We start from the raw sequence: 144,179 nt of genomic DNA on the forward strand, positions 1-144,179 counted from the left end.
AGATCTACAGTTACATAAATCTACCCTACCAAGTGTGTATGGTAGAGTCTCTGGCCTTGCTTCCTAGAAGCTCTGCAGAGAGAAAAGATATTTAGCTCACCACACTGGGACTCCCTGGGCTATGCCCATTTACTTGAGTATCCCTCTCCCAGGTGCCAGAGGTTATAATGTGTGGATTCTGGATCACTTTTGAGTCTTTCATTAACAATCAAAGCCTGGGAAGATTAATAATTGCTCTTAAAAGATGCAAGATTAGCGCCTGATTCACCACTGTGTTACTCCTTTTTTATGCTAGTCAAACTCCACTGAAAGGTATATGTGGAGTTACCTATGCAACTGGATTGCTCCAGTTCTATGCTAATCAGGCCCTTAATGTCTACAAAACACTAGAAAATAAACACCCATGAATACTAATGACAACAAATCTTTTGCACTTCTTATTAAATTGGGCTTAGTCAGGAAGTGACATGGTAAATGTGTACTGGCTTACAATATTACACACCCTAATTCAACTTCATAGGCCTGTAAATATTTTTCCAAGATGATGACTTTGTATTTGAGCATTTCAAGATGACTCTCCTTTGAGAAAATTAGTGTTCTTGCTTCTGCAAGTGGTAAAACAACTGCAACTGGTTTCTCTGAGCCCACGGAGGAATTGGTTATATCACACTAGCACCACTCAGATCTTCCCTCCCAAAAATTGATGGTAGATGGTAGATGGACACCTACACTTTTAGCGGAGCAAAGTTAGCCCTGGCATAATACCGTTGAAGTTGGTTGGCCCAATACATACAAAATATACGCAGATAAGGGGTGTCCTCACAGAAAAGCCAGGTATTGTCAAGGCATCATAATTGTGTGCTTAACTACTTAATTGCAATGAATGTATTTTCTGTTCCTACAATTAAATACCCTTCCATATAGATATTAAGGTCAGAAGGGACTATTATGACCATCCAGTCTGACCCCCTGCACAACGCGGGCCACAGAATCTCACCCACCCATTCCTGCGATAAACCTCTCACGTATGCCTGAGCTATTGAAGTCCTCAAATCATGGTTTAAAGACTTCAAGGAGCAGAGAATCCTCCAGCAATCCTCCTGTGCCCCATGCTACAGAGGAAGGCGAAAAACCTCCAGGGCCTCTTCCAATCTGCCCTGGAGGAAAATTCCTTCCCGACCCCAAATATGGTGATCAGCTGAACCCTGAGCATATGGGCAAGATTCACCAGCCAGATACCCAGGAAAGAATTCTCTGTAGTAACTCAGATCCCACCCCATCTAACATCCCATCACAGGCCATTATGAATATTTAAAGATCAATTAATTGCCAAAATCATCTTATCCCATCATACCATCTCCTCCATAAACTTAAACTTAGTTATCAGGATGGACTCCTAAAACCCATCTTGCTACTTGTTGGTACTGTTGAATGCCACTGTGCATTATTCTTTTTCTTGCTTCATAATTTAGCTCCCCACGTTATGGTGTGTGTCCACAGTTCCTTCTCAGTGTCTATATGGTCCATCAAGACTTCCTCAGTATTATACAGTACCAGGCTCTTAGTCAGGATTCAATGACATTAACGCCCCAGGTAGTAAGACAGACTCATGCCAATGCTCTGTTTGTGCACATCATGCCACATTGCAGTGAAAATGCTCTATAGCTTAGTCAGGGGCTGAAGAGTGGAGACCAGTCAGGATTCTTTTCTGTTCCAAAAATGGAAGAGCGTTCAGGTAATTAACTGCCAAATTCCACTCTTTATTTCAGTTTGTGTGTATCTCATCTATCTATTGTAATGCTTACAAATAAGGTCCATTGCAAGTGGACTTCTAAATGTTGGGCCTACTTGTGTAACTAAGGCTTGTAAGATGTGGAGCAAAGAGCCAAAATTCAAAACAGTTGTCCGGATGTGGCTGTCTACTTAAATAACTAAACAGCTGGTTTGAATTAACTCAGTATTTGGAATATGGTTGGAACTTACAAAAGTAGTTAGAGAGGAGCAATCACCATCAAAATTGCTGTCTAAGATGTCTGTTTTGTAAAATACACCTTCAAAACAGAAAACAATTAGAGAAGATGTTATAACCCTGAATTTTTTCTAAGACTACAGTAAAATAACACATGGCTCTGGCCCCAAATCTAAAACTGCCATTTCCAATCACCTTTTTGTCTATGGACTATCCATTTTGCAACCAACACAGTCATCTTGGCACCAATTTCATGTCTGGATTTTGTTAATCAAAGAATGATGCAGAGTGTTCATGAGGCTGGAGGTCCTTCATTTTAAGCTTCTTTTGTCATCCCGCAGCTGTAGCAAAGAATTACAAACTGATTGGGGGGGAGATTGTCAAGTTCAGCTTTGAAGAGAAATTCAGCACAGTGTGTGTGACCTTTTCCATACAATTATACAAGGCAGATGTGATAAGCAGTAGATATCATTATTAAAAAGCCCACAGCTTTCTGTTATTTTGTCCATAGCCACTGGCTAAAGCTGGAAAAGCATTTAAAAAAAATACACAGATACTTGTAAATTCCCAGAACATCATGCTTCAAAGTTTGAAGCAGGTCAAGTATAACCATAATTGAACACAGCATTTGCTCAATGTGCAAGGGGTTATCTGAGACCTTGTTTGTGCATTGTTGCTTGCTAAAACTAGCCACCCCAGTTAAAGCCCTATTGATCAGTTTCATAAACTCATGAATCATAGATATTTTTGTTCGGTATGTTTTTATGATAGCCTCTTTTACCTAGCAGTGTAAAATATCCTTTGCATAGAGAAGTCGCCAGTCTACAAAGTTTCAGGTGCACAGATGCAAGTATCCTTTACCTGAGAGACTCTCTCCCACCCTGTGACACACTGCCACAGTTGAGATTAGCTGAGGGACTCAAGCTGGAATTCCCTCAGTATAAGTGAGACAGAGTCACTGGAAGATTGTTCTCTGCAAGGGGTCCTCTGCTTTGCAACTCAGTCCTTACCTTGGCCCACCAGAGCCCAGATCTGTTAGCCTTCTGGACATGATTCAAATCCCATTTGTTCCTCTCTTCTCTAAGGAGGGTGTAACCTGTGGTGGATATATTTATGGGCAGACGTTGGCCTGCTTTTGTGATTTTTAAATCTATGGAATAGGTGCTGAGTGCACTGGATTGGGCACATACCGTTTTATTTTAGACACTGAAAGGGAAAAATAATAACTAAAACTCATGCATACAATATGTGTTATGTTTGGCTTGCGTGGTATCATGCATCTTCAATTCCACCTGGGCTGCAGTTCTCTCAGCTCTTTGTGGAGCGTAAGGGCAGGGTCTACACTTGAAACACTGCACTGGCACAGCTGCACCAATGCAACTGTGCCACTGTACCACTTTAATGAAGATGCTCTATGCGGACGGGAGAGAGCTCTCCTATCGGCGTAGTTAAGCCACCTTCCTGAGAGGCAGTAGCTATGTCGGCAGGAGACACACAGGGCGGTAGGTCCGTATAACTATGTCACTCAGGGGTGTGGATTTTTCACACCCCTGAGCAATGGAGTTATACTGATATAGGTCAGACCTGAGGTCACTTTACTTTTGAATGAGAGCATCCATGCAGGGGTTTAACATGCTTTGATTTAGCCACATTGACTTAACACCTGTAATTAATTAGGGTTAGCATTTCTGAGGCCTGTTCTTCATTTATGTCTACATAGTTACGTCAGTCAGGGGTGCGATTAAACCAGATCCCCAAGTTCCACAGCTATGCTGACAAAAGCCCCAGTTTAGACTCAGCTGTGCCAACAACAGAGGGCTTCTGCTGATATCGCTAACATCAGTTGGGGAGTTGTTGGTGTGTCTATAATGGCAGAACTGCTTCTGTCAGCGTACACTGCATTTACACTCGGGTGCTCTGCCAGCATAGCTATGCTGGCATAGACTTTGTAGCGTAGGCATAGCCTGAATTTCCCCACATAGACAAGCCCTTAGTTAATTTGGCTTAACTTCCCATGTAGACAAGCACTGAGATCTGATATTGCTGGTGTAGAAATACAAGCAAATTTTTAAAACTTGAGACATTCATCAAACTGTACAACGAACAGGCAATACCAACTAATTTTGCTTCAAGATAGAGTGTATCTACAATAATATCAGTGTTGCTTTAAATAGCAGTTTTCATTATGCAGCTCAAAAGCTTTTAATATATATAGATATTAAGTCTCTTGGGGGGGAGAGGGAGGAGCCCACTGGGGTTTATGAAGGAATGTATGGTAACTTTAAGGTTCCTTGGTTTTTGTGGTTAATCATTTCCTCCTCCTCTTCATTCTCCAGAAAGGCAGAGTTTTTTAGGACTGAACATAACTCCACCATAAAGAAACATTGCCAAGTGAAAGCAGAATAACAATCTCTCAAGGGGCTATGGGCCAGCAGCCAACAGATGACAGGTTTGGCAGGAAGTGAATGTGAATTCACTTTAATTTCCAGTGTGGCTCAACTGCTAGAACTCTTGATCACATTTTGTTTGTTTTAAACCGTTATATAATTTTAAAATTCTAGCAAGTGGAGTTGCATTCTATCTTGTGTTACTAACTATATCTATATCTATCTATTTATACAGATATGAATAAAAGTAATTTGTATTTATATGTAACATTCCAAACAAATATCACAACACCTTGCAGATATTATTACATAATTATATGATGACTCAATGGGGGAATGTTAGGAATTGGAGAGAAGATAATGTGCTAATTATACTGTAAACTAAAGTAATAATGCTTGTCCTTGATCTAATAGGAACAGGGAAGATGATGGATAAGGAGGCAATGGATTAAAAGCATTAAATGATTCATTAAAACCATTAATTTTCTATACCAAAACACAGTCTGAGTGTCTCTCAGCAGCTTGATTAATTCTTACATAAAATATAAATTAAAAATGTAATTGAAGAGTGACAAATATATGGCAAGATCAGAGTACAGTGAGATTGAATCTATCCATCACTGAGTGATTCATTATAGCCTGACAATATGACAATAGTTCTTGTATGCTGAGTCAATGTTTCCTTTTAATCCCATTGTGTAGAGTTTATACAGTGAACTTTTAAACATTTTGCTGGAACAGAGCTTGCCAATTCTGATGCATGTTTATTTGTTATTTTACTCCGAATGCCCTGCCCTCCGACACTCCTGAAAAGAGGAAAAAAATTATGATATACAGAAACTTAAGATTCATTACTGCAAAACAAAGAGGCAAACAAAATCCTAAGGGGTCTATTCTCCTCCTCAGGCAGGTGTAAGTTGTTAACATTAATGTTAAGTTATAAAGATGTATAAAGCAGAGAAAAGAACTAGGATCAGTCTTCAGATGTTTTTTAACCAAACTGTAGACATTAAGGGAGATATTCTCACCCCTACTCCATCCCATTGCTGCCTCTCTGTAAACATAAAAGGAGCAGGAAAACTTACTTAAAAAGCCAGCTGGGGGCTTTTGGAAGGTAGGGCTGGCTGAAGAGTTTTTAAATTGACACTTCGTAAAATTTCAACAAAATAAAATTTCATGAAAACGTTTTGATTTCTATAGTGTACGGAAATGCTCAAGTGATGTAAACCTGGTGGAGCTGGCTCTGTGCCACTCACTCTCAAGAGGCTACAGGCCAGCAGCCTACAGATGACAGGATTGTCAGTTAGTGAATATAGTGCCCCACAGCACCGGAATGTGATGGAGCATGGCAGAAATTTGTGGTACTCTAGTGATCCTCAGCTAACAGAACAGTCCCTAGGAAGGCCATTGTAGCAGACCAACCTGAAGGCTGTTCTAACTTATGCCAAGGTCTGAACCAGCATCTGGCTTCCCTCAGGATCAGGGGGCACCTACCTTTACAGCACATGCGTTCCCTCTCCAGGTCCTGCACTGGTTACAACATGACTGGCCTCAAGGACCTGGCCCTAATAGATTCCAAGGGACCATTGTGATCATCTAGTCTGACCTCCTGTATAACACGGGCCATAGAACTTCCCCAAAATAATTCCTAGAGCATATCTTTTAAGTATATCTAAGTATTTTAGTAAATTAAAACACAGTAGCGTTGCAGAAAGTTCTCCCATTGTGGAGTCATGGGGGTAGGCCCCTATTAAACCCTTTTTACAATTAGTGAAACAGGGATAGAAGGAAGAGAGTCAGTGACATGCCCAAGAGAATGCCACATGTCATTGTCAGAGCCAGGAATATAACCATGGAGTCCTGATTCTGAAGTCCCCTGCTCTAATCACTAACTGTCACTACTTCATCAATACTGTGGGAACACCTTTTTTGAATATTTAACCAAAACAGAAAAAATATTTTGCATACTGTGTACTCTATTTACCATCCACTATAGAATTAATTAATTATTTTAATGAAATCAATGTCTCTTTGTGTCACTTGTTTAACCTTATTTAGAATACTGCCTAGACTCAAAGCATGTCACATTGGCTAAATACAGCCTTCCCAATGCTCCTGCTAAAGCCCATCTAACCCATTGGCCACAGTCATTCCCATTGTCTGTTTCTATAATGTTCTCTCATCTGGACTTATAGTAACAGGATGCATCTGAAGGGAACAAGGGGAGATGACAAATGCACATTTGTGTCCCAAATAGCAGAAATTGTCATAATTCTTCGTAATGAACAAAAGGAGAGTGGAAATTGAACCAAAAAAAAACAAACCAAAACCAAAACTTGGTACTTTCAAAAAGATTGCCTTATGATTTATAAATCTATAGGAGTATGAAATAGAATTGTGGGCAGAATATACACAAATAGAGGGGAAAATTCTATGAATAGGCTACTCACAACCAACCTTAACTCTGACAGGTTGACAAAAGTATTCAACAGAGTGTGTTCCATTTTTTGTAAAGTTTAAATACATAGTTCAAAGATATCTGATTCTGCTATTGCCCAGAATAAAAGCTTGAAATTGAGGCAAGATAGCCCATCTTGATCTTCAAAATTTAGCATGGTTCCATACTTGATAGGAGGGTGCTTGTCCTGCCAGTTTTAAATGATTTTATTCACATTGTTTCTCTTTTTAATTAAGTAACTGAATAGGTAAAAAGGAAAAAAAGATAATGTGGATTAAAATGATAATTTTTACTGAACTGATCTTTCCCAATCAGCTATCTTCAGATGTTTAGACCATTTGTGAAGCTCATTAGATGTCCTTTCCACAGGCGGAATATAATTATCTATGTATAAGTTCTTAACTTTTGAGGTTATAATATAACACCTAAACATTTGAAACTCTTACCAACAGTCTAAAAAGGGTAGTGTCTCTCTGAGATATTTGTTTCTGTTAACTTCCCTCAATTACAATAATTCATTTCCTTCTCTCAGTTATAATAGTTGGTTTCCTATGTTGACCTTAAATTCAGGGCCCAAGACTTTAAGCATTGAAGGAAGAGAGTACTTTGAATCAGACAAAAACATATGACACTTCATGAACCAAAATTAAGTGGGTCAAATCTCTTACTTACACTCCTTTTCTAAGAGTATGTAGTCTCAATATATGCACTAAATTCCTAAAACCTCAAGGAATAGTCAGGATGGTAGGAGAGCAGTCCTGGCTAGTACCTAACTGAAGGTCAAAATAAGGTGAGTTTTTTTTTTAATTTCATTTATTCTGAGTGAAGCTTTAGGATATCTATGTAGAGTATGAATTTATTACAAAAATTACCTTTAAAATCCAGTGCTTCAACAAAAATAATCCCAATTTAATTCAAACTTTTTAAAGCCTTTAATAACAGTACATAATTTTAACTTCTTTTGACTCTTGGCAAACACAGAACTATGCCCCTTAAATCCAAGTTGACCTATATAGATCACTGAGATTATTTTTAAATCTGTTGGCCAATTTAAACTATTTTACAGTGAATTTGGCCAGTAACTAGCACATTAGTCATTAGGTCAACCTTCTGTAGAAGTTAAAACTACATCATTTTCATCAAATGACCTTAAAAGAGTGTTGCATGTTTCACTTCATAAAATGATTCTGAAAGATTGTTGAACAGTCTTTTCAAAACAGAATTTAACTTCCCTGCCAATGGTTTATAAAATTCTGTGGGATAGCACTTGGGTCCTACTTCTTTTCCAAACACATGGCATTGACTACCAGTCTAATTTTTGTTCAGTTATTTCCATTCAGTAGGTCACATTGGAAAAAATTATATGAACAAATTATATGAACAAAGGGTCCAAAGATTAGAACACCCTAGATTAATATAGAGATCCATGAGCCTGATCCAAAGCCCCTTGAAGTCATCTGAAAGACTCTCAGGCCCAGACGCTAAAAGGTATTTAGGTGTCCAATGCCCATTGATTTCCATGAGAGTTAGGTGCCTAAATACCTTTGAGGATCTGGGCCTCACTGACTTCAGCAGGCTTTGGATCAAGCCCTAAATAACTCTAATATAGTTTTTATTCATATTAATGCCTTGCTATTTGTCATAATTCTGTCTCTTTTAAATTTTGTAAATTATCTACATTTCTCCAGTACTGAATCTTTTTCTGCTTTATTAATTTTGGCAAAGGAAAACTTTAATACACCATTTTAAAGGTTTCCAAAGAGTTGATTTCAGATCCAGTTTTCTGTAATTCTTTTTATAAACAGACTTCTGACCCTTTTACAATTTTTTTTCTAATTCACTGAATCACATTTTTACATCCTGTAGACAGTCAGTTTAATCTCTGATCTTGCAGAGGCCTAAGTACACGCTTAATCTTTTTGGACTACTTACGTGTATAAAGTTAAACAAGCCGGTGCTCCAGGCAGCGTAGTAAGGGGGCAGGGAATGAGGGGGGGGCGGTGTTGGCTAGAGGGCAGGGAAGCTTGAGGGGGTGGTCAGGGGCCGGGGGTGTGGATAGGGGTTGGGGCGATCAGAGGGCGGGGAACTGGGGGATTGAATGGGGGCAGGGGTCTTGTGGGGGGCAGTCAGGAAGGAGAGTAGGGGTTGGATGGGGTAGCGGGGGACAGTCGGGGGCAGGGGTTCTGGGGATAGTCAGGGGACAGGGAGAAGGGGTGGTTGGATGGGGCAGGTGTCCTGGGGGGGGCTATCAGGAAAGAAAGGAGGGGTTGGATGGGGTGGTGGAGGGCAGTGAGGGGCGGGGGGTCTGGGGGTGGTCAGGGGACAGGTATCAGGGGATGGTAGATGGGGCAGGAGTCCCTGGGGGGTAGTCAGGGGACAGGGAACAGGGGGGCTAGATGGGGTAGGAGTCCTGGGGGGGCCATCAGGGGGTGAGAAGCAGGGGGGGTCGGATAGGGGTCGGGGGCCGGGCCACGGCTGGCTGTTTGTGGAGGCACAGCCTCCTCTAACCAGCCCTCCATACAATTTTGGAAACCTGATATGGCCCTCAGGCCAAAAAGTTTGCCCGCCCCTGCCTTAGTGCAATGCACAAAAATCACACCTTAGTCCAAAAGATCAATAGTGGCTTTTAAGAGTGTAAAAATAAAAAGCAGATACACAGGCAAATTAGTGCAAATTCATCAAGTGTAATAGGGTCTTCTGTGGCTGGGCAGCCTAGTGGCTAGATTGCTGTTCTATCAGTCTGTAAGGGAGAGGTAGGGGACCCGGACGCTCCCTCTCTACCGAGTCCCAGCCCAGGATCCTATGTAGATAAACTCCCTAAACAGGGGAGAGGGGTCTCCCTCCTGGCAGGGAGTCAAGACCCGCTTCCCTGGGATACTTCCTAACCCTAATGCTAATGTTGCTACTGAGCCAGACCAACACAATGGAAAAAAGAAGAGAGGAAGAAGGAAAAAAAAAGGAGTGGGGAGAAAGGAAAGGAAGAAGAGGACAGAAAACTGATAAGGGAAAGGAAAGGGACAGAGAGTAGTAGAGAAAAAGAAACAATAAGACAAGGCAGTACTAAGAATTATGGGTGAAAATCTGGCCCCATTGTTATCAAAATATCTTGTAGCTGATGTAATTTCAAAGCAATAAATCATCCCCCCACACCCTTGTTAACTAATTTTAACAGTACTGTGGGATACACAACAACAACATACAAAAAAGGGCAGGAAAATGGGTGTGGGGATGAGGCAAGCCCTTCAACTCTGCTAGATTTTCCCTTGTATCATTGCTTCTTGGATGACACTTGCTTTTTATTCCTAGGGGAAATTGTTCAAATTGTTGTCCCCAGGCAGCTAGAAACAGAGCCTAAATAATGATAGTCGGTGTTTCATTACACAAATTCGGTGAGAACTTTAATGGTATTGTTTGCCTTAGTCACCTTTTCTACCCCACTCTTATGAACTTGAAAACAGGAAATGTATGTGCTCCTGCTCCTGATATATAACTTATGTTTCACATACATAGCTTTCTGTCTTATCATAGCAGTTACTTTTCTGTCTACCAGAAGTTAGGGGTGGTCTAGTATAGATAGTAACTTCTTAATAAATTGGAACTAAGTTTCTGGTTTTTTGTTTTTGTTTTTTTGTGTTGTTTTTTGCGCGGAGGAAGAGAGAAGAATGAAAACACCAGAAAAATATAACATTAAAAGAGTAAAGCATTGTGACTCTTTTGCTGAGCATCATGCTGCAGATTTGTCTCATTCAACCCCAGTATTAGCAGCAAGTCCACACACATAACAGGTAAAAGGTATGCAAGGAAAAAATTACAACTCTAGCTGCGATTATTACAAATGAATGCATTTTCCAAATCAAACTGGGAGGGCACAGGCTGTAACACAAGGAAGCCATCATTAGCTGTGAATTGGAGGAAAACTATTTTCCTTTCCTGGTATTAATAGGTTGAAAAATGTGACAGGATGCTTAGTTCCCCTTCCTTTCTTTAGTTGACTTTTCATCTGTAGGCAGCACCCTTCTTGCAAAATAAAACTGGGGCACAAAGTTTCCCATTAGTCTATGTTCATGTATGTCATTGCTCAGTATAAATTTATTATGGGGTAATCTAAAAATTGTATTTGGTTGACTTCTTCTACACTGAATTATGTTATCAAGATCAACAGCCACTCAACTCTTACTGTTAATCCATTCTCTCAAATATATCTCAACGATTCTAGATTAAAAATTACACTACCTCACCTGCTAGCTTCTTCTTGTGTTTACCAACATTAGAGCAGACATAGCCAGTTAGGAGAGGTTTCAGAGTAGCAGCCATGTTAGTCTGTATTCGCAAAAAGGAGGACTTGTGGCACCTTAGAGACTAACAAATTTATTTGAGCATAAGCTTTCATGAGCTGAAGTGAGCTGAAGCTCATGAAAGCTTATGCTCAAATAAATTTGTTAGTCTCTAAGGTGCCACAAGTACTCCTTTTCTTTTTGCCAGTTAGGAGAGTCTCTTATGTGTAGGGCCCTACCACATTCACGGTCCATTTTGGTCAATTTCATGGTTATAGGATTTAAAAAATCATAAATTTCACAGTTTCAGATATTTCGATCTGAAATTTCACGTATTGTAACTGTGGGGGACCTGACCCAAAATAGGGTTGGGGGTGAGGGGTGTCGCAAGGGTCTTGTAGGAGGATCATGGTATTTCCACCCTTACTTCTGTGCTTCTGACTTCAGAGCTGGGCATCCAGAGGGCAGCGGCTGGCCAGGTGCCCAGCTCTAAAGGCAGTGCCACTGCCAGCAGCAGGGCAGAAGTAAGAGTGGCAATACCATGCCACCCTCACTTCTGCGCTGCTTCTGGAAGCAACACTGCCTTCAGAGCTGGGCTCCCAGCTAGCAGCCGCAAAGCTTCCTGCAGCTGGGGGAGGTTCCTGGAGATGGGTCTGACCCAGCCTCAGGAGCAGCCCGTGCAGAGGAAAAGGAAGTCCTGTCCCTCCCTAGCCCCTCCAGGACTAGCAGCTGGAGACCGACAGTTAATGGCATTCATGCAGCAGCTCAGAGATGGGGCTCTATTGCCTCCGTATCCACACAAACACACCTTTCCATGCACACTGGGCACACACAAACTTTGAGTAACATTTTATTATTTATATTATTATTGTTTAGTACAGTACCGTCTAGAGACCGACCAAGACTGGGGACCCATTGTGCTAGGCATTGTACAGAGTAGTAGATGGTTCCTGCCTCCAACAAATTTAAATAGAAAAGAAGCAATCTGTCACTACCTCAAAGTACGTCATCCATTAAATATATTCTAATACTGACACAGTAGTATGACTGACTCCTATAAGAGCACTTTAGTCATTTGTTGCAGATTGTTTCTAGTACAATTTTTATTATAGGTGTAGCATATAGCAGATTGGGCTCTTTGAAATACCTGATGGCAAACTATACCAGGGGAAATGCTGCTTTGGGGTCTGAACCACGATCACAGAATAGTGGGAGAGAGTGGTTCCTGAGACCTGGGATGAGCAGCAGTGTGCAAAACTTCTCAATGTGGATGGAGACCTTTATCTCTCTCTGTGGTGACTTCATCCCAACAGTGCAGCGCCACACCTGCAAGGATGAGAGTTGCACTCCCTGTGAAAAAGAGAGAGGTGAATGCCTGGCGAGTCTGGCTTCCTCACATAAGTACCAGGCTGCAGGGTCTTGGAAGTCCACATGGGTTCTATTCTATCCACATGGGAGGTGTAGATGACAATACATCCACTGCTGCAGTGGCATTTGTTTAGTGGCAAATCGAGGGATTTGGGCAGCTGAGCTTCCTGAACGCTACTGAACCTATAGATAGTACCTGCAATCAAACCAAGGAATATTTTAACAGCAAATACTATCACTCCATGTAAGCAGTGGTGAATCACTGAGGCCAATGTCTAGACATTTACATACTATAGAATTGCGAAGTGCCTGATGCCCGATTTGCTTTTTAACCAACTCTGAAATATTCAGGAGTGAACAGAGGGACACAATCTTTGTACCTCACAACATAGACCCAGAATGGGGTCTCCATAACCTACTGTGATAATTGGAGACCCTGCATATGCACTGCTCTTCTTGGTTATAAAGCCTGTACCCAAACTATACAAACCCTGATGCCACCATCTTCTACCTGCTGGGACTGAAGTGTTCATTTGGTGGACTTAAAGTGAGGTGGAGATTGTAACCCTAAGAGCCCCTCAATAACAACTGGCAGAGGGCTTACTATATTGTAACTTATATCAGGCCTGAAACACTCACTGCCCAACACACTGTTGTCACAATATGTATGTAAAGAGCATCATGTAAGGTATCATATGTAAACTGGTGACATGCTGGTCCCAAAAATCATTGTGTGGTGTACATATATGTTGTGTACAAAGTTTTATATGTGTACTGAAAATATGTTCCTAAAATGTGTTTGGGAGGCAATGCATTCACCATCCTGACAAAACCTAGACACAGGAATGTAGATTTACCTGTCTGCCTGGCTTGATTATAGGCAGAGGACAATGAAAGTATACTTACACATAAGGTAAACAGTCATCAAGCTAGCGAGTGGTGGAGGAGACAAGCACATCAGGGAACACAGTCCACACCCCATGAAGCCTTCCTGGTTCTTGGGGCAGAGACAATGGACTTTGGGAAATATACAGGGAACAAAAAGACATTTTAGTTATCTATCACTTAAGGGACAGAAGAGGGCAGAGCCCTAGGAATCTGTGAAAGATAGATCCTTCAACCTTATGGGTGGAAATTTCTGGAAACTAACTATAGGTGAGAAATTGCATGGGACGAATATTGTAATCTCTTAAGATTTAGACACTAGAAACCATGTTTTGTTTTATTTTGCTTGTACCTGTCTTTTTTTTCCTCTTCCATAGTATCACTTAAATTTCTGTTCTTTCATAGAATCATAGAAGATTAGGGTTGGAAGAGACTTCAGGAGGTCATCTAGTCCAACCCCCTGCTCAAAGCAGGACCAACCCCCAACTAAATCATCCCAGCCAGGGCTTTGTCAAACCAGGCCTTAAAAACCTCTAAGGATGGAGATTCCACCACCTCCCTAAGTAATCCATGCCAGTGCTTCACTACCCTCCTTGTGAAATAGTGTTTCCTAAAATCCAATCTAGACCTCTCCCACTGCAACTTGAGACCACTGCTTCTTGTTCTGTCATCTGCTACCACTAAGAACAGCCTATCTCCATCCTCTTTGGAATCCCCCTTCAGTTAACTGAAGGCTGCTATCAAATCCCCCCTCACGCTTCTCTTCTGCAGACTAAATAAGCCCAGTTCCCTTAGCCTCTCCCCATAAGTCATGTGCCCCAGCCCCTTAATCATTTTCGTGGTCCTCTGCTGGACTCTCTCCAATTTGTCCACATCCCTTCTGTAGTGGGAGGGAACAAAACTGGACGCAATACTCCAGATGTGGCCTCACCAGCGCTGAATAGAGGGGAATAATCATTTCCCTTGATCTGCTGGCAATGCTCCTACTAATGCAGCCCAATATGCTGTTAGCCTTCTTGGCAAAAAGGGCACCCTGTTGACTCATATCCAGCTTCTTGTCCACTGTAATCCCCAGATCCTTTTCTGCAGAACTGCCACATAGCCAGTCAGTCCCCAGCCAGTAGCAGTGCATGGGATTCTTCCGTCCTAAGTGTAGGACTCTACACTTGTTCTTGTTGAACCTCATCAGATTTCTTTTGGACCAATCCTCCAATTTGTCTAGGTCACGCTGGACCTTATCCCTACCCTCCAGCATATCTACCTCTCCCCATAGCTTAGTGTCATCTGCGAACTTGCTGAGGGTGCAATCCATCCCATCATCCAGATCATTAATGAAGATGTTGAACAAAACTGGCACCAGGACTGACCCCTAGGGCACTGTGCTTGATACTGGCTGCCAACTAGATATCGAGCCATTGATCACTACTCGTTGAGCCTGACGATCTAGTCAGTTTTCTATCCACCTTATAGTCCATTCATCTCATCCATACTTCTTTAACTTGCTGGCAAGAATACTGTGGGAGACTATATCAAAAGCTTCGCTAAAGTCAAGATATATCACGTCCACCGCTTTGCCCATATCCACAGAGTCAGTTATCTCATCATAGAAGGCAATCAGGTTGGTTGCCCTTGACTTGCCCTTGGTGAACACATGTTGACTGTTCCTGATCACCTTCCTCTCCTCCAAGTGCTTCAAAATGGACTCCTTGAGGATCTGCTCCATGATTTTTCCGGGGACAGAGGTGAGGCTAGCTGGTCTGTAGTTCCCTGGATCCTCCTTCTTCCCTTTTTTAAAGATGGGCACTATATTTGCCTTTTACCAATCGTCCGGGACCTCCCCCAATTGCCAAAAATTTTCAAATATAATGGCTCTGCAATCACATCAGCCAACTCCCTCGGCCCCCTTGGATGCATTACTTCTGGCTCCATGGACTTGTGCATGTCCAGCTTCTCTAAATAGTCCTTAACCTGTTCTTTCACCACTGAGGGCTGCTCACCTGCTCCCTGTACCATGCTACCCAGTGCAGCGGTCTGGGAGTTGACCTTGTCTGTGAAGACCGAGGCAAAAAAAAAAACATTGAGTACTTCAGCTTTTTCCACATCATAGAATCATAGAATATCAGGGTTGGAAGGGACCTCAGGAGGTCATCTAGTCCAACCCCCTGCTCAAAGCAGGACCAATCCCCAACTAAATCATTCCAGCCAGGGCTTTGTCAAGCCTGACCTTAAAAATATCTAAGGAAGGAGATTCCACCACCTCCCTAGGTAACGCATTCCAGTGTTCACCACCCTCCTAGTAAAAAAGTTTTTCCTAATATCCAACCTAAACCTCCCCCACTCTAACTTGAGACCATTACTCCTTGTTCTGTCATCAGCTATCACTGAGAACAGTCTAGATCCATCCTTTTTGGAACCCCCTTTCAGGTAGTTGAAAGCAGCTATCAGATCCCCCCTCATTCTTCTCTTCCGCAGACTAAACAATCCCAGTTCCCTCAGCCTCTCCTCGTAAGTCATGTGTTCCAGTCCCCTAATCATTTTTGTTGCCCTCCGCTGGACTCTTTCCAGTTTTTCCATATCCTTCTTGTAGTGTGGGGCCCAAAACTAGACGTAGTACTCCAGATGAGGCCTCACCAATGTCGAACAGGGGGGAACGATCATGTCCCTCAATCTGCTGGCAATGCCCCTACATGTACATCCCAAAATGCCATTGTCCTTCTTGGCAACAAGGGCACATTGTTGACTCATATCCAGCTTCTCGTCCACTGTAACCTCTAGGTCCTTTTTTGCAGAAATGCTGCCGAGCCATTCGGTCCCTAGTCTGTAGCGGTGCATGGGATTCTTCCCTCCTAAGTGCAGGTCTCTGCACTTGTCGTTGTTGAACCTCATCAGATTTCTTTTGGCTCAATCCTCTAATTTGTCTAGGTCCCGCTGTATCCTATCCCTACCCTCCAGCGTATCTACCTCTCCTCCCAGTTTAGTGTCATCTGCAAACTTGCCGAGGGTGCAATCCACACCAACCTCCAGATCATTTATGAAGATATTGAACAAAACCGGCCCGAGGACCGACCCTTGGGGCACTCCACTTGATACCGGCTGCCAACTAGACATGGAGCCATTGATCACTACCCATTGAGCCCGACAATCTAGCCAACTTTCTATCCACCTTACAGTCCATTTATCCAGCCCATACTTCAGCTTGCTGGCAAGAATACTGTGGGAGGCAAGAATACTGTCACTAGGTTGCCTCCCCTATTCAGTAAGGGTCCCACACTTTCCCTGACCTTCTTGTTGCTAACATACCTGTAGAAACCCTTCTTGTTACCCTGCACACGCCTTGCTAGCTGCAACTCTAATTGTGCTTTGGCCTTCCTGATTATATCCCTGCATGCATGAGCAATATTTGTATACTCCTCCCTAGCCATCTGTCCAAGTTTCCACTTCTTGTCAGCTTCCTTTTTATGTTTAAGCTCACCAAAGATTTCTCTGTTAAGCCAAGCTGGTCGCCTGCCATATTTGCTATTCTTTCTGCACATCAGGATGGTTTGTTCCTGTGCCCACAATAAGGCGTCTTTAAAAAACAGCCAGCTCTCCTGGACTCCTTTCCCCCTCATATTAGCCTTCCAGGGGATCCTGCCCATCAGTTCCCTGAGGGAGTCAAAGTCTACTTTTCTGAAGTCCAGGGTCCGTATTCTGCTGCTTAACTTTCTTCCTTTTGTCAGGATCCTGAACTTGACCATCTCATGGTCACTTTGTTAATAAATGTATTTTTAGCTTTTCTGTGAACCATCTGTGCTTTTATGTTGAATTAAAATGTGAATCCTCAGCTAAAATACAGGCTGGGGTGTGCTCTGTCTCTTTGGAGGCAGCAAACTTAATTTCTGTGAGTATCCTGTGAAGGGGAACTGGACACTGCAGAGACATGTGTTTGCAGAATTCAGGTTCATTGACTGTTACCAGCAAGGCAAGACTGGCAGAGTCCCGAGGAGTTTGCTGGTGAAGCAGACAGACTGAGGTGGCAGGGAGCTGACACACAATCTAATCTCCAGCAAAGCTCACTCTTGCTGAGGCAGTGGGGTAACACAGTGGTTTACAATTCTGGGAGTCCTGAACAGAATGTCACAGAGATGCCGTCTGATGTGCAATGACAGTGCACTTCTCAATGCCGGTATCACAACAGCTGCTTGTTGTATTCTGCAGAACACTAGTGGAAGCAAAGGTGGAATGTTTAACAGAGTACAGAATACAGAGTAAGGATGCTGCAAGTGGCCAAATGCTGCCAGCACCAGTAGTTCTCACCTATTTACAGTTACTTTGCAAAAGCAGGGGAGTGTAAATGTGGGAGATCCCTGAATGCAGAAGACTGTAATTTTTTTCCATTGGTTGTTGATGCTTATGATTTATGTTACTTGCAGATGACAGGTTTGATATTAAGTAGTATCTATGTATGTCTCTTATGAAGTAATAATCTGATTTTACATGACTTTGGGGAGAAAGTTTATGAGATAGTGAAGTATTCAATGACACAGAAGAATTTAATATGACAAAGTTTGGAAGGTTAACAGTATTCTGCCTAATGACATCTTGACAGAGATGAATGGTGCAAACCAACTTTATTTAATACACAATGTGCAGGCCAGCTGCCATATATAATCATGTCTGGAGTGACTGAAGCAAGGCACTACAAAAAAATCACACAGAGACCAAAACATGGCTCATTACCAGGCTATGCAGTGAACTGTGATTGGGTTACTGTTCTCTTCCTCGTTAGGGCATGGGGGGAATGCAGTGGGCTTGACCAGGAAAGAAGAGGCACTAGTGCAGCAGTCCAGTACACATTGTTAGTATCCTGTGCCAGAGCACCCTAGGGAGGAGTTGCCATATGGGGGATTTGAGGGGAAAGGGGCCACTGTTTTTTGTTACAGCTGTGCAGACAAAGAGGAGCAGGGGATTTTGCCCTCATGTGATGCTGCAAATGCCCATCTAACAATAACAGTGCCATTCATGGAAACCTGGCACTTTGTTCCCCCACCTCTAAGTACACAGAGAAAATCAGTAAAAATAATAGTAACATGACCTAAGTAAAAAGCTCCATATCTCCCCAATCCTTCTCCTCCTCAACTCATTCCTCACCATATCTGTGAGAAGAGATCTGGGGACATTTGTCATTATCTCAGCTGCATCCTAGTTCTGTATCCGGCACTCAGTGGTAATGCCCTCTGCCTCCCGCTCTCTCTGCTATATGGTACAGATTGCCACCATCAAGACCGGATGCCCGTGCACTGAAAACTGGCTCTCATTAGACATTATAAAAAGATCAGGCCTTCCTCCCCGCACTGGAGTGACTGTTTGTGGCCTAGGCCTTAGGTACAGCACCTTGACACCTCGTATCTTCTCTCAGCACCACTTTCTAGTACTTAGGATGCCTAACTGGGTCAACCGTTCAGATCCCTGGTCATAAACCAAGATGTTCTGCATGCAGTTCAAATTATATTGTATCTCCTCGTCACCACACATCTGGAGAAGCATGCTGAAGTGGGCCTCAGGCTAGCTTATTGCATGATCTACTGGAGAGTTCCTCTGTGGTGTGATTCAAAAGAGACTTTGGAAGCTAGTAATGAAATGCAGAGATGGCACAGGAAGAGTGGATACCAGTGGGAGATTTAAGACTTCTGTAGCCCAATTTTTACAGATAAGGAATTTCCAGATAACTTTACCCTAGGACATTAAGATTAAAAAACAAGCAATCAATCAAAAACTCCACAAAGAAACAACTGACGAGGAAAATTTTCAATAACACCTAAGTGCCAGTGAAAGTCAAGGGCCTTCGGCACTTCTGAAAAATCTTACCCCATAAGCAGCATGTGTGTCAGGTGAATCACAAAATCAATCAATGTCAACCAGTAAAGAGAGGTGCAGAGAGAGAGAGAGAGAGTGACAGACTAACTCACTCCCTGAAAAGTTAAGAATGAGCAAGGGCTTCACCATTCTCAGAAACACATGCAGAACTCTTCTCTCTGACTCAGTTTTCCCTCAGTAAGTTCTCCACACACAGAAATTATAAAAATCAAGTTATTTCTCTTAGAGGCTGGCACAGAAGTTAGAGATTGTTATTGTTGCTCGTATTTTTAAGGAGTCAGGAGTTGCTCTGATATTATGGTGATGAGAGCCAAATAAGTACCTAAACAGATAGAATATGTACTTAGATGGTTCTCTTTCACACAGTGCATTCTCTGCTTCTCTCTCTGGTGATGGTTATTTTTCTTCTTCCTTCCTTTCTACTTAAACACTTGCAACTTTCATATAGACTTTGAGTGTTGGCACCTTACCACAAATAGGTGCCAATACTCAAATTCTGTGTAAAGCAACATGTTAGTGTTTGGTTTCAGAGTAACAGTATCAAGGTGGGCCATTTCCAGCACAAATCCAGGTTTTCTCACCCCCCCCCAACCCCCATACACACACAAACTCACTCTCCTGCTGGTAATAGCTCATCCAAAGTAACCACTCTCCCTATAATGTGCATGATAATCAAGGTGGGCCATTTCCAGCACAAATCCAGGTTTTCTCACCCCCCCGCCCCCGTGTTTAAGTAGGAAGGAAAGAAGAAGAAAAATATAATTTAACAGCAGAGTTGGAGAGAAGAGATACGTGCACAGTAAATTAAATTAGCAACTTGTTGTATGTTAAAATTCTATTACATAGCTATACTATATATTTCTAATTCTGGTGCTCATTACAGATTTGCAAAAGGGGGAACATACCTTGTTACTGAAGAAAGAGCACCCTGCCAGAGACAAAAGCAACTCCAAATTCTTTCTTGGTCTTATATTAGTCACTCTCAGATATTTAATTACATTCAAATAGAAATGATTTATTACATTAAAAATAATACTTTGTGGCAGAGTAGGATGTATGGGCTGCAGCTTTCAAAATCCCTACAGTGAATTAATGGAAACTGAATTACAGTAACTCACAAAAACAGAGAATGCTAAAATAAGACTGGTGATGTACCTTATAGAGGTATGCTAGATCTTTCTGCCTCTGTTATTTATTTACTTGTCTTCGGTATTAAAGGAGCCAACAGCAACTGGCAGTTTAATTGGAATGGTAAAGAAATAATTTAATTGAGTGCCTGACTTTAGTAATCCCCAGAAGTTTATCATACTCTGAAAGTAGGAATAGCAAGTGAATCACTATTTAAATATGTACTGTGTTTTGACAAACAATTCTTGAGGTCATGTTACGTACTAAAACAGAGGGCAAAAGAGAGCAGCATATTATCGCGCCATCATGGCGTTCTTATCTTAGCCAAAGAGGGACCGATTTTAAGCTGGTGTAAAGAGCCATAGCCCCTTTGCTGTCAATGGAGCTACAGCGATTTGCATCCACTGAGGATCTAGCCCAGTGTATTTTGTTTTCAGGGAGACATAGCTCAGAGCAGCTTAAATTACTTATAGCATGGAAACTACAGTTCAATAAAATAGGAAGCCAACTATATAGCAGTTTATATAAGAACAATGCCTTCTTCCTTCCGATAAAGTGATATTGTGGTATGGAGATATATTTCTTGTAAAAAAAAAAGTGTTGGCAACCTATTTCATGTAATTAACACTGTAATTCATAGTGCAGTATCGAACTAAGTACTTAATAAAATTCCTATTGTATATAGTGCACCTAGATGTGTTCTAGGTGTTTTTAAATGATAGGTTGCTTACCTCAATATAATGGGATCGTAAAAGGACAACATACAGAAGAAAAGATTACACTTTTTTTAAAGGGAACTCAGGGATCATTTATGAAGCTGTGTAAAAAACTTGGTCTCAAGAAGGAATTTGAAGACATTTTTGTGGTGTTCAGAATCAGAGAGTACATTCCTGGTGCAAGGGACAACATGGTAAAAAAAGCTTTAGGTGAAGAAGATAACAAAGGAGACAAACATTAAGGTTATGTCTATAGTAGGATGAAAGATGTATTATAAAGACATGTTAGCTTACGTGTTAAAATCCTAGTGGAGAAAACATATTAACTAACAGCACTTTAAAATATACCTTTTTTCCCTAGCATAGACATAGCCTTAGGAACAGATACTGCAACAGTAGGAAAACTAATGAAAACAAGGTTTCTGTGGCCACAGATGTTTTTTCTATTGCATTATCTACACTGATGCCTTCTGTACAATAGTGTTCCTGCTGTTGTTACCCCTGGGGGAGTGGAACAATTGGGAGAAACAGTGGGAAACTTTCTGTAGGCTTGATATTCTGCATTCACATAGGTAGGTTACTCTTTTTCTATAACTCTTGTGCATACATTCTTCCTAATAGAACTTTGACTATGTAGTTACAAAGACTTGGCTTTTGTAGAGAGATCAGATCTGCTTACTTTGCAAACTACACTTAAGCGCTAGTGTCTTAATATGTCTGAGGTCATGAGGCAGAGACCACTAGGAGAAATCACACAACAGAAGACATTAGCAAAGTTGGAACAATCGGTCCAAAATTTGGCCTCGGGATCCATTCTGTATGCACCCCTAGAACCGACAATGGTTTTTCCACAGTACACTTGTCTGACAAGATAATACAATTGTCACAATCTTTCTGTTGCCAAAGCAAGGCAGGGGGATTGTTTACAATTAAGTTATGTTGCAATGTATGTTTTATGTTCTGCCCTCAAGGAGAGGCTACTGATCTGACCTTAAAAATCCTGGGTGTATATACTGATTGAAGTGTCGCAGCTACTCCATGGCTCTAATATTTGGATCCACTGCTGGAGAGTCCTGCTGAAATCAACAGGATTCTGCACACGCACAGGGGTCTCTGCTAGCAGATCTAAATGCAGAATCTGGGTCTATCCCCTTTCTCTCCACTCCTAAATAAATAAATTTAAAAAATAAAGAGAAAATTAGTGTGGTCCAACTTTGTCTTTATTTTAATATTTACTTGCAGTAACCTACAAACATGGGAGTCCCTACAGCCTGGTTGCACAGAGGAATAAATACCATTAGAGGCCTGAATCTGTGCCAGAAGTAGTTTCAACAGAGGCCAGGGACTGAGCAGAAACACAGAGTTCCAGTTTCATCTGACATTCATGTTTTCATAGTGGTAGGACTACTAGTGTCTCCAGTACTTTGTTTCATTTTCAAATGCATTTTAGTAGTTGAATAAAGTACAAAAGCTACTCTGAAACCTACAAAAGTGATGCGGATATTGGGCAGATGTGAGAGGTACTTTGCCTCCAACCTATTTCTTTCAGTATGCACCTTGAGGTGGTGCCTCTATTTCATAATATCTACACATTGTTGTATTCCTTAGGTATGGGTGGGGTTGGCATAAACAAAAGTTTGTGCCTTCAAGTAATATTCATCAAGAGATGCATATCACTAGACTCTGCTGGAGGAAATGTGCCATTAATGGCACATTCAAATAACTTAAGGAACAACAGTTTCTGGATCATATTTTCCAGACCTCATTATGTCAAGGTCCAGGCAATCATCTCCATTTTGAATTAATCAAAGGGCTCTGATCTCCTCTCCATATAAGTATGCAGCTCCCATTAACATTCACAGGAACTGAGTGCATAGACTGAAGGAAGAATAATTTTTATGGTCTATCCTTTTCACTGAGTTGAATAACAATTTTTTTTCAATGTCTGGCTCTAGGTCCTATATCACTTGCTGGAGGCAGGGGCTGCTGGCGCTCCCCTGATCCCCTAGGGACAGCATTAGGGAACAGACAGATAAAGTCCCAACTGCTCTACTAAGATGTTGCTTGCAGAGAAAAAAATAAATATTTGTCTTTCCACTGTCTGTGTAAGGAGCCAGCTTTGAGGAGCATCGATAGAGCCTTACTGCTTCTGGGAAGACTTAAATACACAAGGTATGTGGAAATGAGAGGGCACAAGGTTAAGCTGAGTGGAGACAGGAAACGAGTGTAGCTGATCTCGTGTACTTCAGAAGAGCTATAATAGGAGGAAACTGGGGAGAATGAGCCTTCATCTCAGCAGCTCCTGGCTACCTGTAAAAGTTGCCTTCTTCCCTCTCTGGAATAGGTCTCTTCAAGCCCTGCTCACCTTCCATCTTGTTCCATGGGAACAACACACAAGTTAAAGTATTAACCGTTCCTTCTAAGCCTGTCTGAATTACATGGAAAGTCAATGTTTCACCTGTATTCTTTCCATTCAGAAGATTCCAGACATGGTACACCTGGTAATTCTAAATTATGTGGCCTCATCTAGAATAGCATGTGCAGTATTGATCACCGAGTCACCCTATGTCAAAAAGGATTTTGCAGAAGGGTTCAGAGACGGGTGACAACAATGAAAAACTTACATATGAAAAAAGATTGAAAAAATTGGGGTTGTTTATCTCCAGAAAGGAGACAAATAAGAGAATGTGATGAAAGTATATAAAATAATGAATGGTCTGGAGAAGGTAGATCAGACATGTCTATTCTACCTGTCTCTAAGACAAGAACAATGGGACATTAAGTGAAACTAAAAAGTGGAAAATTCAAACCTGATAAAATACATTTTCACACAATGCATAATTAGACAGTGGAACACATTGGCACTGGATGTCACTGAGGCCAATTTAGTAAGATTCAGAAAGGGATTGGACATTTATATGCATAACAAGAACATCCAGTTAAAATTAATGCTAACATAAATTCTGTAACAGATATTAAACCTCATGCTTCAAAATTTAAACTCATCGCTATCCAGGATTATGAGAAGACCTAGTGTGAAGGCTGGTTATTCCACATCTGCCTAATGCGAGGTTACTTTCACCTTCTCTGAAGATTGCACTTCCTTGATACTGTCCTCTCTTAGAAATAGAATACTGGATCTGATGTAGTATGGCAACTCCTACATTTTTCCAATAGTAAACTAGATTCATTTTCTCCTATCAATTAGACAACCAAGAAATCAGTCCTAAATCAAATAATCAAATGCTTAAAATGCTATCTTATCATAAAACATCATTCATTGGGGATGTCATAAATACTTTTTTTACAGTGTAGTGCACTGAAATTGCTGTTAAACAATTATTTTGTCAGTTGAGAAGTTTCTTTGAATGACCAGTGGTTAATAATGGCTATGAAAAAACATCCCATTAAGCAAAATATTTGCTTTGATATGCAACATGAATAATTTGGTATGTATGCGCTGTAAGTATTTTTGCTAAGCACTCTGTAGCTCTGTTTTGGATCATAGTGTGAATATGCTTATTTGTAATTGATTCATCTCATCTTCTAGGCCTTGGTGTCTAGAGCAAAGAAAGCTTTTAAACATTCTTTAAATTAACTTGATAAGACTGTTAATAGTTGAAAGAGCCATCTTCTGCTGTTTAGGCATCTTTCCCTTGATGAAAACAGGTAATTTACAATATTTCTTCTTCAAAATTCAGCTTTCTGGGCTTTTTGTTGTTGTTAAGGAAGGATTAATCCTTTTGATCATTTGATGTAAAACCATATATGGGCATTATTTTCATGTATTATGTGTATTTGATGTACTTCAAGAGCCATTTAATAGACTGTAGCCAAACTCTGTTAGCAGATAAGCTCCTCTCTCTGCTTTCATCAGTTAAACAAGGTTGGGTCTGATAAGTATTTGGCTAATGGACACGAAACGGGGTTACGGATGGGGAATCGGACAGCTTATGGAGTGGGTGATGATTTTGATTCCTTAGAAGGTACTCTTCCCACTGAATCAGTATTAACTTATGTACTAGCATATTGGTGATGGGTACTGTGCTGCGGGAGATGCCATTATTCTGCTGAGACTTAAAACTAAGCTCCTGAGAACTTGAATTAATATTATAAGAGTCTGTTGCCTGGCCAAATTCTAATTTGATAAACTACAAGGAAAATATAAGGGGCAGAATATAATTTCATTTGGAGAAAGTATTCACTCCCTCTCTCAAACTATTGTATAGTGTTGCTGTGTATCATTAAGCTGGTGCAAGTTCCACCCCAAAAGTGGCATCATTTTAGTGATGGTGAAGATACTTCCCAATTCAAGGTACTATTTAGGTGACAAATCTGAGGAACTGTCCCAGTCTGAGGAGCACTCAAGGACGATAAGGCCATCGTGGAGAAAGTAAACAAATTCTTTGCATTGCTCTTCACGGTTGAGGATGTGAGGGAGATTCCCAAACCTGAGCCATTCTTTTTAGGTAACAAATCTGAGGAACTGTCTCAGATTGAAGTGTCATTAGAGGAGGTTTTGGAACATATTGATAAACTAAACAGTAGCAAGTCACTAGGACTAGATGGTATTCACCCAAGAGTTCTGAAGGAACTCATATGTAAAAATGCAGAACTACTAACTGTAGTCTGTAACCTATCATTTAAATCAGCTTCTGTACCAAATGACTGGAAGATAGCTGACACCATTTTTTAAAAAGGGCTCCAGAGGGGATCCCGGCAATTACAGTCCAGAAAGCCTGAATTCAGTACCAGGCAAACTGGTTGAAACTATAGTAAAGAACAAAATTGTCAGACACATAGATGAACATAATTTGTTGGGGAAGAGTCAACATGGTTTTTGTAAAGGAAAATCATGCCTCACCAATTAACTGGAATTCTTTGAGGTGGTCAATAAGCATGTGGACAAGGGGGATTCAGTGGATATATTATTTACTTAGATTTTCAGAAAGCCTTTGACAAGGTCCCTCACCAAAGGCTCTTAAGCAAAGTAAGTTATCATGGGATAAGAGAGAAGGTTCTCTCATGGACTGGTAACTGGTTAAAAGATAGGGAAAAAAGGGTAGAAATAAATGGTCTGTTTTCAGAATGGAGAGAGGTAAATTGTGGTGTCCCCCAGAGGTCTGTACTGGGACCCGTCCTATTCAACATATTAATAAATAATCCGGAAAAAAGGGTTAAACAGTGAGGTGACAAAATTTGCAGATGATACAAAACTACTCAAAATAGTTAAGTCCCAAGCAGACTGCAAAGAGCTACAAAATGAACGCACAACACTGAGTGACTGGGCAACAAAATGGCAGAAGAAATTTAATGTTGATAAATGCAAAATAAAGCACATTGGAAAACATAATCCTGACTATACATATGAAATGATGGGGGTCTAAATTAGCTGTTACCACTCAAGAAAGAGCTCTTGGAGCCATTGTGAATAGTTCTCTGAAAACATCCACTTAACGTGCAGCAGCAGTCAAAAAAGCAAACAGAACGTTGGGAATCATTAAAAAAGGAATAGATAACAAGACTGAAAATATCCTATTGCCTCTATATAAAGCCATGGTATGCCCACATCTTGAATACTGCGGGTAGATGTGGTTGCCCCATCTCAAAAAAGATATATTGGAATTGGAAAAGGTTCAGAAAAGGGCAACAAAAATTATTAGGAGTATGGAACAGCTGCCATATGAGGAGAGATTAATGAGACTGGGACTTTTCAACTTGGAAAAAAGATGACTAAGGGGGATATGATAGAGGTCTATAAAATCATGACTGGTGTGAAGAAAGTAAATAAGGAAGTGTTATTTACTATTTGTCATACCACAAGAACTAGAGGGTACCAAATGAAATTAATAAGCAGCAGGTTTAAAACAAACAAAAGGAAGTATTTTTTCACACAACGCACAGTCAACCTGTGGAACTCTTTGCCAGAGGATGTTGTGAAGGCCAAGACTATAACAGGGTTCAAAAAAGAACTAAATAAGTTCATGGAGGTTAGGTCCATCAATGACAATTAGCCAGGATGGGCAGGGATGGTGTCCCTAGCTGCTGTTTGCCAGAAGCTGGGCCTGGGTAACAGGGGATGGATCACTTGATGATTACCTGTTCTGTTCATTCCCTCTGGGGCACCTGGCATTGACCACTGTCAGAAAACAGGATACTAAGCTAGATGGACCTTTGGTCTGACCCAGTATGGCTGTTCCTTTGTTCTTATTTGAATGTAATCTTTATATATTGATATGTATCATATTTATTTATCTTGATATAATTATTTTTGTATGTATTTTGGCAAAAAGACCTTCACATTGTTCTTTAGCTCTACCTAGTCCCCAGGGAGAGAGGTATGGTTCAGTACTCAGTCCTGCAAGTGATGAGTGGGATTACTGGTGTATGGCAGTGCAGATTACAGGACAGGCTTTTAATATTGTATAATATCTGGGGAAGCAGGCAGAGATAAAAGACGATATCCTTTGTGGCAAAGATGTAATACCTCTAAATTGTAACTTCCATGAAGAAATATGGGTTATTTAGCTGTGTTTAAATAAAAAAGTCTTATTATTTGTAAACAGTCCTCCCATATCTGAATAATTCACATAAAAACTAAACATGGCACTTAAATACTGTGACATGTTGCACAAGAGAATTTTAATTTAGTCAGAAGAAGTCCAATCTTGCATTGCTTGTCCATCTCAAATTCTCTGCAAACATCAAGGAGAGTTTCTGATGTCCAAGCAAAGGAGCAGCTAGCCCTCTGCAGGCAAGATTGGCAGGCTTCTTAACATATGTTTAATTTTAGATAACCTTTTTCAGTAAGTGCAGAAAGAAAACGTGGCTGGATGAAGGTGCGATCTAGCCTAGCAGATCCTGCATTTCAACTATCAAAGCCTGAGAGAGGATTTAATTCATCTAGTTCAGCTCCTTTTGGGACTTATTTTAAATATCTCCCATGTTTGCAGTTAGGCCTGTGAGAGCTAGATGCTAGTGAGAGGTTTTAGAGCTGCAAAACACAAGTCCAGATGTCCAACATCCTCCCTCATAAAAGTCTGAGTGCTTTTCATAGTTGGATTCCACCCATCCTCAGGAACAGGCCCCAAGCATGAAATCTGAATCTGGCTTTTGACCCCTCTCCCCTTCCACTTCCTACAACACCTGGGATTCAAGAGATCCTCTCTCTTTTCAACAGGTATGGAGACAAAAGGAAAGGAGTTTTCCATACCATGCTAACCCTGAAAGAGGCCAACCCCTGCCAATTCACTTTCTGGAGGCAAGAAACTTATACCTAGCAGAGTCATCTGAAACTGGGAAAGATTAGAGAGATAATATATTTTATTGGACGAATAAAAGATATTGCCTCACCCATGTTGTCTTTTAGTATCCTGGGACCTACCTGGCTACAACTACACTGCATACAATCCAAGGAGGAAGTCAGTTTCTTTGCAGGTCCAGAAAAGAGGTCCCTGCTGCCGCTTTTGCTAGACAGCAAGGGGAAAAACAGCTTTTGGCTCCTATTGCGTTGAGTCATTGCTCGCTCTCTCTCCCTCTCTGCACCAGTTTCTGGCACAGATCTGCACTCTGACTACCTTCCTGCCCTTCCACTGCAAACCCTCCCCGTGCCCGTTAGCAGCCTAACGTGCCGGCTGCACTCCCCAGCTATTTTCCGCAGCTCGGAGACAGCCTCTCCCCAGCTGCAGGGCGAGCCCTGCTGCACCGCACCCCACCCACTCGCCTCCCGTGACCTAAGGCGTGGCATGCCCTGGCAGGCTCGCACTGTCTCTTCTCCCTGCCAGCTGGGGGGGGAGCGGGTTGGCTGCCCCTTCGTCTCATTGGCTGCCTGGGGCCAGCTCTTCCTTCGGATTGGCTGCCTGCCCCTGGGAGGTAGGAGTCTTGGAGAGAGCGGGCAACCCCATGCTTTTTGTGGCTGCGGGGCTCGCGCTGGAATTGCTGTTTGCGCAGCAGGCTCCTGTGCGCGGGGAGGGCTGTGGCTGCTGCTGCCTGCGGCGCACCCGTGACCCGCTCCTGCCGGGAGTGGAGTTAGTGGCTTCTTGGAAAGAAAGTTGAGAGAGAGGGTGGGTGCGTGGGAAGCCTGCGGGGAAAGTTTGCACCTTAGTCCCCGGAGCGGCAGCAGCGGATCATGCAGCGGGGGAGACTCACCCTCCTAGTGTCTCTGGCTTTTCTCCTGCTCCACGTGAGAGGTAAGAAGGTGGAGCAGACGCTGGGGCGAGAGGGTGGGTGGCTGCCTGCCGTGCAACTGGCCCTTCTTTCCCTTTGCCCCGCCGGGGATCCGTGGCGGGGGTTTTCCTGTGGGGCTCTGCTCCCCCAGCCAGCCCTCCCTTTTGGCCCCTAGGGTTGGGTGCTGGGAGCTGTGGCCGGCTGCCAGCATAGACGGAACAAAGGAGGGGCTGTATTGGGAGCGGGCAGGAGGCTGGTGGGGCGCCCAGGCGGGAGATCTGCGTGGCTCTGAGGGCGGGGTTGTATCGCAGGCGGGGCAGTGCCCGGAGCTCCCCTGAGCCCATACAGCGGGGCGCGCCCCGGGACCCCTCGCGCTGGCCCCGGCTGGGCGAGAGCGGACGAAGAGCGGGAGGCGGGCGCGCCAAGCGGCGGGAGGTGTCGCTGGGGTCGGGAGCTCCAGGCACGGGTGTGCGCCCTGGCTCCACAAATGGCTGGTCCCCCCACCTCCCACCGCAGCCTCCCTAGGTGGGATGAGCCTGGTGGCCTGCCTCTGCTCCCCCAGCGACAGCCAGCCGAGAAGTCCTCGGATAGAGGCAGCCGGATGGGGGGGAAAAGCCTTCCTTTTCTGCGAGCAGGAGGGGCGTGCCACGCTTTAGTTGGCGACTCCTTTTTTTGCGGTTGAATTTAATCCCTGGGGAAACTGGATCTGCAGTGATTGTGGGGAAATCGCCTTAACTGTGGACACTGAACATGGCGCTACTGGAAATGAGGCAGAGGGCGAGGGGTTTACCACAGGGCTGAGGCAGGGAAATAAACCAGGTATATTATGTGGGACCGGTTGTCCTGCTTACTGTCTGGTTTGGGAGAACTGAAAGGATCTGGGAGTTGTCTCTTTATGTATTGCTAGCCTGGGGAGGAGAAATGCTACATACGTGCTGGGAATCCTTAGCTGCCTTCCTGCCCCACCCTAACAGCGTGGTGTGTCTAGCTGCCATCTTTCAGAGGAGGTGGGATGCCTGAAGGGCACATCATTCCTCCACTAGATCTGCACAGAGTGGTCCTCCTCACATTTGCCAGTTGAGCCATAGATACATAAAGGGTAATGTGGTCACTTACAGAGGAGCTGATGATGTCCTTTAAAATAAACACCACAATTGCTAAGCTTCATGATCTTACTTGTACCGTATGAAATTGTTTATTTTTTTCACCTCTCACTTTATATATTGTATGTACCAAATCAGTTGCTCTATTTTGCTGTGTTTTTATTAGTTTGTGTGTAGGGGGAGGTGGGAAATGGCCCACCTTGATTATCATACACATTGTAAGGAGAGCGATCACTTTAGATAAGCTATTACCAGCAGGAGAGTGGGGTGGGGGGAGAGAAAACCTTTTGTAGTGATAAACACCCATTTTTTTCATGGTCTGTGTGTATAAAAACATCTTATGTATTTTCTACAGTATGCATCCAATGAAGTGAGCTGTAGCTCGCGAAAGCTTATGCTCAAATAAATTGGTTAGTCTCTAAGGTGCCACAAGTACTCCTTTTCTTTTTGCGAATACAGACTAACACGGCTGTTACTCTGAAAACTGAGAATTTTGGCACCGTCAGAGCTCTAAAACAGCTTCCATTTTAGGAAAGAAAGAGGAGGTACTTTAAGTCAGAGCAACAGTTAACTCAACGCTAACTTTCTAGTGGGTATCAGCACAATTATTATACTATGGGAAATGCCAAGGTAAACAAACAAACTTTGCTGACAATTTCCCTTTGGTTTTAGTATTCTTATTAGCAGACTTCAAGCCTTGAAACTTTTGCCCAATTTTTTTGCACAGAATATTTAAAAACAATAGGTTGAATGCTAGGATTCTGATGCATTATTTGGAGAAATGCGGCGACAGAGGCTAAAACTACTTTATCCAATAAGAAGTTATGTAAACTCTATTGGCTAAGATCTGATGTGATATAAGGATATATGATACAAATAGTAACTTACTTTGCACAATTTGTTATTTAATTACTTCTTGCAAGGATGGTATTATTTTTGCCACACTCCAAAAAAGGCTAGGTTTCAGAGTAGCAGCTGGGTTAGCCTGTATTCGCAAAAAGAAAAGGAGTACTTGTGGCACCTTAGAGACTAACCAATTTATTTGAGCATAAGCTTTCGTGAGCTACAGCTCACTTCATCGGATGCATACAGTGGAAAATATAGTGGGGAGATTGTTTCATGTTCTCTGTGTATATAAAATCTGTGTTACCATACAGACTATAACAAGAGTGACCAGGAAAGGTGAGCTATTACCAGCAAGGGGGGGGACCTTTTGTAGTGATAATCAAGGTGGGCCATTTCCAGTACTTTACAAGAACAGTAGGAGGGGAAATAAACAAGGAGAAATAGTTTTACTTTGTGTAATGACACATCCATTCCAGTCTTTATTCAAGCCTAAGTTAATTGTATCCAGTTTGCAAATTAATTCCAATTCTGCAGTCTCTCGTTGGAGTCTGTTTTTGAAGGTTTTTTTGTTGAAGAATTGCCACTTTTAGGCTAGTTGATGCTATGTAGTCATATTTTTTTGTGTCAGATATTTAGCAAAACTGTTAGTGTAAAATCACTTGTTGCTGCAGAGCTCCAGAGGACATGCCATAGGGAAAGGAGGATGTTAAGTGTTTGACAAATCTTTGCAAGGAGGTAAATTGTCCTGACATGATCAGTAACCTTAACTTAGCTTGTTGTGCCTGGGGTTACAGTTCATAATGTGAATGCATTATCCCAACCAAATGCGTAAAAGACAAATAGGATCCTTTTTTTTTTTTTAAACAATACTTGTATGCATTCATGCATGGTATGAAGAAAGCTTCAGTTTTAACCTGCGTGAAGCTACTTTAAATAAAGCAATTTACATCAATTATCTAAATCACTTGATTTTAAAATATCATCAGTCTAAACCAGGTGGAGGCTTTGCAAAACTAATTTGAAAACTTGTGCTCTTACAACATTAAGCTAAAAATATCCTAAATTTTTAAATGGGTTTTTAAAATCCCAATGTCTGTAGGGTATTTTATTTGAATTTTCACTACTTTGTCAGTCGCAGTTCTGTAAATGTAAGACTCTGATCCTGCAAACACTTAAGCAGTTGCATAACTATACTCACATGAATAGCCCTATTAACTTCAGTGGGGACTACTCCTGTTCCTAAAGTTAAGCATGAGGGTTTGCAGCATCAGGGGCTAGCACTGTATTTTTTTAATTAAACGTCTCTCTAAATGGCATAAAATCTTTCTCATTCCAAAACAAAATTGCTTCAGTGTTAATTAATGATGTTATAAACACAAGCTAAATTTGTTTTAAAATAAGAGCCTAACGTTAAGCTTGCATTTAGACACATGCAGGTGAGATTTTCATGGTGTGGAACTTCACAGCAGAAAAAAATCTCTATGTAGCTGCTGAAATTTTACTAACAATTAGAAAATTTAAAAAATAAATATAAAACAACCACCGTATCATGTTAAGACTATAAAATAGAAAGAATGTGAAGAACTAGAAATTTATAAACAAAAATTGTGATTTTTAACTGCCCTGGCCTCATTTCTACACTTCTTTAGTTGGTTTAAATTCAGACTTTGAAAAAAATGGTCAAAATACAGTTAAATTATGCATTTTAATGTTGATAGCAGGTGGATCAAATTCCCCCAGGCATCATTCTGAAAATGTCAGGTTTCAGAGTAACAGCCGTGTTAGTCTGTATTCGCAAAAAGAAAGAGTACTTGTGGCACCTTAGAGACTAACCAATTTATTTGAGCATGAGCTTTTGTGAGCTACAGCTCACTTCATCGGATGCATACTGTGGAAATACTGAAAATGTAAATTCCATTGTATCCTATTGCTATTCCCCAATTTCTGGTGGGGGTATCATTTTATTGAGCCACACATACTATACTATGAAGCTGAAAATGTGCAGCAGGCTATTCTTTACCTCTGTCACTGAAAAGAGTTCAGATCTGTGATTCAGACTCTGAAGGCTTTTACTTTTTACACTGATAATTTATATAAAAGGACAACTGTGCATGCTAAATCAAAATGACTTCAGTGCAGCAGTTCTTTGAAGTCATGACAGTGTAGCTTGGCAACTGTTGAACACTCCTCAGCTCTACACTGCACAGCCAGAAACAATTTCTATATATTAATGTTTGCTGTTACTACTTTGGCATGTCACGTGGGGTGGCAGCTATACTTAAAATGTTTGTCCTTGTCTGACACTCATTAGTGTGATCCTCATACTGGGGAAGGCCCTATTTGAGTGGAGGATACAGTTTAGTAAGAAGCTACTGTAATTGACATGTCCTTTATTCCTTTAGTATTGCAAGAAGATGAAAGAGCACCCAGAAATCTACTAGCCAGAGACCAATAGGACAAGAGTGTGTAAAGGGTATGAGGGGAGGGAGGAGGAAGGCAAGTCACCAGGGAGTTCCAAGGGTCAGGGTTCATCTTCAGCTGGTAGAAAGGGGGAGGGTACATGGGTTTGTACCTGCTTGCATTTCCTTTTTCCTTAGAATGTGGGAGGGGGGAACAACACTTCATCCTCCCTATGAATCTTTGACTAGTGTTTGATAAATTTGAAATCCCAGGGCTACTTGTTGGGAGAGGAGTAAGTGGTAGCAGCAGCATTGAAGTCTTCTGTCAGCAGACTCAGACAGCACCACAAGTTAACATTTGGAAGGTTCTTTGCAATCATAAGGAGACTGCTAATGAAAGGAGAAATTATGTAGAAGCTGGTGACTTAGTGTGTGTGATACCTATACGCACACGTTTGCTAGAGAGAGTTTCTTACTTGCCATGGAAGTAAATTTTTCAAGGTTGGGTATTGCATTAGTGCAGTGTACAGGAACGAGTTAAACAGCTTCTATTAAACAAGTTGCTATTTCTCTACACACACCACTGAAAACACAGCCCATAAAAAAGGATTTCTAAGGTTTCATACAAAGCTTGTCACCAAGTCATGAAGCAGATTCCCTGTAATAGTCTCTTACTTGGTAGTTTAATTGCTTTTGGCTTAAGTAGTTTATTCAGTAGTTTGACAAATGAACAGTATGTCATGCCAATAAAATTTGTTTGCATTTGAGATGTGAACTAAATAAAGAACTCCACCAAATATTTTGGGACAAGACAGCTTAAAGTGCATCAAATGAAATAAAAATCCAACTTTTTATTATGAGAGAAAGGAAACACAAATGCAACTTTAAGCCACAGTCTCAACAGAAAACATGAAGGATTTAGAAGTGTGACAAATCATATGTACATTGAAAAGGAGTACTTGTGGCACCTTAGAGACTAACCAGTTTATTTGAACATGAGCTTTCGTGAGCTACAGCTCACTTCTTACCAGCAGGAGAGCGAGTTTGTGTGGGGGGGGGGGGGGCGGAGGGTGAGAGAACCTGGATTTGTGCTGGAAATGGCCCAACTTGATGATCACTTTAGATAAGCTATTACCAGCAGGAGAGTGGGGTGGGAGGAGGTATTGTTTCATGGTCTCTGTGTATATAATGTCTTCTGCAGTTTCCACAGTATGCATCCGATGAAGTGAGCTGTAGCTCACGAAAGCTCATGCTCAAATAAATTGGCTAGTCTCTAAGGTGCCACAAGTACTCCTTTTCTTTTTGCGAATACAGACTAACACGGCTGTTACTCTGAAACCTGTCATATGTACATTAGCACTCCTCAAATATCCAGTCTTAATTCCCTTCCCCTAAGTAGGTTTCTATCATCAATGTACAAAATGTCAAATGGACACTTTTATAAAGAAATGTCTTTAACTGTACTTGTTAAGACGACAAAAGTCATTAGTAACTAAACTGGTAATTCACTCCACATGTTACTGGTCTCTATTCTTCTCACATTTTGAGTGACTTAATAGTCTTTCTTCTTGGATCTCTGCCAGCAGTTTTATAGATATTCCCCACCCGACCTCAAATGTATACTTGTTGTGTACAGTAGAACCTCAGTTACGAAGACCAGAGTTATGAACTGATCAGTCAACTACACACCTCATTTTGAACTGGAAGTACGCAATCAGGCAGCAGCAGAGACTAAATTAAAAAAAAGAAAAAGGCAAATTCAATACAGTACTGTTAAATGTAAACTACTATAAAAAAAAATAAAGGGAAACCATTATTTTTCTTCTGCATAGTAAAGTTTCAAAGCTGAATTAAGTCAATGTTCAGTTGTAAACTTTTGAAAGAATCACCATAACATTTTGTTCAGAGCTACAAACATTTCAGAGTTACAAACATCTCGGGAATGGAGGCTGTTTGTAACTCTGAGGTTCTACTGTATAACTTTCAGCTTTGTGCAGGATGGAGGGTGAGAATACTTCATCCACAAGATCTGTTCACAAGAAATCTTTTAATCCCAGGTCTTTTCTTTTGAGTAATAGAATTTTGGTCTAGGTAAAAATAAGTTTGGGGTGGTTGTTGTTTTTTTTGCTTTTGTCCCTTCACACAGGATATCCATTGCCTTTTTTGTTGTCTGCCAAATCTTAGTTGTTTGAGTCTGAATAAAAGGTTCCAAGTTGGTATTTTTATTAAACAAAAGCTGCTTGTAAACTCCAGAGCTTATGTTTTCTGGATCTGATCTGTTGACATTTTAGTTATGTTCTCTTCTCACTCACACTGGTCCTTTTTTATTTTAATTTTAAACTAGACCACAGACATTCATTTCACATTTTTCTTTATTTAATTTTTGCTCAAAACTAGTGAATTGTTTCACAAATAGAAATTAAACTGTGGGGATACAAAAGTTATTTAATACAAAATTCTCTACCTAATGCTGGGTCTGCAGTTTTAAAACAGAGTATATCTAATAGGCTTGGTGTTAATGATACAGTTGTTAGTAGAGTTTAATCTTAAAGATGCTCACTCCAAAGAATTACTCTTTCAATCTCAATGTCAAGAATTATAACATTCATAAACCAGTCGGAGAACACTTCAATCTCTCTGGTCACTCGATTTCAGACCTAAAGGTCGCAATATTAGAACAAAAAGACTTCAAAAGCAGACTCCAAGGAGAGACTGCTGAATTGGAATTAATTTGCAAACTGGATACAATTAACTTAGACTTGAATAGAGACTGGGAGTGGATGTGTCATTACACAAAGTAAAATTATCCCCCGCTCCTCGCTGTTAACTGCTGGAAATGGCCCACCTTGATTATCACTACAAAAGGTTTTCCTATCTGAAACAGGTTTTGACAGTCTCATTCTGTTGTATGGTGTCAGGAAGTTAAGTGCCTGCTTGGGCCAAACCTTCTTCTTTTAATGAACCTGAATTTCTAGTTGATTTTGGAACTGTTTATCTGTTAATTTCCTACTAACGTGTAATGCTGCTCTGTCCCACACTCCGAACACAGAGGCAGGCAGGCAGGGGCGGGGGGCGGGGGGGGGGGTGAGGTGTGAGTGAGAGACTGACTGCTGTGAAGAGCCATGGCGAGAGGTGGGGGCTGATGCCAGGGATGTCTCCCTCCCACTGCCTCAGGACTGACTGCTTCCGCTGCTGTCTGAATTTAGGAGACAGCATGCCCACACACTCACGCCCCAATACACACTCTGTCTCTCCTCCCTCACCCCACCCCCATACACACCAGACATGCCAAACCCATGAAAAAAACACAGAAATTGTGCTTGTTATTGGCTTGTGAGTTGCTTGTTGGCTAGTTTTTGGCTTGTAGCTTGTTGCTTCTTCTTTTTTTTTTTTTTTTTTTTTTTTTTTTTTTTATAGGGTCCCAGCAAGGGGGGGCAAGCAGGGGATGGGGGGGAGAGAGAACTCTCAAGTGTCATAAGCTCACCTCTGGGGGGAATAACTTTCCCAGAAACAAACATAGCAAACATTTAGCCCTATGCTATCTGACTGTGTGCTCCGAGACCATACCGAGGAAAATAGTCACCTCATTTCTGAACCTATGTCCTTACTGACCCTAACCTTGTGGAACTAAATTCTGGTATAGAATTAGTTCTGGCATGTGGGTAGTGATTTGAAGGTTGGACACTGGATCTTGGGCCTTAATCTACCCAGCCCAACTGAATGGCTTCAGAGGCGGCTCCCAGATTTGTTATTGCTATGCAGCTGGACTGGTTTTGGTTTCTGGATAACAGCTGTCATTAGCCTTACTAAACGCTGAGCTCCTTGTGCCAGATTCTGTACCCTGCTGTTTACCCTACTCTTGTGTACTCTAGTCAGATGTTCATCTGGTGATTCAAAGTACACTACCCCTAACTCTTTCTTCCTAAACTAAATGCTCCTGTCAAGCCATCCACATTATCAGCACCAGAGCTTGTTTTGTTTGTGATGCAAGCCCTCAGTGAATAGGTTTCTCTTGTTACAAAATGTGCCACAATTCCTAATTTCTCTATCCAGTCTTGAATGGATATTAACAAAGATCAACATAATTTGTGATACATCCTCTGTGTTCCAGCATGCTCCACAGACACATGTGGAAACATGAAATTCAAACTAAGGTATGTGTGGGAGAAAGGTGGCCTCTTGAATGGATGTTCACTTCTGTCAAAGGATCCTGTGTACATTTTCACTTCTGTTCAGTGGAAGGAATGGTCTGTTCTGAACTTCAGCTTCAGGAACTGAAAAGTGATAATGGACAACTGCTTATTTGCTCCTTGTTTTAAGTACCCCATCACTTTAAAAATGTCATTGCTACCTTGGAAGGGGTGTCTAGAAACCATTCTTTTTGCATAGAGGCCTGTTGGGAGACTTTTGTATGTGAACAAATAACCTTGGTAAGTCAAATACATCTTGAGCAATAGGAAAGAAATGTAGGTTTCTCTTTTTATTGGTCCTAGAGGAAGCTTAACTGTCATGGTTACCAATGTTTTCTGACTGTGAACATGCTAAATCCAGCAGGACTGAATATGCAGCAAATAGGTGCTTTTTTTGTATTTAGAAAATCTTCACTTCATAGTCTATCTGTATCCTTGTCTCCTACTTAGAATTTAAGCTCTTTGAAGTAGGGTCAGTCTTCTTTTTGTATATTACCTAGCACAGTAGGGTCCTGGTCCACGACTGGAGCTCCTAGCTACTACCACAGTGCAAATAATTAATAGAAAATAAACTTAAAGATTTTCATATATGAGCAAAGTTTTGATAGGTGAAGTCTTGTAAAAGGGTTGCAGACTGAAAACTATGGTACAGGATTTCAGTTCTGAAGATTTCATGGTATGCTGCTGCAGAGCTAATTATAAGCTGCTGCTTGGCAATGTCTGTAAACATCTTGTCACAGTTTTTTCCTGATCAGGACTGGTGCCCACAACTCTACCTAGAATGAGATGACTAATGCAGCTGCAAGTTCTATTTCTCCCGCAGTGAGTCATCATCACATTCAAGTTTCTCTGCTTAAAACTTTAAAAAAAGCAGTTTTTGCAGAGTTATAAGGGGAACATAGATTAAGAGGAATAAAAAAGTTTTCACTTTCTCCTGCACTGTTCTTAGTAAATTGTTTTTTCTTTTTTGGTTCTAGCTGTTTGTGACATTAACTATTTTGGGGGGAAAAAAGACTGTCAGAATGTGGGCTATGCAGTAGATGTTTTTAGTCTTGGATCACTGTATGTTGACAGGAGGCAAATAACGGAATTGGAAACAAATGCCAGTGAGCTCAGAAAAGCAGTTCCTAGGTTTAAACTTCAAATAAAAATAAAATTGTGCAAAATACTTTAAAGTGTTACTTTTACTAATTGCTTATGTGCAGACCTATCTACCATAGTCCCTCATGGCTGGGTAGCAGATATTCCCATCCTTCTTATAGGTCCACTGAAGGAGGGGGGAAAAATGGAATTATTGGTGGGGTATAGAACTTAGCTAGTTAGTTCATTTTATCATCCCTTTATCATTGTGGTGTTTGGCGTTATGGTCAATTCATATGCTATTTCATAGATAGTCAATGTATGCTAAATAGATTTAAATTGTAGGATAATAGAAGTGTAAGACTGACAATTATTTAGGAGTGATGAGTGTGTGTTAGGTATATAAGTAAAGCATGGCTGGAATACAAGGCCTATAGTGGGGTGGCCAACCTGAGCCTGAGGAGGAGCCAGAATTTACCAATGTACAATGCCGAAGAGCCACAGTAATACGTCAGCAGCACCTCCACCTCCCTCCCATGCCTCCTGCCTGGCTGATCAGCTGTTTTGCATGTGCAGGAGGCTCTGAGGAGTAGGGGGGAGGAAGGAGGGTACAGCACGTTTGGGGGAAGGGGCGGGGGCTTTGGGGGAAGGGGTGGAGTGGGGGCAGGGCCTGGGGCAGAGCAGGGGGTTGAGCAGTGAGCACTCCCCGGCACACTGGAAAGTTGGTGTCTGTAGCTCCAGCCTCACAGTCGGCACCTATGCAAGGAGCTGAATATTAACCTCTGAAGAGCCAAATGTGGCTCTAGAGCCATAGGTTGGCCACCCCTGTCATATAGGCTGAGACCTGTAAAATTTTAGCTTAGTAATACTAGGCCAGGCTTAAGAATGCTTGGCATGAGTGGGTGATCTAGGAATAACCTTATGCCAGGAAGGTCACAGGATCACTATAAAATTGTGCCCGATGTTACAAAAAACTAGATGGCAATAAACTGCAGGGTATTGTTCGAGATCATGGGACACCTGTTGTAAGATCATGGAATGTCCTGTCGTGACTGCAGCATACATGTTGTGCATAGATGCTAATAAGAATAAGCGAAAGTAAGAAACAGCCTATGAAAAATGGGGCACTCCAATATTCATGGGGTGTGGAAGTACAGATAAGGGAAACCCTCCTATATCTGCATAAGGTGTTAGGTGTGATCAGAACAACAATATAAAAGAGGTCCCTGGTTATGTAAAAGTGGGAAGACCGTCCCCCTTCCTCCCCCCCCAGGAAACCCCAGCAGGAACCATCCCTCTATCAATAATCATCTGCTGAGAGGTCCATCAGGACCCTAGGATATCTTTGAGGATGTGTGTATGACTGCAGCCTTAGTCATTGCATGGGTTTTTGTAGGATTTATATATGTATGGTGTCAAGGTTCCTCCCCCACTCTGAACTCTAGGGTACAGATGTGGGGACCTGCATGAAAACCTCCTAGCTTACTTTTACCAGCTTAGGTTAAAACTTCCCCAAGGTACAAATTAATTTTATCCTTTGTCCTTGGAATAACCACTGCCACCACCAAACTCTAACTGGGTTTACTGGGAAACGTAGTTTGGACACGTCTTTCCCCCCAGAATCCTCCCAACCCTTGCTCCCCACTTCCTGGGAAAGGTTTGGTAAAAATCCTCACCAATTTGCATAGGTGACCACAGACCCAAACCCTTGGATCTGAGAACAATGAAAAAGCATTCAGTTTTCTTACAAGAAGACTTTTTTAATAGAAATAGAAGTAAAGGAATCACCCCTGTAAAATCAGGATGGTAGATACCTTACAGGGTAATTAGATTCAAAACATAGAGAATCCCTCTAGGCAAAACCTTAACTTACAAAAAAGACACACAGACAGAAATAGTCATTCTATTCAGCACAATTCTTTTCTCAGCCATTCAAAGAAATCATAATCTAATGCCTACCTAGCTAGATTACTTACTAAAAGTTCTAAGACTCCATTCCAGTTCTATCCCCGGCAAAGCAGCATATAGACAGACACACAGACCCTTTGTTTCTCTCCCTCCTCCCAGCTTTTGAAAGTATCTTGTCTCCTCATTGGTCATTTTGGTCAGGTGCCAGTGAGGTTAGCTTTAGCTTCTTAACCCTTTACAGGTGAGAGGATTTTTCCTCTGGCCAGGAGAGATTTTAAAGGGGTTTACCCTTCCCTTTATATTTATGACATATGGGTAATTGTAACTTTATACAGATAAGACTTTGTACTTGTGATTGTGTTTGTGGTCACTATCCTTGGACTTTGTGGTCCTGGAGTCTCCAAATTTGAGAAAAACACCAGCGGTGATTTTCATGCAGTTGAGCTTGAAACTGTAGCAACAGCAGCAGAACCCATGGTAGCTTAATACAAAATTACTAAATTCAACTTAAATTAAAAAAAGGCTACAGGAGAATAGGAGTGGTATTAAATATGACTATAGGGAATTGTGCAACCTGCTTGGGACAAGCTGTTTTACCCTTTGTGGAGATGCATTATAATAAATTCTCAGCCTGTACTCTTGCTCATGACCAAGGCCGGAGCTCCTCTAAATCAGTTGTCTCATGCCAGCTTCTGCAGTGGAATGTAGTTACCACTACTGGCTCTAGCTGCCATTTCTTTCCCACCCTGTTCAGTGAAGGAGCTTCCATGAGTCACAGCAACAGAGTTCCATTTGAATGTCTGTTTGGTCCTATTCAGTGGCTTCAATTAATCAGCCCTTCAAAGCTTTGTTTGCTCAGAAATAGCTTTTGCCTAGTGCTTCAGATGTCATATTTTTATGTTCATTTTCCCAGCTACCGCCAGCAATTGGCATAGCCTATGTCAGTCAGGGCGTCAAGGGTGGCAGCTTCTGCTCTGTTAGAGGGGCTAGGGTCTTTTTTGTTTTTTCTTGTTTTTGTTCTTCCCAGCTCTCTGCTCAGATGCTTGAGAACACTTGCAACTCATGGATTTGTATATTGTGGGTATGGAGAGGAGGCAGCGCAGCAGTTTCAAAAACTGCTCTAATGGTGCACTATGCCTCTCTCCTAGACAGGCATGACTGATGCCGCCTTGATCCCTTGCAGTTTCCAATACTAGTTGCTTCAGAGGAAATTGCATGAAATGCTATCCATGGACAATTATAAAATAACACTTTATTCCTCCATTTGTCCTGGGAAAGAAGTTTGCCATCTTCTCCTTAGTATCTGGACCTCATCCCAGTCATTCATACCTCTCAGCTCAGAACTGGATTATTGCAGTGCATTCCACGGGCCAGAACTTCAAAAGAGTTCTGCATTCACCACTGGGGCCGGATTTTCATTTTGAAAAAAGTTTGACATCTGGGGATGCTGAACTCTTGAAAATCTGGCCTTAAACAGGACTGTACCAGAAGGCCTCTCAGTAACTTCAGTCAGTACAAGACGAGGCTTCCTGCTTTAAGTGGTTACCCAGAGCATATCATACATGCCCAGCAGTCAAAAAGAAGCTTCAGTCTTATTTGTGGGTGATGTTTACAAGTTAAAACAATAAAACCGTAGAATTACAGTACTTTTTTGGATCTTGGCTGTCTTAGACTGCTTCTCCCCCCTCTTGGGCAAACCACCGCAGAGGCAATCAGCTGAGATACTCACCCTTGTGCTAAATGTCAGTTGATCGTGGAGGCAGGGTGCTACCAGTGAATAGTCCTTTTCTCTGCAATTGGTATCTCCCCTCCAAATACACCCTTTGCTCCACCAAAGCCTAGATCTAATGCAACTGTTCCCCTGTGATGCTTTTAATGCCTCACATCAAGTGTTTCAAGTTTTTGCTTGTCTGGGTTAGGTCCCATTTTCTGGCTATTTTGACTTTCTGCATGCCCATTGGAAACAGGCCAGTTTATCTGCAGATCTTATACAGAAGAGATTCTCTTTGTGATCCACTTTTATGCTGAATTCCTAAGATGGTATGGATGCATCTTGCATTCCTTTCAAAGGTGGTGTCAGTTCCAGCTGAATCATTCTGGCAATATGTCTCATGTGCATGCCCACTCCTATAAAGTAGTTTTTCCATGAGCTGGGTGTTTAAAAGATCCCACAGCATTTTTCAGGAGTGGAGTAAAGAAAGGTGGCTTGTGGGAAGATCCTCTCCTCTCTCTGCCCTTCACCCCTGTGGAGACTTGGAGTACCTGCCTTGGCTGTGCGATGATTCTCTTCAGAGAGCAGCTACAATTAAGAGCTTTTTTTCTTGCATCCCTTCAGATTGCCTACTTTTTGTCTTTTTCAGATGCCTTCTGTTCTAAGGCTATGTCTGCACTAGGAGCTAGGGGTGTGATTTCCAGCTTGCATAGACATGCTCGTGCCAGCTCTCATCAAGCTAGCATGCTAAAAATAATAGCATAGCTGCGATAGCACAGGGAGTAGCGGCGCAGGCTAGCCTGTGCCAAGTATGTACTCCCAGGGTCTAGGGCAGCTAGCCTATGCCGCACCTTGCTGCTGTCTGTGGTACCATGGCTACATTACCACAGTAGAACCCCAGAGTTACAAACACCAGAGTTACAAACTCACCAGTCAACCACACATGTCATTTGGAACTGGAAGTACGCAATTAGGCAGCAGTGGAGACCAAAAAAAAAAAAAAAAAAAATGCAAATACTGTACCATATTGTGTTAAACATAAACTACTAAAAAGGCAGGAGGGAGATGCATTTTTCTTCTGCAAAGCTGTATTAAGTCAATGTTCAGTTGTAAACTTTTGAAAGAACCACCATCACATTTTGTTGAGTTATGAGCATTTCAGAGTTACGAACAACCACTATTCCCAATGCCCATCCCATTTCAGTAATCTGAGGCCCAGAATGATGGGGAGGAATCAGTGAGGCCAACCTGCATGATTGGTTAGTTTCAGCTAAGACTGTCCTGTCTCAATGAAGCAAGTTTGAGTGAAATTTTGGCCGCAGAATGTGAATTTCTTCGGAAGCAAAGAACTACCCCAACTTCTCCCCTCTGGATGGCAGAACTTGTTTGTTTGTCTTGGTTGCTTTCAGGTAACTTGGCTCCCTGCATCTCGCTATTGGGTTTTCCCATATTTGTGTATGTTGAGGACAATTCAGCTGAGAATCACTAGGAAGGGAAATCAGGCTCTTTCCTTTCAGTCCCTACCCCTTCCCAGGAAAAACCTAATATATTGTGAAAGATGAGCCAAACATAAAACCAGTTCTGTTTTCAGAATGACCTCAAGAACTAATGATTCCTCTTCTATTTGGTTGTGCTGGAGTAGCACAATAGTCATTGAGGACCAGTGAATTTCCATTCTTCTGTATCTCAGACTGGCATTTTCTAAGTTGCATAAACCACAGCACTAGTATCAAATACTAAGGTTATTAAAACCCCTGTTTTCTTAGTTAAATTTTTTTATTCAGTTTTGATACAGAAATAGTACAAATTCAGTCTCCTTTCCTGGCCTTGTTTAAAGGAAGTATGTAGTGAGTAAAGTGCAGAGTTTTCCTTTAAGGACCCCTTGGATGGTTAAACCTGAGAAGACTCAGGTCAGAAAGAAATGTTTTGTATGCATCTACATTAAGAGTATTAAACACTTCGCTGAACCAAGCTAGCTGTCTGGTTCTGGCAGCCTGATAATTAGTCAGTGTAAAAGCCCAGTGGACTCCTAGGGTCATGAGAAGTATTCCTTTTGCAGTTCCACTTCTTGAGTTGCTGCAGTAGGTTTTGGTTGCTCTTTCTTTTTCCTCTACCTTTTGTTTGGTGCAGTGAAGGTATAGATAACTGAGTATCTGGGCTTAGAGAGCTCTGGGTGCTTCCCACAGCTCTTGTGTTGTACTTGGGGAAGATTTCTGTCAGCGTTCAGTCTGTCTGATCAGTTTCACTAACCACTGAAATTTGCCACCACAGCATTCATGATGTCAAATCAGTTTGTACCACAAAAATGTGAGTCAACGTGACGCAAGTGGCCGGAAGCTGTTGAACAGCAGTAGTAGATATAGTGTTTATCATGATGTGGTGTAGAAATGTTCTGTTCCGTCTCCCTCAAAATGATATTTATTCCAGCTGGAGGAGGTGTCCATGGTGTTAATACTTGTATTTAAACTCCTGTTTGGCACTTTAATTCAATTTTTAAAGAGAGACCATGCATTGAAAACTTACCACCTTTGGACTGGATATCCTGTGTATGGGAGGAAGAAAGATAGCAGATTACAGTGGAACTGAACCAAAGAAGATAATTATTTCAGATTATGAAGAAATTTATATTGTAAATTCTTTACATGATCATGCATGTTTCAGCCCCCTTTCATGCCCTAAAACCCCTAGGTAGAGAATCTTTCTCTGCACAGCTGGACCAGTTGTGTTCATTCCTATTGAGCAGAGCAATGCTCCTGCTAAGCTTGTGGCTTTCTGGAGGTCTGCTGAAAAAGTGCTGAAGACCCCGGTTCAACATCAGTGAATCATTTGGGAATGAAACAGGGTTCACTCACCTCAGGGCCTCAGCCTTCAAACCCCAGTAGCCAGCCAGGAGCTGTCTCCCAGTCCCCCAGTGTCTATCTGCAGCACTGCTCTGTCCAGGATGCGGGCAGTTCTCTCAGCTCTCCAGAGACACACTCCTTCCTCCCTGGGCTCCCAGCAGAGAACTGCCCTCCTCTGCCCTGCAGCTCCCTTTTTAAATGGGCCTGCTTGGCCCTGATGGGCTGCTTCTCTTCAGCTCTTCTCCTCCGGCACAGCCTCTGTAGGCTGCCTTTAAACCTTTTTCTGCCAGTGATGGGATGTCTGCCCCTCACAGGGAAGAATGCATTTACTCCATGGAAGACTGACTGACTGAGATTGTCTGTCTGCAGATACAACCCTTATAATCCATATCCCTTCTCTTCTAAAGGAGTGTTTTGGGGGGAAGCTGCTCTTGCTTCCTGCCCACAATACTGAGAAAGTCCCTCTATTCTAGCTGCAGGTGGGACAACATTGACCAGGATCAGAATGGCATATTTCAGAGTGAGAAAGGTGTCTCCTCATTCTGCTGCTAATTTCTGGCTTTTTTGTGTGTGTGTGTGTGTGTTGATAGGTGAAGACGACTTTAACTTAGAAGATGCATTAGACGTTGGTAAGTAATATGTTCTTGCAAAAATCCCTTCTGTGAGATTTTTCTTCATATAGTGTTTAGCATTAATGTTAAAACATAACAAATGCTTAGGGCCATATTCTGACATCCATAGAGAACGTGTGTATTAACTTCTTTGGCACAATTTAAGGTATAAGGTGCTAGTTAGTCTGACTAAGAGTGTACCAGAACCTGGACCACATAGAAGTGGAGCAACCTGTTTAAGGGGAAGTCATACAACTGTAGAAGACTTCAAAAATTATTAGTCTAATACTTCCACTTACTTTAAAAGGAAGTCTGTTTAAACTTGTTCTCTAGGTATCATCACAAACATTTCAATTTGTATTAACTTCTATGTCCTTGACATAACAGGACCTACAAAGAAGCCTGATTCAGCTACCAAAAAGCCGGAGTTGGGTGAGTAGTGATTGGCACATAAAGCATCTTACAGTAAATGCTTTATTGTAATTTTAGATGTGTAGTTACTGACAAAGAGTCATGGTTACACATTGCTGTATATCTGAGATAAATTATCCCAATGTGTCTTTTTTTTTTTTTTTTTAAAGTACACATCTCAGGCCTCTTTGGGGACAAGTGGAGGATCAAATAATAGAACCAAGCTGTCTTTAATAATACAGTAACTCCTCACTTAACATCGTCCCGGTTAATGTTGTTTCGTTATGTCGCTGATCTAATAGAGAACATGCTAGTTTAAAGTTGCACAATGCTCCCTCATAATGTTGTTTGGCAGCTGCCTGCTTTGTCCACTGCTTGCACGAAGAGCAGCCCATTGGAGCTAGCTGGTGGGGGCTTGGAACCAGGGTGGACCGGCAGCCCCCCAGTCAGCTCCCTGCTCCCCTAAGTTCCCTGTGCAGCAGCCACCTAGCAGGCTATCAATTGCCGGGCAGTTCAGCTGTCCCTCCCCCCCTGCCACGTGCTGCTCCTGCCCTCTGTCTTGGAGCTGCTTCCCGGAGCCTCCTGCTTGCTGTGCAGGGGGTGGGGGGGAAGAGGGGTGCTGATGTCAGGGTGTACCCATCCTACCGCTCCTGCCCCCCTCTCCTGTACCCCATCTCCACAGAGTGGGGACAACAACCCACCACAGGGCTCAGGACAAAGGGAGCTTGCTGGCAGCAGCTGCTGTCTCGACTTGCTGATCTACTTTAAAATGCAGTGCTCTTAGAGTGGGGTCAGCATACTTAAAGGGGCAATGCACATCTCACTCGTGTCTCTCTCTCACACACACACACACACACACACACACACACACACACACACACACACACACACACACACACACACACACCAGCACTTTGGAAAGTGGAGGGAGTGATGCGCTCCAGTGGGATAGCGTGGGTTCATTATCATGTTCAGTTTCCACAGGGAATGTTTGCAGCCACTGCCATGCGTCTGTTGTGTCTCCTCCCTCTATTCGTGCTGCCTTGTAGAGTGTGAGGCTACATTAACAACGTGTTAACTAGCATTCGGCTGAGCCTCAAGGGTTCATCATTTAGCAGTAAGGCATTCCCTGGGAAATATCCCACCCTCTGACTTCACCACCTCAACCAAGCTTCACAATCATCATTGCTCTGGACAATATTAAAATGTTTGTTTAAAACGTGTGTGTGTGTGTGTGTGTATATATATATATAAAAAAAATATGGAGGGGGGGAATTTCCCTGGAACCCAACCCCCCATATTTACATTAATTCTTATGGGGAAATTGGATTTGCTTAACATCGTTTTGCTTAAAGTAGCAGTTTTCAGGAACATAACTACACATTAAGCAAGGAGTTACTGTAATAATGACTCTTTTAGGCTTTAGTCAGTGTCATGGCAAAACTGAGATATTGGCTGGCAAATCTTTTGGTGATGTCATATGTACCTCAGTCTCCAGGGAACACATTTTTCTCTGACATCTGCTGAACCACCACATTGAAATTTATTTTACTATATCTAAGGGTTAAATAGTGGTTTAACTAGCATGGTGGAATAAGAGCATAAGGACACCCTCACACCCTTTTGCTGGCTACATGCATTACAGATAGTAGGGAAAGCAGGCTACAGAGCTGCTACGTCTCTCCCTCATGCAGGTGAGTGAGAGGGGCAGAATATAGGCTTCACCCTCCCAACATGCTTGTTGGCATAGCTGTGCAGGGGATATATGCTGCAACAAATACAGTGCAGTTACTGCCTCCCTGGAGTCGAGGGAGAAACCAGGAGGGACACTGAGACTGAGTCACAATCTCCCTCTTTTGCTTCTTTGGGGGCAGTGCAACAACATGTTGTCCCTTGCTCAGATGTTAGTCATGATCTAGTCCATAATTAGGAAAATAATAATTAGTCTTCAGAATATGCATTTAGAATTTAGATTTGTCAGTGAATTAAAAAAAACTCCATTAAAAGCAGTTGCTTAAAAACAAATGCACATGCAGCCTCATTGGGGTTTTGTACTAGCTAGCAAAATGGGATGAGCAGGATGATCACAGCCCTAAGACTTGCTCGCAACCCATGAATTAGACTATAACAGGGATTGACAACCTTCGGCACGCGGCCCATCAGGGTAAGCCCATGGCGGGCCGGGCTGGTTTGTTTACCTGCTATGTCCGCAGGTTTGGCCGATCGCAGCTCCCAGTGGCCATGGTTTGCTGCTCCAGGCCAATAGGAGCTGCGGAAAGCGGCACGGGCTGAGGGATGTGCTGGCCGCCGCTTCCCACAGCCCCCATTGGCCTGGAACGGCGAACCGCAGCCAGTGGGAGCCACGATCGGCCGAACCTGCGGACGCGGCAGGTAAACAAATCGGCCCGGCCCACTAGGGGGCTTACCCTGGCGGGCTGCGTGCCAAAGGTTGCTGATCCCTGAACTATAATAATGCATAATAAATACCTAGCTCTTGTATATCACTTGTCGTCAGTAGACCTCAAAAGTGCCTCGCAAAGGACAGCCGTGTCATTATCCCCATTCTACAGATGGGGAAGGTGAGAGCTTGCTCCTTTGTAAAGCACTTCGAGGTCTACTCATGAAAAATGCTATATAATAGAATAATAATACTTATTATTATTGAGTTGTTAAAGCCTAGTACATGGGTTGCGGGCAAACCTTGTGGCTGTGACCACACTGCTCATCCCATTTTGCTAAATGGAAGGGGGATCCTCAGAGGTAAGTAGGGAATCCTAGTAAGTAGAACCATGGAATGTTAACCTTTATATTTTGTATACTAAAGCCTTCATAATTAGAGTGTTCTGCAGTGGGCTCTGAGGGCTGCCTGGGCAGAGCTCAGTGCAAGATCAGGTCTAAAAGATATCCAAGGAACAACGTAATGGCTTTTTAATATAGGGGTGGTGATGGCATTATATTGAGGTGAGTTAGCGCTTGTAGGACTGCTGGAAGAAGTGAATAGCAAGAGGGATTTGATTAAAGGGAGGTCAGTGCAATTTGCACAGAATGCAATGCACAGAAATTGATATAGTAGAATTTGGTATTGATGATCCATGAGTTTCTGCTGTTGAGTTAGAGGCCTCGTTTGAGTGCATTAGTGGCTTTGGGTTTTTTGTTTTTTTCCAAATGGCTTTTGATTAGTCGGCTTTAGGGATGTGTCGTCACCTTATTTTCAGTAGATAGCACTAATTGACTAATATACCATTCCTAGAAGTGGTTGTAATTTGAAAATATTACCTTTCTAATCACTCCCTAGAAAGACGGGGGTGAAAAAGATGCTCTTTATGCCAGGAAGTGGGAGTCTGTTGTCAGAAAGGAAGGCTTTCTCTTTCCTCTGGGATAATCTCTTTGCAAAGCCTTTAATGTATTTTCAGCTAAGTCACATTAGCAAACGGCAATATCTTTGCCACGCTGTCACTAGTGAAGTGGAACATAGTTTGGCAGGTAGTGGCTGTTAACTCTTTAAATTGCTGAACAACACCTGTAAAAGCCAGTAACCCACTAGGATTGCTGTGCTTCAGCATTACTGGCAACTGTTTGGAAGGGGGAAGCTAGTCTGTGGGAACTAACAAAGGGCACAGAATTCCAGAACTATAACAATGTTTGTTCCTTCAGTTTATTTAGTCATAGAAGTGCCATGGTGTTATAGGAGGCCATTAATGCCTCTGTTAGAAGGATCTTGGTCAATTACATGCAAATTTTGCAATCTGTAAAGTTATTGGCTGGTTAGGATTCAGGCTCTTTATGTGAAAAGTTTCTCAGGTTATACGTCATGGATACACTTGTGAAGTTAAATCTTTAATTTTGACTATATCAAAATGCTTAACCTTACTGTTCAAATTTCATGACATCTTAGTGCATTGGAGTGGCAAAGTAAATCACCATATTTATTTATTTCCTTTTTTCTTTTACTGTTTCTTGTAAATGGAAAAAGTCTTCATTTTTATAGAATTGCCAGTCAGAACAGATGAACTAGTGGCCTTTATTAGTTAACTCATGTTTGTAGAATCAATTGTGTGTGTATATGTTGTATGCAAAGTACATGCTTCCATATGCGTTTATAGCTGTGTGTGTATATATATATGTGTGTGTGTATATTTTATATATGTAATATAATATATATATATATAAATAAAATGAGATGAGGTTGTCTTGGGGTCTTGCTAATTTTAAATGTTCATAACTAGAATGAACTCAGAATGAACTGATTTTCTTCTTCACATGGATTGATTTTTTTTTTTTTTTGAGACTTTGAGATCTACAAAGCTGCCAGTCGAAAATAAATTCAGTTCCATAGTCTTAAAGTTGATGCATACTTGATGCTAGCTACTTAGTTTTAAAAATGCCATGTTAGTGCTCAGGCCTGCTCCCCGTTCTATTCAATGGGAGTTTTCCTATTGCCTTCAGTGGGAGCAGGAGCAGGCCCTAAACTGCAGACACAGAAATTGAAATGAGGTATGATAGTTGGAAATGTAAGGGTTCTCAAGAGATTTCTTATTTACAATCTTGAACACAGTGGATGAAATCAGCTGCCATAATATTAGTAAGCATAAGTTATGGAGGGGTTTTGTGGGGGAGAGGGGAGGAAGACAGAGAAACATGGGAAAGGTGGGGATAGCACTCCTATAAGATTAGGTTATTCAGCTTGTTTCTGCAATTTTAACTTTTTTTCCCCTCCCCCCCCCAACAATATTTGTCAATAGATGGCCACCCAAACCCTCAGCCCGGAAGCGAGGACAATACTGGTGGTAAGAATTTTGTAAATGTTTTAAATAGCATTTGTCAGCCGTCATACTCAGACCATTCTATTGACTTTTCTTTTTAAATGAACCATTCATCTTTAAATGATTTGGTACATCAAGGCATTTACTTCTGACTATGCAAATAATGAACTTGATGAACTTAGACATGATGAAAGAACAGTTGAGAACAAAGAGAAAATGCTTGATTTTGCAAACAAATCATGCAACAGCCTTAGTGACAGTAATAGAACAGGAGAGTCAGTTTCCTTTGCTCTCATTTTTAAAAAAGAGAAAAGGTGAGCATGGGTCAATATTTGCATTCGAGTCCCTAGAGCAAGGCACCTAAATAAGTGCTTTGATTTATCGTCTCCCCACCTTGACAAGATGAGTTCCCACAGATCTCATTCAAGTCAATGGGAACTGCAAAGTTCTAGTGCTATTCTGACCAAACTTGCTAATTGGTTGAAAGGTTGTTTTAGTATCTCACACGCACATTTTGAAACTATTTCGCGTTAACTTGTAGCATATAGAATATGCTCTATGGAAATCACAAACTCCTAAAGTTTTTTTGGATTTTGAAATTCTGATAATCTAGCTGAATTTTTAATATACCTTTGTGGGTGAGAGAGAAACTAGTGGAGGGGAGTAGTTCTGGCATTGCACTAAATTTGTTCTTGAGAGTCTACCTTAAACCTTGGATTTTGTCATATATGAAGTAAAACATAGTTTTCAGCATGTCACGGATAAATGTATGACACACATGTTCCAAATAGTTATTTTTCAGATGGCTCAAGTTTCCTATCAGCTTATAGAAGCTAAAAAGGGGTTAAGAGATCAAGGATGAACATGTCCTAATAGTTTAAAGGAAGAGTCAAGATCAGGTATAAACACTTAAAAAGGAAGGCTAACCATTTTATTTACTCTTACAGGGAACTTTAAGGATGAGGACTTACTTGATGGTAAACTTCCACCAGAAAAAAGGGGTAAGATAATGTCCAACACTTCACAGTGAAACCCACTGCTATCTAGGTTTTGCCTTAGACTTGTGTGTCACAAACCGGTTAAAATGATTTAATAATGCTAGATTTTTGTCCTGGTCTGTTTGAGGCATGGAAATTGTTATCTTCCAATTTAACCATTATGTACTTTGTTCATTCAGAAAAATTGATGATCCAAGGAGGTGGAATTGATTCAGGAACTCTAAACAATAGGTTTAAAACTACAATGATGTGAAAGTGGTACTTGTTCCAGCATTCACAGTGGGTAAAATTTCCAAATGCACCTCAGCACCATGTCTAGTGACTTAGGAGCTTACGTCCTATTGACTTTCAATGAGATTTAGGTTACTAAAAGCTTAAGTCCCTTCTGAAAATAGGACTTAGGTGCTTTTGGAAAAAAATTCCCCAGCCATTGTTGAGACGCTCTAGTGCCTTGCTTTGGGACAGAGACTTGAAATTTGGCATAGGAATAGCACTGGTGCCAGGAATGTGCATCTTGCTTTTCCCGTGGGGGAAAAACCCACTGGTATTTGGCCAAGTTATAAGCCTTTGAAAAATCTGTGTGCACACGCTCAGTAGAGACTTTAGTTTGCAGTTAAATTTTCTTGAGAATCTCGTCTGCAGAGAACATGCAGCAGCCAAGGTCTTCAGTGGGTGAGCAGGACTTTCCCTGTGATTACTGCTCCCAACTGCTGCGTGCTGCTGTGGTTCTCAGTTCTGATACCTGGCACACGGAGTCTCTCTCCTATCCTCTCTGTGCTGGCACCAAGCGGCAAGGATGAGGAAGCCACCTGACTTGAACAGAGGGGACAAGAGCTGGAGTTGGGGTGGGGAAAAAATAGATTGGGACAACAAGCTATGGAGACTAGGAACTTAAGGGTAGGAAGAGAAGTCAGGTGTGGAGAAGGGACAGGTTAGAGAGAGTGGGGCAGAAGGGTCTGTGCCCACTAGAGCGCACACCTTCAGCACCTGAGATTCCTCAGTGTCAGCGTTCTCTGCTTACAGAAGATATCTGTGAAACGCACTGGCAAAGACTGTCTCCTCACCATCTGATTCGTCCAGAGAGTGGATGACAACTTACTACTGCTACCAGTTACTCCATTAGCTCAAATGGCAGAGGTCTGTGTGGTGGATTTAAAGGTTCCAGCCTCTGTGGTGTCACCTGATGGAATTCACGTGTCAGCTTGCTTTTCAAATGCTTTGGAAATTATACACACAACCATGTTAAAAGAATATTAAGGTTGCAAAGTCAACCATTCAGAAGTTAAGAAATACCAGAACTAAGGTTGCCTGTGCACTGTGATAGACTTCAATTGCACGGTCACATAGGGTATCTGCATCATTCAGTGCAGAGGACGGGTGGTGCTCTGGGAATGAATCAGAGTTCCTAATGAATAGGGCTGTTACTTGTCGCACCCCTGCCTCACTTGTTACAGAAGTTGGAAGGGGTGTAGTGAATGAGGCAGGGGACTGCAAGAATGGAAAGGAAAGTCTCTGATGGTTAAGGCAGTTGAATGCTACAAAGGAGAACTGGATTCTTTTGCTGCCTCTGCCACAGAGTTAAACCAAACTTTTCACAGGTGGCCGCTAATTGTATTCGTTTTCTAGGTTCCCAGCTTGAGACCCTGGGGCCTGATTTGAAGAGGTGCTGAGCGCTTACAGCTGAAACTGAAGGCAGTGGGAGCTGTGGAGCTTTGAGCACAGAAAGTGCTATATAATGCTAAATACTCTGGCACTCAAAATTAGTCTTAATCTCTGAGCCTCAGTTTCCCATCAGTAAAGTGGAGATGCTAATGCTGCCTTACCACACAGAGCTGTTGTGAAACTAAGTTAATGTTTGTGAAACACTTAAATAATTTGGTGATAAGCACCACAGAAAACCCCATGAGGAAATCTAATAACTTTGTGTTTAAAGAAGAATTTGAATGGTGTGCAGTAAATTAGGCCTGGGGGCTCTACATTGAACCATGAGAATAAGATTAAAATATTGAATTAGCTACTCATTCCCTGGGAACCATTCATCCTATGCATTTGATGCAGGTTCCTGTAGGAAAAAAATGGTCTGTGATTATGCAATTAATGAGAGTATCACAATAAATACACCCAAGGAGGTTGAATTAAGTTTGCACAGGCAACCATAGGTCTGGCATTTCCTACTTTTGAGTGCTTGACTTTGCAACCTGAATAGTCTTTTAACATATTTTGTGTAATTTCTTTATTAGTTAAACTTGAAGTCTGTTAATGTAGCATCCGGAGATAGTGGGTCATTTTGCATGATGCATTGACATAGAGTCAGGTTTCAGAGTAACAGCCGTGTTAGTCTGTATTCGTAAAAAGAAAAGGAGTACTTGTGGCACCTTAGAGACTAACCAGTTTATTTGAGCATGAGCTTTCGTGAGCTACAGCTCACTTCATCGGATGCATAGCATATCGTGGAAACTGCAGAAGACATTATATACACACAGAGACCATGAAACAAAACTTGAGTGCGGATTCTCATTGTGATAAGGCTGTTCTCTAAAAAGATTCTTCTAGCAATGAAATTATTTGTTCTTACAGGTGAAGGTGATACCAATCCCAAGAGTGGAGGAGAGGCGGAGGGTAAGTGCATGGATTTTCATATATCTATTGTATCTGTACGTCATCTTTAAAAAGTTAAACATCTAACATTAGGCATTCCTTTTATTGCCTGCAGGTTTAGAATTTTAATAGTGCTAATAAGCACTGGCGGTGCTTTTCAGCTTCAAAATATTATACAAAATCTAATATTTTTACTTCAAACAGCTTTGTTCCTGACACCTTTTTTTATACTTCACTTCTGATGGGTCAAAAACTGAGTTCTTAGCCCTGGTCTACACTAGGACTTTAGGTCAAATTTAGCAGCGTTAAATCGATGTAAACCTGCACCCGTCCACACGATGAAGCCCTTTATTTCGACTTAAAGGGCTCTTAAAATCAATTTCCTTACTCCACCCCTGACAAGTGGATTAGCACTTAAATCGGCTTTGCCGGGTCGAATTTGGGGTACTGTGGACACAATTCGACGGTATTGGCCTCCGGGAGCTATCCCAGAGTGCTCCATTGTGACTGCTCTGGACAGCACTCTCAACTCAGATGCACGATTGTCTGCCGTTGCTCTGACGCAGGGAGGGGCGACTGACGACATGGCTTACAGGGTTGGCTTACAGGGAGTTAAAATCAACAAAGGGGGTGGCTTTACATCAAGGAGTATTTTCAGGCAGGACTTCACGGAGGGTTCCAATAAGAAATGGTGCACCTAAGTTATTGTTCTTATTGGAACAAGCAGGTTGGTCTGGCCTCTGATTGATACATGGCTAGATTTACCTCGCTGCACCTTCTCTGTAAGTGACTGCAGTGTGACCTAGAGGAGTGAGTCCCCTAGATGGGGGAGGGATTTGCATATGAGTACAAAACAAATCTGGTCTATTTCTTGTTTTGATCCACTCCATCTATCTTTTACATCTTTGGCTGGCAGCAGACGGTGCAGAAGGACTGCATGCCATCCACATCTCATGGCTGCTCGGCAGAAGATGGTGCAGTAGTGTTGGATCATATTAAAGAAGTTCTGTATTAAAATCACAAATGAGTTTGATTCCCCATAGTTTAAATTCCAGGGTATTACTAATTAAGAGGTCTCTTGGTTTTTGGTACTGTTTCTCTCCCTCTGTGTGTGAAACTTGCAAGCTGCTAGTTGTGTTAGTACATTCTAAGACAGAGTCTGTTCTCAAAGCAATTCACAGAGAGAGAGAGACCCAAAGCAATACTCTAACAATAGAAACAGCACCCAGAGACTCCCCGCCCTTTTGCTGTATTAACAATTGTGATTAAAATAGAGATAGAGGATGTATGTGGATGGATGCTTGGTGTGGATAATAACTGAATGATCAGGGAGGTGCCAGCCTAAGAATCCAGTGTCCATCGGCTGAAGAAGGCGTCAAGTGGAAATAACCAGAGGACCCCCGGAGGGCAGACTGGAATCCACCCAACAGCCTCAAGAATGGGAGAACCAAAGAACAAGATAACATCTAGGAGCCGTCAGGAATGTGCTATCTGCTGATTGATTCAGCAACAGCATGATGAAGCAATTCCCATAGACTGGCATAGAAAGAAATTCCTATAAAAATAGACTCTAGCAAGTGAGAACTTTGGGGTCTGATTCTGCAAACCAACTTCCAGGAGCATCAGATGAGCATCTGACAAGGCCCTGCTCCCTCCTCATGTCCAGGCCACCTGGCCAGTGGCTTGGCATGAGCAACTCCAAGGCTGGTAACTATGATAACAACTTTGCAGAACCTGTGTGTGTGTGTGTGTGTATGAGTATGAGTATGAGTGAATGTGTGAATAAATATGAGATTGAATGGAATGTTATAGCTATAACTAACTGCTTACTATGATAACAACCTTGCAGAACCTGTGTGTGTATGAATGAATGTGTGAATAAAGATGAGATTGAATGGAATGTCACAGCTGTAACTAACTGCTTACTATGATTCTTTCTGTATTCACAATAAATGTGGTATTTTGCCTTTTTCCCTTTAATAAGATCCTGCTGGTTTTTAATTTATTGGTACAACAGTAGGACTGCTAGCCATCCTCATCTCTTGCCTGCCCGGCAGAAGATGATGCAATAGGACTGCTAGCAATCCGTATCGCCTGCCTGCTCACCATAAGATGGTTCAATAGGACTGACTGCAGGACTAAAGAGAATGACCTGGTCAAGTCACTCCAAATTTAGTTCCTGCGCCCATGTCTGCCCAGAAGCTCCTGATCGACCTCACAGAGGCGACCAGGAGAACCTCAGACATGACAATGACTGCTGCCAGTCCTACTGTACCATCTGCTGCCACAAGGCAATGGGTTGCTGCTGCTGTGTAGCAATGCAGTACCACGTCTGCCAGCACCCAGGAGACATACGGTGACGGTTACCTGAGCGGGCTCCATGCTTGCCGTGGTATGGCGTCTGCACGGGTAACCCAGGAAAAAAGGCGCAAAACGATTGTCTGCCCTTTCTTTCACGGAGGGAGGGAGGGAAGGGGGGCCTGACGACATGTACCCAGAACCACCCGCGACAATGTTTTAGCCCCATCAGGCATTGGGATCGCAACCCAGAATTCCAATGGGCAGCGGAGACTGCGGGAACTGTGGGATAGCTACCCACAGTGCGACATTCCGGAAGTCGACGCTTGCCTCGGTACTGTGGAAGCACTCCACCGAGTTAATGCACTTAGAGCATTTTCTGTGGGGACACACACACTCGAATATATAAAACCAATTTCTAAAAAACCGACTTCTATAAATTTGACCTAATTTTGTAGTGTAGACATACCCTTAGAGTAGAAAATGTGAACCTTGCACACAGCATTTCACAAGGTTTAAATCCAGACTTCAGAGTGCTCACTCGTTTTTGCATGAATGTACTTCATACCATGTCTATCGCCATAATGGAGTGCACTCATGCTGTTTAACATGATGAACTACTGAAAAATTAACTCTTCTAAATCTATGCTTGACTCTTCAAAATCCATGAAAAGAAGGCAGAATCAATGTCTAAGATTACTTCAAATGTTAGTGCTGTTTTGGAAACATTCAGAGTTTGTATATCTTTTGAGAAAGAAGCCAAGTCTGTCCTCATTTATATCTAGAAAAAAAATGTCTTGTTTATAGCCTCTCAAGGAGTGATACCTGGAATTATAAGTGCTGTGGTTGTAGCAGTTGTTGGAGCAGTATCTAGCTTCATTGCTTACCAGAAGAAGAAACTCTGTTTCAAAGCAAGCGGTAAGATTTTAACTAGTTTTTCTCCTTTGTGATCTGTTGTAGCTCTTAATTAGAAAGATTATAGGGAATTTAGTAATCAATATAAAACACATCAGCCAGTCTTAATGGCCCAATGCATTAGCAGTCATTATGAAGGAATAATATATTTTAAGTGAGGCTTAAAACTAAGAAGTTTGAGATGTTTTGGCAAAAAAAAAAAAAAAGATTTTGTTTTAAAGTAGGAGCCCAACCCCCCCAAAGATCCCATAGCTCAGAAAAAGCTGGACTGAGGAATCTCAAATGTTTCCAAAAATTCTCCACTCGCCAAAGAGTGAGCATGAGAGAGTTTAAGCAACACTTTTTTGAGAGGAAAAATAGAAAATTAGAGGAAATGGGGAGCAGAATGTTTACACTGGAAACTGCCTTTCAACTTTAACAAAAGAGTCACTATCTTGGCTCTGTAATGTCACTAGTGGGCCCAGGCTAACCCACACTTTGGGAATTATGAAGATTAAGTACACAGCTGTTTCCCACACACTAAGCTTCTAATAACAGCACAGGAGAGTTTATTCCTTTTTGAAATGTTCATCTTCCCATCATTGGTTTCTATCCCTCTCTCCTCCCCCACTGTTTTCCTAAACCAAGGATATGAAGGCCAGGATATTACATGAAAAGTCACACAACACAAAACTTTCCCCCAAATAACTTGCAAGGGCAATAACACGGTTACTGGGTACAACTTAATGCTTCATTTGGTCTTGGTGGCACTCTTCTTTCTTTTTAGTTGTCTAGGCTCTTGTAGGAGCTCTGAATTATGCACCCTAAGCTTTCAGTGGCCACCCTCTGGAGAAGCCTCTCCGGAGGATGATCACTTGGCCACCTAGTCAGTGTAAGGAGGCTATACCCATCCATCAGTGGTTTCGCAGTTAAGCAACTTTAAGTTGCTTTGCTACAGAGCATCCCCAGCCTCTCTCACATTTGCTCTTGTATCTGCCATTACCGGTCTTAGGAAAATGCAGGTAACACAAATGCCTGATGTCTTACAATGTTTGTGTTTGTATCTCAGGAGATCAAGAGAATGTTAATATGGAAAATCAGCAAGGAGCACATGCAGAGCCACCTGGTAAGAAAAGGATCTGGAGGGAAGAGCAGAATTTTTGGCAGGAATCTGTGTGGACTTGAGCCACAGAAATTAATCTCCTAAAGAGACTTATCACTTGCACTAGACATTCTTGTAGTCAAGTGTTTATAACTGCAAGAGAAATTAATTCTGGACTGAAACAAGTTTCAAATTTAGTTTCATTTATATTAGATGGTAAAAACATAGAACTAAAGCAAATTAATAACCCTTTACATTTTTTCTTTATGGTGGTTGGATGAAATACCTGAAATATTAAAATGTGTAAGGAAGTAGTGGGAATGTAAATGGGTATTGTAATCAGAATTGTGAACTGAAAGAACACAAAGCTGCTACTTTAAATCAATTATTTGAAAAATGATATGGAATGGTGGCTGGCTGGTATGTTTTTTAGTGGAATGTGTTGGGAGTCTGACTGTAGCCGTAGCTGTGCTGTCTGACACTAGACCAATAAAGCTGTGCCGGAGTTGGCATTAATAAAAGGGTAACGGTATTTGAACAAAGATGCAATTACATAAAAGCAAGCTGGAGGCAGGGAAAGTTAAACTGACTAGCATACTGTTGTGCACCACAAAGAATCTTTTATAAAAGAGAAGCATAAAACAGCAAACTTACTTTTTTTTTTTTGTCTGATCATGTCTGTTAAGAGTTTTTTCAATGAGCTCCAACTCTATAGTGCAATGCAGACATGGCTGTTTAAAATGATTGGCTAGGGAAATTGATGAGGTATTGCCTGAGTAGGAAACCTGGCTCCAGGAAGCCCTAGATAAATTTGGATTAGGGAATTGTTGAAGTGGTATAGCCAGAAAACAAACTTGGCTTCTGTCAGTTTCACCCCTTCTGACTGGCTAATGAAGGGATGAGTGGGAGTACTCAGCAAGGCATTGAAGTTTTGGAGAGGATTCTGCATGTACCATATATTTAAAAAGAAAATGAAGTTGAGCTTCTCACAAGAGTGTAGGTTATGAGTAACTGTACGTGTCCTCCTGTGTGCTTAGTTTAAAACCAGAACTAGGCCTTTTCTGCTTTTTAAAACTGGGCAAAGTTACCTGCCTTATTACTCCAATACAGTCAGTTTGTCCCCACAGACTTGTTAGCTGGTTCAAGATCTCTTGCATAAACTTTTCTGTAATACCTTATCAATTCTTTTATAAAACTATAAAGCAGGTACCTTTCTCTCCAACTGTCTTCTGAAGGTGAGAGTGCAGCTAGTTCTGGATATCCACCTCAAACTAGAGTTATTCTGACAAATAGTTTAAATACAGATATTAATTCTAGTCCTTTTAAAATTAATCTGGTTATATTAGCTCAAAAGAGGAGCAGATTTAAAATATCTAGATATTCATTAGATTTTAGTTTAACACTGTATCCTATCCCTTTGGCCATAGTGAAATATACCTTTATAAGATCCTGGATTAGGTTACCATTGTAATCTAGATAAATATAATACTGTAAGACCTCTGCAAAATTCAGGTTCATGTATGAGTTAGACAGAGTAGGTTAAAAGTTTAAACTTTGTTTAGGATTCCTGGACTTGGTTGTGATATGCCACAATTGTTATAAAATTAGTGATTTTTTTTTAGGGGTTGAATAAAACCGCACAAAACCAAAATCTTTGTATACATTGATATCTGACCATTTTCTCCTAGATGCTTGTGCAAGCATGTTACATTCCAGTCTGAGTTTACTATAACTGCATATTGCAGATACTGTAACTGCATATTGCATAAATAAAGCTAAACTTCCCATGACCCAAAATCACCCTTGTAGACACAATTTGTGCCTGCAAAAGTACCCTTTTTGTTTTGCATCCACAGTGAATTGCAGGGGAAGTTCGTAGAAGTTGTATTTCTGAATACTTGACTGCAGATGTAAATTAGGTAGCCATGTACATCACTAAAATTTATGTCTTCAAGTTACTCCTGGGTGCAAAAACATGCAGCCACCACTTTTTTTGCAAGCAGAATTCTGCTTACAGAGAGATCAGGCCTCAGCCCACCCCACTATATCAAATGCCCATTTATTTACTAAGATTAGAGTGTTCACACTTTTAAAAGAATCGCTGTTCTACAAGTTGGATTCTCATATATTGATAGAGAATTGTACTAAGCTTGATTTGGTTATTTTGTTTGTATATTTGTTTTTCTTTCTTTTTTCCCCCCAGTTCAGCGAACTCTTCTGCAGAAATAATCCAGGGAAACTCAAGGTGAAGAAAAGAACAGCAAAACTGGATAGAAAACCTGCATATCTGCCTGAAAAAACACAATGTAAACAGCAGGGGCTTGAGTTTCAAAATTGCATGGAAAAAAAAATATCCTCAGAAAGGATGGGAGGGATGTTTTCAAACAGCTGAGCGTTTTTCTGTGGTTAGCCCTGTGCAGCACAGTGTTGCCCACTGACAGTTGGCCTTAAAATAGTGACGTTCTGAAACAACTTGTGCCTTTTAATTCTCAACTCTGCTCTTGTGGCAAGAGCCATCGCTGGTGTGTCTCTGAACTGACTACTATTATGGCTAGCCCCCTTTTCTTACCCCTTCAAAAAAAATCTGTCGATCTGTTAAGGTACCATGACTCTGAACCAGCTCTAACATTGTAGCATTGCATGGGAACGGCTACACCACCCACCTCAGGGAGCCTCCCACCCTGGGTTGACAGACTTGGGCTAGCGAGACTCATGCTAGTGCTCTTAAAAATAGCAGTGGAGTCAGAGCTCTGAAGTTGCAGCTCGGGCTAGTGCTCTGGCTCTGGAGCGTAGAGAGGTGGGTGGGCGCCAAAGCTGGAGCTCCCACCAAAGCTGTGACGTCCACACAGCTATTTTTAGTGTGGGCAGCGCCAAGTCCCTGGAGCCCAACTCTGTTGACCAGGATTGGGAGGCTCGCTACTGTGTGCTGCGTATACTTACCCTAAATTGGGTAATCATGCCAGTGAAGACACCCTTACAGTTCACTTGAAAGTGAAGTTTAAAAAAAAAAAAATTCTAGTAAATTTTTACATTTTGTGGCACCTGAACGCAAATTGTTACATAGGTTAAAAAAGTAGCCATGTCATCTGAAATATTTGACCAAATGAGTGTGTGTGTGTATTTGCCAATGGTGTTGTCTGTGCAGCTGCCTGGATCAGCTAGCAGGAAGGAGGTACTTGTATCTGTCCTCTAAGGAAAAAAAAATTATTTTTTTCATTTTTCTTCATTATGTCTGTCTGGTACAGATCCAGAAAGCCCCAATGTGCTTTAGTGCATCCCCTCAGAGTCTCAAAGTGCTTTTCATACCGATTAACTAAAATTGAGTTGATCAAAAAAGGAAAAGCCTGCCTTACAAATCAGAACCCTACATTGGCTACTCTTCATTTGGCTGGGAGTGTTTTTCTGGTGTTTGTGAGTATTCAAACAGCTGCCAGGAATTAATTTGTATGCAAGTTGGGACTGACAGACATTTCCATAACTGCTCACCTGAAAGCTTGAACAGGTCATTATTTACAGTTTTGCTTTTGAAAGGTTTGTCATCCAGTCGGAAAGTAGAAACAATACAACTAACTTATGTGGTAACTCTGCAATGTGGATAATCAAGAGCACTCTACACTAGGGTGACCAGATAGCAACGGTGGAAAAAACGGGATGGGGGTGGGGGGTAATAGGCACCTATATAAGAGAAAGTCCCCAAAAATGGGACGGTCCCTTTAAAAGCGGAACATCTGGTCACCCTACTCTAAACTGAGTTCCTAAAAATTACTCTCCACACGATTCAGCAGAAACAGCCTCAGTCCTGCAGCTAATAGCACACAGGGGCTGCTGCACTTGTATGGAGCCCCAGTAAAGTCAGTGGTGCTCCATACAAGCACAGCAGTCTGCTTACATGCTGTCATTGAAGGACTGGGGCTTAGATTTGTAACTAGTACTGGTTACAATGAATAGTTTGACCAGCTGTACTGAGGAGATTTTGTTTGTAATAGAAGTTCAGTTTTTGTGCAATTTTACAAAACACTGTGAGGCAATTTTACTTAGAAGTGCATCTGGTAAGTGCATAGGTGAGAATCTGGAGAATTACAGTAATTCATACAGTAAACAAATTAACCTTTTTACAGAAGCTTATAATTTGGACTAGCACAGACTTTTTTCCTGCCAAAACCTGCAAATCTCTGTGCATTCAAATATTAATGCATCTAATGAGAACTCATTTTAAAGAGAACATGTACATGTTATTTTAGGAAGTTGATGACAAAGAGCTTTAAATGTTTTTTTTGTTTGTTTGTTTGTTTTAAATTATGAAACTCATTGGTAAACCAGTTTTTCCCCATTACTCTATTTTTTCCTGGATGAAAATGTTAAAACATGCAAGTGTGTTATTGATGGAGAAGTTACTATATTGTAGGTGAGATTCTTTGACCGTAAATCATTAAACTAATGAAATGCCTTACTTACCTTCACCAACAAATGTATTTCATATGTATCATTGTCAAGTGTCAAGCACACTGAAAGATGCCAATAGCTGTTTTGGGGTTCTTTAAACAAGCTTTCAATTTCTCAAACCTCTTAAGAATTAGTCATTAAAACTTCAGACTATTAACATTGTGCCTTTTTTTAATAAACATTTGTAAAGTTACTTTGGTTAAGTATCTTAAAATAGACTCCAGTTTATTTCTTTGAGCAGAAAACAATGTTAACTCTACGTCTGTGTTTGGATGGTCTAGAAAAAAGGTTGGAGGCGAGAGGGGAGTAGTCTACAAACTTGTTAGTTTTACCTTTTTGTCCTAAAGAGTTTAGATTTATTCTGAAAACATCTGAACATACAACAATACATGTGTGTAATTTTAAGTAAACCATGGGGGGAAAAAGTACTTGCCTATTTTTATTGTCTAGTGTGCAATGGATTGGAGAACAGACTGCAGGATTTGATTGTGGCTGATTCATATGCACTCAAATTTCTGTAGGTTTGTTTATATTATAGAGTAATTATTAAAACATCCAACATGGAATGACATTGTTTCTGTGCTTCCAGTTAGGCAAACAAAGACAAGTGGACTATATCAGTTTTGCCAGGTTGAAGACGTTCTCCAACTTAATGCCATTGCAGCTCCTCCTAGCAGTAATTATTGCAATGATACCTGTACCGCTTTTCATCCCAGCCTCTAAGTGAGGAGTTCATTGAAACACATGAGTGAGAACAACATGGGAGGGGTTCCAAGTGATATTGTTTTAACAATAGTAAACTTACTGAGTACCTCAGCTTTGGAGGATGCAAACTGATATGTGAAATTCGAACACAGAGAAGACTAATTCCACCACAATTTCAGTTGCATCATATAGCACTATTTGAATGGAAAGTCTGTGACTGTCTTAAAGCAGATTTTAAATTTTGCACCGTGCTCCATCCCTCACACTGCTCTGTGCTTGTTCGGTTTGTGGCTTTACGGACTAGAAGTATGGGACAGGGAAGAAGTGTGGCACATTGAGACATTCCCGTATTATCACAAATATGCAGTGTCACTATTGACAGCCAGAGAGGAAAGGCAAAAAAATAAACCCTTGAAAGTTTGAAAACTCCCTGATGCCATTCTATAATGTGTGAGCAAGGAGCTGATGTCATGATAGAGGTCCCTGTCAGCCACAAGGTGACTGTGGGAACAAATTTTCCTACATGGCACCCCATAAAGCTGTTAGGCCAAAATTTTCAAACTTGAGTGGCTGAAGGAAGGCACCTAAATATAGTCACCTGGTTTTGCAAATTTTAGCCATAGTGCTTAAGTTTCCCACTATCAAACTAATTCTGCAGGCAAAGCTTTTAACATTAGCATTAAACACCACGTGCCTGTCCTTCAAAATGTTTTGCACTTGACCATTTGCTTCCCTGCATAATAGCTTGTCTCATTCCCTACTTAAATCCCTACCTAATTTCTATATTGGGTTTTAATCAGTCTGGTACCTGAGGATGGAGTACCAGTCTTCAGCTCCCTCAAGCGTCTCCTCTCCTAGCCAAAGCAATTGCCAGTTCAACCTTGCAAGAGATCTTCAGTACAGCAACAAAAGAAGTTTAATTATCATTAAACTATCCAGAGACGAAAAACATTTTGGGATGCAAGAAACTATATGAACTAGCTCTCTCTCTCCCCAAGTCTTCACCCTCTTACTGCTTCACTCAGGCTTACCTTCTGGGTGCATCTTTCTATGTTATGTTAATATGCCCAATCCTTCTCTTACATGAAGATATTATCCCTAAATCCCTCTTGCTTTACTAGCATGAGTTTGTGATCAGTTATCACCAAGCTATTGTAATATCAAACAGGAAAGTCCAGTTGGCCCATCTAGTCAAAGAAACACTTCAGGATAATAATTTGACAAGGTTTTCACACACTGGCATTGATGCCTAGTGCTTTTATCCCATTAGCATCCATGAGAGCTGAACAGCATGACAATTTGAAGGGCACAGAAACTTTTGGAAAACTGTATCTTTGACCCGTGACTTTTTTTTTTAACCCCATAACTCCCACTATTGGCTATTTTAAAAACATGCCTAGTTTAAATGTTTCTGAACATTAACTTTTAATGTAAAACTTTGATATAACATGGGTCAGTACAACCACTTTGAACTGAATTACATTTTATTTTTTAAAGTCCGTTTTCATCCCTGCTGTCAAATCCCTTAGGCAACTGTTTGGGTGCTAACTGAACTCTGTATGCCATGGGAAAGACATCAAGATGGAAAAAAAAGGAGAGCAACAATAGGAAGGAGGTAAGTGTAACCCTTCTGCCCATCAGAGTTGGCAGCAACAAGGGCCGGGTTGAATATCTAGGGGATCCATTCCAATCACACAATGCAAACCGGCTCGAGCCCCCACCCAGTGGGGGACAAATATATACCACCCCCGCTGGGCGCCTCCAAGAGGCAATACTTCCCCTCTCGCAAGCACCTAGTCTGAGTGTAGCAAAAAGCCTTTTAATAACCGAGAGAAACAATGTGGCATTATGTTGGGGAAACACCACCAACAGGATTCGTAACACAACCAATGAGCAAAAACCCCACCCCAAGCAAATTGGGGCATGGCCTTTCCCTTTGGTTCTTGAGTCCAGCAATCCCAAAGTCCCAAAAGTCCAATGACCCATAAATCTCTATCCCTGGTCAGGGCAGCCCCAGAGTTCAAAAGTTTATCTGCAGAGCTTTACCTCCCAACCTGGGTGGAGATGGAGGCAGGGGTAAAAGGCACCTTACGTGATCTGAAGCTGACCGCCCCACAGCTCCATAGGCCTTCGCTCCGCTCCACTAGCCGCCCCACAAACTGCTTCGCTCCGCTCCGTGGCCCACCAGCAGCTCCCGCCGTCCCACGAACTGCTCCGCTCCGCTCCGCGTCCCACCAGCAGCTCCCTCCATCCTATGAACTGCTCCACCAGCCTGTCCACAAGGCACTCCAGCTGTCCTGCAAACTTCTCCACAATATATCTTCAGGCTCCCCCACTACTTAACACAACGCTCAGTGATTTCAGCTCTTAGTCAGTTCAGCTCTTTGGTGAATTCAGCTTGTAGTAGGGGAGCCTCAGTGCTGGTGCACCATTAGCCCAAAGTGAGCTCAGCAGCCTGTAACTAGACTCCTAATGAAATCAAAATTAGCTCTGATATTCCACAGTGGAGAGAGGAGGAAGTGCAATTAGCACATAAGGCCCTCACCAAGGGGCCCATGCCACCAAGTATTAATACTTGTCCCCAACCTCTCTCAGTTCACAGAGTTTTGGAACCTATGACCCTTGCCTAGCGAGTGCTACTTAGTTGATGGTGAGTCCCTCCATCATAACAAAAGGCCAAGTACAGTTCCAAGCACAGTTCCCATAATCAGGGTAATAACAATTTATTCTTCCTGCCCCAATAACAGAGACACTGGGGATCCCACAGCAGCCAAAGTGACCATTTGGGCAGCTATGGCCTCATTCTAGGCAGGGTGGGTGTGCCTATGCAAATGAGATCGGCCCCTGAAGTTCTTTTCCACAACTTGCCACACCTCACCACCAGATGTCAGGGTGGAGCTCATCCTGATGCTGTTTACATAAGTAACAGTGTATAAAATTTAGAGGGAAGGAAAAACAGCTGTGGAGGAAGGAAAAAATAATGCTGGTGACAATATTACAGAAGAAAGTTGATGAAAGGACAAATGGGAATAGGAGGAAAAGAGAATTTGAGTTTGAAAATGCATGTCCAGTTCAACCTTTAGCATTTGAAAAAATACTTTAAGATTTACTTGATGGAAAATGCTTATAAGAACTGTGTATTGTTGCACTATTGTAAAAAGGCTAATAGGGCCAAGCAACATTACTTATTAACTTTTCCTTCTTTAAGGAGTTGTACTTATTTCTTTTATGCATTGCAGGCAATGTAGAAAGAAAAACTTCAGTTTGGGAGACATGCTGGAGGACTCATGTAGCCCGTAGTGAAATATCATTATACTTTGTTTCTTGTTTGTTTGTTTTCTTAGACAATTATCTTTTTTTTTTTTTTAACACAAAAGGTATTGCACCACGTTGATGTAGCTTTGTTACACCTCTTTATGATGGAGAAAGATTAGTGACAGAAATGGAAATTGGTAGGTTGCATAGGGACCAATTATCGTGACCTGATTACATTCAATAAGGGCAAATAGAGCACAGTCCAACCAGTAATTTATATACTTGGTGCTTCAAAAGAGTTAAATTCCCAAAGCTGAGGGATTCAGTTGATTTAAAGAATAGGAATATAATTAATGCAAGTGCACACAGTTTTATGGAAAATAGGTCTTGTCACGCAAACCTGACTTCATTCTTTAAGACTACAAGTTTGGTTGATAAAGGTAATTGTGTAGATGTAATATACTTCAACCTTTGTACCCAAAGACATTCTGATTTTAAAAAATAAGAAATTATACATATCAATAGAGCACATGTTAAACGGATTAAGAACTGTCTAATTTTTGAGATTAGTTAATGGGGAAACAACACCGAATGAGGATATTTATAGGGGGATTCCACCGGGGGTGGTACTAGGCCTGATGCTAATCAAAATTTTTATCAATGATCTGGAAGTAAATATAAAATTTGTGGAGGACACAAAGACTGGCAGAGTGGTAAATAATGATGAGAGGGCAGTCATACAGAACGATAAGCATTTCTTGGTAAATTGGGCCCATTCAAACAAATTGTGTTTTTAATACAGCCAAATACTTATACATCTAGAAACAAGGAAGGCAGGCCAGGCTTACAGAATGGGGGCACTGTATACCAGAAAGCAGGATGTTGGAAAAACTGGAGAGGATGCAGAAAAGAGCAACAAAAATGACTCGAGGGCTGCAGAAAATGGTTTACAGTGAGATTTAAAGAGCTCAATCTGTTTGCCAAGAAGAATATTGAGAGGTGATATGATTAAGGTGTATAAGTATCTTCATGGGGAGAGAACCTAGTGGAGAAAGTCCCTAACAAGAACCAGTGGCTGGAAGTTGAAGCCAAACAAACCTCAAAGCAGAAGTAAGGTACAAGTTTTTAATAGGGAAGGTGGAACAAACTACCAAAGTAAGTGATGGATATTCCATTTATTGCCTTCAAATCAAGACTGGATGCTTTACCCAAGGACAGGCTCAGCCTCAGGGTAACTGGGTGAGAGTTAATGGCCTGCAATATAGAGAAGGTCAGATTAGATGATCTTATGCCCCCTTTTGGCCTTAAACTCTCTGAAACTATACACAGTCCAGGTATGATAGCTCCTATTATAGTCTGTGTGTGTGTGTGTGTGTGTGTGTGTACATGCATACACCAGGGGGCCAAATTCAGAGATCATTGCAAAATGCTCTCACACCTTCCAATCCCTTCAACGTGTAAATTAGTACAAAGGCAGATTAACAGATCCAACGTATACCACTGAATCATCTCTGAAGAGGATTAATCAACCAACCAAGTGGCCACATGAGAGAGAGCAAGAAAAACAGGAGGATGTATCAAGGTATTAGTGAAAATACTTCAGTTTTTATGACCAAAAATGTTCATTGTATCATAGGAAACAATTGGCGGAATGGAATTGCTCTCCCCAGAATTCTGATAGGGGTCCATTGAGCAATACAGATAGAGCAATAAAACAGGTATCTGGCTCTAGTGGGGTAAGGCCTAACTTGTCCTCAGGAGGTGAAGATATGACTGTGACAAGGGTGTAACTGCCATTCTCCCCACTTCAAGCTTCTCAGATCTAACACGCTTATTTACAAAATACCTGATATGATATGGAGAACACAAAGAGATTTAAATGAAATGTGGGAACCATTTTTAAATTATATCAAGAAAAGTGTACATACAAAAAGTGTGGTGGGCCACCGTGTATACCAAACGTACATGCACATCAGTTATTCATAGAATCGAAGGACTGGAAGGGACCCTGATAGGTCATTTAGTCCAGTCCCCTGTACTCATGGCAAGACTGAGTATTATCTCTAGACCATCCCTGACCGGTGTTTGTCTAACTTGCTCTTAAAAATCTCCAATGATGGAGATTCCACTACCTCCCAAGTAAATTTATTCTAGTGTTTAACTACTGTGACAGGAAATTTTTTTCTAATGTCCAACCTAAACCTGCCTTGGTGCAATTTAAGCCCATTGCTTCTTGTCCGTCCTATCCTCAGAGGTTAAAGAAAACAAATTTTCTCCTGCTTTCTTGTAACAACTTTTTATGTACTTGAAAACTGTTATCATGTCTCCTTGCAGTCTCTTCTTCTCCAGACTAAACAAGCCCAATTTTTTCAGTCTTCTCTCATAGGCCATGTTTTCTAGACCTTTAATAATTTTTTGTTGCTCTCCTCTGGACTTTTTCCAATCTGTTCACATCTTAATGAGTTAGAAAATAAGGTTTACAGGGAATCTACTTTTATTCTTGCATTTATTCATCGTCTACTCTTGGGCTAAGGTTTGAAAAAGAAAAATGGTTAAATCTTTTTATTTAATTTTTTTAAAAGAAAATACTTAGATTTTTGTGGTGCTTTATATGTTCAAAACACTGTACAGCTGTTACTCCCCCTGGTGGGTAGGCACACACTTTTATCACCTATTTACAGAGGAGTAACTGAAGCCAAAAAGACACAGGCCCAGATCCTCAAAGGAATTTAGGTGCCTAACTCTCATTGATTTCAATGGGACTCAGGTGCCTAAAAACTTGTGAGGATCTTGGGGATTTACCCACGGGTGCCCACTGCATTAGTAGCAGAGGTGGGATTAGTACTTGGGACATCCTGACTCCCAACACCGCTTATTGCTTCAGCCTACATTTTGTAAAATGCTTTGCCATACCAAATGACGCATTTGTTAGTGATTTGTATTCAGCAGAGATGTGGATCTAAAATAGTTTTCTCACATAAGAAATCTTGCCCCAACATCAAGAGAGGGAAGATATGGTACATACAGAAAAGCCACCCACCAAGAAAATAGCTATTGTAAAGTAAAGCCATTAAACCTCAATGAGCGTGCCTAAGATTCCCTATTATTCAACTGCATTAGATTCTCTGTTACCTTCAGGAAGTCAACAGTTTCATCATTGAAATCAGGCTTAGCGCACATATGCATATGTTAGTTTGAAGAGAGGCATTCACAGGTCTTATGATGACTCCCTATTGAGTCATATAGCCTACTCCTTTTGTTGAAATTAGAAATGATTTCCTCAGCCACTTAAACTTAAACGCCAATAACTTTCTCAGCTTCAATGTTTGGGACTGACAAGAATGAATATATTTAGCTGTCTTAGCCAAAATAGTGATGATGACAATTTTCGTGTCTTCCATCATAGCAAAAACAGTTTCAATATCAATTTACATTATTTAAACTCAACTTGCTACTTGCTATTTGTTACCTGTTCAGTTTCCAAAGCTTTCATTCTTCTTCCCATTCTCAGATCACAGCAATGTACTAAATGTCTTACTATTTACAGATTCCTCTTTTCATTATAATGGGATCTTCATTTACTATTTCAGTTTAACCCTCTCATGAGTAGAACATGATCACAGGAACTGTTGTACATAGGCGCCGACTCTCTGGGTGCTCTGGGGCTGGAACACCCACAGGAAAAAATTGGTGGGTGCTCTGCACCCACCGGCAGCCAAGCTCCCCGCCCCACGTCTGCTTCACCTCCTCCCCTGAGCGCAGCATCCCCACTTCTCCCCCTAGCTCCCAGGGCTTGACGCCTCAAAACGACTGTTTCATGGCAGCAAGCGCTGGGAGTGAGGGGGAGGAGCGGGAACGTGGTGTGCTCAGGGAAGAAGCGGGACCGGGGCAGGGATTTGGGGAAGTCCAATAGGGGCAGGGAGGTGACGGAGTTGGGGTGGGGACTTTGGGAAAGGGGTGGAGTCGGGGCGTGGCTGGGGGCACCGGGAGGAGGGGGTCGAGCACCCACCGGCGCCGAGAAAAGTTGGTGCCTATGCTGTTGTAGCCTGATTTTTCAAAGATGCAGGCTTCCTCCGTGCATGTACCCGAGCCACCCCCCGGCCCCCTTGATTTCAGTGGGTTGTTGAGTGCTCAAGCAGTTCTGAAATTGAGCCATTTGTGCCCCCACAATAACACCACAGGACACATGAGGACAGGAAGTAAAGATCGAATTGAAACTGGAGCAGGAAGCATTAATGCTCTCTACTTTTGCAAATCATTCCAGGGGATTTTTGATGACTGCTAATGCTGTCCTGCCGCTCATTTTTTTTTAAGACCCCTATGCTCCTGTGAGTAACTGAAGTGGCATAATAATAAAAAAGACTTTGACAGACTCATTGAAACTCACTCTAGGGTCCTTCCAGACATAGCTGCAGTTCTGGGTGTCCCTCTGAGTATATTAACTATTAAAATCACCAAACTTGGCTGCAAATATTAATAGAACAAATATACAATAATATTGGAAAGGTGTTTGAACAACAACAAAGGTTAAATGGATCATGTGTCTCCATGAATCTGAAAGTTGAATGTGAATTTAATGGAAATCCCTGTCCAGTGAATTTCTGCTCTTCTAAATGTAATCTCATCCCTCTCTTTCCCTCTTTTTTTTTTTCTTTAAAGTTAGAGCAGAGAGGTCTAAAATAATAGAAATTTGTGGTATTGGAGTGCAAGTTCTGACTGATCTGTAGCCCTTTCCATGATCATACATTTTTGGTGACAGTTGTGAAGATTCAGGATTAAATCTTTGGAGTGAAAACCTGGCCCTATTGGAGTCAATGGCAAAAATACTGTTGACTTCAAAGGGGTCAGGATTTCACCTGTGAACTTGTTAGTAATCCCTGTGATCCTACCTGTTTTCCCCTCTTCCACAGACCTCAATCTTAACAAATCGTTAAGCAAGGTTTGCGTGCACCAAACTGTCTCCTCTTTCAGTATTTCCAGAAACTTCTGGGTTATGATGTTGCTTCTTTTCTCTCATTTTCCATTTTTCTCTTTCTCCTCCAGCAGTCTCCTGCAGCACTGCTCCAGTCCCCTCTGCCTCTGGTTCCTCAACTGCGGTTTTCCAGCACAGTGACTCTGTCCTCCAAATCAGCAACTTATTTCTCCTCAGCCATAGCTTTGATATATAGATCAGTCCTTAATGCCTAGATTCCAGTCATTCCCAGCCTCAAGAGACTGTTTGTTGTTTTTTGTTTTTGTTTTTAAGTTTGACTTAATTTGCAGTTATTTATGGGAGCCATTTCTTCACTAGCAGACTTCTTCTCATGCTGCAACCTCCCATCCTCTGCACAAAAATAGCTCTTTAAATGTTGGGATTTACTTGCAATACTCCACTACTTGCACCTTGCACTCTGCCTAGTCTAGGGATGGAAAATGGGGGGAGTGAAGCAAGTTCAGAGGTTGATAGAGACACCCTCCTGTTATCCCATTCAGGCCTCAGGCGGTCCTCTCATGTCAAGCTCCAAACTGGTCCCTGTGCTCTTGCTTTCCTGTTACTTTTGTTTGCCTACTCACCAGCAGAGTCAATCAGATTTTTTTCAGAATAAATGTTTGTCCTTTTTTTGACCAGCTGCACTCAGTAATTCACAAAATTCATTCATTTGCAATGGCTCTGCCAGGCAGCAGCGTGAATGAACAAGAAGTTCTTCTGAAGTGAATTAAAACCTCTGAAACAGAGAGGGTTGCTTATCTTGCAACTCCTCAAGCTCCCAGCAGATGACGCAAAGGCAAGTTGTGACAGCTATTACATGTAGTTTGTGCAATTTGGGTGCTTGTTTTGCATTTTTTTTCTCCTCTATTGAGTGACGGGTTAGAAATCTGACAAGATGTCACTCGTTACTGCTTAGCATCCAAAAAGTGAACATGGAAATCGCAATTATGCCCATGAACAGAATGGTATCATTTGCTGGGTAGGCTGTATGGGAAGTTTCTCTTCTGCGGCGAGTTAGTCCAGCTGCAGCAGCACCACACCCGACTCTGCAGGTGTCTCATGAAGGGAAGGTTTAAAAACGGTGTCTTGGCTCTGGGGAAGGAGGTGGGTTGGGAGAATGTTGGTTTCTTATGTTCCTATCTCCTCATTGGTCGGTTGCCTTCCCTTCTCATTAGCTGCGGGCCTGAAGTTTCTTGGTGGGGAGGATGTATCATGTAGGTATATGACCTATATGTATAATGAATAATATTATTCAACAGCTCTGCTATTGGGATTGGAGGCTTTGGAAGTGGGTGAGTTGTTAATGACTTCTCTCTCCACTGAGCCATCCATCTTTGAGTGTAATAGTGCGAATAGACTTATCTGATCTGGCCAATTTAAAAAATCTCCAGAGGAAAAAGCTGTTAGTGTTTGGAGAAGCAGCAGGTGAACTGTAAATAAGACCATGATGAGGCTGAGAACGACCCTTTTTTGGGGCCTGGGTTTTCTTCTGGTCCATGTTAGAGGTAAGTTATTTATACTGGGACTTAGTTTGAGACAGTGTTAGAAAAGCAATAAAACTTGTGTAATGTTAGCACTGCTTGGTTATTTAGTAACAATACAAAGAGTTGCTGTTTCTTTTTTATTGTACTTTTTTAAAGTATTTGTCAGATGGACCCAGAGTGTTCAGATAGGCACCTCTTGTAGTTTTATATATAACTTTTTGGACACACACTTACAATTGCCAGAAGGGGGAAAAAAGGAGGAGCTGAGAGAAAAGGATGCATGAGTTAAAGTTACAGCTGATAACCTAAACTGGAGATCTTTCTTTTCTTCCCTCAAATTATTTAAAACTTGGGGCTTTGACTTAGAATGTTTTTAAACAGTAGGTTTAGGATGAAAACTTACAGGGAAATGTGTAATTTACAAAGAGAACATTTGCCAGATAAATACATTTGGACACATGGACATTTTTAATAGCATATTTGCTCATTGATATTTTGAGGCTTATTTTTATTTTGTAAAAGCAGATGCTGTGTTTTCAAGATGGCTGCGCTTTAATGTTGCTGCTTTATTGACCTCGAGCTCTCTATTCCTAAATGTGTAGGATTCACATTACAGATTCATTCCTAACATTAATACACAGCTGAAAACATTTTGCCCATCATGGGGAGGAGGAGTCCGATGGTTATTTCTTCAATATTTGCTACATTCAGAAATAAGTTATAACAGAGCTAACAGCAATATAGAGCAACCCGCATCTGCCAGTGTGCAGCACCTTTGCAAACTTTGATTCTTGTTATGTTTTGATTAACAATAAGTGTTAATAGGTGTGTTTGAAGGGAGAAATCACTGGTTAACCAGCAGTTACCAAAAAAATAGCAAATCTTTCCAAGCCTAGTTATAATCCCTAGAAAACTTTGCAATGATAGATAGTGACACAGCCTTATCTTTAGTGACTGGAATGATGCTCTATTAAAGTGAAGGGATGTATCGGGGGGAGAACTTATCACAGCGGGGGAAGAGGAAATATCAGGGAGTAGTATTACAAAGCTAGGAATATGAACAGCGATGAGCCACAGTCTCTCTAAGATTGGCATGCAGACTTTCTTGTTCTCAAGTATTATCTTATGCTGGGAGTCGGCCGTTTATGTAATGCAGGCATGTGCAAGCTAATTTCCACATGCATGAACACCCTCTGTATTGCATGGTGTATTTTCATTTATGGGGCAGGCACACAGAGCATTGAACTGGTGTGCATAGAGTGTTTTATAAATAAAAACTGGAAGGCATGGAGTTCTGTGGCTGGCTCCCTGCTCTAGCCCCAACTATCCCATTCTACTTAGCAGGTCTGTTTCTGGGGAAGAGAAAGAGTCTGGAGAGAAACACCACACTTCCACTAGACATACAATTTAGGAGCTCGAGATCTAACATTAGTCTCATTTGCACAGTATAGAAACAACAACTTGCTTCACCTGTGCACCAAATTAGTAGCTGTACTTTGCTGTGCTTTTGGTAGCTTGTATCGAATGGTCAGGGTGCTTTCCCTTAAAAGGCACCTTAGAAAACTAAGGCTGGCTATTTTAAGTCTAGGGCAGCATCCACTGAATTTTATTATCAGCATATTTATCTTGCTGTGGTGAAAGTTCCAAGGAGCCACTCCTCAGATCCTGCCAAGCTGTGTTTGGTGAAGGACCTACAAAGGATGGCCAATGTGCTTTTATGCCCTTAACCCTGAACCTGTGGGTGGCTGCAGGACAGCTCACCCTTGGTACAGCCTCAAGGCTGGTCTGAATTGCACCTGGCTGCTTGGACTCCCAAAGATTGCTGGAGCACAGCAACCTGATGGCCATGCTCCCTGCCGCATTCCCACACAAGCTGTACAGCAGGCCTGCACAACATGCGGCCCCCGTGGTCTCACTGTGTGGCCCGTGGAGGGTGAGTAGGCAAGTGGCAGGGTGGGGCAAGCCGCTGGTTGGCTGGCTGGCTGGCTGGCCGGCGGGCGGGCGGGCGGGCGGGCAGGGTGGTGAAGAGGCCAGTGGCTGGGGGCAGGTGAGCTGGTGGCAGGGGAGGGGTGCTGAGGAGGCAAGCGGGCAGCGGGGGGTGAGGAGGGGAGCCGGGGGGGGATGGAGGGATGACGAGCCGAGTGGGCAGTAGCAGCAGGAGGGAGGGGGAAGAGCGGAGCCTCAGTACAGTCGCTGCTCCGGGGAGGAGGAAGAGAAGAGGAGGGAGCGTGGCCTTGGGGAAGGGGCTGGAATCAGGGCATATCCCCTCCAGCCCCCGCTGTAAGTGCCCCCATGACCCCAGCCCACCCCCCAGCCCTCTGCCCACCCTGACCCCTGCACCCCCTCATGCCCCCCCAACCCTCTGCCTACCTGACCCCTGTACCGACCCCTGCACCCCCTTACACCTCCCCAGCCCCCCGCATCTCCCCTCACGCCCCCCCTGCCCTGACTCCTGCACCCCCCTCACACCCAGCGGGGTGTCGCTGGGGAAGGAGGGTTTGTTTCTGCGGGACGGGCAGTGCTGGGAGGGGTGGGGGGGCAGTTGTTTCAGCCCTCAGCTGTTTTCTTTGGAGTAATATGGCCCTCGCTACTTTACGAGTTGTGCAGGCCTGCTGTACAGTATGTCATATGGGGATTCCCATGTGTCGTGGGAATCCCTCGCTGGCTGGTTAGCCCAGTTTCATGGGCCTTTTCCACCACCCGCCGTGAGGCACAAGGCAGCCCGATCAGACCTGAGGATCACGACCCAATATGGTTAAGAAACCAACACACTGGCTGACAATTTACTTATTTTTGTTGTTTGGTTGGTTTTATTTATCATTTTTAAAAGACACAGTTGATTTTTAAGAGCGCTTTACTTTCCACAGCCAACATTAATGCCGTTCTAAGAAATCACATAGAAAGAAACATCATGCAAAGACAATAGATGGTCAATGAAACATACATTAAGGCAACAGCAGAACTGAAACCTGGGTAAATGAGCCTGATCTAAAAGTGAGCCAGCTTGTTACCTGGTAAATGAGAGATTTGGAAGACTAAAGTGTGCTCACCCCGCCAGTAAAGGAGGGGGAGCACGTTGAGCCTTGTGATTGGGTGAACCCAAGGGGATGGAAGGCTGACTAAACCAATTGGAGGGGGGCTGAGAGGAGGACAGCTTTGCCTGAGGGAATGGGGATGATCTCCTGACTGTCTCCCTGCCTGGGGGAGTTGTCTATTTTGCCCTGAAAGGCATAGGTGCCAACTTCTGCTGGCACCGGTGGATGCTCGACCTGCCTCTGCCCCCGGCCCAGCCACGACTTCAATCTTGTTCCGCCCCCTCCTGCCGCTGCCCCTCCCCCATTCCAACCCCTTCCCCAAAGTCCCCGCCCCAACTCCACCCCCTCCCTGCCCCTCCTGGACTCCTTCCCAAAATCCCGGCCCCGGCCCCGCCTCTTCCAAGGCCAAGACCATAATAGGGTTCAAAAAAGAACTAGATAAATTCATGGAGGATCGATGCATCAATGTCTATTAGCCAGGATGGGCAGGCATGGTGTCCCTAGCCTCTGTTTGCCAGAAGCTGGGAAGGAGCGACAGGGGATGGATCACTTGATGATTACCTGCTCTGTTCATTCCCTCTGGGGCACCTGACACTGGCCACAGTTGGAAGACAGGATTCTGGGCTAGATGGACACTTGGTCTGACCCAGTAGGGCCATTCTTATGTTCTTAAGGTAGGTCCCCTACATGGTGGGGAACTTTTTCCACTGTGAGTAATGCCTACTGCTACCTCAGCAAGGTTAGCAGCATGGGCAAATGGTGCCCTCACCACCTTACCACACTCAAGCAGCTTCAGGCATGCAAACACCGCAGCAAGGTAGTTGGTTCCTCCACATTACGCAGCCCACTTATGTGGAATAAACTGAATTTAGGAATCCAGGGAAATCCACCCTGGGAGTAGTGTTACTTGCAGATTCTATGGTGTTACTGATGTACCTAGTCCAAATCCATCTTCCCCTTCCTGTTATATGCTTCCTCTATATTTCCACTTTTAAATAAAGTGTACCTTCATCCATTATGGAGGTGTCAGAAGAGTATACATGTGAGCTATCAGGCTAGTTATAGGGATAAGTACTGGATCAGTGACTGTAAAAACCACATATGGGGGTAGGGTAGGGTTCCTGGCTATGGTAAGCAGTCAGGTGGAGACACCACCAGTTAGCAGCTAGGAACCTAGATGGTTGAAACCATAGGCACTGACTCCTTGTGTGCTCAAGGGCTGGAGCACCCACAGAAAAAAACAAAACGTGGGTGCTGAGCACCCACTGGCAGTCCCCCTATCAGTGCCTCCCCCAGCAACTCCCGCCCACCTGCGGCCCCTTCGATCAGTGCCTCCCCCCTCCATTCCAGTCCCTCCCACCCACCATGGATCAGCTGTTCCAGCTTGGGGGAGGGGGTGGAACAGGGCAGGAAGAGGCGGGGGCAGGATGAGGCAGTGTGGAGCCTTGAGGGAATGGGTGGAGTAGGTGTGAGGCCGGTGGGTGCAGGAGCACTCCCAGGCACATTAGAAAGTCGGCACCTATGGTTGAAACCCACTGCAGCCAGAGCAGAAGGACACTGGGTGAGGGTTCCTGTTAATGATTAACTGCCTGCAGTGGGATTGACCCATAAAACCTCATTACATTAAGAAAAACATTAAATTCATATCCATGGCATGAATATGCTGTTCGGGGTCGGGAGCATTTACTGTTTGTTTCTCCATCTTGGCTAATTTGAAGGTCAGAAAAGTTTTGTAGTCTCAAAGTCAACAGGATCTTCAGGCATCTGATGGTAATTGCGTGAGCAAGTTGATAGTACAATGTAACAGACCGCTTTGTAATCTGAGAAAATGTTACATGGTTCCACGAATAAGTAGTTTCACTGGAGTAAAATAACATTAACAAAAAGCAAATTACACTTGTGTTTTATCAAACCCATCTCTGAGGCTCCAATTCTGGGATGGGAGGTCCTCTGTGCTATGCAGAAAACAAGTAGTCATCAGTGGGGCTCTACAGAGGTATGAAGGGCCCTTGTGTAGTATCTAAATTTCAGTCTACAGGATTGTCTACTGAGCTGCACCAGGAAAAGCTAATACCCATCCATCCTGATGGAAACAAAACTATAACTATTTTCAAGAAAATAATAAAAATTAAAAGCAGCTAACAGACAACTCTTGCCTCTCCACGCCATCTTGTCTCAAGATGGTCAGAGCGGGAGACAATTGAGATACCTTTTGTATGGACAATATTGGACTGAATTCCTCGTCCAACAATTCTTCTAACAGTTTTGGTAAAGTGAGAAGAGGCTTGCCTCTCTCTGCACTCTCGCTTAAGGCTATTACTTGGAAACTGGCAGACCAAGACTTATTTTTCAGGGGCTCCAGCCTGTGACATGATTCTGCACTAGTTTATGACATCTGATCCAAAGCTGAATGCGGTCAGTAGAAGCCTTTCTATTGACATCATTCAGGTTTGGATCAGGTTCTGTAATAGGTAATACTTTGCTATTATTTAATTCCAGGTTAATTTGATCTTCTTTGTTAACAATGACATATTACTTCCTAATATCTTTTCTTGGGAAGTCTCAAGTTGACTGAATCTTGGGTGGGGCGGGGCGGGGGACACACTAACTTCTGATCCATATTTCTCATGAGTTGATTCCAGGCATTGAATGTGATATCTTTCTCTCCAGGGGCAGAAAAACAAAACAAAACATACCAATGAACCTGTGTTATACCAATAAAATAAAACCCAACAAGATGGTTTAAAAGGGGATGAGGTAAAATGCCATGTTTATTGTGAATACAAAAAGAGGCACAGTAAACAAGTAATCATAAACATTCTATCCCATGTACTCACACAAAATACCAAAAGAGGCAAAGCAAGTAAACAGTCATATTTACTACATCCCATTCACTCCCACACACATACACATACAAGTTCTGCAAAGTTGTTATAGTTACCAGCCTAGAGGTTGCTCATGCCAAGTTACTGGCCAGGTAACCTGGACATGAGGGTGGAGCCGAGTCTTTGTCAGATGTGCATCCGATGCTCCTGGAGGGTGGTTGCAGAACCAGACTCAAAGTCCTAGTCTTTAGGGTCTGTTTTTATAGGAGTTTATTCCTATGCCAGTCTATGGAGATGGCTTCATCATGCTGTTGCTGAATCAATCAGCAGATGGCACATCCCTGACGGCTCCGTGCTGCCAGATGTTATCTTGTTCTTTGGTTCTCCCATCCTTGAGGCTGTTGGGTGGATTCCAGTCTGCCCTCCGGGGGTCATCCGGTTATCTCCACTTAGCGCTTTCTTCGGCCAACTGATACTGAAGCTTATGCTCAAATAAATTGGTTAGTCTCTAAGGTGCCACAAGTACTCCTTTTCTTTTTGATACTGAAGTGGTAACTCTTAGGCTAGCACTCCAAACCATTCATCTTCTATTTACACACAACATCCATTCACATGCATTCTCTAGCTTTATTTCAACATATATCTCTTCTGACTTTAACAACTCTTAGGGTGTAATGAAACTGCTTAACCCCTTACCATATAACATACATAACAAGCAAGATAAGGAACACCAGAAGGGTGGGGAGTCTCCTGTGTGCTCTTCCGAGGAACAGTTGTTTTTGCAAAGTCTTATCTCTTCTGAGAACAGACTCTCTGTCCCAAGATGTGCTGAGCAGTTTGGCCTTGCAAACCGCTCACAGAGAAAGGAAAAAGGAAAGGCCTTCTAATTAACATTACTTTGGAATCTTTAAACTATATAAAATTAAAAATCATACAGAAATCCTCTGGTATAATAACACCTGCCTGGGTTCGGAGCTATGAAACTCCAGAGAGAAAAATATCCTCAGAGTAACACATTGCCACCAGCTCCTCTGATGTTAGACTGCATACATTGCCTCAGCTGTCACTGCTGTCTTGACTTCTCAACCATGTGTGTGTCAGTGGAGGTATAATGCCAAAGAAGGAAAACAGTAAAATGCTTGCAAACAATAAAATAGTCAAAGTGAAGGCTAGGGGGTAGGCACTAGTGACTATGTGCACTCTAAGGGCAGTATTTCTTTATGCATCACCCTCATGCTAGCAGGAAGGGGTGAGGCAGGGCCTGAGTTAATGACTGTTACCATTGTTGTTGAACTTAACATCATCAGAGCCCAGTGTACTCCAGCTCCACCACCTCAGAGAGCTGCCCTACCTAGACAGCCAGGGATTCCCCCCTGGAGGGGAAACCCCAAGGTGTGTGAAGCTGGCAAAGCCGATTCTAAACCTTCTCAGGGTGCCCTTATGTCTGGGTTGGGAAGAAAGAAGTTTACAATCAGGTCTCTGTCCCATTTGTGCCATGCTAGGTAAAATGTAGAGAAAGATGTGCACAATTTGTTTTAACGTTAATCGGGACTCAAGACATCATGCAGAAAGCATACATCCAGGGTAAGTGAAGAGTCTGTGGTTGAATTTCTTTCAGTATTTTTGCTACCTCCACTTCCTTTTTGGTTGGTGGGTGTTGCCCCAGGCCCAAACAGTTAGCTAGTATTCAAGGCCTTGCCAGACTGTTTCTGTTAGGAGGAGAAATTGATGATAGAGTCAAGTATTTCATTGGTAAATAATCTTGTTTATTTACAAAAAATGTACACGAAGTCCTCTTTCTCTGAATACAATAGGAACAAACAGGAGGCAGTTTCCTTGTTCAGAAATCCAAGCCTGCTTCCCAGCCAGTCCTGTGCTTCAAGGAGCTCTGTCTCTGTGTCTTCTCCAGGCCATGCTACAGTGCTTCTCAGGCTTTCTGCTGGATTTCTGGTCCTGTCCACATTGGACGCGCACACACAGTTCCACCAATCAGTGCCTTAGCCTGTGTATTTGCAGTCAGTCCCAGGGAAACCCCTCTTATTTTCCCTGAGTTAGTTCTTGTTCATGTCGTCCCATGCGGTGCTGGACTGATGGCTTGAATTGTTTCAGCTGTCTTAATCTATAAAAGTGTTTTAATTGCTTCGTCCATTTAGCATGAATGAAAGATGGCTAGCACACTCGTCAGATTCAGCCAGGTGTGTAACTGCCCATTGATCAAAGACACACTTGCTGGCGGCCCCTAGTACCCTCCAGCACAACAGTAGCATTGTTTTATAGAGCCCATTTTCTCAGGCCTGATCTACACCTTATGTTGACTTAGCTATACTGGTCAGGGATATGAAATATTCACACCCCTGTGAGACCTAGTTAAGCCAACCTAAAGCCTAGTGTAGATGCTGCTAGGTTGACCGAAGAATGCTTCCATCAACTTAACTGCTGCCTCTCAAGGGGGTGGCTTTACTTTACTACTACAATGGGGAAAAAAATCCTTCATTGCTATAGTAAGTGTCTACACTACAGCAGTGCGGCTGCAGCTGTAGTGTTGGTAGTGTAGATGTAGCTTCAGTAGCATGAAATAGAGAAGACATAAGCCTTGATCCTCTGCTGTTCTGCTCCTTGTGTAGTAATTTACTCCAGCAGAGAGTGAGGACTAGTCTACACTGAAAATTTACATCAGCATAGCTCCATCTCTCTGGGGTATGAAAAATCCATGCACCTGAGCAACATAGCTAGGCTGATCTAACCACCAGTGTAGACAGTGCTAGGTTGACGGAAAAATCCTTTTATTGACCTAGCTACAACCTGGCAGGAGGGTGGATTACCTACAGTGACGAGAGAACCCCTCCCTAGCCATCTGTGCTGCTGTAGCATTTTAAATGTAGACATAGCCTGAGGGTAAAATGCCACCATGGTGCATTCTGATTTGGTAGCGTTATATGCCTACTTTGGACAGATATAAATGACTACACCCAGATAGGCTATTCCTTACCTTTATGACATCAAAAGGCCAGAACTGAAGTTGCACCAGAGAACTTTATCCAGAGAATATAAAGAAAAGCTCTCGCTTTGTACAGTGTTTAAAAAAGCTATCGCTGAAATTGTACTTACTTCCTGCTGGATCAAAATGATCTCTTTTGCAACAGTGCTGAACTTACTTGAAGTTGTGGTATAAGTTTGGCTTGGCATTAGCTGAAGAGCTATATTACTCAAATCCATCCTATCTATCCCACAGCCAAAAATAATGTATATATTTTTCTGTAGATTTCTTTGGTGCATAAGCTATATTTAAAACATGTTAGTTCTTGTCTCACTCTTCTGTTTTCTTCAGACACAGATAGGATAAGGTCATATTTGCTCAAAGACCAGAGCTGCTTCAGTAGTAATATACCAATACGATTATCTGGCATATCCAGTTGTTTAGTGATTCTTTCAAGGCAAACTGTGGTAGCAACCCCTACTAGCAATTACTATTTCTTCACACCCTCATTAAAAGCAGATGCCATAAAAATACTTGTTGATGGTAGTTTCTTATCTTAAGGCTTGATCCAAAGCATACCACACAGACACAGGAGATGGCTGTTATCTCGCCTGTCCTATTAGGCTCCCTTACTTGGTAGTTTTCAGTTATTTTTTTATTGTAAGTAATTTTTTCCATCCAAAACACTAGCAAAAGTACAGTAGTTCAAACTGATGCATTTTAATTGGTGTATCGGTGCTCTGCTCTCGACGGCAAAGAACCGATCTTAATTGATGTTTCCAAGGCACACGAATTTTACAGTGCTACGTGAATTAATTTTGATAATTCGCCTTACTGGGGGGAAGCACAACACAATTTAGTTAGAATAGCCTCACCAGGAAATATAAACCATAGTAGTTTTACAACAAAAAAATCACATTGACATTCTTCTCAAACTGTCCACTCTAGGCCTCCAATCCAGCAATCACTTATGTACATGCATAACTTCACTTATATGAGTAGTGTTATTTAAGTGAATAGAATAACTCACTTGAATAAAATTATGCAGTATATAAGTTTTTGCTTGATCAAGACCTATTTTCCTCAAGGTATAACTATTTCTAGAAGTTGGTTTCAGAGGTAAAGCATTTTTAAAGAGTCCTTATCTGTCTTTTGAAAGAAGCAGCTTAACCAGTATTTTTCTTCATATTTTAGTCTGTCTCCATCTTCATCACAAGTCACTCAGTACTCTTTCTTCCTGGATTTTTGCCAGTTTCATAGCATTTTATGTTTGTATAACTAATAGCTTCACAGGCAGGAACAAAATAGTCCATCCACATGATATGCTCAGGAAATCCTTTTTTAAATATTTGCTAGTTCTGCTGCTTTTCCCTTGGGAGGAATAATAAGATTTTATCTCCCTCATACAGACTATCAATTGCCTTTTTCTGCTTATCTGTAAAATCTTAACCCAGTCTGGGCGTGAGTAAGTGGTCTCAAGTTTCAGAGTAGCAGCCATGTTAGTCTGTATCTGCAAAAAGAACAGGAGGACTTGTGGCACGTTAGAGACTAGCAAATTTATTTGAGCATAAGCTTTCGTGAGCTATAGCTCACTTCATTGGATGCATGCAGTGGAAAAAACAGTGGGGAGATTTTATATACACAGAGAACATGAAACAATGGGTGTTACCATACACACTTTAACAAGAGTGATCAGGTAAGGTGAGCTATTACCAGCAGGAGAGTCGGGGCGGGGGGGAGGGGGGGAAGAGGGAACCTTTTGTAGTGATAATCAAGGTGGGCCATTTCCAGCAGTTGACAAGAACGTGTGAGCAATGGTGGGGGTGGGGGGAATAAACATGGGGAAATAGTTTTACTTTGTGTAATGACACATCCACTCCCAGTCTTTATTCAAGCATAAATTAATTGTATCCAGTTTACAAATTAATTCCAATTCAGCAGTCTGTCATTGGAGTCTGTTTTTGAAGTTTTTTTGTTGAAGAATTGCCACTTTTAGGTCAGCTTGGGAGCTGCGATCAGCTGAATCTGTGGACACAGCAGGTAAACAAACTGGCCTGGCGCGCCAGGGGGCTTACCCTAGTGGGCTGCGTGCCAAAGGTTGCTGATCCCTGACCTAGAGGATCACAGAATTATAAGTAATAGCCTACATGGATTTGTCAAGAACAAATCATGCCAAGCCAACCTAATTTCCTTCTTTGACAGGGTTACTAGCCTAGAGAATAGGGGAGAAGAAGTAGACATGATACATCTTGATTTTTATATGGCTTTTGACACAGTCCCACATGACATTCTCATAAACAAACTAGGGAAATGTGGTCTAGATGAAATTACTACGAGGTGATTGCAAAACTGGTAAACAGACCATGCTCAGTAGTAATCAATAGTTTGTTGCCAAACTGAGGACGGGGGTATCCTGTGGCTTCCCACAGGGGTTAGTTCTGGGTTTGGTACTATTCAATATTTTCATTAATGACTCAGATAATGGAATAGAGAGTATGCTTTTAAAACTTGCAGATGGAACCAGGCTGGGAAGGGTTGAAGTACTTTGGAGGACTGGATTAGAATTCAAAATGACCTTGACAAATTAGAGAATTGGTCTCAATTCAGCAGGATAAAATGAAATAAAGACACGTGTCAAATATTTCACTTAGGAAGGAAAAATCAAATGCAAAACTGCAAAATACAGAATAATTGGCTAGTTGTTAGTACTGCTGAAAAGAATCTAGGGATTCTAGTGGATCACAAATTGAACATGAGTCAATAATGTAATGCAGTTGTGAAAAAAGGCTAATATCATGATGGGGTATATTAACAGGAGTGTTATATGTAAGACATGGGAGGTAATTGTCCTGCTCTACTTGGCACTGGTGCGGCCTCACCAAGAGTACTCTTTCAGAGTAGCAGCCGTGTTAGTCTGTATTCGCAAAAAAAGAAAAGGAGTACTTTTGGCACCTTAGAGACTAAACAATTTATTTGAGCATAAGCTTTCCACTTTATGCATCCAATGAAGTGAGCTGTAGCTCATGAAAGCTTATGCTCAAATAAATTGGTTAGTCTCTAAGGTTCCACTAGTACTCCTTTTCTTTTCAAGAGTACTGTCTCTCTTTAGGAAAGATGTGGACAAACTGGAGAGTATCCAGAGAAGAGCATTAAAATGATAAAAGGTTTAGAAAGGTTAAAAAAAACTGGCTATGTTTAGTCTTCAGAAAAGAAGATGTGGGGAAGGGAGAGAATAACCTGATAACAGTCTTCAAATCTGTTAAGGGCTGTTTTAAAGAGGGTGATCAGTTGTTCTCCAGGTCCACTGGAGGTAGGACAAGAAGTAATGGGCTCAATCTGCAGCAAGGGAGATTTAGGTTCAATATTAAAAACTTTCTAACTATAGCTCTGGAATAGGCTTGCAAGGGATATTGTGAAATCCCCATCATTGGAAGTTTTTAAGAACAGGTTTCACAAACACCTGTCAGGGATGGTCTAGGTTTACTTGGTCCTGCCTGAGTACAGGGGGCTCAACTTGATGACTCGTCAAGGTTCCTTACAGCCCCACATTTCTATGAAATTATGATGACTCTGATCTTTATCCAAGCAGCCAACTGTCCCGTTAAAGTTGGTGGATCTTTTGGACACAAGGTAAATTAAATTGGGCAACTAAATTAAACAATTGGTAAAAATATTGTTCTCTACACAAGGCTAGATTTGCAAATAATGGATATGAGCAAATCATTTTGTGGTCACCTGACTTAGGTACACAAATCCCTACTGTGCTTGAACTTCAAGTTCTTTGTGCACGAACAACCATAACTAGTGCATACACATTGGTGGATTTGCATATCTAAAGTGGATGCCATCTGAATATTTTGGTCTAATTTATTTTCATTATATGACTCTTAGTCAGTGGTTGAGTTTGTTTAAGTCAGTCTGAGTCTTTGGAACAGTTCTATCTGCAAGTCTGAACAAGGATCACTGTCAGAATGTAGTTAAATAGGTGCAATGTCAAAGCCAGAGGAAACGGTCAGTAGAGACTTTCACAACAAAAATATGTATGGAAGCTTGTAAGAAAAATCACAGCAATTTCTAGGACAGAGCAACCATACTAAGTACAAATCTATAGCATTAGGCTTCCATAACTGAAGCAAGTGGGGTGAGTGGAGCTGTCTGGATATTACTGAAGGTAGAATTTGGCCCTAATTTCCCAATTGTCTACCTAGAAGATTAATATCTGCAAGTATAAAATGTAATTTTTATTAAACTTGAACTTAAAACTACTAATATATTGTCAATTTGCTTTATAAAAGTAAATCCTATTTTAATTTTGAGTGCATGCCTAGCAATCTGACCTGAAAGGATGTGTTTTATTTGCTAAGGCTACAGGGGCAGACTAAAGCTAGTGATTTAGGCCCAATCTACATTTTCGAGTTTTGCCAGCAAGGCTATATCAGTTAGGAATGTGAAAAAATTGTATGCCCGACCAACATATCTGTGCTGGCAAAAGTCTTAGAATAGATGCAGCTATACTAGGAAAGAGGCCTTTTGTTAAATAGTTTATTTTCTTCAGGAAACTGGTAATAACCATACCAGCAAAAGAACTCTGGCAGAAAGGGGGACTGAGCCAGGGTCTCCCACGTTCCATATACGTGCTCTAATCACTGGGATAAAAGTTTATAAGGTATGGACCACCTCCTCCCGGCCAGGTTTTGAATGGTGCCCTATCCAGTAGGTGCCCTCTGAACACACTACCAGACTGGGTTTTGCACACAAGTTAGGTGTTCATCCACCTGTCTTCCCCCGTCCATGGGTCAGTCATGGGACTTAGGCAGGAGATAGGCATCCGGATGCCTAGATTGTGGTTTCAGAGCAAATGCTTGGAGGCAGAAACATAGGCACCTAAGGAACTTTTACCCTGAAAACTTAGGCACTGAGTGAGTTTGTGAGGTGACCTAGGGCAAATTATTTCTCTCCCTGTGCCTCAATTTCTCCATCTGTAAAATGGGGATAACAATACTCCCTTGGTAAAGCATTTGGCAGGAGTTGTGTGGACTGCAGTAGAGCCTAAAATTGGGATTTAGGCACCTAAATACCTTTGTGGGTTGAGGTTTTTGAGCATCTCTCAGAGACCATAAAAACTAGGGGTTAAAACAGAAGGTTTATACAGGCAAAACCCTAAGGACAATCCATCTTAGGTTTATGTTTTGCTGCTACTGCTGTTAAAGTTTACAATAAAGAAAAACTCCAGGAAGGGGATGTTTGGACCAGATCCAGTTTCTATATCATGTGTGAGGAGCAAGAGGAGGAAAATGCTACCAGTTTACACTATGCTTAAGTGTGTGTGTGTGTGTATGTGTATGTATGGGGTAACCCCTGCTTTTATTATGGATAGTAAAACAAACAGATTCCCCATACTCTCACACCTACTCCTTGCCATCATAAACTTTCATGGTAATTGCAGACTAAGGGGAATATTTTTGTGTGAGACCTTTGTTAAAATATTGGCAGCCCATGACTGAAAAACTTTAGGTCTTATTGCTTAGGACTAGAAACCTAAGAACCCACTGATTTCAGTCGGGGTTAGATCAGTCCCTAAGGCAGGGGAGGTAATAGTTGGATGGTGTGTAATGTTCTAAAATATCCAGCCAATTAAATAAGTGAAAATATTACTCAAGTTATGTTAACTGGATGGTCTGGTTTTGTGACCTACTTTCCCCTTCGTAGTATAGGTTTTCAGAAACAACACACTGTTGGACAAGGGTAGTCGTGTTTTATAGCTCATTCTTTGGAATTCCAACCATATATTATCATTCCTGTCAGAGTGTGTAGCTATGTAATTAAGTCCTTGAAACATGCACTTCAATTAAAGTATAATATAAGAATAAAAAAGTTTTAAACTTGTATGCGTGATCCCTCTCATTTGAGGATCTCAGTATTTTACCAACATTTATTAAGCCTTCTAAGAGCTTTGTGAGTTACAGAAGTGTCACTCTCCTATTATAGGAGGCAGTGTTGCCTATTCCTGGCTCTGCCATTGGTTTGTGGGGTGACCTTGGGCAAATTATTTCCCTCCCTGTGCCTCAATTTCTCCATCTGTAAAATGGGGATAATGATACTCCCTTAGTAAAGCATTTGGGCACCTACTGATGAAAAGTGCTATATAAGATCTAGGCATTATTATCCCCTTTATACAGACTGATAAACAGACAAAAATCAAGTGACTTGCCCGAGGTCACACACACAAAGTCAGTGGCAGAGCTGGGAATAAAAGCCATAATTTTGACTCCCAGAAACTTTTTTTTTCACTTTGTGCCAGCTGTTCTTGTGTTCAGTCTACACAGATATTAAGTAGTGAATGAAGACAAATAGTGCTACATTCTGCACGAAAGTCAATGGCTGCTTATTTTATAAAGAGGTGATCTACAAAAGCTTTTCAGTTAAAGCAAAAAACGCCAACCACAACAACACAAAGGAAATCCCAAATCACTAACAGATCAGTAGACTCAGTTACAAGCTGTTAGGATACAATATTTTAAATTTTTCCCAGCTTTATTTTCCTGCCAAGTCCTCATGTCAGGATGGTGTTTTTTCTCTTGTAACAATTAATGACATCACTAAGACCTAAAACAGAGCAGGAAGATGTTGTTTTTCTTTCAGATGTTTCAGGGTGCAGTGGAGAGCAAATGGGTGTAGATAACAAACAGTTGTAAATGCTTTGACAGTTGTAAATGCTGCCATATGTCAGAGGAAGAAGTTAAACTGTGCAGATTTAATTTACAAGTGATTTCAAGGCAGGTGTGTCAGTAAAACTTTTAACCAGATCTGTAAAGTTAAGCTGTTAAAACACTAATGAATTTATTAAAACCACTTTTTCTGGCTGTGGTATAACATGCCACTGGTGACACTAATTCACCCAGAGTTGTTGGCAGGGGCTATCAAGCCTGGGACCTCTGATCCTCTACTCCAGGAGCAAAAAGACACATCTCATTTAACCAAGCTTGTAGCAGACTCATCAATCATTAGCTGGCCTAGCCACCACTCGGGGGAGACAGAGTGCCACTCTGAGAAAACAGTTTGAAAGAACAGTACTGTGCAAAATCTTGTTTCTGTTTCTTTGGATACACTGTGGACTTCTGGCTGCTGTACTTGCCTTCCATAACGAGCAAAACAGGCTCTTCAAAGGGATTTGACATATTGATTGAATCTGGGGTGGTATTATGGGCCAAATCCTTCCTGTTCTATTGGAGTGAGTATCCCCTTTGAATTCAATCGGCTAATTTGTGTGATCACACAAAGGCCCCCCTGGCAGAGTGGAGCTCCTCTGGCATGTACCCCTTTACTGGACTTTCCACCACCAGGTGCCTGCATCCTATGCCCTGCCAGCAGAGCTCTGGTGGTGAATCACACACATAAAAGTTAACACAACACTAACTGAAATAGGTATAAAATGTTCCTACACACACACACATTAATGTGTCGTTTCTTTTGGTAGGTCAAGGTGATTTTGATTTATCTGATGCTCTTGATCATCCAGGTAAGTAAAATTGCCAAAAAAAAAAGGGGGGGGGGGGTTGGGTTGCCCTATTGTGTTTAATATTATTGCTACATCTTTAATACATTTTCCATTTTATGAGAACCGGACCACAACATAAATTAGTTCAATTTAAAGGACATGCATAAAAGTCAATGGGAAATGCCGGATTTAGCACTTTTGATGATCAGGCTTTTTAAAAAAACTTGCTTAAGTTCAGGTTCTATTTTAAAAGAATTTTGGCCATAAGACCTTGGCACTTAATTTGTGGTCTAAGGGATGCTTAAGTTTTCTTTATCTAGAATATTTATCAAGATTTACAGATGCCTCCCTTTGATGTATTGAAAAGTGTTTCAGTTTGTATTGATTTTATGGTCTCACTGTGTCTCATAGGGGAAACAATTACAAAGAAGCCTCCACCGGCTACTAAAAGGCCAGTGTTTGGTGAGTAATAAATTTAAATTGGGAAATGGTTCATGACGATCTCAGATTTGTAGTTTCTACAAGATTCATTGTGATGTGTGCCAAGTGCAGGATCTGAGATCAAGGTTGTGCTATAACTGTCTAAGAATCAAGTATAGGTTAAAAATAAGTATTAAAGGAAATCTCTTGGACATTTACCACATAATAAGAGTTCCTTAATGGGTATAATATAGCTCTAGACAGTGAATGGACAACACTGAAGTTGTATTGCCTTATAATTGGTAATCTCTTACCTGCCCTGGAGTCCCCAAGGAACATACAAATAGACAACTGTAGTTTTTGTTTGCCTTACAAAACATTTGTGCAGGGGAAAAGGCAAGTCCACAACAAATGACTTTTAAAAAATATTATTAGTATTGGAGACTAAAGTCTCATATGCATGGGACTTTTTAAAATTTGATGGACCCCCTCTTCTGGCATTCACTTGTTAGCGTGACTTTTAATAGTACTACAACAGGCTATGCCAATGAAGAGAAATGAGCTGTCAATGGTAAAGGAGGACTAGAAAAGTTTAAAGCCATAAACCCTGGAGGAGATTGGATGTGACAAACTAATTTTAAAAGGGCAAACCATTTTTCTCATTCTCTCCGTTTCAAAATACTTTTTATTTGATTATGATATTCCATATGCTACACTGAAAGAAAATTTAAGTTCTAAAATGAAGCATTCAGGAATCAGGAAACGGATAAGGTTGCCATGCAATCTTAATTTAGCTCCCTTCTGACCATGCATTATGTTAGTCTTTCACTACACAATCAGTTTCCCCCGCCACAGGAATCCTATCTCATTCAGTGCATAAGTTGGACATTGTTCTATGTATGTGGCAGCTGTTAAATATTTGTATCATCACAATGCAGTGCATGGCTTCATGTTTTATACATTGCACAGTGTCCCAGCCCCCACATTGCATGAGGCCAAAAGTCCTTTCTTACCTCTGTCTCTTACACCATACACGGAACAAATAATATAGCTCATGGAGCAGGACCCCTCATAAAAATCTAAATAGATCTATTCTCCCACTTTCCCTGCTTCATTACACTATGTCTATAGTGAATGGGGTGGGGTTCTTCAAGATTAAGGAGCCCCTTCCTTATGTACCTCTACGTATTATTCAGAAGGAGTCACTGTCCTTTTAGAGCTCCGCCTCATTGCATACTCCCTCTCAAAGACCATATTTCACGCAGACCTGCACACTCTAAATGAAATTCCACTCAACCTTTTTGTCCATGTGTAACTGCAATAGAAGTTGAGAGATTGTCTACTGAATGGAAAATTCCACTCAACTCACATGCACACATGTGCAGCACCAATGGAATGTTGCCAGATCATTAGTCTATTGTATAACAAAAAACAATGCATATGCATGCAGCATGTTTTAAAATCTTTATAAGTTGTCCAAAGCAAAACTGATTTTCACCAGATCCCAGAAAGGCATACGAGCTACTTGGGGACTCTGTCCTCTGATTAAAGGTTCCCCCACTCCCGCACTATATTCCTACTCAAAGTAGCTGGACAGTTTTTGCTCAAACATTCTAAAAACGTGCTTCTGGGCTGGGAACAAATGTGTCCAGTGTTTGCCCAAAAGGTAAAGGTTATTAAAATATTGACATCTTTATTGCTAATAGATGATCATCTAAAACCTCACCCACGTCCTCCTCACGAGCCGCAGCCGGGAAGCTATGGCCATGATGGCGGTAAGAATATTTTTGTGCATTAAAAATAATTGAGGCTGCAACTGGTTAATTTTGGTTTGCATTTTTTGTTGGACATTGTGCTATGATAATGAACATATTTATTTGTATTAGATGCTTATGGGATCAATATGTTTATTTCTGATTTTTTAAATTTATTTTTCAACATATAAAATGTAGCTTGTGTATCTATTATAGATATGCTGGTCTGGACACCACATTGCACTGAGTTTTTTATTTACAGCACGGATTCAACCTCTTCGTTGTTTTATAAAGAATTTGGTGTAGGGCCCCGAATTTACAGCTCATAAATTCTGGATAAAGACAAAATTTTATAAGAATCTTCACGTAAATTTGTGAATTACTTTGAGTGAAAATCAATTTAAAATGAACTATTTAAAACGTGTCCCAGGATGTCTCACCTTTTTGTTCCTAATTAAAACACCACAGCTTTAAAAAAATGAGCTTTCCCCTTATTCATCGTCACTGTTACTTTCTCCGTCGTCCTGCTTGATGAGCAATATTTTGAAGATTGAATGGCTACTCTGGAATCTAAACTTTTATTTTAAAAGATAAATGCTTTGCGCCTTCGTGGCTGTGAAGAAAACTTTGGAACTGTAAACTGAAATGCAGCTCACCTCTATATCCCAACTGCCTTGAAATTTTGCTAGCAAGGCATTGGAGAATGATGTGGGCAAAAATCCTTCTTTCCATGTAATGCGGTGGATCTAAACGTCTAAAAATACTGAGTCACCTTCTGTGAGATGCTAAAGCACTTGCAGATGACCTGGGCCAACGTATTTCCACTTGTCTTAAACAATCGCTTTACATTTCCTATTTAAAAGTAACATTTCACTCCTTCCCCAAAGTGCCTTCTGTTTACTCTCTTCTTTGTCTTCTTTTAGATAAAGACCTTTATTTAAGAGATGCCCCTGGTGGTGGTACTCTCTAAAAGTTTTGTAGTATGTTAGACTACTTTTTATTAGGCTTTCACATTTCAGAAAATAATTCCCCCAGCATCATATTTCAGATGGTTAGACTACTAGAAATTGGAGACTGAAAACACTATTAAACCCTGGGTGAAATGATCAGAAGTACCTGAAGTCCCATTTTCTAGAGTGATACAGGTGTTTGGACTCCTAAGCACCTAATTGCTTTTGAAAACAGGATTTAGGATTGTAAATCACAGGCACATTTTAAAATATCAGCCCTTACCTGTACATGTTTATAAATATGTGCCCATTTAGCCATCTCTTAGCCAAACTCTTATTCTTTTCTCATAAATCAATCTCTTCATTCCTCCCGTTACATCTGTAACTGTATTCAGTTTGTTTACATCTTCCTAGAAGTCAGAAGCCTGGAGCTGTGTGCAGGTAATCCAGCTGTGGTCTCATGGGTCTCAGTTCAGCAAGCTACTTAAGGATATTTGTAACGTCAAGCATAAGAGTAGTCCCAAATGAATGGGGACTAGTCACATACTTCTAATTACAAATGTGCTTAAACACCTTGTTGAATCGGGGCTATACGGAGGGATTATTACTTCCCAGTTCTGTTATACCAGGGATCAGCAACCTTTGGAACGTGGCCCGTCAGTGAAATCCGCTGGCGGGTCGGGATGGTTTGTTTACCTGCCGCGTCCGCAGGTTCGGCCGATCGCAGCTCCCACTGGCCGTGGTTCGCTGTTCCAAGCCAATGGGGGCTGCGGGAAGTGGTGTGGGCCGAGGGATGTGCTGGCCGCCGCTTCCCGCAGCCCCCATTGGCCTGGAACAGCAAACTGCGGCCAGTGGGAGTTGCGATCGGCCGAACCTGTGGACGCTGCAGGTAAACAAACCGTCCCGGCCTGCCAGCGGATTTCCCTGACAGGCCACATGCCAAAGGTTGACGATCCTTGTGTTATACTATGCCTTTGCATTTGCAGGCCAAAATTGCAATGGCTTGTTTGACTATCATATCACACACATTTCAAAATCAGGCATAATATACTATCCTCTCTCATCCCTACATCTTGCAGCATTTCAAGGTTTCTCACTTCCATTTGATACCTGTTTCCTCAGATGTTAGTCTATATTTTTCAAAATTGAAACTTATTTTGTCCCGTCCTCCACATATTTACTTTATTTAATCTTTTTAGGCCATTTTTATTATTATTTTTTGCTCATAGTGGTGTTTGCAGCTCCTTCAAATTATTCTTATTATTGGTTAATTTTATTAATGTGTTGCCTTAATATCTCTTTTAGATAAATAAAATACCTAATTCAATTCACTACAGTTTATTATTTTTCTTTACTTTTGGTTTCTTCAGCCAATTTTCCATCCACATTTTGGTCTCTGGTTCCTGCATGATACCCATAATATCCCACAATCCTTCCCTGATGTCAGTATCTGATGTGTTCATAATGGTGGAACTGGCTTAAGAAACGCAAAATATTTTTCTCAAAAATTGTCGTGGTTTTTTTTTTTTCTTCTTATTTTCACTGAAGATGGAAATTTTTTGACGAACATTTTGTAGTCAGTAGAAATTCTCTGGTGCCAAGAAAATCAGGGTCAGGATGTTTGGCCCTGCTTGCAACGGTTTTACCTACCGAGGAGGACGTTTTCTGAATCTATTGGAAGAAAAATCAGCAATGGACTATAAAAAAATCCCAAAGTTTTACACTTCTTGTTTACTTTTTTATGCACTTTTGAAATTTTGGCCTTCCTTCTGCCAAAGTCAGATTCAGGACTCACATAATTTGTCAGACCACTCTGTTTATTAGCAAAGCGCTTTGCCAATGCACCCATGTGATTGTGAGCCTCCAGCAGATGCTCAAGCTAACTTATTTATACAGATAAGCTAAAGCCAATTTAACATAGGAGACAAAAGAAAGCAGAAACTGACAAATATACATACATATCTTATTTGCATACTAACGTTTACCAATCTCCTAGCTCAGGAGGAGCTCTAAGTTAATTAGTTTGAGGACCCATTGTCTCACACTCCTTAATGTTTCTCTTCCTGACAACTATATTTCAACAAACCCTTCAAGTAGCATTTCTTTAATGAATTATAATTTCAATATAATTCATTCTACTTTCACTCTTCCTTCTAACAAATTTATTATCAATAAAGGACCACCCAAAACCTCATCCATATCCACCTGCTCACCCGCAACCAGGAAGGTATAGCAATTCTGTTAAGAATATTTTCTCCTAAGAATGTTAGAACCAAAAATTATTTCGGTCAGATTTTTATTTTGTTTGCTGGATGCACTCTGATGGTGCACTTATTTATTAACCACTGTAGGGAACTTTTGGTTTGCTATGTGCTTGTTTGTTTGTTCCTTTTTGATCAACATTCCAGGTCCACTTTTTGAAAAAGGTTACTGGGTCTTTGTGTCTATTCAACAAAGTATATCTAGCCTGAACAATTTACAAGATATTGGACCCTAAAATCATGTTGATAATCATCTTGTTTTCCCTTCCACTCCTGTCGACAAATTTAGCTGCACCTATCCTGGGAATGGATAGGAACCAAAAATTTTCTATTGACATGACTGGAATTCTAGCCTTCAAATAGATTCTAATGGTTGACCTTGAGGTGAAAGACAGAAAGTGGGCTGTATGCCCAAAAGGTCTGTCTCCACTTAAGGCTCCTGGGGGAATAATCCTCTCCTAGGACACCAAGAATAAACAGGTCATGGTAGTGTAAGGGAGGGGGAAAAGATGAAATTCCAGATAAATTTGAATAATGAATAACACTTTAATCTTACAGACCGCTTCAGTGACTTAGATCTCAATGATGGGAAACCTCTACCCCCAAGGCCTGCAGGTACTGTATGCCAATTCTGTTGAATATTTCACAACCTCTGACATATAGTCATATCACACAGCTGCCTGTTTTTGCTTTAGACTTGCATCTAGCTGGTATAGGGCCAGATTCTCCTCCTCTTACACATATTGAGCAATCTCTTGCTCCACAAACAGTGCTAAAAGATGTCGAGTGGTCAGTCCTCAAGAGAGAAATCACTTTAAGCACATGCTTAAGCAGGGTGGATTTTATTTAAATCACTAGTCAGGAAGACTCAATTTAATCGTGGTTTTCTACATAAAAGTGCATTCTTGTTGGTTGTTATAACAATACATATTCTTCACAACTCAGAGATAGATGTAGGTTTCATTTTTAGAAGGTACACACTATACATTTTTAAACAGTGATTTATTTTGAAAGCTTTTCAGGTTAGTTTTACAGCTATATCAGAAAATGAATGATTGGTTATTTAATTTACCAAAGGCAATTGAAGCAAATATTTATGAAGTCATTGGGAGGTGAACTATCTCCAATTCAACAGGTTAATCATTAATATTTAGAGAATATTCTTGCCATGCTGTATTAAGAGGAGAACATCACCAGACAGACATTTAAATTGTTTTATTTAACTAAAACAACAATGTTAAGTATTCTGGATTTTTTTCTTCAACAGCAAACATATAATATTTTAACAAAACAAGCATATGTCCCTTGCGTCTCACATTTATCTCCAGACTTCTTCTCCTTGTCCAGATCTATTCCACCCCCAACAATCTTCTATTCATTGAACTTTTTGAAACTTTGCATTTTTAGAGAGCGGTAAGGGATTGACTCTGTGTACACAAATTTGCAGAGGGACAATAGAGTTGAGGTCTGTTATTTTTCACCTCTCTATATTATTTATTTATTTAAAAACATTTTTGCTGTTGACAAGCATGTTACCTCTGGAGACACAAATCCACAGTTTGAGGACTACAAAACTAAGCATCTCTAATGGTATCTTCTAGACTGAGCACTGAGTCCCATTGGGTAGATAGAAAGATTAACCTAAATAATCTATACAGAAGCCTGTGGAACCCCAGAAGACTGGGTCCTTAATCCATGAACTATTGGAACTCATTTACAAAACTTTTCTTAAACATTACATGAATATATTGTCTCATACTATAGAATTAGAATTTATAATCCCTATTCCATAATGAGATACCTTTGAGCTATAATGTATCTTAATTAAAACTATCTTTTCCTTAAAAAGCATTTTATAAAAAATCTGATTTAAATAAAAAAAAAACATTGATTTGTATCCACCCTGTGCTTAAGTGCTTTGCTGGGTTGGACAAGGTCTTCTGCACCTTGCAGGATTGGGCACATAGTCTGGTTGAATTCAGTGGGACTATTTACAGATTAAGGGGCTATTCAGAGAGTGTAAAGGTGGAAGCATTGGGCCTATAGTGAGTTAGCCAATGGCTCCCCAGGTGGGGTTGTCTGCCAGTGGAGAATAGCCAGAGTGTTGCAGTGCTCTGGCTACTCCCCTGTCTCACACCTCACGCTGGCAGCTGTCTTTTATTTGAAATTTACAACATTTTTTATGAAGTTGGGTAAGCAGTTTCAGCCCCATTTTATTGGGTGGGGGGTGATTAGTATTATCATTCTGAGGAAATTAAGACAGTGACACGATGTGCCTCCAAAAAGTTAAGGTCCAAATCAGGATTAGAACCCCCATTTCCTTACTCCCACTCCCCAGTTCTAACCAAACACCATTTTGCAGGCTGCCTCTGCATGGAATTTGTTTTGCTGTGTGTTAGCTGTGAGTTTTCTCCAAAAGGTTTCTTCCAACAATGAAGTTATTTCCTCTTTTCCAGGAGAAAAGGAAAGTAATGTCCATCATGGTGGAAACACTGGTCAGTAAATACATATATACATATTATCTTATGGTATATTTAGGACAGTTGTAACAATGCTGGTTCTGGTGGGACCCAACTGAGAGTGCCAATTCAGGACAAATTGCTTAAAGCAGGGCAGTTACAGCCCAAGGCTGGGGTTTCTGTGCACACCAAGGCAAACCAAACCAGCCAAACAGTGAAAACTTCGGTTTTACCCCACTGGCTAACCATAAGTCACACAAGCAATTCCCTTAGACACTCCAGTTTCCCAGTATCACCACCAGTGCCACTCGTTATGGGGACAAATGGTTATGAAAACCAATACCCCAGTAAAAGAAAAAAGGTTCTCCTGATCCCAAAGGACCAAGTCCCAGAACCAGGCCAATATACAAAGCAGATCTTACCCAAAAATCACGCTGTTGCCATCTGTTAGAATCTAAAATCTAAAGGTTTATTCATAAAAGGAAAAAGATATAGATGAGAGCTAGAATTGATTAAATGGAATCAATTACATACAGTAATGGCAAAGTTCTTGGTTCAGGCTTGTAGCAGTGATGGAATAAACTGCAGGTTCACATCAAGTCTCTGGAGTACATCCACAGCTGGGATGAGTCATTCAGTCCTTTGTTCAAAGCTTCAGTTTATAGCAAAGTCCCTTCAGAGCAGTGGTTCCCAAACTTTAACAGTCCGCAAACCCTTTCACTAAATTGTGAAATCTCATGAACCCCCTCCTAAAAATGAATAATTTCCAGGGATTTAAGTTTAAATTTCCTCCACACTCTGCACTCCATGGGGCTCCTGCTGCTGGACCCTGTTGACCGCCCCAGTCAGCTGAGCTCCACTGAGCTCGGGATGCAGGTCCTGCTGATCGCCGGGGCTTGGGCTGCCAGCCCAAACTGCCCGGCCCTGCTCTCCCTAGGGCTCGGGCTGCCAGCCCCGCTTAGAGCGCTGGGGTTCGGGCTGCCAGCTCCTCTGCTCACAGGGGCAGGGCTCGGGCTGCCAGCCCCAACTGCCCTGCCCCGCTCTCCGTGGGGTTTGGGCTGTCTGTCCTGCAACTGGGTCCCACCTGCTATCTCCAATGCCCAGGGTCCTCTGACCGCCATTAGTGAAATTTTTCTGGCGAACCCCCTGTAACGTTCTACGAACCCCCAGGGTTTCGCAAACCCCAGTTTGAGAATCATTGCTCCAGAGGTATGAAGCAGGATTGAAGATAAGATGGAGATGAGTCATCAGCCTTTTATAGTCTTTTCCAGGTGTAAGAACACCTCTTTGTTCTTACTGTGGAAAATTACAATACAGCGAAATGGAGTTTAGGGTCACATGGGCAAGTTCCTGCATACTTTGCTGAGTCACAAGGTGTATCTGCCTTCTCTCAATGGGTCAGCTGTATAGCTGATGGTCCTTAATGGGCCATCAAGCAGGCTAGGCAGAGCTGACACCAACTTGTCTGGGGTGTCACCCAGAAGCATAGCATAAGTTTGAAATACAGACAATATAGAGCCAATATTCATAACTTCAACTACAAAAATGATACACATATACAGATAGCATAATCATAACCAGCAAACCACAACCTTGTCTTAGACATGTCATTTGACCCCCTTTATACAAGATTTGGTGCCGCTACAGGACCTTGGTTGCAACAATGATCTATACGTTCCCAGTTCATGTCAATAACCTCACAACAGTCTTAGCTGAACCAAAAGAGTTTTAAAACATATATAAAACATATGTGTAGATAAGTCACTATTTTCTTGTCTGTAGTAATAATATGGTTTCTGGTCCTTATATTTTTTTTTAAAAATGTTTTATTTCATGCTGCAAATGAAATTCAAAAGTTGTATGAACCCTTTCTCATGTCAAACTGTGTTTGCAACGATTTGCTATTATGGGTCTGTGTCCACTTTATGTACTGTAAAATAAGGATGCTCTTTTGTTGCTTCTGAAGAAAATATTTTTTTTCTGTCAATAGATTCTGGAGTAGTTGCTGGAGTTACGTCACCTGTGATTTCTGTGCTTGTGCTGTTAGTTGTTGGAACAGTTGCTGGTTACACAGCCTACAAGAAGAAGCAACTCTGTTTTAAAGCTAATGGTAAGATTTACACTAGCTTTTTTGTTCTCTTTTTGGAACAGTGGCAGATCTTGATTGAAACAGCACTTTCTTATTTCTTGTAATATAAATTAAAACCATCTTGTACATTCTTATAGGTCTTGCAAATATTTAAGCGGAGTAAAATGAATTCTTTAAACCAGGTGCACTATATTTTATTATCCAAACTCAAAGACTGAAACAGATATATATCAGTCTTTGAGTTTGCAATACCTATAATGTTTCAAGTAGTAATTGCAACTTCATTGTTCATCTTTATTTTTTGTATTGCAGTTGCGCAATCAATATGCTATGCGCTTCCCAGAGTGGAAGACACTGTCTCTGCCCTGAAGAGTGTAGGGTCTTGAATATGAACTTATATTTAAAATATTTTTATTCCCAGACACAAACTTAATGAAATTGAAACTAAGGTTGAAAATTCATGCATGTGATGGTCAGTCAGTCAGATGCTGCCTGATAAGAACTGCAAATATAATAAAGAATTAAATATTTAGGTGGGATATTCAAAAGTGCTCACAGCTGTCCTAACTTGGCTTCCATTGAAGTCAGTGGGAGTTTTACTACTGACTTCCGGGAGGGCAGATTTTGCTTTTGAAAAAATCCCAATCTTAGCGTTGTTAACAGTTAGCATGCATACTCTTTTCAGATATTTGAAGTAAACCATTGAAATGATCAAATTCCTAGGTCCCGGTGTCAGATAGTGTGATGGTGGGTGGGAGTGGAAGTTGCACTGGTACAAGGCAGCTGCAACTTTTCCTGCAGCAAGGCGGGGGGTGGGGCTATATAGTAGGGCATGGCCGACCCCAAAGAGGGGCATGATTATAGCATCAGTGCATCCCCTGAGCAGCCTCTGCCATCAAAGATCCGATAGAGCCCACAGCAGGAGCAGTTAGAGAGGACAAAGGTTATCTGTCCTTCCATAGGGGCAGGGAGGAGCTATAGTAAAGGATAGAGATGCATCGATCTGAATAAGCATCCATATCAAAATTTTAAAATTTTCTTTACAATCTTCCATTTTAGGTGGGACAACTGTGTAAGCTGGCAAAAGAGGAACTGCCCAGTGATTATGAATATTTTCTGCACAACACTGGACTGCTTATTGTTAAGATGTACTTAAGTAATATATGAATGGATAATATAGTACAATCTGATGCATATTATACATGTGAATGTATATTTTGGTTCAAATGATAACTCCATGATAATTCCTCAGTTATGTGCTATAATATTTTGCTAAGGTTAAAGGTTTGTGTCTGAGCATTGGGATCACAGAATATTCAGTGTTTTTTCTAGGCCTATTTTTTTTTTTTATAAATAGGTTAATACTTTAGGTGATGAGAAAAAACGAACTTCTGTGTTATATTGGTGTTCTCTTGTACATTTGTATTTTTTGTAAAGTTTGAGGCAAATACTTGAAGTTTGGAAAAAAGTTTGTAAAGATTTTACTTTATTTTATACTTGATATCTGAATTCTGCTGAATAGAAAAATCTATAGTTGGAAAAGCATTTTCATCCCTCATTTTTCAAAAAATGACAAGGGAGATGTACGGTGCACTGCAAAACCACCGACAGAAAGGAAGCCCCAAACCATATGTGAGGGGCACACACTGATTTTTAAGAAACTGTGTTTAGCTCTACTTAAGTTCTGCAAATCTTGCCTGAACTCTGCTTCTTTTCTATGAAATTTCTTAATATAGAAAGGGCCAGTTCCAGAATCCATTAGAGTCAGTGGGTGCCCTCGCATTGTCTTTAATGGGCTGAATCAGCCCCATAGGTACTGGTTTTCAGGTAATTTGAAGACCCTGTAATAGAAACTAAATTGCAGTAGTTCTTTAAATCAGTCATCATAATCACTACATTATTGGCCTTTTTTCAAAAACAGTCAGAATTTTCTTGTGGAGGAAGGAATCAATTTGATTCGGGGAAGGATAGCTCAGTGGTTTGAGCATTGGTCTGCTAAACCCAGAAGTATGAGTTCAATCCTTGAGGGGACCATTTGGGGATTGGTCCTGCTTTGAGCAGGGGGTTGGACTAGAAGACCTCCTGAGGTCCTTCGCAACCCTGATATTCGATGATTCTGTGATGCAGATTACAGCTGTAGAATGCAAGGAGAATTCAAGGAGAGTGCTTGTGGGTAGGAAACATGATGCTTTGAATTCTAAGCCCCATCTTGAGTCACATATAACCAATCTGTCAAATTTGATCTTTTTGATGTATGTTGTACTTATGATTTTAATCATGTAGTCTCTATTCATCTCTAAACTGAGTGTTTTGACCTTTATTTTACAAATGAACTATGTTGTGCTTTCAATTACACATTAATGGGGGTAAGACTGAAAAAGTGCAATCTGTGCTTGTTTAGTAAGAGGAAAGGAACAATTTAATGAAGAAATGAGCATGAAATTTTGTTTATAAAGGTGATGAAAAGAAGAGGTAATCTGAAAAGAGAGAGCTCTTTCCACAAAAACACATGCACATGGGTGACCAGATGTCCCGATATTAGGGGCTGTCTTATATATACAACTATACCCCTCTTCTCCCCTCTCCCCCCAAAGTGTCCTGATTCTTTACACTTGCTATCTGGTCACCCTAACACACACACTCTCTCTCTCTCTCCCTCTCCCCCACCCCTCTCCACAACCCCCCTAAAAGATAGTTTATATCCACTGCAATCCTCTCAGTAAGTGAGGAAAGGAATTATTAAGGGAAGGACATTTTACTCATGTCAGGTGTTTTGAGCCTGTAATTTTGTATATTCTCTTAATTCACTTCAAATATGAAGATGTTTTGACAACACACAAAGCAAATAACCTCTTTACAACTCTTTCACCTTTACATCGCAGGTGAGGTAAATTCTCTTTAACTTGATTTTAAGGAGGCAAGATATTCCTTGAAAGGTGTCAGACCACCATGTTGATGGTTGAAGCTGCTTGACACATGCTGCGTTAGAGCACAGACAGATTTGACCTGTTGAAGTATTAAGAGATTTCTGAAACAGGTGGTGCAACAGGTGAGCATCCAAATAATATATATTACTCAGCACATCTAGAAGAAAATTGTTGTATCTTTTTCAGTTGTTTAATATTAAAAGATGTTTATTTCTGTTCTATCCAGTGTAAACTTTCAATAAATACTTCCTTTGTTTTATCTAGGATGAATTGGTGTTGGTTGTTACATTCTAGGAGACAACGATGGCTGACGCTTCTGAACAAAATAGATCTGTCATGTTAAAGGAGGCAGGGAACTATTCATGACACTTCATCTTTAAGGGTATTGGGGAGAAAGAGAGGGCTGCAGTCTTTCTTCAGGAGCATACGCGCCAACATTTCCCAGCGCCGGTGGGTGCTCGACCACCACCCTGCCCCCGGCCAGGACCCGACTCTACCCCTGCCCAGCCCCCTCCTACCCCTGCCCCATCCCAACTCCACCCCCTCCCTGCCCCTATTGGACTCCTTCCCCAAATCCTGGCCCCGCCTCTTCCCCGAGCGCACCGCGTTCCCACTCCTCCCCCTCCTTCCCAGCACTTGCGGCCGTGAAACAGCTGTTTCGCGGCGGCAAGCGCTGGTCGCTAGGGGGAGAAGCAGGGATGCGATGTGCTCGGGGGAGGAGGTGGAGTGGAGGTGGAGGTGAGTTGGAGCGGGGGTCTTGGCTGTCTGTGGGTGCAGAGCACCCACCAATTTTTCCCCCTGGGTGCTCCAGCCTATGTTGGCCCCTATGGTCAGGAGTAGTGCCAGAGAAGGGCCTCTGTATATCCTTAAGGGCACACAAGGACTAAACGGTGTTATGGTGTTGTCATAAATATAAAGGGAAGGGTAACCAGCTTTCTGTATACAGTGCTATAAAATCCCTCCTGGCCAGAGGCAACAGCCTATTACCTGTAAAGGGTTAAGAAGCTCAGGTCACCTGGCTGGCACCTGACCCAAACGACCAATAAGGGAACATGATACTTTCAAATCTTGCGGGGGGGGGGGGGGGGGAGTCTTTTGTTTGTGCTCTTTGTTTACGTTTTGTTCTCTCTTGGGACTGAGAGAGGCCAGACAGAAACCCATCTTCTCCAACCCATCCTAATCCAAGTCTCCAATATTGCAACCAGTATAGATAAGCCAGGCAAGGCGGATTAGTTTATCTTTTGTTTTATGTGAATTTTCCCTGTGTTAAGAGGGAGGTTTATTCCTGTTTTCTGTAACTTTAAGGTTTTGCCCAGAGGGGGATCCTCTGTGTTTTGAATCTGAATACCCTGTAAAGTATTTTCCATCCTGATTTTACGGAGGTGATTCTTTTACCTTTTCTTTAATTAAAATTCTTCTTTTAAGAACCTGATTGATTTTTCATTGTTCTTAAGATCCAAGTGTTTGGGTCTGTGTTCACCTGTACAAATTGGTGAGGATTATTATCAAGCCTTCCCCAGGAAAGGGGGTGTAGGGCTTGGGGGGATATTTTGGGGAAAGATGTCTCCAAGTGGTCTCTTTCCCTGTTCTTTGTTTAAAATGCTTGGTGGTGGCAGCATACTGTCCAAGGACAAGGCAAAGTTTGTACCTTGGGGAAGTTTTTAACCTAAGCTGGTAAGAATAAGCTTAGGGGGTCTTTCATGCAGGTCCCTACATCTGTACCCTAGAGTTCAGAGTGGGGAAGGAACCCTGACAGGGGTGAACCACTGTTACACCCTACTTTTCATTTGTTTACAGTTTAAAAAAACAACAAGATAAACACATTCCTATGGAGTGGAAACTTCCCATGTTTATTTTCTCAACCAAAAGGTGGATTTTATTTTGGCAAGTTTAAGCAAAATTGACTCAACCACTTGATTTGGCTAAGCAAGAAAAACAATGTTTTAAAAAAATTCTCAGTAGTCTAATTGCATACACATAGTGGATGGTGGTTTTTTGGTTTTTTTTTTTTTTTGGCTGCTATTGCTATTGTTTGCTATTGCCTGGTGATGTTTTGTTTTGTTTTTGGGTTTGGGCAGCTTTTAATTTATGAGAGTAGGAAAAGAAGACAGTCACTTGATCTGATCGCAGGACTGCTAGACTGTATTCTTGGCTCTGCCACTGACTTACTGTGTGATCTAGGGTAAGCTTCTTTACTTCACTTTTCCTATATGTGCAATGGGGATGATCAAAACTACCTTGCAGAGGTATTGTGAGGCATAATTGAATGTTTGTTAAGCACTTTGAGATCCTTGGATAAAACATGCTATGTACATTCAAAATGTTACTGTGGCCAAATATTAACTTGCATTTGGCTGTAAGGGATATAATAGATTCAGATTTCAGAGTAGCAGACGTGTTAGTCTGTATTCGCAAAAAGAAAAGGAGTGCTTGTGGCAACTTAGAGACTAACAAATTTATTTGAGCATAAGCTTTCGTGAGCTACACGAAAGCTTATGCTCAAATAAATTTGTTAGTCTCTAAGGTGCCACAAGCACTCCTTTTCTTAATAGATTCAGAGAACCCCCAAAACAGAATTACACAGGAGTAAAACAGGAGTAATGCAGTAGTGAATCTCTGTCTTCTTGGTTACTACAAGTTGGATTAGAATCTATGTGAGCCACCAGGCTCTTTAATGGTGTTTTTTCTTTAAATCAAAACTCTATCACCTTATCCTAAAATGAAAGAAAAAAAAACACGACTCTTCTAAGGAGTGCATGTTGTGTACCCTTTCCTGGCTTTTTTTTGAGCATGCATGTGCATGTGTCAACCTATATGTGCAGACTCATGGGCTGATGATGTGAAGTACCTCCCCTGAAGAGCAAGCTGAGGAATGTAGTAGCAAAGGTAGCTTTTGTTCAATTTTTGTACCACCTGAATTCTCAGCCAGTGTGGTCCCAAATAAGCAATAGCAGCCTCGGGGATGATGACTCTGCTGCCTACAATCCTTCCCAAGTCATCCTACAGTCCAGAATAGCCACAACAAAGCTCTCTGCCTATACTTGCTCCAGATCACTCACCACCAGTTTTGCCCTGATAAGGTGCTGAGCAAGGGCATCACCCATCAAAGGGAGCTTATGTGAGCTTGACAAGTCTGGAAATTATTATTTGTATTGCGGCAGCAACGAGCAGCATGGACCAAGACCTATTGTGCTAGGTGCTGTACAAACACAGAACAGAGAGATGGTCCCTGCCCCAAAGCGCTTTCATTTAAGTCCCTGAACATGGCTTCAGGAACCTAATTTAAGGCACCCAGGTCTGGAAACGTGTGTTTGTCTTCTTTCTTGCCTGCTTTGTCTCCACAAACAATAACACCCCTCTCCTCCTCCACCCCCACCCAACAATGTCGAGATGGGGGAGGGGATTTTATGGCTTTTCCTCCCCAGAACCCTTCTGCCCAAGGCAGTGGGAGACAGAGTGGGGCTGAGACTGTAAAGGTCTCAGGGAAACACACAAGCCAAATGCTTTGGAGCCAGGTTAAATGGCCACAGACTGGGCCCCCCCCGCACCAGCAGAGTGTGTGTGTGTGGCGGAGGGGGGTCCCTGGAGCACGCCGGAGCAGGAGGCGGGAGCTCCCTTGGAGCGGGCACAGTCCCGCTGGCGCCCCAGAGGTTACCTGAGTGCAGGCGGACGGCGCTGGGGGCGGAGGCAGCCCCGCTGCCCAGCAAATGGCTGCGCGAGGGCAGCGGGAGGACTCGCGCCGGGGGCAGCGCGCGGGCCCCCGCCCCTCATAAAGGCATCTGGGCCGGGCCGGGCGCGGGCCGCACCCGAGGCTTTGTCCGTGCGCGGCGGCGGCAGACGCGACCCCCGGCTCGCAGGGGGGAGTGGCCCGTGGCCAATGCAGTCGGTCCGGGCGCGTGTCTCGCAGGCACGCTAGAGCCTCCGGAGACTCAGGCTTTGTCCCCTGCTAATGAGCGCGCTGCTGCGGGGGCTGAAGGGAGCGTGACTTTGTAATTCCCTTCCTGCGTCTCCAGCCGCAGGGAAGAGGCTAATTACCAGCTGGGGATTTGTCAACTCAGCCCAGGCCTGCTGGGCGCCCGGGAGACGGGCCGGGGTTGTTGCGGCCACTGCCCTTATCCCACACACCAGCAATAGCCTAGCCTTCTGGCTTGAAAGGATGGCTGGTGAGTAGGTTTTCTTTCTCTCTTACTGGAGATCATGTTAATTAACTAGGCTTATTTGATTTTAAGCCCCTTGTCTTGAATAGAGTACACCTGGTGTGGTAGAGCTGTGTAGGAGTACGATAGGGTTCCCTCCCCGCCCCCCTTTGGGTTTAGGGTGCATACGGATTTCCCAGTGTCTTTCTTGATAAAGAAAATGTCATTTAGTGTATGCAGTGTATGTTCACAATAGAATAATACTATGCTGTAATTAGTAGGCCTGGATTAGGATTTAAACCATCTGGCTGGTAGGAGCTAAACTCATTTATCTATTACATATGCAAATATAAAGCTCTTTACCTGGCTTATCATTGGAAATTTCAGATGTTCACAAGGTTATGTTTGGTTAAAAGTATACTTATGGACTTTCTTGATGTGGGTGAAGAAAAGCTCTCTGTTTTATGCTGCTAATAGTGACCCAGGTATTGTTTATGACTAACCCTCAGTTTAAGAAAAGCCTAGTGGTAGTTTGTTGTAATACAGGACATTTGGTTGGGTTTGATTTTCCTGCCTGCTTATTCCCCAGGATCATTTCCTAATTTGTACCAGGACTTTGCCAAAGCTGAGCCCTGGCACCTCTAGGCTTGGCAGTTCATCTTCTCCCCCTCCCCCACCTCTGGGCTTGCTGCATCAGTTATGAATGTGAAAAGATTGCTTGAGAGTCATCCCCTTTTTCATTACAAATTTAAGCATTGCCCAGGATTACTGTGGAATAGAAGGTTTCAGAGTAACAGCCGTGTTAGTCTGTATTCGCAAAAAGAAAAGGAGGACTTGTGGCACCTTAGAGACTAACCAATTTATTTGAGCATGAGCTCAATAGAATATGTAGAATAAATGTATAAAATAAAATAAATAGAAGTTGTGGGGGAAAAGGTTCCTCACATTGCTTAAAACTGATTCCTCTGACCAATTAAGGAGTATCACTGAGGGCTTTGAAGAAAATTCCACTTGGTTCTGGACCACAAAGATAGTGGCCGTGGTTTGAAACTTTGAGTGTTGGGAATGATACATGGAAGGAATTGTATGGAAGGAATCCATAAATTAGAAAAGAAACCATTTTAGGCATCCTCATTTGTCAAGATTAAAAGTTATGCAGATGTCTTATTGAGTTGATTTTGGTAGCATGCTGAACTGTGATTTGTGGAAATCTAATGATGCATTGCATGGGCTCCTCTTACCTATCCCTCCAAAGTCAGAATTTCCAGCGGCTCCAGGGCCAAATATAATAACTGATTTTTTTTAACTGATATGTTAAAATCCTGGGACTAATATGGATTGCAGTGAAATTATGGTTAACAGAGTGTCAAAACCATTTTCTCATGTTATTTATTTGGCTTTCACCATGATTATTGATCATATTAAAAATCATGAATTCTAAGCTGATATGTGATTAGACCAGTTGAAAATAAATACAATTCAGTAGAAGTCACATGGTTTGAGATGCATTTACTACTGTTCTCTTGAAGGAACTATGCAAAGCATAACAATGTTGAATAATTAAAAAAAAAAACCTGAATAACTATATGGATTTGCCTCATGGTAAAATTTGATCCTTCTCTGATCAGACTGACCAGCGTGTCCAAGTTAGAGTTCAGGGGAGAGTTTGTTCAGTCACTGGACAATGTTAGGTCCTGATCCTGCCAACACTTGCTTAACTGTGTAACATTAAGCAGATGATTGTTTGCAGTATTGTAGCTGAAGAAGAGTTCTGTCTAAGCTCAAAAGCTTGTCTGTTTCACCAATGGAAGTTGGTCCAGTAAAAAGGGATGAATCACCTGCTTAAAGTTAAGCAGTTAGATAAGTGTTTGCAGGTGCCAAACCTTAGTGGTTATTCTTAAGAACATAATCTGAGAATGGCCATACTGAATCAGACCAATTATCTATCTAGCCTAGTATCCTGTCTTCCAACAGTGGCCAATGCCAGGTGCTTTAGAGGGAATGAACAGAACGGGGCAATTATTGAGTGATCCATCCCCTGTTGTCCAGTCTCAGCTTCTGGGGATGTCCAGAGCATGGGGTTGCACCCCTGACCATCTTGGTTAATAGCCATTGATTGAGCTATCCTCCATGAACTTACCTAATTCTTTTTGAACCCGGTTATGTTTTTGGCCTTCACAACATCCCCTGGCAGCAAGTTCCACAGGTTTCCTGTGTGTTGTGTGAAGAAGTACTTCCTTTTGTTTGTTTTAAACCTCCTGCCTATCAATTTAATCAGTAAACCCTAGTTCTTGTGTTATGTGAAAGGGTAAATAACACTTCCCTATTCACTTTTTCCATACTGTTCATGATTTTATAGACCTCTGTCATATCTGTCTTAGCTGTTTCCTTTTCTAAACTGAACAGTTCCTCTTTTTAATCTTGTGTTATAGGGGAGCTGTTCCATATCCCTAATAATTTTTGTTGCCCGTCTCTGCTCCTTTTCCAATTCTAATATATCTTTCCTGAGATGACACATCCAAAACTGCACACAGTATTCAAGGTGTGTGCACACCATGGATTTATATAGTAGAATTATAATGTTTACTGTCTTATTGGTCCCTCTCCTTATGGTTCTTAACATTCTGTTAGCTTTTTTTGACTACTGCTGCATGTCGAGTGGATGTTTTCAGAGAACTACCCACAATGACTCTAAGATCTTTCTTGAGTGGTAACAGCTAATTTAGACCCCATCTTTTTGTATGTATGGTTAGGATTATTTTTTCCAGATCACTTTGCACTTATTAATGTGATGGGCTTCTTTGATATTTTTCCCCCTATGGGTGTTAAATTTAATTATGGTTGGTATAACTGAGTGTTTCAGTTATAAAAAGAAAAGGAGTACTTGTGGCACCTTAGAGACTAACCAGTTTATTTGAGCATGAGCTTTCGTGAGCTACAGCTCACTTCATCGGATGCATAGCATATCGTGGAAACTGCAGAAGACATTATATACACACAGAGACCATGAAACAAAACTTCCTCCCACCTCACTCCCCCGCTGGCAACAGCTTATCTAAAGTGATCCTCAAGTAGAGCCATTTCCAGCACAAATCCAGGTTTTCTCACCCTCCCCCCCCCCCCCCCCCCCCCCCCCCCACATACAAACTCACTCTCCTGCTGGCAACAGCCCATCCCCCTTTGAAACCCCTCTTTATAGTGCGCATGATAATCAAGGTGGGTCACCTCCAGCACTAATCCAGGTTTTCTCAGCCCCCCCCCACACCCCCCCCCTTTTCCAAAAACCACACACACAAACTCATTCTCCTGCTGGCAACAGCTCATCTTACAATGTGCACAGCAATAAACCAAGTTTAACCAAAAATTTCAGAGTAACAGCCGTGTTCGTCTCTTTGCCTAGATCCTGTATTCCACTTAGGCAATTCTTGATTTAGTCTTCTCTTCTTATGAGTTCCAGGATAAGTTGCTCCCTGAAGCAGTCATTTAATGTGTTCAAAAATGTTATCTCTGCACCCTTCCTGAGGTGACGTATACCCAGTAAATATTAGGATAGTTGAAATCCCCCATTACTATTGTGTTTTCTGCCTTGGTAGCCCTTCTAATCTCCCTGAGCATTTCACAGTCACCATTGCTATCCTGGTCAGGTGGTTGGTAGTATATTCCTACTGCTAGACTCTTACTGTTGAAGCATGGAATTTCTATCCATATAGAGATTCTATAGTATAGTTTGACTTATTTAAAATGTTTACCTTCTTTGACTCTAGGCTTTCTTTCACATGTAGTGCCATTCCCGCACCAGTGCAACCTGTCTATCATTCCTATATATTTTTGTACCCTATTATTACCATGTCCCATTGATTATCCTCATTTCCATGATGCCTATTATAGCAATATCCTCACTTAATGCTAGTTCACCCATGTTAGTATTTAGACTTCTAACTTGTGTATAATAAGCACTTGTACATTTGTCAATATTTAGTTGCTTGCCTTCATGTGTTCTATTTAAATGTGATTCTTTTATGTTTGACTGTTTCTCACTAGCTCCTACCTGTACTTTACCAACTACGTTCCTATCCCTTTATTAGGATATAGATTTCCTCCTTTAATAAGTTCATCCCTAATGGATGTATCCACCTGAACCATGTGCTCTTCCACACCTGTTCATTTTCCCTCAGCCTTTAGTTTAAAAAGTTCTCTGCAGTGAGATTCCATTTTGGTTTAAGTGGATCCCATCTTTTCTGTATCAGCTCCTCCATTCCAAAAAGGTTCTTCCGTTCCTAATAAACCTAAAACCATCCTACTTACAGCATTGTTTCAGCCACCCATTGAGACCCTGCAGTTCTGTTTGTCTTCCTGGCCCTGCATGTAGAACTGGAAGCAGTTCAGAGAATGCTATCATGTAGGTCCTGGACTTTAATCTCTTCTGTAGCAGCCGAAATTTGGGCTCCAGGACCCCTCCTACCTTTCTCTGTCACTGGTACCTTCATGTACCACCAGTTCCTTCCCAGCACTGCACATAAATCTGTCTTAGATGACTCATGAGATCTGCAAGCTTTGCACCCAGCAGGCAATTTACAAGTTCTCCTGATCATCACAGACGCAGCTATAGGTTTCTAATAACCAAATCCCCCATTACTCTTACCTGGCTCTTCCTAGAAACTGGGGTTGCCTCCCCAGGAGGAGTAACCTCAGTGTGAGCGAATATCCAGACATCATCTGGAAGCAGGGTACCAACTATGGGATTGTGTCTCTACATTCCAACGTGATGTTCTTTTTCCCTGAGACGTTCATCCATCTTTATTGTATCCCTGAAAGTCTCCACTATGTACATCTGTTTCCCTTAGCTCCTCCAGTTCAAACACTGTGGCCTCAAGAGCCTGTAATATCTCCCTGAAGGCCATGAACTGCTTGCGCCATATGCATACTTATACCACCTGCCCACAAGGAAGGGGACCATACATGCTGCATTCAGTGCAATAAATGGGATAGTACCCACTCTGCTACTGGACTTCTGCCTGCATTATTTTTACTCTTGTAGGGGTTTTGGTTGGGTGTGTTTTGTTTTTGGTTGTTGTGTTGTGGTGTTGGTGGTTTTTTTGTTTGTTTGTGGGGTTTTTTTTTTTTGAGGAGGGGGGAGTTTTGTGAGTTTTGGAGTATTGGTCTAGGTTTAGGGAATCATAGAATATCAGGGTTGGAAGGGACCTCAGGAGGTCATCCAGTCCAACCCCCTGCTCAGAGCAGGACCAATCCCCAACTAAATCATCCCAGCCAGGGCTTTGTCAAGCCTGACCTTAAAAATGTCTAAGGAAAGAGTTTCCACCACCTCCCTAGGTAACGCATTCCAGTGTTTCACCACCCTCCTAGTGAAAAAGTTTTTCCTAATATCCAACCTAAACCTCCCCCACTGCAACTTGAGACCATTACTCCTTGTTCTGTCATCTGCCACCACTGAGAACAGTCTAGATCCATCCTCTTTGGAACCCCCCTTTCAGGTAGTTGAAAGAAGCTACCAAATCCCCCCTCAGTCTTCTCTTCTGCAGACTAAACAATCCCAGTTCCCTCAGCCTCTCCTCATAAATCATGTGTTCCAGTCCCCTAATCATTTTTGTTGCCCTCTGCTGGACTCTTTCCAATTTTTCCATATCCTTCTTGTAGTGTGGGGCCAAAACTGGACACAGTACTCCAGATGAGGCCTCACCAATGTTGAATAGAGAGGAACAAACACGTCCCTTGATCTGCTGGCAATGCCCCTACATATACATCCCAAAATGCAATTGACCTTCTTGGCAACAAGGGCACACTGTTGACTCATATCCAGCTTCTCGTCCACTGTAACCCATAGGTCCTTTTCTGCAGAACTGCTGTCGAGCCATTCGGTCCCTAGTCTGTAGCGGTGCATGGGATTCTTCTGTCCTAAGTGCAGCACCCTGCACTTGTCTTTGTTGAACCTCATCAGATTTATTTGGCCCAATCCTCTAATTTGTCTAGGGCCCTCTGTATCCTATCCCTGCCCTCCAGCATATCTACCTCTCCTCCCAGTTTAGTGTCATCTGCAAACTTGCTGAGGGTGCAATCTACACCATCCTCCAGATCATTTATGAAGATATTGAACAAAACCGGCCCCAGGACCGACCCTTGGGGCACTCCACTTGATACCGGCTGCCAACTAGACATGGAGCCATTGATCACTACCCGTTGAGCCCGACAATCTAGCTAACTTTCTATCCACCTTATAGTCCATTCATCCAGCCCATACTACTTTAACTTGCTGGAAAGAATACTGTGGGAGACCGTGTCAAAAGCTTTGCTAAAGTCAAGGAACAACACGTCCACTGCTTTCCCCTCATCCACAGAACCAGTTATCTCATCATAGAAGGCAATTAGATTAGTCAGGCATGACTTGCCCTTGGTGAATCCATGCTGACTGTTCCTGATCACTTTCCTCTCCTCTAAGTGCTTCAGAATTGATTCCTTGAGGACCTGCTCCATGATTTTTCCAGGGAGTGAGGTGAGGCTCACTGGCCTGTAGTAATATGATTAGAGCAGGGTTTTGCAAAAATGAAGGTTGCAGCAAGCTTTTACAAAATGAAGTGAGCATTTTAAATGAGTTTGGGTCAAGTTAAAATGGAGTTTGAGTTACAATATAGACAAGTATAATGAATGACAAACAGTGAGCAGAAGTTACAATGTTGAAACAAGTTTCAGAGCAGCAGCCATGTTAGTCTGTATTTGCAAAAAGAAAAGGAGTACTTGTGGCACCGCATAAGCTTTCGTGAGCTACAGCTGTTTTATTTAACAGCTGTAGCTCACGAAAGCTTATGCTCAAATAAATTGGTTAGTCTCTAAGGTGCCACAAGTACTCCTTTTCTTTTTGCGAATACAAACAGTGTAAGTTTCCGCGATTTAAGCAGCAATTGGATTGAAAGTGAAACTCAATTAGCCAGTTATTGGGGTAACTGGTTTTATGAATGAATGTTGTTTCGTTTCATAAAACTTTGCTTATGAAGTTATATTAATAAAGCGAACAATTAAAAACAATTTCATTGATCAGCTCTACACGAGTATCCCAGGATGATATCATTATTATTTGTATTGAAGTAGTGTTTAGGAACCCCAGTCATGACTTCTTGGCCTGACTGTACGAGGCACTGTGCAAGCATAAAGGAAAGAAGTGGTTCCTGCTCTACTGCCTATGTATGAGACAAGAGACAACGGGTAGGTGCAGCAAACCAGTGATGAAGCACAAAGTAACAAGAAGACAATACTGGTCAAAATGAAAAGCAGTAGTACAGTGCACCAGGTGTTTAAATATGGTCCAGTTTTTGTAAGCATCACAGCAGAGTTTCCCAGGCCTATTAATTATTGCTTCCATTTTGAAGCTCAACATGGTCTACACCTCTGAGGAAACAGTGCCACCTCTTTATGTTGGCTTTATCATAGAGAAGGGATGATGTAGGAGGCTGAGTGGTTGCTGATCCTCTGAAGAGGCTGTAGCAGAAGTTACAAGGAAACAAAATATCTCTAGATTGCAATGAATGGGCAAAATGGATAGAATGCAAGTAAGAACATTGATCTAGGGAAATTCAGGATGAGTAGTTTGATATGAGCGCCTTCCTTACTTGCTCTCTGGTTATGACCTGGTGCAAGAGGAGCACCAGCCTAGGAAGACCCATGAGGAGCTGGAGAACTTCTGAATGGGTCATGACACCTGCAGAGAGATAATAGCAGAGCTTGACCCAGTGATACTGTGGAAGTACACTTGGATGCGAGCTGTAGTATACAGGTACAATTTACTAGCACATATTTGGAGTAGGCTAGTTGACAATTTGACCTGTTCTAGAAGTATCTGTACAGCAATAAATGAAGACTGGCAGAGGAGTGTGTTTGCCATTAAAATATCCAAGAAGCAACAGGTGAGTTTGAATGCAACTAGGCCTTCCCCAACTTTGTGGTGCTGTTGATGGAACACCCTAGTCCTTTCTCTGCCCACCACAGCCAGCACAGAAATAAGTTAGCCAAAAATGCAGCTACTCTAGAAGCCAGCACTTAGACATGTACCTTGGCTGGCTGAACAAAGTGCATGATTCATGAAATTCTAAGCACAATCTGGCAATTCATTCCCACCATGCCACTCTCAAATTCATGCCTGCTAATTTTTGACCACAGAAAAGAGCACCATCTTGATTGCCCTGTTGCTCCAGATTCCGAACAGGGCCCTGCATGGGCTTACAGGTCTATGAAAGATTTTTTGCTTGAATTGGTTTTGTGGGAAGCAAAAGCCTTGGGTAAGTAGCACAAGAACTTGGTGATCTCACAGAACTATATTGTTGCCAGGTCCCACACAGTATTACCAGGACCTCTCCAATACTTCAGTTTATTTTAACTGTCCATTTAAAATGATCACCTATCCTGGTACAGAATTTATAAGTCATTCTCTGAAGTTGTCTAAATGGACAGGAAACATTCTCTGGTTTGTTTCAGCATGCTTTTCTTCAGGTAATGTGGTAAATTTCGATTAAAACCAATAAACAAATGTTGGCCATAGTTATTTATTTCATATCCATAGAACGTTTTTTTGCCTCTCCTCACTTTGACCTTGTACATACAGTTAGTTTTCTTTTGCTTTTCCAGATAGTTTCTTACAATATGTACATCTGTATATTTATCTGATGACATGGAGTGACATTAAAACTGAAGCTGACTGTAAATCTTGTCTCTATCTCATTTGACCTAACTCCAAGTATATTATCTTTAGGATTCCACAGCTTGAAAACCATTATTTAGTGTGAACATGCTTTGTTAAGCTTTTCTATAAAGTAAAGCACGATGTTTTGTTGAATGCACAGTTCTTTAAAAGTATTTCATTATCATTACAATGCATAATGGTAGAACACTTCAAAATACACAATTAAAGTGAATCATACATGCCATCAGCCCTGGATTCCAAAACTGAAGGCCAAACTCTGCTTGCTTTGCTATCCTGACAAGTCCATAGGAGTCAATGAGTGAAACATGGTTCCACTGAATGTAAGGGCAAAACTGACTTCATTTGGACCAGGAGGATTTTACTCAATAAGACTACTTGCATGGGTAAATATGCAGAAACTCGCTCTTAATTTTAAAGATAACATGAAGGCCTTTCAAACTGTATTCAATTATTATCATAAAAAAAAGGTCATGTTAATTATAAGTGAATACAAATTCTAAATTAGGAGACTATCAAGCTGCGCTTCCTGTATGAAAAGCATCTTGCTATGCTGAAGAATTTGTTTCTTTTATTTTTAAACCTGTTACCCCATATGGACCATTCATAGATTAGTGATGCTCAAATGTGACTTTTATAGTAGAAACTGTTTCTTGTTTGCATCAACAATATTCTAAAGTGGTACGATTTTAATAGGTAATTTAATTGCTTCTGTAGCTATATACTGTATTTAAATAGACATAACAGATATGCTCTATAATTATCCAAAAAAAAAAAAGGCCTCTTATTTGATAAGTGTCAAAAATGTTAGAGATGTTACTGTTCATAATGTAGTTCGGGGGTTCTCCAACTTCATTGCACCGCGACCCCTTTTTGACAACAAAAATTACTACTTGACCCCAGGAGGGGGGACCGAAGCCTGAGCCCTCCCAAGCCCCACTGTCCCAGGTAGGGGAAGGGGGCAAAGCTGAAGTCCAAGGGCTTCAGCCCCAGGTAGGGGGTCTGCAACCTGAGCCCTGCTGCCCAGGGCTGAAGCCCTCAGGCTTTGACTTTGGCCTTGGGCAGTAGGGCTTGGGTTTCAGCCCTGGGTCCCAGCAAGTCTAAGCCAGCCCTGGTGACCCCATTGAAAGTGGGTCGTGACTTACTTTGGGATCCTGATCCACAGTTTGAGAGCCACTGATGTAGCCGATTCCATTGTAGCTCTTATTACAATTCTGGTTTGGAATATACAGAGCATGAAAATGTCTGGAGTATAATAACTTGCCATCCCAACTTGCTGAGTTATTTGATGAGTAACTCATCTGTTTTTAGATGCATTATGTAAATATTCAGGTCTGGTAACTAGTAGCATTTTAAAAAGCCATAAGAAAATTATATGTTTTAGCTTTATGGTTCTTATTTTAAATAGTATTTTAATATTTAAACTCCCACTCATTTCAGGGTTAGTTTCTATGTTAATATAAGTACATTTCAGTTTGGTTTTAGTTCCTCCAAGTATTTGTTTTGATATTTATATATATTTTTGGTCAACAGTGCTCTTGGCATATATTTACTATAATATAAGAAATGTCTCTCTCTAAGTCTTCATCGTTTCCTTTTGAAAGCTTCATTTGTTACTCGTTGCTAAAGCAGCCTTCTCAGCCATTACTGCTTTTGTTTTTTATAAATGCCCGACCTATTTGTGAGTCATCTTTACTTAGTGATTTTTCCAAAAAACGTTTACCAGAGTAGAATCAGAGAAGATTAGGGTTGGAAGAGACCTCAGGAGGTCATGTAGTCCAACCCCCCTGCTCAAATCAGGACCAACCCCAACTAAATCATCCCAGCCAGGGCTTTGTCAAGCCGGGCCTTAAAAACTTCTAAGGATGGAGATTCCACCACCTCCCTAGGTAACCCATTCCTGTGCTTCACCACCCTCTTAGTGAAATAGTTTTTCCTAATATCCAACCTGGACCTCCCCCACTGCAACTTGAGACCATTGTTCCCTGTTCTGTCATCTGCCACCACTGAGAACAGCCTAGCTCCATCCTCTTTGGAATCCCCCTTTAGGTAGTTGAAGGCTGCTATCAAATCCCCCCTCACTCTTCTCTTCTTCTACAGACTAAATAAGCCCAGTTCCCTCAGCCTCTCCTCGTAAGACCTGTTCCCCAGCCCCCTAATAATTTCTGTTGCCCTCCACTGGACTCTGTCCAATTTGTCCACATCCCATCTGTAGTGGGGGGACCAAAACTGGACACAATACTCCAGATGTGGCCTCACCAGTGCTGAATAGAGGGAAATAATCACGTCCCTCAATCTGCTGGCAATGCTCCTACTAATGCAGCCCAATATGCCGTTAGCCTTCCTGGCAACAAGGACACACTATTGACTCATATCCAGTTTCTCATTCACTGTAATCCGCAGGTCCTTTTCGAGAGAGCTACTGCTTAGCCAGTTTAGTTTAGGTTTTGACTAAACTCATGTCTAGTCGGTCCCCAGCCTGTAGCAGTGACTACAAGTGGCAGTAGCTATGTCCGGTGGGAGAGTGTCTCTTGCCGACAGCACTGGCCACACTGGTGCTTCTGTTGGTGTAACTTATGTCTCTCCAGAAGGGTGTTTTTTTTTTTTTTTTAATCACACCCCTGAGTGACATAAATTATACCGACAAATGTGCTAGTGTAGAAATAGCCCTATACGGAGCAAATAGAGTCCTCTGCCAACTTCTGTTTGTTTAGCAATTTTCAGTACACCTATCGGTTTTAGTTTTAAAGCATTACATCTTTAGATTATCTTGCTGATATTGGATAGAAATAATACATTCATTTAATTAAAAATTAAACACACTTTGATATCAAAACCTTTTTTACCATTTAATTAGTAATTATGTACTATGTTTGTCTGGAACAGTTTGCTTCACCCAGTGATGCTGGTTTTGCCCAGAACTGTTAATAATAGTACCATGCTTCAGAGAAATTCCACTTGAGACAATCTCCTTGATAAAATCTTATGCTATTGCTGGTATAATTTGCTTCTGCATAATTTCCAGTACTTTTAAGTAGTGGGGTTGATTTAATAATGCTTCCAGAACAAATACTGACTGAAGATATCCAACAATTTGGAGGAGTCGGTGGCATCCACCCAACATCATCTCCTGGTCAATTGTGTGGCCTAATGAGCCCAGATGTGCTGGGTGGTGGGTGGGCTCACTCTGAGAGATGCTGTTCACCTGTTGGCTGTGCGATTCTAGCTTTTCCCCTGGACAACCCGATAATGGCATTCCTGTTAGAAAGCAAAAATATATTGTTATGCAAGCAAGTTTAGTAATAGGTTTACACCAGCAGGCAGAGACCCTGGAATAATGATGCAGATGTGAGCCCAGTAAATAAAATAACCAACTGTTACTGCAAGAATGTGTAGAGACTGCTTGCCGCCTCCTCCTATTGGTGCTGTGACAGTTTCAGTTCCCTCAGAGGCAAGAAGCACAGGCATGCCCCTGAACATCTTCTGAGAGTTACTTCGTGATATGGGGTCCTTGTCATCTGAGAAGAGCTACTCCTGCTAGGGACTACATGCAGGTATGCCAAGGTACACCTACCTACCCAGCCTGCTTAGTAACTCTGACATTATTCTTCTCTGTATCCTTTTTGAATATTGGTTTGATTCAGGGAGGTCACAAAAAGATGGATGGATTTAGCAATTTCTTGTCCACCTGCCTTAACAATATGCAGCAGTTTTTTCTGTGATAATGACATGAGTGAATTTACCTAATCAGTTGGATTATATTGTATACAATATTTGAATGAAAAAATCTAAAGTTTTATTACAGGTAAGCTGGCATGATTTGGCAGTTGGATTATGCAACACCCTGTGGGAAATGATTTTTTTATAAATCAATTTAAGGTTAGTCCACAAACTCATTGCAGATGCTCCAAACACAATTGGACACGTTCTGCAAATGTGTGCCTGGAATTCTCTGTTCAGTTTTCTGTCTTTTGGCAGGGTTTGGGAAGGGAAGGAGCCTGCGCTTATCATAGAGAGCGCAGGCTCTTATAAGCTATAGCCTGTTTGTTAGCTGGAGGAGAAGATGGATGGTGCGATGCTGCCAAGAACGTTTATTTTACATAAATAAAATAACCATTCTAAATATTTGTTCACAGTAGCAGATCAGGCATTTGTGACCCTTGGAACTGATGATGATTATTGCCAAGGAGCTCTGGTTCTTGGGCAGTCCTTGAGGAATCACAAGACCTCTAGAAAGCTGGCTGTACTAATTACACCACAGGTCTCCAGTGCGATGAGGTAAGAATTCACAAATTCTCATTTGTAGTTAATGTGAAAAATAATCAGTTGCATAACAGGACTTCTGTTGAATTTCTTGCCATAACATAGTTACAAATAAACTGACTGTATTTTTATTTTTAACTACCTTAGCTTCTTGCTGTTCAGAGAAACTAAACCCAAGGTTTTCAACAGTGACTATTTTGTATTTCCACCAAAAAAGGGCAGCATACCCTCCTAAAAATTAGGCTTCTTTAAGATGTCCCAGGTTCGGCACCTAAAATTACTAATCACTTGAAAATATTGCCCTAAGTCTCTGGTGGAACATGTAAATAGTTTTTTTTTGTTTTGTTTAAAAACAAAAACACATTACCGCTTACAGTCTGATCCACAGCCATTCCATGTGCAGAACTCTCGTTCAATCGCTTCACATCTAATAAATTAGTTGGGTCAGGCCTGGACAACAATATGCTGGGAGACCTAGTTACTGCAGGACATGATGCATGTAAATCAGTAGATGGTAATCTTCCCTCTTACCACTGAACCAGTGCTGCAGTATACTGCTGAAGGTGCTATCTTTTGAATGGGATGTAAAACAGAACACCACAGACTTCAGTTGTTACATCTACTTATATTTGGTCTGAGAGCTTTACTGTCCACTTGGCAAATGCTATAATAGGGGTGCACTGAAAATGTGAGAGTCCTAGTTACACCACCTCCCCAGCCAGAGCCAATCACTTCTTGAGATGCACTGGCCCTTAGAAGAACGGAGGTTGTAATTTGTCCCCCTATAGTTACCTGTAGGGCAGATTTCTTGTTTACAGGGACAGTGCATTTTGGTTTACACTCTCTCTAGTTTGTGTGTTCGTGGTTGGTTTTTTTTTTTTTTTTTTTTTGTTTAAATCAGAACTGACTGTCATTGTGGGTCCAGTTATCTGCATGCCACAATTTTTGCACTATGTTTTAATTGAAGAAATGTTTCTAAATTCTATTGTTCCTGTATGTTGCTTGCTTTACCAGGGCTGTCCTCTGCAGTGTGTTTGATGAAGTGATTGAAGTGGATGCAATTGACAGTGCTGACTCAATGCACTTGGCTCTGCTGGAGAGGCCAGAGCTGGGTGTAACCTTCACCAAACTTCACTGTTGGACTCTCACTCAATATAGCAAATGTGTCTTTATGGATGCAGACACTTTGGTGAGTAGAGTGGTAATCATGTTGCTAGGATTCTGAGAGATGTTAAAGATAGCTGGGTAGGTTCTGCTAGACCAGGCTAGCCGCGTCCGCAGGTTCGGCTGATTGCAGCTCCCACTGGCCATGGTTTGCCGCTCCGGCCAGTGGGCGCTGCGGGAAGCGGCGTGGGCCAAGGGATGTGCTGGCTGCCACTTCCCGGAGCGGCCAACTGTGGCCAGTGGGAGCTGTGATTGGCCGAACCTGCGGACGCGGCAGGTAAACAAACTGGCCTGGCCTGCCAGGGGGCTTACCCTGGCAGGCCGCATGCCAAAGGTTGCCGATCCCTGTGCTAGACAAATCCAGACTGGTACCCATCAGAGTAAGGTGGCCCAAAGATCAAAAGAGTTTGTGCTGAAATAAAGCTGTCCAGTACAAATTATGGCCATGATCCCATGGGCCATCCTCTACACATAAACAGTTCATTTTTCAGGATTAGTTGGGCCATTTTATTGTTTATAATAGAAATAAAGTTAAATAGTTGAACATTTGTCTCTGGGTCTGAAAAACATTTCTATGAGCTGTGATCCTGTACTGTGTGTTGTATTTACCAAAAAAGAGAGAGATTCAGGGGAAATGGTTTTTTTATTAAATCTCTCCTTTTTGGGGTAAAGAAATAGATTTATTCACTATTTTATATATCTGATTTATAATTTTATATAAAAGAGCACCTATCCCATGCAATAGGCTTCTCTTAACCATTCAAATTTCAGGCCAGATCCTCAGTTAACATCATATAGCATCTCTCCATTGAAGGAGCAATACAGAATTTCATCAGCAGAGGATCTGGTCCTCAATGTTGTAGTATAAACTGAGCAGTCTTTCCTGCTCCCTTCAAAGCTTAAAAGAGGGAAACCAGCAAACAAACATACCAGGCAAACAATTCCAAAAATAAACCCAAACAATGTTATAAAAACAAACTAGTGCTCCACTCAGCCGTCTCCAAAGTCGGTGCCAACCCAGTTCTTTCAGACACACAGCTTTCACCAGCCCTTATTACACTTGTTGAAACAGATGGGCTCTGCAGCATGCCCAGAAGGACCCGTTCTGTCTCTGTCTCTAGATATCTTATCTATAAAAATGTACCAGTAAGGCCTGGTTATACGCTGGGGTGTTCTCCTTGTTGCACTAGAATATTTTGAGGGACTTGCCATTTAAACCTGGTGATCATGTTGTAATGTTGTTAGGGTCACTGTTTTGCCTTAGAACTTAAGGAAAGCTAGAAATATTATCTTATCAACTAACAAATGAAAGTTCTGATCTCCAGCCTCCTTTGTACTGTCCCTGTTTAATGTGCTCTAAATACTTAGAACTTCCCTGACAAGGATAGTAATTTAATCCATCAGTTTTGATTTAGCTGTCCAGATGTTAAAGGCAACACAATGTTCGTAAACTGTTACTTTAAAATTGTAAATTTGAGTTTCTTTTTTTTCCCCCAAGGTGTTATGTAACATTGATGAACTGTTTGATCGGGAAGAGCTTTCAGCAGCTCCTGATTCTGGATGGCCAGATTGCTTTAATAGTGGTGTATTTGTCTTTCGACCTTCTGTAGAAACTTATAACCATCTGCTGCAATTTGCTACTGAACATGGCAGCTTTGATGGTAAGTCTTTGAGAGAACATAGAGCAAGAAATTACCCTTACCCTCAACAAGACAATTCTCCACAACTGTAAAGGGCCGAGCGTACAACTTAGCAGAGCAGAGGGAGGAAATGACAATACTCAAGGTTTAATCTCTCAAAAAACCTCAGCTGATGTAAATTGTCATAGCTCCAGTTTACACTAGTTGAGGATCTAACCCTAGAACTCTTGATCAGATAAGCTGGACAGGGGTTACCTGAATATCTCTGCCTCACTACACATTATTTCATTTAAAGCTTACATTAAAAAAAAATATTCTTTCCTTTGTCTATATCCTATAAATAGAAACAGACAAATTGCTAAGTATGAATACAAAATAATAACACAAGCTAACAGGGACAAAATCAGAAAGGCTAAGGGACACAATGAGTTACACCTTGCAAGGGACATCAAAGGCAATAAGAAGAGGGTCTATAAATACATCAGGAGCAAGAGAAAGATGAAAGAAAGTGTAGGCTCTCTGTTTATTGGGGAAGGAGCTCTAATAACAGATGACATCAAGATGACTGAGGTGTTTGTCTATTTTACTTCATTCTTCTCTAAAAAGGTAAGTTCTTACTAGATACTTAAGACAGTTAATATTAACAAGAATGGGGAAGGAACACAAGCCAAAATTGGGCTGGGGAGGAACAAGCTGAAGAATATTGAGATAGGTTAGATGTATTCAAGTCAGCAGGGCCTGATGAAATTCACCCTAGAGTACTTAAGGATGTGACTGAAGCAATTTTGGAACCATTGATGATTATCTTTGAGAACTCCTAGAGGATGGTTTAAGCACCACTGGACTGGAGAAGGGCAAATATAGTACCTATCTTTAAAAAGGGAAACAAAGAGAATCCAGGAATTATAGATCAGTCATCCTAACTTGGGTACCTGAAAAGATACTGGAACAAATTATTCCACAACCAATTTGTAAGCACCTAAAGGTTCATAGGGCTATTAGGAATAGCAGGCATGGATTTGTCAGCATGGATTATGCCAAATCAACGTAATTTCTTTTTTTGACATTGTTACTGGCATCGCGGGTAAGGGGAAAGCTGTAGACGTGATATAGCTTGATTTTTTTGTTAGGCTTTTGAGGCTGTTCCACATGTTGTTCGCAAAAGCAAACTAGGAAAATGTGGTCTATATGATATGGCCTGTAAGAAGGGTGGAAAACTGGTTAAAGACTGTACTTGGAGTAATTATCAACGGTTTGCTGTTAAACTGGGAGTAGGTATCTAGTAGGGTCCCACGGGGTACTAGTCAATATTTTCAGTAATGACTTGGATTATGGAATGGAGAGCATACTTAAAAATTTGCAGATGACCCCAAACATGGAAGGATTGCAAACCTGGAGGACAAGATTAGAATTCAAATTGACCTTGACAAACTGGAGAACAGGTCTGAAGTCAACAAGATGAAATTCAATGAAGACAAGTGCAAAGTGCTATGCTTGGAGAGGCATAATCAAATGCACATTGATTATGAATCAGCAGTGTCATGCAATAGTGAAAAAGACTAATATCTTTATGGGATGTATTAACAGAAGTGTCCTATATAAAACATGGGAGGTAATTGCCAATTCTACTCTGCACCGGTGAGGTCTCAGCTGAAGTATTCTGTCCAGTTTGGGAGGCTACACTTTAAGAAAGATGTGAACAATTTGGAGAGAGTCCAGAGGAGAAGGAAACAAATGGTAAAATGTTCAGAAAACCTGGGCAATGAGGAAGAGATTTTTTTAACAAAAAAAAACCCTTGGACATATTTAGTCTTGAGAGAAAAAGACTGAGGGTGGATCTGATAAGTCTTCAAATATGTGAAGGGTTATTACAAAGACTATGGTGAGCAAATGCTGAAGGTAGAAGAAGCACCAATTGACTTAATCTGCAGCAGGGGAGATTTATGTTAGATATTAAGGAAAATTTTCAAGGATAGGTAAACTCTGGAATAGACTTCCAGAGGAGGTTGTGGAATCCCCATTACTGGCAGTTTTTAAGAATAGGCTTTGACAAACACTTGTCAGGGATGGGCTAGGTTTACTTTGTCTTGCCCACATGCACAAGGGTGGACTAGGTAACCTCTCAAGGTCTCTTCCAGTCCAGCATTGCTAGGATTCTGTGATTCTATGAACTCTTAATTTCTGTTTCCTTCCATTCTTTATTATTTGATGATTTAGTAAGTGTATTTATTTCTCATCCTATGAAATTCATGCTGTATAATTATATTTTGTATTAACTTTCAGTATATTAGCCAGTAGGCTAATTCTGCAAACAGTTACACACTGGCATCAAGCTGTTGCTTTTGTTACCTCATCTTCCCACCCAACATCACCTCGGTTGCCTCTCTTGTCTACTTGCTGCTGCTTACGGGCAATTTTTACCCAATTTGAAGATTTTTGCAGTTTCTTCTCATACACAAACTGGCTTTTGAAAGCAAGACAGCACTGAATATTCATATGACTTCCTCTTTGGAGCCTAAAGGATTAAGCTAAAATACAGTGGGGGACACAGATTTACCTCAGGACTCTGGGCTAGATTGTGCTTTTGTTGTGCAACTGCAGGAACAGAACAGGGAAGGAGCATTGGCTCTTGCTCCACTGCCTGGCTTGTGGAGGAGGTGGAGCCCAGGCTCCAACCATGTGTTCAGGGGGGAGCAAGAAATGGATGCACAGCACCCACTTACCCTGCACGCCCAGGCTCAAGGTCCAGGGAGACTGCACAGGATTATAAAGCTGTGTGGGTGTGTAGCTCAAATCACTCAAGTTTTAGACCAAAGAGTCTCACTTGCACTCATTTTTTCTTTTTTCAGCACTGAATTTTCTCTTCGCTATTAAATCTTCAAACAAATTGTAGCTTACATGAACATTTTGTTGATGCTGTTTGTAATTTTTATTTATTCTCTAGGTGGTGATCAAGGCTTATTAAATAGTTTCTTCAGTAACTGGGCAACAACAGATATTGGCAAACATTTACCGTTTATCTACAATTTAAGCAGTAGTGTTATCTACACGTATGTTCCTGCTTTCAAACAGTAAGTAGTATTACTGGTGGATGATTGCAATTCTGTACAGCCCTTTAATATATTTTGCCCATTTATAAGAGAAAAGGCTAGTGACCCATTCTGAAACTTGTTGATTAGAAGTTAGTCTAACGCAATAGTCCACAATGTGAAGTCGTGTGACAAGAAGTTGGAATACAGTAATGCAGAGCCTTTATCGTCTGCTCTGATACAGAATACCAAGATTTCTCAACACTTAGTATTGTTAAATAGCTCTTACAATAGAGAACAAAAGTAAAAGTTGGAATAGTATTACTTGAATTGATATATCTTGGTTAATATGTCACTTCAGTGACACTTTCCTTATATTCTGCAGACCACAGATTACCTAATGGCACAGTTCTGATATTCTTACTGCAAAAGTAGCCCCATTGATTTTCATTAGAGTTTCTCACAGTATAAGGGTATTGAAATCTATCCATAAGAGTCTTCCTTGAAGCAAAATCGGTTCTAGCAATTATTATATGATTTCAAATGCTCTTCTTTTTTTCTTTTAATAAACTTTTATGGTACACTGTTATAGGTATGGCTATATGAAATTCTTTCAAAAATGGGCCATGAATTCGATGATCCATTAGTGTGAATTACGATGAACTTCTTTTGAAGCTTTCACTGGATAATTTAAATACTGGAACCAAAATAATCAATAATTTTTGCTGCTTTGATATTCAGTAAAGGTGATTTTTATTAGTTTGGAGGGGAACATGCAAGAAGAGATGAACTATTTCCATTGGAATCAGCAGTAGGAAACAAGTGACAATGCAGTCTTTTATTTCCTTTCTTTCAAGCAAAGCAATTCAGATGAATAAAATAATTTAATTCAATAGCTTTCAATTATTCTGCATAACTGAGATCACATCTGGTGATATTTCATTGACCTCTTATTAGTGTATTGTCACGTGTAGTTGTTGCAAGATGTCATGCCAGTCAGGATGTATTCATTCCTATCCCACAACTTTGTATTTCTCTCCTCTACAGTTTTGGCAGAGATGCAAAGGTAGTTCATTTTTTGGGGCCAGCAAAGCCCTGGCACTACAAGTACAACTCTCAAACAAGAACAGTTATACAGGATGACTCCACCTCAGGATCTCAGCATCAGTTCTCATTTCTTGTACTCTGGTGGAAGATATACTATGCTAACGTATTGCCTTTGTTAGAAAAACTTCCAGAGGCGGAAGACACAGAATCCCAGGGACAAACGGTAAAGTGGTATCTTGGAAAAGAGACTAGCGGGAATATGCCAAAATCAAAACACCAACAAAAATTCCATAAATAAAAATAAATTACTATCTTGACTTCTTTTTTGGCCTGGGGAGTTGAGTGAGATGGGAAGGCATGATGGCTTTTGAACGGCAATAAACCTGAAGTGACTTTTTAGTGCAGATGTTGTCTAGAGATGGATGTGATAACTATACCTCTGTGTAAAGTATTAGCTTATTATTATTAGTGCTCCAAAGATTTTTCCTTTGGATCAAAAGTAAACATAATTGATGAATAATGTTTGTAAACTGACACTTAAACCTTCCCAAAACCTCTCTCCAAAAGCCTGGCAGCCAGATTTTCGGCTGGTGTAAATCAGCATTGCTCCACTGTCTTTGATAGAGCTAAGATGATTACCGTCAGCTGAAGACCTGGCCTGGGAATACAGTCACTTTACCTTTTTTCAGAACTGCATTGTAACTGTTCGTATGAGGGTCATAGCTTCTCAGCTTATTGAATAAAGTTGCCCTGAAAAAGATCTGAATATTTATGTTGAGGAAATAGTTTGCTATAGCTTTACAGCTGAAAGCATGCTGCTGTAAAGCCTGCAGTTTGGCACTTCAATTTTAATTTAAAAGTAAAACTTAAAAATTAGTTCTCTCATCAAGAAACATACTCTTAATTTGCATATTTAAAATGGCTAGAGTAGACTAGTTGCTGATAAATAGATTAGATTGTGGTTTCAAAAGAGATAAAGCAGCAACTAGAAGTAGTGGGGGCAGAGAATACTTTGATTTTGATTGATACGCATTATAAATTGCATCTCCTTGATACATGTAAATGAATTTTCACAACTGTGTTTAGAATTGGATGATGATAATCATAAAAACTTCAACAGGCCCATAAAATCAGTTGGAGTATTGCCACTGATATGAAGAGAATCGGTTTGTAAAACCTTTCTTATGCCTAGCAAACTGGGAAGGAGGAGAGAAGAAGGGGAACTGCAGGTTATAGATATTTGCAATTTTTGTTTGCCTAACTTTTGTCCCTCCTATACTTGGTAGAATAAAGAAACAACAGAAGTAAGCTAGCATGGAAATTGAATAATTTCTTCTCAGTGGACGGGGGTGGCTTTAAGGTTTGTATGAAGGGCTTGATCCATCTCCTACTGAAGTCTGTGGGAGTCTTTCCATTGACTTTAATGGGTGTTGGATTGGCTACGAAGTTTAGGTAGGAGACTTTCACTGAAACCTGTGCCCCAGTCTGGGGATAAAAGAAACGCCTTCAGATTCTGTAGCTCTTTATTCCTTAACTTCTATAGGGCCTGTGGCAATCAACAAGAAAATACCACAGTAGAACCTTGTGTCATGAAGAAAGTGTAAATATTTTTTATAATTTGTTAAATCACACGTATCATAAAACAGTTTGTTGCAAAATTCTTCTTTTAGTGATGTGATGTGATTTGTTTTTTCTAGCACATTTTCAATGGAGATGAAATTAGACCAAAAAATGAGAATCCTCTGATCAATTCTCTGCAAATCCCTGTGTTTCCAGAACAGATATCTGAAATGGACATCACTACTTGTCCACCGGAAGAGTTTGATACTAAAACAGTAAGTACAAACTGTATATTTCTTGTGAATATCTATGTATATTTATACATATTGGGCACTACCAGTGATGGACATTTTTATGATGACACATGTAAGCCTCTAAACAAAATTTAATTTAAGCATTTGATCTTGATGATAACATCCTCCTCAATTTAGTTCTAGTGCTTTAATTCTCACTGGATTCAGAAATAAATTCAAGTCTCATCATGAAAATTTATGGTCTTTGATCTTCAGTCAAGAATGGCTCTGATGTATCTGGAGGTTAAAAAATTTGTATTGAACATTGCCAAGAGAATATTTGACAAGTTAGTGGGTGCTAAATAAATCCTAGGGAAATTCTACTGCCAAAGTAACCTTATTGAATTACAGTATTCTTATCATTTAAAGCTGGAATCTTCTTTTATCAATAATATCTACAGAGATTTCTGTTTAAAACTTAAGTGTATTCCTCAAAGACTGTTTCCTAGTCTGCATTCCTCTGATATAGATGTACCGTTCACTTCTGCAAGGCAGTTTGAGTTCCCCTTTGATGAGTACTTGTTTTACACTTGTGTATATCAATTTACTTAATTGGAATAGCTGATATGCTTACTGGAGTGAGGTCACTTGGATGCACATTATTCTGTTCATCCTGGCTTCTTAGAGCCTTGTCCATAATAGCACTTTCATACCATGCAGGGCTACTAACCATAAAAGTTTTTGTTTTGTAATACTTGCTATATTATGGTAGATTGGGAGAAAGTAAATCAAATTGTAGCTTCAGTGTCACCTGCTGTTTGTTTTTACTGGTTACACTCCCAATGCATCCGATGAAGTGAGCTGTAGCTCACGAAAGCTTATGCTCAAATAAATTGGTTAGCCTCAAAGGTGCCACAAGTACTCCTTTTCTTTTTACTCCAAATACAGTGGCCAAATGAAGTATAATTTTCCTCATTTTTAATGGCTAAATCTGTGTCAAGGCTTCATAACGGTACTGTGTTCGTGTGTTGTAAACATATCACTATTTTAGTGTTTGTTGACCATTATTGTAGAGAAGTGTAGTGGTTTTTGTTAGTTTTTAGAGAGAAACTGCAAATGAACTATTTGCAAGAATCCCTTTTTTAAAAACTGAATTTATTTAAAGGATTTTAATTTTTGTTGAACCTTTCTGATGGTGTTGGAATGTTGTTAGACCCAGACTATTACCATATACGCTACTGCGTGGTAATTTTAAACCACGTTGCTCAACAACGTGGTTCTTTGGGTTTTTAAAAATATCTTTAAATTGCTAGTTGTATACAAGCTACTCATTTAATTTTTCATTAAAATAAAATATGAATGCTTCATCAAGAGATTATGTAAACTAGGATTAAGGGCCTCCCACTTAAAATGGCCTAACTCCATTGACCTCATGGAGTTATTTCTGTTTTACTCTGGTGTAAGTGAAAAGGCACTCACGCTTAAGGGCTCTATGTTCTGATTGCCAGAAGAAGTGAATGTGTATTTCTGTTAACCTATGTAGACCTGAATACAGTTTCTCTACTTCATCTCTGTTATGGATCACCTTGATCTGCTCTCAGTCTGTAGATAGAAATTGCTTGCCTAGCCATAGAGCAAACTGAACTTCTAGCATCTCTTTTCCACCCTTCGTTCCTCCAGCTGAAATTTATTTTCTACTGTACAAATTTGTTGGTGTAAAAACTGTGAAGAAAAAGCAAGAATTAATAAAAACTTTACATTTCAGCCACCTGTACCTCAAGTTGAACAACCCAGTTCTGAAGTCAGTCTCCCTGAGCCAGACCAGCCATTCGAACAGCTTGCCTTTCATCCTGCCCCTCAGCAAACCTTGGAACTGGTATATACAACTCTTTGTGTTCCATCCTTGTTGCAAGTCTTTGTGCATTGACTTCATTCTTTGCCAGCACAATTTTGGGAGAGATCAGCTAATTATAATTTAATTTAACATAAGTATGTCTTAGCTAATCAGGCAGATATAGAAATGATTTCTCTGTATAATTTCTTAGCCATTTCCAGTCCTTTTTTATGAAGCTCTCTCTTTAATATTTGTGAATTTTCTGTCTGAATGTATACCCTCCTCTTGCCCCCCCGCCCCCCCCCCCCAAAAAGTGGTAAATTTGTGAAATTAGTCTTGGTTATCTTGTAATAAATAGTTGTTTCAATTATAATTGGTGTTTAAAGCTCAAATGTACTATCTGCTGAAATAATTTAAGATAAAAAATATAATAGGTTAAATCTTGGTTCCATGGAAGTCAATGGGAGTTTTGCTACTGACTTGGACAGAGCCAGGATTTCACCCATAATATTTAATCTTCTGTCAATAATAATATCCAAAGGTTAGCTTTAATCCATGTAATAAAGGTAAGTACATGGGTTAGCATGTATTAGTGGGGATTATATATTTACTTAAGAAATCAGTGCCAGATTTTGTCACGTGCATATCTCCAGGGAGTAAGTATATTCTGTAAAATGTTTTGTTCCTTGGTTGTTGGGCCTCAAGTAAACGTACTGGGAGCTGAGCAGAAAGATCTGGAGTTTTATTTTGAAACTGCCTTATTATGAATTTCTTACAAGTGTTCAAAGGGTTATGTGGACCCTTCTGAATGAGATAAGTCAGTTCTTCTTTGCTCATAACATCAGAGGAGCTGCTTCTCGGTGTGCCTTTCTGAGCAGAGTATTCGGATGGAGCAAACTTTCAACTACTACTTTATCAGCTGCCATAGTATTTAGATAGTTGGTATTAAATCCACAATATTTTAAATTTGGTGGGTACTATATGAAAAGGCTTGAAATAATAGACAGTTTTAGGAGTGCAAAATTTCTGATGAAACATTATCTGTAATGTACTTTACAAACATGACCAATAATCTAACAGTCAAACAAGTCAGACAAAATAAATGCCAGATAGTGTCCTATGGATTTTTTTTTTAAATATAAATCTGATTTAGGAACTCATTAACACATGGATCTCTACTGAAATCTTCCTATGGTTCTTCAGTTTCCATCAGTAGTCACATGTCGGGCATATGCCATTAATACTACAGTAGTATTGTTGTCTGCCCCCATGGTTTGGAGAGGCACTACAGTAAATAGCTTCACGCTTTTTCCCCTAATTATTACTTAAGGGTTATGTCATGCTATAAGGAAAATTAAGATTGAAGTCATTTAGCAGGCAGCACTCTCAAACTGAACGAACTGTTCCATCCTTTTCTGCTTGTCAGACGGTCTATTTTTTTACTTGAATTCTCACTTTATCCTTTGAATGACTTGATGGATGATATACTGTAAAGTAAAATCTCTGTTAACCTGTGCATTGGGCGTCATCTCTACGTATAGATTTTATTTAAGCAGATGTTAGGAATTTTTACATTCTGCCCTTTACTATATATTCATCTGATCCTTGGTTTTTATTACGGACTACTTTGTCAGGTCAATTAATAATTTTTCTTCCCTACATTATACTTGATTTTACAGAAATGATCCTTAATTGACATGTCCAGAAAGGAAGATCTCTTAGATCTTCATCTGGAGTCAAACAGAACAGTTTGTTACAGATAGCATATATCAAAGATAAAATGTATGAAAATTGGTGGTTGCATTCTGGATCGTCAGACTTGCCTGAGTAAGGGCTATTTGTATGAGTAGTGGAATACAGGGTGAGGTCCTAGGTCAGTCTGGAATATTGATTTTGTTTAAGTCATGCATGTGAAACAGGGTGGGTATATCATAGGTATTACAGAAATGAAATTCCTTTCACAGTATATTAATTTCCCTCTAATTGATTAAATTATCAGTACTTGTTCATTATCTTTTATTCACATAATAACCTTTGCTAATAGAGTCTCCAAACCAAAATTAGCAAATTTGAAATATCCCTCAGAGGAGCAAACTATCTGTGCATTGAATGGTCGTTGTTTTAATTAAAATTTACAAGAGCTTCAGGATGGTTAGTGAGACTGGTGTCTGACAAATGCTGTTTCTAGCCTGAGTTCTTACTGCCTTGTCCATTAACTCTTTGGAGACCAGACAAAACTATGATCCCAGCCTGGCACTGGGATCTGCTAGTGTAGATACCTCCGTCCATGTGGAGTCCTGCTAAAGTTATTCAGACTCTGCACAGGCATAAAGCGTTATTCATATGTATCCTCATTAAAAACCTCATTTTTTGTTGGCATTTCTGAATTTGCCAAATTGTGAGTTAAGACAAGGAAATCTGTTTGACTCTTTCAAAGATACTTTGCCAAGTGATACAGCTGCGAAAATGTGACCACATCATGGAAATCATAATGCACAATGTCTTCAAGATAATTTTGGTTTGGATAATTACAATTTAGAAACTGATTTTTAAGGCTAATGAAGTGACTGCTTTGCCCTGTCCTGTCTCCTTTCCTAGGATGAGTCTACCCATCATATTTCTGAGCTGTCCACTCCGCTCAAACCAGAAGAGCCAAATGCAGAAGATGAACGGAAGAAGTGGGAGGAAGGTCGCATGGACTACATGGGGAAGGATGCTTTTGAACATATTAAAAAGAAATTGGATACATTTTTAAAGTAGACTTAATTGTAATGCAATATATTGACCAGCCACTGTTTGCGTTTATGGTGTACATGCAACCCCTGGGATGTTTTGTTATCTTCCTTTGATATTGAAGTTAAAATGGACCTCCTCTATTTTAAGAAAAAAAATTGCAAACATAGCACCACTAACTTTTTAACTCTGGTGTGTGCCTCATATTGATTGTTGACCAATAGTGCCTCATGAAGTAGTAGTGCAGAAATTGTGACATCTCCACTTGACATCCCTGCATTAAGGAAAAAGTCCTATAGTATTCTGCAGTAATATCCAAAATATTAGAACTGATAACATTAAACTTCCAGAGGAGATTAGATTAGTCTAGAGGATTTCCACCTTTAGAAAATGCTGCAAAAGCTTTTTTATGAAAAGCTTTTCCACCGAAACCAAAGTGACATTCACACCATCAACGATTATACATAAGCTGACAAAGAGAAAATCCAAAGGAGAAAACTCTGGCTCCACTGAAATCAATGCCAAAACTCCCGTTGACTTCAGTGGTGCTAGGCTTTCGCCTGGATACTTCAAGAAGTCCACTGGGGGCTCTGTTCTTGCTATTCTACTTTAGGTGGAAGGTGCCCAGGTACAAAGCTAATGGGCAACAGTACAACTCTAAAATAGATGGTAATGGTGTTACTAGTTTCTTTTGGATCATTGCGATAAACTGCTACAGGATTTTTATGTTACCTTAATCTGTATATTCAGGGTTTCTCATGTTTTATTATTGAGAGAGGAAAAAAAACACTATATAGGCCTATAGGCCTTCATAACGAACAGCTGTTCTGCCTCATTCTGGTGCTTTAAATGAATTTGTTTACCAGTGCTCCAAACTGCATTTCACAAAGGCACTAAATCCATTAGATGGTATTTTTCTATATTGAAGGCAGTTTGTGTGCATCTGAGACAGATAACTGACACCTATTTAATAAAACAGCTATTAATAATAAATTAATAATAATTAATAAAACTAAGGACCTATTTCCAGAAACCGATACAACTGTGTGTATAGTTATTGTCAGTGGGACTCTGCTGTATTAACTATACTTGTGAGGGTACTGCTTTGCAGATTTGGGCCTTCAGATTTAACTTTAATCACGTTGTTAAATAAAAATAAATACATTTCAGAAGACCGAGAAACTTGACAGATTTTTCTAATTTGGTAACTCTTGCATTGCATCTTGAAACTTCAGCTCTGGCATTACCAGAGCTGGAAATTAGAGTTATACAACACTTGATGCAGGACTTCTTTAAACATTTGGGGTCATATTGTGTCACCAGTTTTTAAGTTGCAGAACTACCTAATGAAATCATTTGGGAACTCTGCTTAAAAAAAAAATCAATGGCATAATTTATCGCTCCTTGGTAAGAGGAATGTACACAGAATTCTACTGAGGAAAAGAAAAAGTAGCTTCTTTTCCCCCCAGAATCCTGCACAAATTAATCCACTAGGAAAGCAGCAAGAGAATCCAAAGGAGTGGAAGAAAGAAAACATTTGAAACCTTTTTTTTTTTTTTTTTTTTTTTTTTTTTTTAAATGTGTCTGTAAGGAATAATTTTCACTTTCATGAGTCTAACTACCTCCACTTTTACCCATCTTGTCTCTTATTTACTCTTAGTGAAGTGATTTGAGTGTTTAAGAGAATTCTCAGTTTTATGAGGAATATTGCCAATGCGACCTAAACAGTTTGAAGATTGTTTAAATGGAAAGACTTTTTTAAAAAAAAAAAAGTGAACTCATGTTTTGTGCAGCTACATTATGTACAGTTACTACTGCATCTTACTGGGCATGTTAATTAGATTATGGGGGAAATTACTGACTTAAAGGGAAAATCAGTAATTCTAAAAGATTTTCAGAGTAGGTTTATTACCGTTAAGTATTAAAGTGAAAGGAGGGATCAGGGAGCACATCTGAAGGGAGCTAGGATGTAAATTTGCACCCTGTGGTGGTTACAGTATTTTTCCAAGAAAACTAGATTTATAGGAATGTCTGATGTACCACAATAACATGTACTTAATGAGAAATTCATCTTTAATATTTAGAAAGAAATCTTTGTCATCTTTTCCGGCTGGTGTTTAGAAAGGATTTGGTCCAGTTGTTGATGCTTTTCCCCCCAACCTATTGGAACACTGAGGAGGATGAGCTCAGGAAGAATAGTGCACAGGGAAGAAATTTGAGTCACTTGTGCTTGGCTTCCTTAGACTAGTTGTGTTCTTTTGAAACATGTACGATATGATTTTCAAAAGTGCTCCTACATCCTTATATAGGACAGGAATAGCTTAATAGTTGCTTTTGAAAATCACACCCATATTGTACTAATGCACCTGGCAGTGGCAAATTCTGCTCATGTTAGCTTAATGGTTCAAGGTAATTTCTGTGGTTGCATACCAACTACAGAGGAAGAATGAAGTGACGTTGATCTGGGAACCAAATATTCAATGGCAGACTGCAACTATAGTGAATTTGAAAGAGGCTGGACGCATATCATGGGGCGAGAGTTGAACAATACCTTTTTAGAGCAAGTTTGACTGTAGGAATGTAGTGTGAATTTGTTTTGTAGCTGTGGTCTGAATCTCCACCAAGTCTTGTGAATTTGAACTGATCTATGGAAGTGACGTTTGTTAGGCTCTGCTTATTAACAACTTCATGATATTTTGTATGGTCACTTGTTACCAATGTCACTGAAGTTCTACACTGCCATCTAAATAAGGATCAGGACTCCTATCCGTAAGTACAGAATCAAACAGTGAAACTTCCCGCAGAGCAGAAGGCTCAGCCAAGTCTGTACACACCACTTACGTTCCTAATGTGTTTAAGTGATGAATAGTCTTTGCACTAAAGTGAATGTCGCACAGAGAAATCAGAAAGGGAAAAGGCTTGAAGTAATCATGTCCATTACAGGGCTGGTGCACGATTACAGTTCAAATTTCCATTGTGGCTGGGGAGTATCCTTCTTGAGTGACTGGTTACTTTTAAATGTTTGTTATTAAATTGGTATTCTGGTGTCAGTAGTATGGTGAACAGTATTTGCAAACATAAGCTATGCTTGTCTGCTTAGTGATAGCTAGTAGGCGTAAAGTTTTTCAATCACTACTCGTGGACTGATTGAGTTTCCACTCATTGTTTTGACTTCATTTTTTTCTATAAAATGAAATTGCGACTTGTTTCTCTTTTGTCTGTATTTTTTTCCCCACGGTGACTGAATATATTCTTTTCACATGAGAATGTTGTTTAGTTGCAAGTTGTCATCTCATTTTGTTTCAAGAAAAACTCAAGAGAGTGGTTATTTGTTAGAGAGCTGAGTACGTATTTACTAAATGTGTAGACAATGAATTTTCAAAAAGTGTGTTGACATATAGTTGCCAGTGTCCAGTGGGAATCTACTGAGGTGAACAATAAAGTGGTAGAGTGTCCACTTAGATGATGTGGGAAATTCAAGTAGGGTTTTTCTGTAAGAGGCATTGGTGTAGTCAGAGTGAGCTTTGGGGTGGATTTTTCCCTTGAACAACAGATCTTTTCTCAGTGTCAATTAGGAAGGGCTGGTAGGTAGAGACCTACCTCTTGTCTCTACTGGACACGCTGTAATAATGACAAGGATATAGAGGTAAATGACTGGCATAAAGAGCTCCTGCTATCCATTCTTGACACAGATTGGACGAGCAATTAATGGGGTTTTGAAAGGCTATATTAAAATAAAGCTCTCAAGGAGCTATTGATGTGAGAGAGTCCCCCTTTCACTTAAAGGGGACATCTTTATTTAATTAAAACCTGCTCATCGGTCTCTCCCCTCACATGTTTATGATCAAAAGAGTTAATCCCAGCTAGAATCAGAGTAATTCTCACTTGCAGTGTAACTATCAATTGTGTGGCTTAATAATTTGGATCTGGTGTGGGTGGGCCACAAGCGGAGAACACTTCAGGTCATTTCCCCAGTACCATAGTAATAGGAGTGTGTAGATCTATCCCTGAAATATCTCTTGCATCCATTTCCTAACATCATGCCTGATGCCTTTCAATTCGGATATTCTTGGAAAGTAGCAAGACTGTTTAACCTCATGCCAGGGCAGTCCCTCCTGTATTTTGCTGTGAATTTTACATCTATTTTTGTTTTGCAAAGCTGGAACATAAAAATACCTAATTCTTATTTCCACTGGTATTCTGTTAAGTAATAGGAACTTGTATCGTTAATAGTGGTTGGTATTATTTACAAGCCTCAGGCAGGGCTGCCGTTAGGGTGCAGCAAGCAAGGCAATTGCCCTGGGGCCCCACTCCACAGGGGACCCTGTGTGGCAGGGCTTGGGCTTCAACCCTCTGGGGCTTGGGCTTCAGCTTCAGCCCTGTGCGGCAGGGCTCAGGCTTTGGCTTCAGAAATGTTGCAGAAATCCAATGTGTGAGCAGATAAGGGAGGTGGGCTAGGGCCCACTCCTTAGTTTCTCCCAGGGCTCCAGTGAGTCTAATATCTTTCCTTAGGCCAGGAATGGTGTTGGTTCAGTAGAAAAATGTCTGCAATGTGCCTGTTTTTTTTTTTTTTTTTTTTTTTTAACAGATCTGATTATCTGGTCAATTCCTCTACTGGGGATAAATTATAACTTCAGCTATCTCGAATTCTTGTGATATTTTTTTTGGCCAATAACATCAATGAGAAGATGGTCAGCAAATAGAAAAATCTTCTCATTGATTTTTAACTTTTGTTTTTGCATTTGTGTGAAAGTATTTTACCTCAGTTTTATCAAATAAATACATAAAACAGTTTGCTTGGGTCTATTTTTTTTCTTCTGTGGTGTATCTGGGGTATTATAAATGGCGGTCATTTAAAAAATATCCCTCCAAAACTAGTTATTTTCTTATGTCTTCTGAATTTTCAGTACATTAGAAATTCAGACTGCTTCATGTGAACTTTTTTTCCCCACCTGTCTTTGCTGACCAATAAATGGGTAACTTTCTTAAAGGTTTTAATTGAAAATGGTGACACAAGCATTTCATCACATCATCTCTGATCCACTCCAACATCAACTTTTAATTGGGTTGTATAACATGGCCATAAATTTAGCCACTTTGTGCCAAGGTCATTAATAAAAAATGTTGAATAAGACCGGTCCCAAGACTGATCCCTGAGGAACTCCACTAGTCACTTCCCTCCAGCTTTACGGGTCACCTTTCAGTATGACCCGTTGTAGTGCCCCTTTAACCAGTTCCTTATCCACCTTTCAATTCTCATATTAATCCCCATCTTCTCCAGTTTAATAATTTCCCATGTGGAAGTGTATCAAATGTCTTAGTGAAATCCAGGTAGATTAGATCCTTTGTCTAAAAAAATCAGTTAAAATTAGACTAAAATTTCCATGCTTTGTCTCTTCCTGAAAGTGACTCTTTTTTTTGGGTGAGCAAAATCCTTTCAGTCATTATGAAGTTCAATAGGTGTTAAAGATATACTTGCTGCACTAACAAAAATTCTAATAATCCTTTGAGGGGGGGAAAAAACCAGCAGTTTTTTGCACATTTTGAAATTGGGCATAAATGCAAGCCTCAATGAGGAAAAAAGAAATCATATTGTATACAGAGAAACAGTACTAACTTTCCTTAAGACTACAGCTAACATAGATCCAGTGTGCCACCTAGTCAGTTGTTTCAAGGAAGTTATATGTTCATCAGTTCCAAGGCTTTGCTGCTTTTCCTTTTAAAATGTTTTTTCTTAAAATCTAGGACATATGCACTTGCGATTTGGTCTTTTTTTAAAAATAAAGGAAAAAACCCTCCCATAAACCAACCACATACTCCATTGTTAGAAAATTCCCAAAATTAAAATGCTCTGGCAGTTTACCAACATTGCAACTATGTAGCACTTTCTAATCCACTTGCCTTATTAAATGTAAATATTAACTGGGTACTCATTACTAATGTGCCCTAGAAAATCATAGAATATCAGGGTTGGATGGGACCTCAGGAGATCATCTAGTCCAACCTCCAAGCAGGACCAATCCAATTTTTGGCCCAGATCCCTAAATGGCCCCTTCAAGGATTGAACTCAAAACCCTGGGTTTAGCAGGCCAATGCTCAAACCACTGAGCTATCCCTCCTCTCACCCCCAAATACATACAATGATTGTTACCCAGGAGCAACTTTGATGTTAGCGTTCTTGCAAACTTAACGCTGCATTAGAAGAGAGGTTTTGGGTTTTTCTGGTATTTTGTTTATAGTTGACCGATATTTTTCATAGATATTAAGGTCAGAAGGGACCGTTATGATCATCTAATCTGACCTGCACAATGCAGGCCACAGTATCTCACCCACCCACTCCTGCAATAAACCTCTCACCTATGTCTGAGCTACTGAAGTCCTCAAATCATGGTTTAAAGACTTCAAGGTGCAGAGAATCCTCCAGCAAGTATCCATGCCCCATGCTACAGAGGAAAATGAAAAACCCCCAGGGCCTCTTCCAATCTGCCTTGGGGGGGAATTCCTTCCCAACCCCAGATCTGGCAATCAGCTGAACCCTGAGCATGTGGGTAAGATTCACCAGCCAGATACCCAGGAAAGAATTCTCTGTAGTAACTCGGATCCCACCCCATCTAACATCCCATCACAGGCCATTGGGCCTATTTACCATGAATATTTAAAGATCAATTAATTGCCAAAATCATGTTATCTCATCATACCATCTCCTCCATAAACTTATCGAGTTTAATCTTGAAGCAGATAGGTCTTTTGCCCCCACTGCTTCCCTTGGAAGGCTATTCCAGAACTTCACTCCTTTGATGGTTAGAAACCTTCAAGTCTAAACTTCCTGATGGCCAGTTTATATCCATTTGTTCTTGTGTCCACATTGGTACTGAGCTTAAATAATTCCTCTCCCTCTCCGGTATTTATCCCTCTGATATATTTATAGAGAGCAATCATATCTCCCCTCAACCTTTTTTTGGTTAGGCTAAAGGAGCCAAGCTCCTTGAGTCTCCCTTCATAAGACAAGTTTTCGATTCCTCGGATCATCCTAGGAGCCCTTCTCTGTACCTGGTCCAGTTTGAATTCATCCTTCTTAAACGTAGGAGACCAGAACTGCACACAGTATTCCAAGTGAGGTCTTACCAGTGCCTGGTATAACGGAACTAACACCTCCTGATCTCTACTGGAAATACCTCACCTGATGCATCCCAAGACCGCATTAGCTTTTTTCATGGCCATATCACATTGGCGGCTCATAGTCATCCTGTGGTCAACCAATATTCCAAGGTCCTTCTCCTCCTCTGTTACTTCTAATTGATACGTCCCCAGCTTATAACTAAAATTCTTATTAATCGTCTCACTATTAAATTTCATCCTATTACTATTACTCCAGTTTACAAGGTCATCCAGATCCTCCTGTATGATATCCCAGTCCTTCTCTAAATTGGCAATACCTCCCAGCTTTGTGTCATCTGCAAACTTTATTAGCACACTCCCACTTTTTGTGCCGAGGTCAGTAATAAAAAGATTGGTCCCAAAACCGATCCCTGAGGAACTCCACTAGTAACCTCCCTCCGGCCTGACAGTTAACCTTTCAGTGTAACCCACTGTAGTCTCCCTATTAACCAATTCCTTATCCACCTTTCAATTTTCATATTGATCCCCATCTTTTCCAATTTAATAATTCCCCATGTGGCACCGTATCAAACGCCTTACTGAAATTGAGGTAAATTAGATCCACTGTGTTTCCTTTGTCTAAAAAATGTTACTTTCTCAAAGAAGGAGATCAAGGTTTGGCATGATCTACCTTTTGTAAAACCATGTTGTATTTTGTCCCATTTACCATTGACCTCAATGTCCTTAACTACTTTCTCCTTCAAAATTTTTTCCAAGACCTTGCATACTACAGATGTCAAACTAACAGGCCTGTATTTACCCGGATCACTTTTTTTCCTTTCTTAAAAATAGGAACTATGTTAGAAATTCTCCAGTCATATGGTACAACCCCTGAGTTTACAGATTCATTAAAAATTCTTGCCAATAGGCTTGCAATTTCGTGTGCCAACCTTCCTTTTGTTTCAAAGTCTTACACTTCCCATTTTTATACAAAAGGTAATATTTAAGCCTCAGCAATGCAGAAACTTCAGTACCCACAGATCAGAAATGTAAAAACACAGCTTTCCTCCCCATACCGCTGAGCGACAGGGTTACGTTTTCTGTGCTGGAACCTAGTTTTCTATGGTACTTGGCTTCTACAAAATTGTTTAGATGTAAAATTACTATCCATGGCTGCAGCACAGACATTTTCTTCAGTTCTTTAACACATTAGACAAATGTTAATTTTAAGAATGGACATTAAAAAGAAGTCTTTAAAATGTGGCTTTCAGCAAATGGTTTTGTTCTTAATCCTTTAGAACACACACACTGGCAGAAAAGCGCCTTGTTTTGGTAACCTAGGTGAATGGTTCTCAAATGTGAAGGGAATTCAAGGGAAATGCAGGCTGGATAACTCTAAAATGGCTCAAACTATCTCTCTCACTTTGTCCATTATATATGTATTGCTTTACTGATTAGATGTGGCCTTGTGTTCAGCGCCCCGACTTTCCATTGGATCTAAAAGGAGCAAACAACATTTCAGTAATATTTGAACATGTTGAAATATTGTGGTAGAAGCTTATTGTCTCACCATAGATGGGAACTTTGAGTCAGTCCAAATGCTGCAATTCTAAATGTCATGGAATAATGATTCAAGCATTCAGCTGGAAACCCGCGTCAGAAAACCTGAATGTCAAATATTTCCACAATTCACCCACTGCTTTATCCAATAAAAACAAACTCTAGTTGTTACCTTACAGATGGAATGGATGCATTGTATCTATTTTTAACCATACGTAGGCACATTCTCCTGTGGTCAGAAAGTTGGCTAATTCCAACACCCATGTTGGACTTTTGTCATCATTTGTCATTCTATATGGGGTATGCCCCCATCACACCCCTTTCAGAGAGAGAGAATGCATAAAAAAGACCAATGGATGGAGCTGGTAAAAAGTTTGAAATAGTGATCACTTTCTTGGAAAAAATATTCAGCCTTTTCAAGCAACTCTACCAGTGAATAACTGCCCTGGGAGTTCTCCTGTGGTATACAATACTTAAAATCGAACACACACCAAAGGCTTTTGCAATAGCCTTTTAATTGCTGTGGTGCAAAGGTACGCAGTGTAACCATTTTATTTGTGAAGCAAAAAGCATGCCCACTCTCCATAATAACTGTAAGTGCAACCCAGGGTAAGATGGGGGTTGAGATCTTACTGGAACCAGTCTATGTAGCGCTATGTAGTATATAATCCCCGGAAAACCATGAAAACTGGCTGTGCAATGAGCCAACTATCTTGGCTTGAATGCATAAATAAGGGGGATGAGACCTGCAGGGAACTCCATGTAAACAAGCTAGCCTACCTCAAGTTGGCCCTACATACTACCTTTGACCCTTAGTCTCCTCCAACCCCTGTCGTCTTACCACTGGAGTCGAGTAGGGTTTATGACCTCCAGGGAGGGAGGGAGAATTGACTGAAAATAGGTTGCTTGTTTTTTGTTTCCCCTCTTTGAAATTAAATTGTGGGTCTGTCTTTGGTCACCAGGTTATATTCTACTTTGCACTCACAGGAATCAGTGAGTGGAATTTGCTCTCTCTATATGTGGGCAGACCCTGTTTTCTCTGCCTGGCTGAGCTGTTTCAGAGTTGTCAGCCATTGAGCAATCACTGTAGCCTCTCTGGCCTGTTTGTGTGCGTGCACTCTCTCTTTCTCAAAACAGATGTCAGCCCTGGAGAAATCATCCTTCCTAGGATGTCATCAGGAAGATTCTGTATATGCTCAGCGCCTCCCTAAGATAAGTCCTTAGCACCTGACTGTGTCATGCTGTTAGCCAACATATGTAACATGTAGTGCACACCATATTTGTAAGTATTACACATTAACATATTCTTTGCACTGCTTATGGGAGTTATGTGCTAACCAGCTCATTAGGGGATATTGAAAAATTGCCTGACCTTATCAGTGATGAGCAATTAGCTAAATACTATTAAACCTCAGTATACAACGAAGGTTGTTATAAATTAGCAGTGTATTAAATCCATGTAAACAAATTTCATTTAGCCCAATTCATAATTTGGGGTCTGTGATTGTAATCGCGGTACTTGCTCTTCAGAACACTTATGCTCCATGTTAGGTTCCACGTGTATTTCAGTTACAGTATCTCTACTGATTTTGGCTCCTGACACTGCAATATTTGATACGTTGGCTACTGCCTGCTCAGAAGGTTACCTGGAAGACAGCATCTACAAGGAATGCATGGATCTACCTCAGCTACTGGTACATTCAGCAACGCAAACCTGGAGAGCACCTCAAATGGCTTGTTCTGTTAAAGGAGATCAATGTGTGTGTAAACAGGATGTTTTTTTGACATTGTCACTCCAGTTTGTGGCCAAAACAGCCAGGATCAGCACAATGAGAAAGCAGTAAGGGTAACTTGATAATATGGATGGGCAATATGGTATAGTAAATAATTATGTATGGAGGCCTTGTTTGTACTGCCACTACTCCAAATTTCAGTTTTGTGCCTCGTGTATGCACTATAGTAATGCCTATTCCAGTTTTTCAAAAGCTGCAGTACCAAGATAAGTTTAAAAAAAAAAAAACTCCTAGTTTTGAACGTACATATTGATCCACTAATCTTAAACATATAACCATTACAAACTAGAAAAGACGTGTCAGTCAGATTAGCAATGATATGCACAAAGCAGAACAAGCCCTGAATGACCTTTATCCATGATGGTGACCTTGAAC

The 144,179-nt window shown here is 41.2% G+C and overlaps 3 protein-coding genes and 1 long non-coding RNA gene across 5 annotated transcripts; 3 read left to right on the forward strand and 1 right to left on the reverse strand.

The window, feature by feature from the left end:
• Positions 1–5,023: 5,023 nt before the first annotated feature.
• On the reverse strand, positions 5,024–28,841 carry LOC119566398. The gene is made up of 3 exons (XR_005225428.2): positions 28,426–28,841; positions 22,032–22,206; positions 5,024–5,162 (listed from the first exon to the last, which is right to left on the reverse strand). It is a non-coding gene; the product is annotated as an uncharacterized LOC119566398 (long non-coding RNA).
• A 251-nt stretch (positions 28,842–29,092) lies between these two features.
• Positions 29,093–63,616, forward strand: LOC102942090 (CD99 molecule (Xg blood group)). The gene is made up of 9 exons (XM_027825612.3): positions 29,093–29,230; positions 45,875–45,913; positions 46,283–46,327; positions 51,049–51,093; positions 52,017–52,070; positions 54,645–54,686; positions 57,771–57,881; positions 58,927–58,983; positions 61,163–63,616. The coding sequence occupies exons 1-9, from the start codon at positions 29,170–29,172 to the stop codon at positions 61,186–61,188; spliced, it is 480 nt and encodes a 159-aa protein (XP_027681413.2). The 5' UTR covers positions 29,093–29,169; the 3' UTR covers positions 61,189–63,616.
• Positions 63,617–90,095: 26,479 nt separating this feature from the next.
• XG (Xg glycoprotein (Xg blood group)) lies at positions 90,096–101,159 on the forward strand (the record flags this gene model as incomplete). Its single annotated transcript, XM_027825637.3, has 7 exons — positions 90,096–90,171; positions 90,562–90,612; positions 92,277–92,345; positions 96,094–96,150; positions 97,992–98,030; positions 99,985–100,104; positions 101,143–101,159. Coding segments are annotated over 7 exons (429 nt in total), but the record flags the coding sequence as incomplete, so codon positions are not given.
• Positions 101,160–106,689: 5,530 nt separating this feature from the next.
• On the forward strand, positions 106,690–138,517 carry GYG2 (glycogenin 2). Of its 2 annotated transcripts, none has more exons than XM_043537758.1 (9): positions 106,690–107,173; positions 119,990–120,128; positions 121,128–121,302; positions 122,776–122,938; positions 125,862–125,988; positions 126,994–127,216; positions 128,691–128,828; positions 130,552–130,662; positions 133,219–138,517. In XM_043537758.1, the coding sequence occupies exons 1-9, from the start codon at positions 107,167–107,169 to the stop codon at positions 133,378–133,380; spliced, it is 1,245 nt and encodes a 414-aa protein (XP_043393693.1). In that variant the 5' UTR covers positions 106,690–107,166; the 3' UTR covers positions 133,381–138,517. The 2 variants fall into 2 exon arrangements, with proteins under 2 accessions (XP_043393693.1, XP_027681414.2); XM_027825613.3 differs by having other exon boundaries at positions 106,706–107,173; positions 119,987–120,128; positions 133,219–138,516.
• Positions 138,518–144,179: the final 5,662 nt, after the last annotated feature.

This window comes from Chelonia mydas, chromosome 1, assembly GCF_015237465.2.
Source record: "Chelonia mydas isolate rCheMyd1 chromosome 1, rCheMyd1.pri.v2, whole genome shotgun sequence".
In the NCBI taxonomy this organism is placed as follows: Eukaryota; Metazoa; Chordata; order Testudines; family Cheloniidae; genus Chelonia; species Chelonia mydas.

Bases quoted from the DNA above. Each gene is read 5' to 3' on its own strand.
- LOC102942090 (XM_027825612.3), top strand. From the start codon at position 29,170: ATGCAGCGGGGGAGACTCACCCTCCTAGTGTCTCTGGCTTTTCTCCTG. The intron at 29,231-45,874 runs GTAAGAAGGTGG...GTGTGTTGATAG, and splicing joins TCTCCTGCTCCACGTGAGAG to GTGAAGACGACTTTAACTTA. The intron at 54,687-57,770 runs GTAAGTGCATGG...TCTTGTTTATAG, and splicing joins GAGTGGAGGAGAGGCGGAGG to CCTCTCAAGGAGTGATACCT.
- GYG2 (XM_027825613.3), top strand. The intron at 127,217-128,690 runs GTAAAGTGGTAT...TGTTTTTTCTAG, and splicing joins CAGAATCCCAGGGACAAACG to CACATTTTCAATGGAGATGA. The intron at 128,829-130,551 runs GTAAGTACAAAC...TTTACATTTCAG, and splicing joins AAGAGTTTGATACTAAAACA to CCACCTGTACCTCAAGTTGA.